Source organism: Mercenaria mercenaria, chromosome 14 (genome assembly GCF_021730395.1).
Source record: "Mercenaria mercenaria strain notata chromosome 14, MADL_Memer_1, whole genome shotgun sequence".
Taxonomy (NCBI): Eukaryota; Metazoa; Mollusca; class Bivalvia; order Venerida; family Veneridae; genus Mercenaria; species Mercenaria mercenaria.
This window is the reverse complement of record NC_069374.1, coordinates 9,270,354-9,414,532: the sequence shown is the minus strand read 5'-3', so window position 1 is coordinate 9,414,532 and position 144,179 is coordinate 9,270,354. Positions and strand designations below refer to the sequence as shown.

Here is a 144,179-nt window from a genome sequence, read left to right as displayed (position 1 = left end):
GTGTGTCTGTCCGTGTAAATGCCAGTACATGGCACTTAAACATTAGAAATGGTGACAGCGGTGGGATGAAGTCAACTGCCGGACTGGAGTTGCCTTACCCATGCATTTCCTAGGCCAAATCTCGGGACGAGATTTCTCGGAGGGGAAAGTAATGTAACGATTACTGAATGCATAAAGGGAAGTAATTCCATTAATATGCAAATTTGTAAACCTGTCAATTGTCATTGGAGTAAAATGACAGTATATAGGCGCAATAAATAACCTTTGGTGATGAGCTAGCTTTTCATCGACGGGATTTGTGTGTGTCTGTCCGTGTGGATGCCAGTACATGGCACTTAAACGTTACAATACTATCAAATATCTGTCTTTGTAACATGCCCAAGTCTGAAATGTATTCATAATGCGTAAATATTACCATTAATATCGTTTTCTCTTTTCTTTTTATTTCAGGGTCTGCAGTTGTACTAAAATTCAAGGAAGATCACATGGATGACTTCATTGACCTTTTCCGGACATTTGAGGTAAAGAAAAGAGAAATATCGCCCGAGAAATCAGCTAAAGTAACATTCCGTCTTCCTCCCTCGTTCATGGACACTGTCATTGAAATAAGCGGAGGCTCTATCTCAAAGAAGATATCATCGACAGAGTTTCGAGATCGGAGAGTTCTTTCAGAAGCCTATTGATAGCATTGTTCGACATATTTCGTCGTTACTTCAAGATAGTTCAGTACAACCCTGTGCAGCTCTGTTGATGGTTGGAGGGTTTTCTGAATCGAAAGTACTGCACAATGCCATTAAAAGTGAGTTTGGTCGTGTGATGAAGATAATCATTCCAGAGAGTCCTGGTCTAGCTGTTTTGAAGGGTGCTGTAATTTTTGGACATCGGCCGAGTACAATTTCAGAGAGAATTTGCAAGTATACGTATGGAGAAAAAGTTAGTCATAAAACTACAAAATGGTGCCTACATCCTAGTACAGAGACGAGCGAATTTGATGGAATAGAATATTGCAGAAACATATTTGAGAATCATGTAACGATTGGACAGAGCGTTAAACTAGAAGAAGAACAAATGGAAATCATATCAACTCCTCTTTCAGATACACAAACGGAAATTTGGAAGATGGTTTATGCGTCAACTTCACTAAATCCTGAACTTGTTACAGAACCGGGATGCATAAAGATCGGCGAATTTAGAATACCAGTACCAGATACTACACTTGGAACAGACAGAGAATTCGGGAAAAGGTTTATTTTTGGTGGTACAGAAATAGCTGTTAAAGTTGAAGATAAAGCAACAGGGGAAATTCAAATTCATGCTATAGACTTCTTGGAATGAAGCTTATGTCTGATTTATTTGATTGGTAATGCGACTTTGTAAGGCATATTTATAGACAAAATGCAGAGCACTACGCTTCTGTGTTGACAAGTAAATAGTATTAAATATACTTAAACGGTAGAGAATGAGAATTTCTTTGTTTAAATTTTTCCTTGTGGCCAGGCGCTATTATACAGTAACTGTACAGATACAAGTTTTATATATTCGTAAAAAAGTGTTATGATAAACCCATGTATATGCTTACTCATCGGACACTAAAGATACACAGATTTGCTAGACATATGTTTATTTCTATTTTCGTTAAAAAAATGAATGCAAGACATTTGGAAAAAGTGTCCGTTTAGCATGACCTTTAAATAAAGAAAGCTGTAATAACTATCTAAATTTTAAAACAAAACAAAAATTCATGTCAAAAAGCTTTATATAAGATGCCTAATTAAACCAATTTGAAAGTTGGTTATATTTTGACTATTTAAGGGAATATCCAACCAGTTTGTTTGACATACTCGTATATGATAAAATGTTACGAATGATTTTTAATTTTACACAAATAATGCCATTCCGATATAATCTTTCTTTTGTCTTAAAGAGAAACAACAGCAAGCCATTCACATGAAGAAATGTTTATAGATTCAAATCAACGTTTCATGTATAATTTAAATACATCTTAAATATTCCATATATGAAGCATACCTCAGGCATTGATGATAATATTCAAAACATTATCTTTTATATATCATTATAAAGGGAGAGAAAATCATGATATGATTTTACTCAGTTACGCATTTATAAATGATAATAGTCTGATTTTCAGCAGTTTCAGGTAATGTGAAGGTAGCTTGTTATAGTAATAAATTTCCATATCAACGCAGTTACACAAATAGTTTAAAGTGTTCGGAGAAAAATTGGAGTTCGTGTGAATACAAAGTACAGTAAATATCGTGTAAACAAAATGGTTTTTATGGGACAATTTACGTGTTACTGCTGTTCATATACAGAAAACGCTTTTCAAGGAAAAAATGTAGTTTGTGCTTGATACATGACATGAATATCAATTCTCATAAATATAACAGGGACATGCATCTCTGTTTTATATGTTCTGTTTTCGAAATGAAAACCAAATGAAAGCGATTTTATGGGGACTTCTAGACAGCATATATCTGACGAAACACTCGTATAGTCTATAAATATGAATAGGTTTCTACTTGTGTAAGGGAATATTGATTTAACGACATTTTATAGACGGAAATATCTGTTTTAAGAAATTTACTATGCTTGCCACTGAGTAGGAATTTTTTTTTTATTTCTGATCACATTTTAAAAACTGATCGTTTGTACTGATGCCTTTAAATTCAATCACGTAAATGCAAATTCACATAGATTAATAGAAAATAGAGAGAAACCAGTTGCATCTTTTTACATTGCAAGCCAATTAAACTAAAGTTTACAACGTTACAACGAAAACATGAGTTCTGGGAGTTGGAATCTATTACGTTAGAGTGCATTAACTCTAACGCGATAGATTCCAGCTCTCAGAATGCATGTGTCCTTCAGTAAAATGTATAATATCTGTGATAATAAAGATATGAAAGTAGACTGGCAACAGGCTTCTTAAAATATCATATTTTCGAGACGTTGGGACGTTTTGGTTAATCTTTATTCCAACATCTAACAAACTGTCAGATATTTTTCGGCGAACGCCGTCTAAATTCGTTTTCGTTACCTATGCCACGTGACTTCAGTTTGCAAATCAAACTACTTGATAACGCATTATAGATAATTTATCAAAATGGAAGATTTATGCAACACTCTGCCTGATTGGACGAGAGTGTCAATTTCTTTCACTCTGTTGATTGTGCTACGCTGAGTGAAATGTAGACAAAGCGTTTATCCTAAACGACGCTGTTCACAGTTTTAAAGCTAACTTTGGCTCAGTATATTTAGCAAGAATATTGATATATCTCAAAATGATAAGTAAGTTTAATAAATATGATAAAAACCTGTTCAAATACCAATATATATCAAATTAAAGAAAGAGCTGAATACGGTCTGCGTATCACATGAATAAGGGTGTGATAAGAGTCTTTTATGTAGAGAAGTGCTTTTTAAAAGATTTTCCTTGTTACAATTGTCGTCTGTATATGAAAAGGTTTCTTGCTTTTGTGACTTATTCAGATTGCATATTAAAATGAGTACTTGTTTGCTTTGATATATTTGTTATAAATTATTTAACTGATTTATTATATATGAATATTTTTCTTTAGTATGATATGCAAATATTGAACTCAGTTGAAATCTGTTTTATTATATATATGCTATATAATGACTGAATCTCATTACACTGAAATGAAGGTACGCTGCATACATTTATCTATGTGATATGACTACGGTCAAACTTTGCTTATGAAACAGAAATATTGAAATAATTACTATTGTATGTTTTGCTTGACCTTCACTTTTTTATAGGTGTGACGTCATTGTCCAAAGATTCATGAATAGCGAATATGCTATTTGTTAAAGCGGGATCAGTTGGCCTATTTTAGAAATAAATTAGGGACCACTATAGCTAAAAGTAGATATGCCTTTCTTCGCATTAACCACTAAAATGTAATGGATTTTTATCAAACTCGATGTGTAACAATATCGTAAGGTCTCCTGCTATTTTGTTACAAATGGGGATAGGGACCAATTTAGCTAATGACCTCTTCTCATGAACCGCTTCATGAATCTTCATCAAACTACTGCTGTAATTATTCGTCTAAGGATAAACGAAACAAAATTGCAACCCCACGAAACCTTTGCGAAAAATTAAAAGAGAACCATTTAAATTGTTAAAGTGCGGTGTTTAGTTTTGCAATTTGAAAAATGTTAGATGAAAGATGAATGTTAGATGAAAAATTCATAAACTTCTTTCCTTATTACAATTCGCAGACCATCATTTTTAAAGATATTTCTTGTTAACTATGAGTCCCTTAGAGAAAACTCTGAATATCACCAGTTATAAATCTACAGAAAAAAAAAAATAAGTTGTTCCCTTAAATTCGAATGAGACGTTACGTATTAACCTCATGTTGTTGATGATAAATAATAAGTTAATTGTTCAAGCAGTACTTTTACTTGGGGTAAAATATGTGATGCTCTGATATCGTAAACAATTTCCCTGGTATATATTGTTATTTATCTTAATCTTATTATTGTAAACTCAACTTCTGGATTGCGGTTAAATATTGCAGTGTCTGATGAACATGGCATTGGAACAATAATTATTTTCCTGGTCGAAAGTCACGGTTACAGTTATAGATTCATATCGGAAATACCTTCAACATCAGTAAGAAAAAAAGTCAGCTGAGATTTCCTCAAACTGTATGATTACAATTCTATCTTAAGTTGTATACCCTTTTCTTCATTGTATTGATGCCAGCCTTTCATCTGGTATACAAATTACTGGCCGAATATCGTATCTGTCTTATATTGATTTCGTCATCAGTTTTCTAATCATATTAACACATATTAATTATCGAACACATATTAAGAAGAATAACATCATAGCTGACGAGCAAAAAAGTCGCAGAAAGAACGTTGTACTAAAAATATTTTATCTTCTTTAACTAGTTTATTGAAACTAAATAAAAGTTATCAATTAAATATTCTTATGACCTTAACTAACTTAAAATTATCCAAAACATTGGACCAGACAAAGAGTAGGGTTGTGTCAGGTAAATTGTTGCAAGCTTTTAAGTCTGTCCATCTCGGAATAACCAGGACTGAATACATAGCCAGCAACCAGAAACTAAACATAGAAACGTGTCAATTCTGTGTCTTTCTGAAAAAGAGTAAATTTGCGCAAAACCGACTAGTTCGAGGTAAATTGTGGATTAAGACTAGGGTGTAAATTATAGCAATTACTCTTTTAATGTACATGTATTCATACTTGATTTGCATTGGACCAGACAAAGAGTAGGGTTGTGTCCGGTAAATTGTTGCAAGCTTTTAAGTCTGTCCATCTCGGAATAACCAGGACTGAATACATAGCCAGCAACAAGAAACTAAACATAAAACGTGTCAATTCTGTGTCTTTCTGTAAAAGAGTAAATTTGCGCAAAACCGACTAGTTCGAGGTAAGTTGTGGATTAAGACTAGGGTGTAAATTATAGCAATTACTCTTTTAATGTACATGTATTCATACTTGATTTTTCTACATGTTTGAAGACTTTAGTTATTGGTGTTAAAATTGACGATGGTATTGTATGTGTTTATTATATGATGATGATATTGTGTTATTAGCAGATAATTAGCAAAATCTTCAACTGCTGTGAAATGTACTGAATGAATGAATAAATGAATGTGTAAAGGAAATGGTATGATTATTAATATAAGTAAAAGCAACATCGTTCGCTTATTGTATAAAATCTCTACCAAGACCCAATATTGTATTTACATGTAATAACTATGTTGTAGAATATTCTCATTTCTTTGAACAGCAAGATGTGCTTTTGACTTATCTTTTAGATTTTTAGGTTACTGCAAAGATGGTGCCTCAGAGCGCTAGCTGAAAATTAAGATTTTCTGGTGGGCGCAGCCATTCTTTTCTATTCTGTATAATTCCTGTCTATCCTTCGTAGGAGAACCGCACTGGTGTGTAATCTTTTATGGATACTGGAATCCCTCCACCAACACACGATAACTCAAGTTCACTGATTGGCGGATTTCAATGTGGGAACAAGAATATTATAAATTACACTGTATGCCGGTTGAGAGGTAAAGCGGAAAGTGTAAAAAAATACATACCAAGTCTTGATAGATTTAAGCAGTATACTAACCTCCCACACAGCCTTTAAAGCTCATACAGGTCACTGTTCTTTATAAAGTCCTTTTGGACAGACCAACAATTTATAATTAACGGAGTTTTTAACTTAGAGTTCAGTCGGTTAAAGTTGATTTTAAACGAATCCATCATCTCTTTTACAATATCTGCCAGATTAATTACTCCAACAGAGTCAAGTATAGGACACTCTAAGACAAAATGTTCCGCACTCTTCGTACAGAACCAGCAAAGTTGACGAGTTTCATTAATGTTATACTGGTTAAACTTTTACAGTTAGTCTGCAGCAGGTATGCCCCTGTTGTTAGCCGGAGTTGACTGCCTTTCTACTTCCCTTGCAGTGAATTTTTTACTGTATGCGGGATGAACTATTTCCGGAGTATAGGGGTCATTTCTGCAGTAAAAGAACGAGTTGAAAAGAGGGATAACTGCATTTATCTTCTCAACCCAATGTTTATAAACATTCCTGTGTACTTCCTTTTTCCAGCGGGACCTTGTAACTGGAGTTTCTAACCTTTTTTTTTCAATGATACCAAGGTAGTGTTTCCACAACAGTTTACGAGTCTCTGTTAAACAGCTCTTGCTTTCAATGGATTTGACAGCACACTGTCTGTTCCGAATTTGCCTTTCCATACTGCACTCACTTTGATTAACAAGAATATTGAGGAATGTCAGTATTTGACGTCAATTTGTGCTTGAATTGGCAAGATTCCTGTGATGAGATACACTGCTGAATTTGCGGCATTGTTCGGCAGCGAAGGTAGCTCCTTAAGGAATTTTCTTTGATACTTTTCCATCTTTTCTATCAGAGAAGTAGTTGGCTGGGTCAGTTCTAGACCGTAAACAGTACTGGTGTAAACAGTACTGGTATAGGTGTACAACCGTTGTAATTTCAAGACCTTTGTGACCTTGTAGTCCACTAACAAAAAGGTTGTATGCAGCACGACGAGCTGATGTTTTATTTTTTCTTCTACGTTTAGTTTCTGGTTGCTGGGTATGTATTCAGTCCTGGTTATTCCGAGATGGATAGATTAAGTAACTGTGGGAATTTCTCTGTTGTTAACCATAGAATATCATATGTTTTGGGTTTAGCTTCAATGAACCGACTTAGTAGGCTGGAGAAAAGAATGTTCCAAGTTAGCAAAATCCGCAGCTACATCTATTCCGAAAATGTGTCAGCTACCAGACATACGTCATCGGCACATGCACTCGCCGCACATCTGACTTCGCCTATGACCGCTCCATGATGAGAGTCTTGTATTCTATCGAGTAAAGGATTAATGTAGGCTTTATACAGGTCAGTGCTTAAGATCCCACCTTGTCGTACGCCTCGATGTAAGCTAAATGTACTTGACAACTGGTTGCCCCATTTCATAGCTGACAAAGAATTACTGTGCAGACTCTGAATTATTGTACAGTGCTTGTCCCTGATACCGATATGGAATAAACACCGGAGTAGATGATTGTGATAAACCGCGTCAGATGCGGAGTTAGCGTCATAGAGCACCATTTTGCGCTGTATTTTCTTATCTTTAACTCCCTCTATTGTTCTTCAACAAAGAAGGCTAAGTTGAGTGGTGAGGTTTTCCATGTGAATCCCCTTTGCACGATATTCTGAGACGCATTGATAAATGGGCTAATACGTTTGCAAAGGATACCTTTCTCAGTTTTTCCAATCACTGGCAAAACAGTTATTCCTCTGTGCTTACCTGATACATTCTGCTGTCATTTATTTTTGAAGACTGGCGTTAACAATCCGACGTTCAAGGACTCAGGAAACTGTCCGGTTTCAAACACATAATGGACCACTTTTAATAGGAATTTCACAACTGGCGAGGATGAATTCTCTGAAGAACAATACTTTATATGTTCAATTGTTAAGTTGTAATAGTCAGGTGATCTACCAGTGTTTAGAAAATCTATTGCCTGTTTCAATTCAGTATTTGTGACCTTGTCGACCTAATTTGCTGACTTGATTTTGGAGATATGCTCAACCTCTGCTGCCACTTGTTTATGGTAGTTTTCGTCGTGCAACTCATTCGTGCTCTTCATGGCTACTATTTGAAATGGTTTTTGAAACCTTAAAGAATCATATATGAAGATATGATCTTTTTCCTTCTTGATATTTACAAGTTTGTGAAAACTTCTGGACTCTGTGGTGCGTAGTTCGAGTATCCTCTGCTTTTCATCGAAGTCTTTTCTGGCTAACCACCCCCCCCCCCCCCCCCCCCCCCCCAACACACACACCCCTAACCCTTGTACAACTTACGAAATTCTTTCTTGCTAGCATTCCTTTTCATGTACAAATTGTTCTTGCCAGTTGGTTTGCCGGTGCAACCTGTAACATTAAATATTGACCCCGTGGAAAATTGACCCTAGGGGCCCTTTTTCAACATTGATAACTGACCCCGCCAACATTTCAACATTAAATTTTGATTAAAAGATCGTTGAAAACTGATCAGTCGTTAAATTTTGATCAGTCTTGGGGTCTTTTTTAACGGTTAGTTAAATTTAAGTTAAACGTCGGAGATCGTCTGTTTGTAGAAGAGAAACACTCTGGAAAGAATCAGAAACTATCGCAGGCTTGCTGGATAGCTTCCACAAGGCCGAGCTCGGGCTTAAACAGACAACTTCCCTGAGGTAGGTTAGATTATCTATATGTTTGACAGGGAACTGTTTAACGTAAGTTTGCCGCAAAGAATTTCGACAGGTGGGTGGGGTGTGGTCGAACTTGGACAGGCACGTCGGCACCTCCGTACAGGAAGTATCAGGATATTTAGAAGGGATATCTCAGTATATTTAAGTGATATCTCTTTAACACGGAGATGTATTTTTACGTTATAAAGATATCTCTTTATGTTAAAGTATGGAAGCGTCCTGGTGCCAATTTAAAATATTTTTATCTCATAATTAGGAGCTACTAAGTCCTAATTAAGAGATAATAGAATTTTGACTTAATAACTTCTAATAATGAGATAAAGATAATACAATATCATTATTTTTCTAATCGTTTTTTTTTCTTTTCTGTATAATATCAAATTATATGCACCAACTATTTGTAAATACTTATTATATGTAATTTTGCGACTGTGAATACTCTAGCTTTTTAAATTCGTTTATAGAATCTACATAATAAAGGCTTTTAGATACAGCCACTTAAAAATTCTGTTTAGAATGGCCACATGTTTTAATGGTTTTAAATGGTGTGTATAAATTGTAAATGTGGCTGAGACTTTAATAAACTATAAATACACCGGCACTAGGACGCTTCCATATTTAAGTGATAGTTCTCTTGTGTAATAGGTATCTATTTTAGACGGTTTGCCATAGAAAATTGTGTAACTGGCAGAAGTGGTGAACTTAAACTCGAGGAGCTTACAGGGGACACTTGACTACTGATGGAAGGACGCCTGATCAGTGTTTATAAGCCCAAAAATAATTTTTGGCGTCTAAAAGGGTGCTTTTGAAAATATACCGGCGGCTTTGATGCTGTGTTTCATTGGCTTAGCTTAGTCAAGTTTGAACTACATAAAAGATGCCGCAGAGAAAGATCAGAGACATCGACGCCGCATATGAAGCGGCGTTCTTTTTTACAAAAAACGAGCGCCACAGTGAAAATGTTTCACGTTCACATTAGCACTTTGTTTACAAGCACGATGAAATAAAGACGTATATACTGTGACTCAAATCAACTTTTAAAGGGAAGGGGAAAGCCTATTCATAAAGCACAGTGGTAATTATAAACACTTTCCATGCTTTAGGTCATAACTGCACAATGGACTGTTAGAAACTGACCAAATGAATTTTAGACACGTCTGAATTTGTGCAAAATTTGTTTAGTATAAGGCAATTTTCATACATTTAAAAGGTATCCATGCCTGATAATTGAATAAGTGGCTTATTTTCCTTTTCAACAATTTATTTCGGTAGCAGTATTTGCTAGGTAACATTTTGTTAGCAATATTTTAATTTCAGTGTATAATTGCTTCTCATAGTGTAAGCAGAGTCATGCATTGTCCAAATTCTTTTATTTTGAAACATGTCAACCCTTATTATGCTGGACACGACTGATTCTGCCTTTGCTACCAGTGTATATCATGATCAGCCTGCACATCCGTGCAGTCTGATCATGATCTGCACTGTTCGCTATTTAGTCAGTATCTTTTTAGTAACCACTCCTTTTAACAGTAAATGGTACTGTCCAAATTGAAAGATAAACAAGTTCATTGTAGAAATTCAACAGGGTAAGGATTAATAGTGTTTTTGAAAGAATACATGGCATAAACACAGTTTTAAGCATTTCTGTATACACCTTGCTTTTTATGAGTGGAAAGTGACAGTTGCAGCGAAAAAACGTAGCCTAATTAGTTTGCACTACTATTTTGTAAATTTGTTTTAAAGGCGTACGCTAGCTAGAATTGGGGGCAATTTTTCCCAATAATAGAATTTCTTCAAATTTTGGATATAGAAGGACAATCATCTAAGGAACAAATATATGCAATAGAAGTCATAGGTCACCGTTTTTCATTTCGTGGAAATATGAAGTTAAGAGACAATGTATTCATTTATTAGTTTTACCCGTTTTATGCTAGAATAGTGGTAGCGCATGTTCATTTCTACGCTCCTTTACCAGCGTTGAGTATCCACTACCGTTACTTAAGATAAGGAAATGTATTGTAATATTCGACCGGTGCGTGGGAGAGTAACCCTCGTCTACCGGGTTCGGGCACCAACTAATCCCTCTGGAGTCTGCATAATACGAAAAACAAAACATGCGTTATCCCTACATAAACAACCATGTTAGTACTGCGACTCGAACCAACGGTCCTAAATCAATGAGAGCTTCAGAATTTAACGTTCAAATATGACCTGAATGTAGTTGATCTGTTTTCAGACATCCCGTCCATACATTACACATTTAGTCACCAACTTTACATATAGACGTTGATAAGCACCTAAAGATGTGTAGCTGGGTTTTAATTTCTATATCTGACCAGTATTTGCAGAGCAGATGAATTGCCAAATAATTAGACGTATTTTTAACTTGTGGCGCGCTCAAATGTATAACTAAACGTTTATTACTTACAGTCCTGAAAATAAATACATACTAGTAAATGTTAAACTTTGATCTGTATACGGTAATAGGCAAATTGAGGAAGATTATTGGGATCAGTTTACAACGTTGAAATATCACTTGACTATAGTTTATCAGTTTTCAACGAGGGTCAAATTTTTTACGTGTGGATGGATCATTAGATAACGGGCGGTGTCAATTTTAAACGTTGAAAATTGATTAGTCAGCCTTTGAAAAAGGACACATGGGTCAAATTGTCAACGGGTCAGTATTTAATGTTACACCGGGTTGTTTCCATTGGATATAAGCTTGCTGAGCGCAGTATCTGACATCATTTGGCAGAAATCACCCAAACCACTGTTGATATTCTGTTCGTCAACCTGTGAGTCCAGATATGACTCAGCACTTTTATTTACTGAGGAAGAATAGAAGTCTATATGCACTTTGTTCCAGTTGATTTTCTTTGTTTTTGTATTTTTCAGGATCTCTGGTGGTAGCCTTTAACTCACAGCACGGATTAACTTGTATTGGAAAGTAGTCAGATTTATCACACGGAATATCATTTAACACAGTTTTCCATGCACAAATATTCTTTCCACTGCGATTATTGAGAAAGTAATCAATTTCTGTACACTCTTCACCAGTCGGATTAGAATAAGTTTAGCCATTCTGAGAAAACTTCCAAGCCCAATTCAGTGATAAAGTCGTGTCAATATTTTCCTCGTTTTGTTGCATTTAGTTCTGATAAAGTTTCATTTAGGTCACCCCCATGAACACGTCTTGACTAGAAAGTTAAATCAGGATTTTACACACCAGGTCCACGGTATCACAGAATTCTTCAACATTTCCCTGGAGTCTTTGACTTGGTAGGTAGGCAGAACTAACTAAAAGACCTTTGTTGTCCGAAAAACCTTTTTATCAATACACATGGTAATCTATTACCTCCATCGTCCAGCTTTGTGATCGGATAATCAAGCTCCGTCTCTCACAGAATTCCCACCCCGCCATATCTCCTTGGTATTTGCGTTCGTAATATAGGATCTTTTATTACGACGCCTTTGACAAAAATTTATATTGTTATTAACTTTGCCGAGGAGTGGTATCTGCGAATTGAATAACCAATGTTACTGAAATAAAATAACACTATTTGTGTCAAGAAGTTTATTAACCGTAATCACACTTGTTTTTTTATGTTTTTACAATTATATGAAACTATATTCAGATTTGTACGAAGAGCTAGCTTTTTTAATTATCGTGGACTGCTTGCTATCTGGTGGGCCGTGATCAAGAAAGGGCCATTAACCGAGTTTACCTTTCTTCTGTTTTACTTCGGCTTTTGTTTGCTGCTATTATTGAATCGGCTGACCTGAAACAAATTTTGGATCAATCTGAGCATGTGAGGTGGATGTTTGCTGCACTTGTGAATTTAGTAGTTTGATATTGCCTAGGGCTGTGTAGTTCACCAGAGCATATGACCTATAAGTATCATTATTCCAGGCATTATCAGTTTAGACAGCATTTTCATGCGTGGAACACATCTTCATGGACGAATTTAAAAGTGGGCCATCCACACGCTTAAGTACGAAGTATGTTTCCTTGTCATGGATCGATTTAACCCTCTGTTTTGTGACATGGTCATCAGAAATATGCGCACTATTTAAAACACTACCACTTTGCTGTGAGTTGCAATTCTTACCAGTTTCCATGACTTCTGTTCTTTGTAGTAATGTTTTTAATGTATGTTGGAGTTCATCATGTCTTGATGCCAACTTTTTGATATGTGATTCTAGCTATACTTTCTCAATAACGTTTTCCTCTTCTTTATGCTTACGCAGTTTCTGTTCACGTTCACGGAATTTCTGTAACCTACCTTCACAATCGCAAGATATTAAAGCACAGATATTTTGTCCGTGTCTATATTCACCGTTTTTTCATCAGGAAATACTGACTAAACAATGATTTCCTCTGGGTTTAGATCTAGCTCTTTATCTCGGATCTCTTCAATGAAGATTACATCCTCACTATTATCAGTTCACAAAATGAGTTCTAACTCCTCCCTCAGAATATTATCGGTTGTATCTGTTCGCCCAGATGGCTTTCTGTTTGGTATAGTTAATATTGCCTTAGTAGCAGCTAGGCCTTTGCGTTGATGATGACTTTAATTTGAAGGAATAACATTAAGGACTATCAATGAACTTTCCTGTGAGCTTTTGTTGAAAATGGCTTTGTGATTTCGGAGGAAATGTTCTTTAAAGAAATAAGGGACGATGGACGAACGACAGACATTCAATATCCCTAAAAGATTCCTTGAGTGAATAGAAATATTGGCATTGTTAACACTGGTTCCAGCGGTTGTCATGATTATACCAAATATTAAAGTGGGCATGTACTATTCCCGAGTTTTATTAGATTATTGTAATGAGTTAGCGGATAACTATTATTAAACAGCCGCTTGCCTTTAGTTGTCAGTCAGCTAATTTCCCAACTTAACTTCTTGTTCTAATTTCAACTCATGCAGCCAAAATTTATCGTTACATCGGATGACTGCTTAATACGGGTTTGACTGCAAATATTTATAATGCTATAATATATTTATTAGAAGCCATGACATATTTACATTGTATGCTCAGCGTAACATACAGTTAGAAACCTGAGCCTATCTTGTGTTTAACATCTGTAAAGTAGTAAGGAAAGATCACCGACCCATAATACATGTACATTATAAACATTACATAATTTAGAGAATTGCATCCGCACAATAAATCATTTGTGAGTATTTAAACATAAAACACATATTCTTGCCTATTTTAACATAACATTGTGCTATTTTGAATTATATTGTGAATAAATACACCAACTTTAAATAATTCTGCTTCGTTATCAGTGGATATATTTGCATAGAACACATTTAGTGTGCTATGCGAAGGTTGTCCAAGATAGAAGTCTCTTGCTTGTGCGTATTTTCTACATTTAAAGAACACAGGAAGCTCATCCTCGACAATCTGGTGCTCAAGACAATTGGTACAGAGTCTTTCTTCTCTGGGGACCCCAATGTGTCTACCATGTTCAATGCCAAGTTTATGACTTGAACATCTAAAAGCAAACCTTTTGCGCATGTAAAATGGAAGGTCCATTTTCAGGTAGAACTCTACATCTAAAAGGGATTTAAACTCTTTGTAGTGTTCGCATCTAGTTTAGTTATTTATATGATTGTGCCAGTACTGTTTAAGGCAGTCCGATAACCGTAGTTTAAATTCAGTAATGACCGAGCTGATATCGCCTATATCTTGCGACAACCATGCAAACCCAAAACCGAACTTAAAGGGAGTTTCCCGAACCTCAGAAGCCCTTGTTCGTCTACCTACATTATCTAAGTCTTTGAGCATCAGATAGCAATTTCTTGGACATCTGTATCTCTCCATTCGCAACATTACACCAATATTTTAACATAGTCAACATATAATGGTAAACGACCACATTCACCTAGAGCTACACCATTTTTTCTTTTTGTTTGACTAACACCTAAAAACCTCTTATAGTATTTAGTTTGAATCCTCTCGATGATATCTTGAGTATCTATATCCCTATATCTCATATCCATACAAAAGTATAGGTTTCAGTATTGAATCAAAAACTTTTAAAGTTTTCAACATAATCGAATTACCCAAATTGTTTTTGGTATCCCCTTATACAATTGACTGATTTTGTTGCATGCTATACCAACTAATATTGTGCTGTACACCACGACAATTTAGGAGTTAATAAGAGACCCATGCATTTGTAGCATGAAGTTATGTTAATTGGGATATCCCCAAAATTCCTTGTCTCGGACTGTTTTAGAGGACCCCCTCTTCGAAATACTAGCATATATTTTGTATATATGTCTGACGCAATGCAAAAAACAGTTTATCGTGATCCCGCGCGCTTAGCTCAATGCGGAGAGCACATATCTATGGATTGTTTGGACAAATGTTCGGTATCTGGGTGGGGGACATGTTTTCCTTTACGATTCGATTTGAAGACATTATCTGAAATCATTTGTTGTCTACCTCTGATTCATGTGGAGAAATTGTTGTTGCGGAGAACAGCTTAGTACTGGTACAATATTCATGAACTGTATTTAGGTTAGTTAAGGTATTGGACCCCTAATAGTAATGTTTTGAATTTGCTCACTTCATTCAAAAATAAACTTGAGGCAGACGTAAAACCTACCTACTTTTCTTCCACAATATGCAATCTAAAGAGTGAAGGCAAAATAGAGAACTTTTACTGCATGTAACTCAGTATTGTTAAAGATGTCTAACTCTACCCCTTCTGTTTCAGAGGTAAATTCACTTTGAACAGCAAGCAATTGCTTATCAAATGAAAATTTTCCACTTTTGTACTATAAATCAATAATAAGTCTTGAAAGAAGTAAAAACTTACTAGAAAAAAAAAAGAAAATAAGGAAAAATATTTGGCTCCAGTGGGGCTTAAACCTACGCCCCCTTGAAAATTGTAGTCAAAGTAGGTTTATGGTAGGAATTGAATAGTCTTCAAAAAAGAGATACTCTATTATCACGGGTCTAGTACCTAAAATGCTCAGATGAGTATTAAATGACCCTTGATGATAACTGGAAACTTTAATGTACTTGGGAATTACTTAATTTCCCTTTACGACACACAATTTTAGATAAGACACTTTGTATTTTTGCAGCCTTCATCTTTATAGTTTATAGCTTATATTGCTTGTTATAAACGCTTGTATTGTGTCTGATTGCACCTAAAAGATCGCTTAACTGTTGCAAAAGATTATCTTTTACAATTAAAACAAACTTGGTAGATGACAACAGGCTGATATTTTGAAATCCTGGAGAAGATTTTATCTAAATTGGTAAAAACTACCTGAAAAGCCCATTGGGCTAAGCCAAATTCACAGATCATAGGTATAGATATAAATAGTAATCTAGAGAGAGAAATTTCATATTTGATTAAATCATCCGTATAGAAAGTTAGCAGCAGTAGCAGTGAGCAGTAGCAAAATTTGAAAATGTGAAACTGACAGTGGCAGAAGCAACAGTAGCACTAATAAAAACGTAAAATTGGCAGTAGCAGCAGTAGAAGCAGTAGGAGCAGTACTAGTAGAAGCATTAGCAGCAGTAGCAGTAGCAGTAACAGTAGTAGCAGCAGCAACAACAGTAGTAGCAGCAGTAGCAGTGGCAGCAGTAGCAGCAGCTGTAGTAACAGTAGTAAAAGTATCAGTAGCAGAAGTAGCAGCAGTACCAGTAGTAGCAGCAGTAGTAGCAGTAGCAGTAGAAGCAGTAGGAGTAGCAGCAATAGCTGGAGCAGCAGAAGCAGCAACAGCAGTAGTAGGAGTAACAGAAGCAGTAGCAGCAGCAACGGTAGCAGCAGTAGCAACAATAACTGTAGTTTCAGCAATAGTAGCAGCAACAGCTGTATCAGTTGCAGCAGTAGCAGCAAAAACTGTAATCTGCAGTGGCAGTAGCTGAATAAAATCGTGAAATTGGCAGCTATTGCTACTACTGCTACTGATAGTACTGCTACTGTTGCTATGGCCAATTTCAAGTTTTTGCTACATCCGCTACTGCCGATTTTAGTTTTGCTATTGTTATTGCCACTGCTATTACTACTATTGCCAATTTCGCGTTCTGCTGCTGCTACTACTACTACTACTACTGCTGCTACTACTACTACTGCCAACTTCATATCCTTTAGGCAGTAAACAGAAAAATCGATCACAAAAATAACATTACATAATCTCACACAAGAATAAAGTACAAATGGCGGCTTTTCAAGTTTTTACAAATGTGTGTATCACGAGAAACGAAACAGTCTGCCTCAGCTCTGATTACTCCCCGAATGGTGTCAAGCAGAACAATTTAAACATACCTGATAGAAGTCCATATAAAGATGGTACCGAGTTTCGAAGACCCGTGGGTATTTTTTTGTCTATTGTTAGCTCTGGTTACCCCTAAAAGGATTGATGTAGAATCACTTAAACAAACCGGAATCACAGATCAGTCTGAGGATTCTCAGACTATCCATTTACACTTATAGCTCACCAGAGTTCGCATTTCGCTAATTCATCGTAAAACTGACATAAAGCAGTGCTTTATTTTCATAAATAAGCTTCTGTTTTCAATTCTTAAACTATCACACATTGTTTTACGTATTTGTGATATTGGTCACTTGAGTATATTAAGTTGCTTAATAAAGGAAGCTTTATAATCCCATTATGTATTATCTACCTAAACAATGCAGTAAAAGAAAGGAGAACTCAAGCTTGCAACCTATATGTAGACTCCTCCCTAATATCACTAAAGATACAACAAGGTATTTTCCTGTGATATACAAACAGGCTGTTTAAAGCAGGTATTTAACTAGAGATGTCCAACTATCGTCAGTTCTGTCAAAATTTATTGAGAAAGCCGTTCCTTGCAGATTAAACAAACATGTAAATCAAAACAGTCTTTGCCTAAGAACCAGTCTGTATAAAAGGAAATAACACTCCTGTGAATCTGCGTTGCTTCGGTTGGTTAATGATCTTCTAAGTGGTATGGAGAAACAGGAAGTCACGATCCTTATTCCAATTGACTTAAGAGCGGCATTTGACACTGTCGACCACGATATTCTCTAGATGCCCCAAAAGCACAGTATGGTGTCTGTATTTTAGAGACGTTATGGCATTGTTTAAAATCTTTTGATAATTGTTGCGATAACAGCAGGTGTTATATTTTAGATTTTTGTGAGTTTTTATATTTCATCATTTATATTCTTAAGGTCTGTTAAATTAAATGTACAACACCAATGAATATTTAATCAAATTAATAAGTTTCAGTTTCAGTTAAACAATACGTACTTTTTGTTAACAGGAAGCAGGAATTTGTAACAATGCATTGTTCTTGTGAAAATAACACATCTTTAATCGTTAAGTTTTCACAGAAAGAGTAATATGACACTGACTTGAAATTTTAAAAGCTCTAATTCACTCTCCTTTGAGATGGTTAAGACAATGGCTGATAAGTATCAAACATTAAATATTAGTTACAATAGGAAGCATGAATAAGTTGTTTCTTTTCTTGCTTATTTACTTATCTGATCGAAGAAAATTCAATTTTTATTTCACTTTTTTATAAGTTTATTTGATTAAGATAAATAAAGTAACCCTTCACCCTTGCTTTGTTGCGCACGCTTATGTTTTAACCGGAAGTTTAACCGGAAGATTACGAACAGAACAGAACAGAACAGAACAGAATTTTATTGAGACTTGTACATCGTACATCGTCTAAACACTAATATTACAATATACATAGTCACGTTCATACTATTTTAAAGAAAGTAACAAACATGTTATTAACAACTAGAAAAAAGAAAACTATACCTAGACATATAGTTTATAATCAAATAAAATGTAATTAACAAAGGAAGTGAGAATACAATGACATGGGTTCTTTATAATGTATTATTAATAACCAAATTTCTTTTTTGGATTGCTTCTTTGATATATTTACCACATTAACAAGCTCATCTTTGTTGGTCGAATTTAGTAATGAATGGAACTTAAAAACTGATGGATTTACAAAATACTGTCGCTTAATATATTTTTTACGTATTTGCTGATAATATGGACAAATACAAATAAAGTGAAATTCATCCTCTAAGTCTCGTTTATTACAACACAAACAATAACGCTCATTTCGTGGAATATTGTTACGTAAATATCTTCCCGTTTGTATTCTTAAAGGATGAGCAGAAAGTCTTAGTCTAACAAAATAAAATCTAAGACTACGAGGTAGTACGTCTAAATAGCATTCGTAATCATGACTTGTTTTAAATATTCTATACATATCTAGTACTGAACTATTATTAACACTTATATTCCATTCCTGTTTATATGTATCGATTATTCTTAATCGAAAATCATGCATGAATTTATCAATATGAATAGTGTCAGGCTTATCAAACACATATGAAAATCCGTAATCATTTAGTAACTTCTTAACATTTGATACCCAGTTTATACAACCACTATTACAATCGTCTAATGCCATATTGTATATTGTTTTAAGAATAATGTTATTACTATACACAAGTTTAAACCAATATTTAATAATTCTTACATATCTAACAATATATAGAGGATATCTATCTAATTCTCCATACACTGCAGCATTACATGTATTTATTTTGACTTGTAATAGTGTTTTACAAAACTTTAAATGTAAACGTTCTATCTCTTTAGATTTTGTATACCCCCATATTTCCGAAGCATAATTTAGTATCGAACCTACAAAAGCATCAAATAACTGACATAATATTTTTGGTTTTATATCAAATTGTTTACATTTAAATAATAGTGTGTTCATTGCCTTAAGGGCTTTACCAACTAAATGCTCCTGGTTTAATGAAAAGTTACCTGTATAATTAAAAACAGTACCTAGATAGTTAAAATTATTAACTACTTCAATATTTTGGCCATTATAGGACCATTTTTCATCATGGCGTAATCTCCCCCGTTTACGAAAGACCATTATTTTTGTTTTTGTTGTATTAACTTTTAAACCCCAAGCACTGCAGTATAAATAAAGGTTGTCTAAATGCTTTTGGATTTCTTCGGGCGATTTACCTAGAATGGCCATATCATCCGCAAACAATAGCAAAATCAAAACAATATCATCAATGTGTAGTCCAGAATGTACACTATCTTGTAAAAATAATTCTAAATCTTCTACAAACAGTGAGAACAATAGAGGCGACATTACCTCCCCTTGACGTAAACCGATAGCGTAGCTGAAGTAATCAGAATATGATGAGCAAGATTTTACACATGACTTAACATTTTGGTACATATTTTTTATTATCCTCAACACTTTACCTTGAATGCCAGTTTTATACATCTTTAACCACAAAGCATTGCGATAAATACTATCAAAACACTTAAACATGTCGACATATAATAACATATAATCTCTTATTTTCATTGATATATTTCTGAACAATTGACATAAGAATATATAATGCATCAATAGTGGAACGACCTTTACGAAATCCGAATTGAGCATCAGAGATTATATTGTTGTTTTCACAAACAATTCAATTCGCTTATTCAGTATACTGGTAAAAAGCTTTGAAAAACAGCTAACTAAAGTTATTCCCCTATAATTATTTACATCATTTACTGATCCTTTTTTATGTAAAGGTATAATAACACCTTCGGTCCATTTATCTGGAAAATGCCCCGAGTTTAAAATACAATTAAAAACATCACATAAGTGCAACGATAATATATCAATACATTCGATAAAGTATTCGTTCATTAAACAATCATTACCAACAGATTTGTTACGCTTCAATTGTTTTACAGCACATATAATTTCATTTACAGAAATGGGCTCATCTAACTCTGGAAAAGTACAATTCTCAGCATTAAAATCATTATTACTACAAAATGTTTCAGCTTCAACATTGTTACAATCAGACATATCATTACTAAGATTTTCAAAAAATAATTTGAAATCTTCTGAAGAGATATTACAATTTTTCTCTGCATTTTTAGACTTGAAAAACTTCCAAAAATCTCTAGGCTTCTGTGTCTTTAGTTTTTCAATTTCTCTCATCTTATTTCTATATGAAAAACTTTTCTTTTTGCGTATTAAGTCCTTATACAATTTTTTCTTTGAACATAAAGTGTTTCTATTAACAGGGGTTTTGTCCAAGTTAAATAATCGCAGAGCCTCTAAGTACGAGTTTCTAGCATTCACACACTCTGTATCAAACCATTCTGTGTTTTTGATACAACAATTATCATCAAACATAGGTCTATTATTATAACTACATTGTCTAGAAAATAACGGGTCCGCAACACTGCGGATTACGTCTGAAAAACTTTCTAAAACATTATTAACTGATTGTTTGCTTGAATAATCTATATCATTTACAATATTGTTGAACTCTGGCAATTTTGAAATTATACCTGAACGAAATTGTTCTTTAAGTGAATTATCCCATCTGTATTTTATATCAGTGCGTGTCTCATAATCAGGTGAGAAATTATTACAATACAGGTTAAAGAGTAGCGGAGCATGATCGCTCCATTCATTAAACTGACCTACCGTAAAATTACTGATCGTTGTGAAATCCCGCTCACTGGCCAATAAATAGTCAATTACAGATGTTCCGTTACGGGAATAAAATGTATGCTTACAACTGTCACCTAATCTGCCATTAACAATTCTTAAGCAAGTAGATTTGCACATGTCTAACAATTTTAAACCCAGGTTATTATGTACTCTGTCTACTGAGGCCCTGTCAAGGGTACAGTCTGGTATATAATCTGCATCATCGTATACACTGTTTACATTATCATGTACTATAAAATCATATTTATTGCCAACTCTGCTATTTAGATCACCTGTTACAAACAATTTACCGTATTCTGAAAAATATGATATGTCATTCTCTAGTATTTCATACAAATCAACATTTATAGTATTATAAGCAGGAGAATCCTCTACCCAAATATATGCAGCACATATATATACATCTTCTTCTAAACCAAAGAAATTTCGATCTAGTTTCAACCAGATAATAGTATCATAATGGTTTCTTATAATTTTAATACCTGCATCTAAATGACTTTTATAATAAATAGCAATGCCGCCACTGTTTCTTCGTGCATTCCTATGTTGAAATTTTCTGTAGAGATTATGAGAAACATATCCTTTCAAATCAATATCACTTGATGAATTAGCCCATGTTTCATATAGTATGCAAATGTCATGTGAACTCAAAAGATTTACAAAATCGGTACAATTCTTTTTATAGTCAGATAAACCGTTTACATTAAACGAGAGAATGGATATCTCACCACCATCGTGTCCCTAGGCTTTAATCGGAGTACCATCTACATAGAGGGTGTCATAGGCCAGGTACGCTCTCTTGCCTTGTCGGCGCGCCTCCTTCATTTTTGGCACTAATTTTCTCCTTTTCTGTATCACTTCAGGCGGAAATTGTTCAAAAATCTTAAAGTTTGTGCCGTCTAATTCCTTCCAACGTTTCCTTACCATTTCTCTGTCCTTGAAGTATGTGAACTTAGCCACAATACTCCTCACTTTACCAGGAATTCTTTCACTTGGAGACCGATGTACTCTCTCAACCCTGATGTTCTCAGCAGTATCTTTTGCGATATGCAAAGCGTCCTGAAGGTGTTTGCGTAGTTTCTGCTCCGTTATTTCGGCTGACTCATTTCCATTCGTGTTGTCTTCAGGGACCCCGGTAAAGATAAGATTATTTCTCATAGACTGAGATTTTAAATAAGAAATTTCATCACGCAGTGTGTCCCTTTCTTTCTCCAGACTCTGTACCTTCTCCGAAATTAACGCAGCTCCGACGTCCACATCATCGATCTTGTCTTCCACACGCGTTACCCGGTCGTCCACCTTCTTGACTCTGTCGTTTAGCGCCACCCACAGCTGTTTTATTTCCTTTTCAAAATTCACCATTCTCTTTTCAAAAGTCTCAATAGCACCAAGTTTTTTCTCAACTGTATCCATGCGACCACTTATGGTTTGTAGCACATTCATTATATCACGATTAGTTGGCTCTGTTTGTTTGTCCGCCATTGTTTTTGAGTGATCACTACTAGTTCTTACAACATCCACGCTACCATTCAAAAATACATTATTTTCACCATTATCCTCATTATCATCTCCATAAAGCACTGAATTTGTCCAGTTTAAAATGTCACTCACCGCTATATCACTATCTTTGTCCGTATCCCCAGACGGGCCTCTCTGTTTTTGAATTTTTCTACCATTGTTCTCATTATCACTGCTGTTTCTGTTTTTTCTCTTTTTATCTTTTGTTTTAGTCATTATATTCCGACTTTCACATGATAATCCATCACAAATACATAAAAGTCCACAAAAAATATTACTTAGTATTCCTTAAATCTTTGAAAAAACGCATTTTACTTTCCCACTTTTAAAAAACAACCATTTCGCACCTAGATTACGCTTAAGTTTTAACAGGAAGGTTATGCTTATGTTTTAACCGGAAGGTAAGCGATGTTACTTGTTTACAATTATAAGAATGCAGAGTAAAATTTACCAATGCTCAGTTTTACCCAGGCAGGAAAAGAAAGAAATAGAAAAAATCAAGATTGAAAACAATTGTTTTGGGTATGTTTAAATCACAACAATTATGGTCAATATCTAAAGTCTGGAACTTTGGCCTTTAATCGGTTGGTTTCCATTTCATCAAAGCTTTGTAAATAGCATATCTTTACTAATGACATTTTGCTTTCATAAAAGTCACGTACAATACATCCATGTATGAACTGCTTTGACTTCTTGTGCTACCCAATGTACTTGAACACAGTCACAAACTGGTAGGTAGACAGGACACAAACACACGTGACAATATGTAACAGACGTACACGTCGCGGTGATAAAATCTTGAACATGCACGACTTTAAGATCTCGTTAAAATATGATATATTCCAAGTACGAACCCTACTGTATCACCTTTTATGAGCATAAACGCGAATAGAGTCAAAAATGGAAGTATTATACATACGTGACAATGTAGCAGATAGATTTATGCCTTACGACGCATAGAGCTTGTGCCGGATATCGCTCACGCATGAGCAATGGGTGGTTGACAACGCATACAGCTTACGATGAGCTTTATCTGTGAACATGCAACGAATACAGCTTACGATGAGCTTTATCTGTGAACATGCAACGAATACAGCTTACGATGAGCTTCATCTGTGAACATGCAACGCATACAGCTTACGATGAGCTTTATCTGTGAACATGCAACGAATACAGCTTACGATGAGCTTTATCTGTGAACATACTTTATCTGTGAACATGCAACGAATACAGCTTACGATGAGCTTTATCTGTGAACATGCAACGCATACAGCTTACGATGAGCTTTATCTGTGAACATGCAACGAATACAGCTTACGATGAGCTTTATCTGTGAACATGCAACGCATACAGCTTACGATGAGCTTTATCTGTGAGCATGCAACGAATACAGCTTACGATGAGCTTTATCTGTGAACATGCAACGAATACAGCTTACGTAAGCTGTACAAGTTGGATATACACATATTTTCAGATAGGTCTGTCACCTTAACGTATATAGCTTACATGGTCAGTATTAAACATACTTGTTTTCATCATCATCATCATCAGCGTCGTCGTCGTTGTAATAGTAGTGCTAGCAGCAGCATTATTAGCAGCAGTAGCAGAAGTCATAGCAGAGGTAGTAGCAGCAGTACAGTAGCATTAGCAGTAGTAGCAGTAGCAACAGAAGCAGCAGAAGCAGAAGTCATAGCAGAAGTAGCAGCAGCAGTTGTAATAGTAGTAGTAGTAGTAGTAGTAGTAGCGGAAGTTATAGAAGTAGTAGCATAAGTAACAGCACCCATTCGTCTGTGTGCATGCTTTAAAATGTCTATTTGTTGAAAGCTACATATCCCAAGGTATGCATTATGATGATTATGGTGATGGTTGTGGATGCTGAAGTGTTGGTAGTGATCATGCTGCGACTGTTACTGTTGTTGCTGCTACTGATGCTGGCGGTTGTAATGCCGACGAAAATGACAATGATTATGATGATGATGATGTTGACGACGGTGGTGATAATGTAGTGTTCAATAACGATATTGTTGATTCTCAATTACAACCTATCAAAAATGAGCTATATATACAGGGATATGCAGCATTTTGACGTGAGCTGTATTCGATGTAAGCTATATACGGTTTTATAGTCTACGAATACAGCTCACATGTGAGCTGTATACGGCGCAGGCTCTATACGGCTAACAATGCCTCGATCACTGTATAATTAGCTACCGTGAACATTAAACGATCAGTGCTAACAAAACAAGCATAAAACATTCTTGAGACATATTATAATATCAGTTTTGACAGCCAGTCTTATCAATCTTTAATAATCATGATTTTTCAATACCAGTCCAACATAAATATCATCTTAGGCCATTCGAAACATTCTTGGAGTATAATATACTATAATATAATAATATTGACACAGTCTTTTCAAGCTGTAATAATCAAAATATATCAATATAAACAAAACAAGGACATAAGTTTTTGCCATTCAAAATAGTCTAGCATAAAACTGCTATTAGTGCGGTTTCCAATGTGTGTTTTACTGTAAAAGAGTAAACGTCTATCAAAAGGAGATCACGTGTTGCTAAATATACATTTTCATATATGCGGGTTCGGCATGATGATATGACATGTAATAAAAACATTTAGCAAGCCTAGAAGATAATCAACGCCTATTAACATTATTGTTTTTATTTAATATGGCTTTCGAGATCTACACGTTTTATGGTAGAATATGTGCTTACCGTTATAGCACTTTCAGAATCCCTCGGAATACGTTGATGCCCAGGGACCCAGCAAACTGTCGGAATTCGTCAGATGTTATAACACAGTAAGACCTGTGTTACCTTTACACAACAAACTGCATATATTCGTTAAAAACGATGAAACTAAAAACATCAGTGGATATTATGCATGATTTCGATGACTGTAAAGTAAATATTTACAATGATTACTTAATGTTTCAAGCAATTGATTTACAATATGCATGACATAGACTGAAATGTTATCTACGAGTGATACGTGACTACAATGCGAGCGCATTGTGCAGTATAAATGTTGTTGTTTTATGAAAGCACTTCTTTTGGGTGCTCCCCGAATCTTTGTAGCACATGTTAAAGGGAAAATCAAGATAAAAATTTCCCTCCTTCAAGACATCCAATAGATATGTGCTTGACCCTCACATACAGCATAGCAAATCAACGTGCTATATGAAATACTCAGATCAGAAACTTCCAGCTTCATACTGCTAGTAAGTGGTTAAACATTTTATGTATTTGAGTTTCCGGTTTGCAATTTGTTCATGTAGATATGCAATTTAACTATAATACTCTTAAATGCATGGAACGATGGTCAAATAACTTTGCACACTTATCCACCATTTACAAGATTGTATTTGGAATGAAAGAGCCCTTTTTCTATGACATTTTCATGTGTGGTTGTAAATATAAAATAAACAAACGTATTCCTCAAACAAAAAATAAGATATATCGCGAGCAAGAAACAAAAGATCAATATCATGCTTTGATGTCAAAGATTATTTCATGCGGGTATGGAAATTGTACGAATTTGACAAAACTATGCTCATGTCAGGATGGCTCATTTTGTTGCACACAAGAAAATATTCTTCCTAAATATCTAATGCCCAAATTTGATACTATTTACCAAGGGTAGCCCGGGTAAACAAATGTCTCGAAAGATTTTTTTTTAATTTTAGTAAATTTTTATCTTTCGTTGTGCTGAAAATAAGCTTAAGAAGGATTCCTTGTGCAGTATAGTCGATTTAAAGTTACAATACACTCATTCATATTCATATATTAATGATAAGATTTAGTAAACCAAATCATGCAAAACATTTTAGTCTGTGGAAAATACTCGTATTGGTCACGTTTGTGTTGTATACTACAACCGGCATAAACTGTGTTGATTTTAAAGCGTATGACAGCTTCTGAGAAAATCAATTATTAAGCATGCCTTTAATTGAGTTTTTACTCATTTGATGTACTCACTCCATAGCTAAACAAGAAATATCTTTAAAAATGATGGTCGGCGAATTGTAATAAGGAAAGAAGTTTATGAATTTTTCATCTAACATTCATCTTTCATCTAACATTTTTCAAATTGCAAAACTAAACACCGCACTTTAACAATTTAAATGGTTCTCTTTTAAGTTTTCGCAAAGGTTTCGTAGGGTTGCAATTTTGTTTCGTTTATCCTTAGACGAGACGAATAATTACAGTAGTTTGATGGAGATTCATGAAGCGGTTCTTGAGAAGAGGTCATTAAACGTGTTTATATTTTTAGCTAAATTGGTCCCTATCCCCATTTGTAACAAAATAGCAGGAGACCATACGATATTGTTACACATCGAGTTTGATAAAAATCCATTACATTTTAGTGGTTAATGCGAAGAAAGGCATATCTATTTTTAGCTATAGTGGTCCCTAATAGGGCCCAAGTTCCTATATAAATAAATTTAGAAGAGGACCTTATAATGATGCTCCAGACCAAGTATGACAAAGATCCACCAAGCTGTTCATGAGACGCTGTATAAAGGCATTTCTAGTTTTAGCTCTAGCAGCCCCTAAAAGGGGTTCAATGTCCCAGCTGAACAAAGTTGGCTGCGGGCCTAATAAAGATGCTACAAATCAAGTTTGATTAGAATACATGAGAAAAAAAATCAATAAAAGGATTTTTTTATTTATTGTTTTTATTTATTTCTAAAATAGGCCAACTGATCCCACTTTAACAAATGCATATTCGCTATTCATGAATCTTTGCACAATGACGTCACACCTATAAAACGTGAAGGTCAAGCAAAACATACAATTGTAATTATTTCAATATTTCTGTCTTATAAGCAAAGTTTGACCGTAGTCATATCACATAAATAAACTGTATGCAGCGTACCTTCATTTCAGTGTAATGAGATTCAGTCATTATATAGCATATATATAATAAAACAGATTTCAGCTGAGTTCAATATTTGCATACCATACTAAAGAAAAATATTCATATATAATAAATCAGTTAAATAATTTATAACAAATATATCAAAGCAAACAAGTACTCATTTTAATATGCAATCTGAATAAGTCACAAAAGCAAGAAACCTTTTCATATACAGACGACTATTGTAACAAGGAAAATCTTTTAAAAATCACTTCTCTACATAAAAGACTCTTATCACACCCTTATTCATGTGATACGCAGACCGTATTCAGCTCTTTCTTTAATTTGATATATGTTGGTATTTGAACAGGTTTTTATCATATTTATTAAACTTACTTATCATTTTGAGATATATCAATATTCTTGCTAAATATACTGAGCCAAAGTTAGCTTTAAAACTGTGAACAGCGTCGTTTAGGATAAACGCTTTGTCTACATTTCACTCAGCGTAGCACAATCAACAGAGTGAAAGAAATTGACACTCTCGTCCAATCAGGCAGTGTGTTACATAAATCTTCCATTTTGATAAATCATCTATAATGCGTTATCAAGTAGTTTGATTTGCAAACTGAAGTCACGTGGCATAGGTAACGAAAAGGAATTTAGACAGCGTCGCCGAAAAAACAGACACAATCTTAGAATCATATTTCATCACAAAAGAAATAGAAATATCTCTTCAGAATAACGGAGTGCTTTTGGCAAGAATAAAATATAAAATTGTCACAAAAGTTATATAAAATGATTCTCCTGTGATGCCGTCACTTCCACATGTTCTGGTATATTCGTCAGAATAACATATTTGAGAAGTTGTTGGATCTATCGGAATGTTGAGCGCTTGGCCATCTTTACCTAGAAATACAATCACTTATTAGGATTCTAATGTCATGAATAACTTATAACACATGTTGTGCTAACAAAAGTTCAATTATCTACAATAATGTGCCTATCAGCAACCGCTCTATTTCGAGCAGCCCCTGGACAAAACATCATGTTCAGATTCGACGAGTTTCCAGTTATTTTTTTTCCATTCATAAGCAACTGTTACGGACTAAAATACCGGTTCTATGGGTTTCTACATAAGTTTACTGTTAGCTTGACCTTTAACTTACTGACACCCGAAACAATAGGGACCAACTACTGACGAAGGAAATACATCTCAAGTTGACTGTCTGAAACTGTTGCTAGCCACAATTTCACTTTGACCTTTCATCTACTGACCACCGAACAAAACAGTCACACACTGACTAAAACGATAATGTTTAGAGACCGTCCTCACGGTACTGTAGGCCAAATGGTCATCTATTCATTGATCGCAAACAATTTCAAGTCTAAATGTAACTGAGATTTTGGCCATTTGACTAAGAGGACCCGAAAACGACAGATATAATCTTATCATCAGAATTACAATGCAGTTGCCCAGCGTTCTCCAGCTATTGATCGGAAACCAAATGGCGTACGGACCTAAACAAAGGAATTCCTTCAATGGGCTGGGGTGTATGATTTATATAAAACATCGGCATGCATTAGCACAGCTTCCTAACAGCATCTGTACTTTTTCCTTGGAGATTATAAGCGAAAATGTAAAATATAGCTAGCTAAACGACTCTCAACTAGAGCTATCTCTGAATGTGATTAATACCCCGGCACTATGGAATTTTCAGGAGAAATAAGAACTTCTGTCTAAATGCAACGGCATATTACTCTGCAATTTCAAAAATGACCTTTACAAAATATGCCAAGAAAATTCATACTCCATAGTGATCATGTGCATTAAGATTCATTGGAATCTATTTCAAACTGTGGAAGTAGTTCGTAGCACACAGGTCCTAAGCTGATTGGAAATTGTGACTTTTTTATCATTTAACAGTACATGTAGTCTTAGTTAAGAAAAAACAAGTGAATGAAGTATTGCCATGCAATACAAAGTCCCCTACTGGAGGCACCTTATTTTCTCTACTGCAGTATAACATAATGAACTGATATATGTCAATGTATAAACAATATTGTACTATACAGTGGAACCTCCCTAATCCGAACCCCTCTAATCCGAAAACCTTTCTAAACTGAACGAATCATTTGGTCCCATTTTTCTTATTCATTCTCTATTGTAAAAATACCCTTGTAATCCGAAACCTCTCTACTCTGAAAACCGAACAAACTTTTGCGATTTTTATATCTAATTACATTAGAATCTACCTTTCTAATACGAACCTTAGTCAATGTATCTGATGTAAATCTTGCTCACTTTTGACATTTTTCAGTCTGTTTACAATTTTAGCTATTACTCTTTATAATGGTGTCAACCAATAGGCCCCAACACTGGTAATCAAAAGTCATGTCATTGTCAGAGTTTTGCTTTGTGGATCCATGCAATAAGCACAGATGTGAAGGAAGCAAGTTCAGATAGTTTGTCTGAACAGAAATTTGTAAGAATAGACATACGTGCAATAAGAACTGCCAATGTATAGATCCTATCAATCTGTACCTTCCTCAAAAGATTTTTGTGCAATTTGTTCATTTAAACACTGAAAGTGGTACTAAATCCGATCATTACATTTTCTGGGAATGTAGGAGTGGTGAAAAAATGTTTACAAGTGATATTGAGAAGTTGAATTAACATGAAATTTACATTACCTTAAAGCAATCTACATGCTGCTTATAATTTGATAATTTTTATAAGTCTGTACACAAAAAGATAAATTTACACTTCATGTGTGACAAACAGCATAATGTTTCATTCTAAAATAGAAACCTTTCTAATCCGAAAACCCCTCTGATCCGCACTTTTTTTCTGGTCCGAGCATGTTCGGATTAGACTGGTTCCACTGTATATACAATATAATATAACAAAGCACTTGGATTAAAATTTGCATATATAAAAACGTACAGTTGTTTTCATTTGGAATTTTTTTGACCGATTATACAAAAGGTTATCATAAAAATTATTTATAGTAACAACAAAGTGAAATTAATCCTAAAAAAAAATATATATCTGTATAATGTAAGTCCACAAGAAACTCTTTACCAGGTGGAGATAGATCAAAATACACCTAAAAATTAGATGTAATATGCATGTTGTACCACAGAAAAGTCACGATTTTTCCCTACGGCCAGTAATAAAAAAGTTACAATATAATCTATTTATAGTAACAACAAAGGAACGTAATTCTAAAAAAGTGTGCCTCATGGTGGTGAACATTTGTGCCGAGTTACATCAAAATCCCTCCATGCATGAAGAAGAAATGCTCCGGACAAAGTCATTCTTGAATTTGACCATCGACCTCTAAGTATGACCTTGACCTTAGACCTAGGGACCTGGTTCTGGTGCATGACAATTCGTCTCATCGTGGTGAACATTTGTGCCAAGTTACATTAAAACCCCTCCATGCATAAAGAAGAAATGCTCCAGACAGTCATTCTTGAATTTCACCTTTGACCTCTAAGTATGACATTGACCTTAGACCTAGGGCCCGGGCTTTGCGCCCATGTTGTCTCATCCAGGGGAATGTTTGTGCCAACTGATATTTAAATCCTGTTTTGCATGACAAAATTATAGACTGGACAGGAAAAAAATCCTATTGACCTTTGATCTAAAAGTGTGACCTTGACCTTTAAGCTAAGTTTCTGAGTGTTGTGCATGACATGTCATCTCATCATAGGGAACATTTATGCCATATAATATTGTAATCCCTTGATGGATGACAGAGTTCTGGCCAGGACAGGAAAAAAACTCTATTGACCTTTGGCCTCCAATTGTGACCTTGACCTTTAAGCTAGGGGTCTTGGTTTTGCGCAGAACATGTTGTCTCATCATGGGGAACATTTGTGCCAAGTAATATCAAAATCCCTTGATGGATGACAGAGTTCTGGCCAGGACAGGAAAAAAACTCTATTGACCTTTGGCCTCCAATTGTGACCTTGACCTTTAAGCTAGGGGTCTTGGTTTTGCGCAGAACATGTTGTCTCATCATGGGGAACATTTGTGCCAAGTAATATCAAAATCCCTTCATAGATGGCAGAGTTATGGACTGGACAGGGAAAAAGCCCGACTGACCTTTGACCCCCAATTGTGACCTTGACCTTTGAGCTAGGGCTCCGGGATTTGCGCATGACATGCTGTCTCATCATGGAGAACATATGTGCCAAGTAATATTGAAATCCCTTAATGAATAACAGAGTTATGGACCGGACACGAAACAGACCCTGTTCATGCCATGTTAACATTTGACTGCTAAGTGTGACCTTGACCTTTGAGCTAGGGATCTGACACATTGTCTTATTATGAGGTACAATTGTGCCAATTGATATTAAAATCCCTTAATGGATGAGAGAGTTATGAACCAGACAGAAAAAAGCCCTTTTGACCTTTGACCTCCAATTGTGGCCTTGACCTTTAAGTTAGGGGTGTGGGTTTTGCGTATGACACGTCGTCTCATCATGGGGAACATTTGTTTCAAGTAATATTAAAATCCCTTCATGGATGAAAGAGTTAAGGACCGGACACGAAACAGACCCTGTTCATGCCATGTTAACATTTGACTGCTAAGTGTGACCTTGACCTTTGAGCTAGGAGTCTGAAAGTTGTGCATGACACATCGTCTTATTATGAGGTACTATTGTGCCAAGTGATATTGAAATCCCTTCATGGATGGGAGAGTTATGGACCGGACAGGAAAAAAACCCTGTTGACCTTTGACCTCCAACTGTGACCTTGACCTTTAAGCTAAGGGTCCGGGTTTTGCGCATGACACGTCGTCTCATCATGGGGAACATTTGTGCCAAGTAATATTAAAATCCCTTCATGGATAAAAGAGTTAAGGACCGGACACGAAATTGCGGACGGACGGAATGGCGGAATGACAGAATAACGGAATGACAGAATGACGGAATGACGGAAAAGCGCATTCCTATAGTCCCCGAAACTGGTTTTCAACCAGTAGGGGACTAAAAACGTTTAGAGATAGTTTTATATGCGTAATAGACTCTCACCTGCTAAGGAGAAGTAGACAGCCTCACTGAGCCCACCGTCCCCAGCACGACTGTATCCGAGAACCCTGAGAATATATACTGAGTTCTGTTGTAAGCCCTCTATAACCGCTTCGTTCACCTTACCAACCTTAGTATCTGTCGCCGTCCTTAAGTCCTCTTGTAACTTCCAAACCCTCAGCTATACAGAAAAAGTAATGACATTAAAAAAACATGCTTCCAGATGTATCTACCACACTCTTAATTCGACAAAAAGAAACAATGTCACATGAAAAGAGCAGAACAGAACATTAATTTACGAAACCAACTAATATGATCACAAGATCACAAGTGTAACGTAATTTAGTCATCTGGAGTTTTTTTTGTTGTTTTTTTTTCTTTTTTTTTTTGCGTAGTTCTACCTGTAGTATACAATCCAATTATATTTCCTAGACAATTCTCTGCAGTTCCTTATTACTAAATATAATAAATAAAATGTTTTTCCACATGTTGGCGTTGAATATAAAGAATATCAAATATCATTTTTAAATCAAGTAAAGCTTTCAAACATATAAGCGAACATTAACCATATAGTCAAACATATCTAAACAACAACAACAACATACTTGATTGCTGTACAGATGAACTAAGTTTAGGCATACAGACACTAAAAAGAAAAATGGCGCGAAAAAAATGGTAGTCGCATAATGTCGGATACAAATAGTCCTCAGTTTTTTTGCTCTGTAGAGCTATTTTCCTTATTTTCTTTGCAATTTTTTTGGTAAAATCACAGGACAGATCTATGCTTGACATGTAGGTAGCATTTTCATAATGAAATAACAACATTACAAAATTTTTCATGGAAACGTAGATCATACACCACCAGTATAATTTGGGGTCTCATTTTTTAGCTGATTTTGCAGTTTGTGTGTTTGACTGAAATTACTTTTCTTGCATCAAACATGACCCCCACTTTTCTTTTGAATTTTAGTTAGTACTGACAACATTCTTCAAGAAAATGTAGGTTACAAAAATTTAAAATGGGTCCTGATGTGTGCTGCGGTCATTGGAATTAGGTCAATTTTATATAGGATAAAGAACAACAACTATTTAGTGTGTTATAACCTTTAAGCACCGGCAGTTCAAGGCTAAAAAAATGAGAGATATCTAACGTTGAAAAAGTGGATATAGTATTCACAAACATTAAGTTCTAATTGGGTAAATTATAGTAGAAGATTGCTAACATTGTAACCTAACATAAACTGCTATCATATCCACGCATTTTATACTCACAATATAACCCTGCAGAGATTCTTCCAGAGGGTAGGCCCCTACACCCCTCCATTTAACCAACACACTGTTAGGGCCCTGCTGGTACACGGTCACAAACGTTGGGTGATCATGTAGGGCTGAAATAGACTACTTTTTCTCTCATTTGTACCTTTTGACATACACTTTAAAATATAACGTTTCTTTGTTATTTAAAGGGTTTACATATATAATGTGTTTACCTTAACTATACCGCTTGAACTGAAGTTCCATTAACTGAATATCTACTAGTATATTTAAAGCTGTTTAAAACATTCTCTCGAATTTCGTCCTTTTCATGCAACTAATGATTCATCACTAAAAATTTCAATGTGTGCGGGATGCTTCCCCTCGGAATTCTTTTTAAACATTAATATGAAATGATGCTCAACGTTGGAAAACTTTGCTTATATGCCTTGTTTTGTCATTCGTGCTAAGTTATTTTTTTTTTGAAAATCTGCTTCTGTTTCAATCAGAACATGAAGTGTACGTATAATCTGTTGCATAATAGATAGTTATAGGTTTAGGTGGGTCAACTTTTAAGTAGATCAACAAACTTCTATTCTAAAACAAGTCTAAAATGTTTTCCCGCCACTACAGTGTCCATTTGTGGCAGTTTTACTTTGCGATGCCTAGCTCTGACTGTGTTTACTGTAAGCTATTCTTCCAGGAAATCTACACTTTACCTTTTAGTGTCTATACTGTATGTGGCAAGTCAATATCAAAGAACACTGTATCTGATCTGTAATTATTTTAAGCAAACAAACTTGTCAAACATTGCGATATCTCAGAAAAAATAGGTATCACATTTATATTTGTCTGATAACTTACGCAAATTAGAAGTTTCTGATCTGCGCCACTCCCCTTTCGGTCCAAAACCGGCGCCATTAAAGACTTGAACACGTGCAAAATATTCCATATTTGGGATCAAACCTATCAACTGGACGTGCTCTGTTTGACCGTAGACATCTTTCGTTAAAATCTGGTTTAAAATGGGGTCTGGCTCCGAACCGAACGGATCCTGATCGTGGATATTTGCGTAGTAGTGTATCTAGATACAAAAATAAAATGAGTGAACTAACTGTATATTACGAGTGCCTGCGGGCTATTTCAGTTGATACAATTTTCAAATGATTTCCTTTGCGTGTAAGAAACTGTGTTTTCATAAGTATGGCTGTGCGCACCACTGCCGCCGGACCAGAAACAAAATTTCAGTGAAGATGCCTCCATGAAATCTACATTTTTACCTTTTCATGTCTATACTATATGTGAGTCATATGTAGTATGTTTTGTCAAGTTTTGTTAAAACAATCTGAGTTATACTGTAGTAGCATGACTTTTTGCCAATAAATTGCAAATTGTAAAACAAATAAAAATTAGGTATCACCCAACTTCACCCTCCTCCGTTATAACTTAGTACATTTTATGAGGGTAGGAAATCAAATAATCATACATACCCGATATCCTGCAATACGTCCTTTTATAGCCTCTCTAGTATCGGGGACAACATCCCAGTACACGATTATACTGGTAGCATTATATGTCATTGCATATTGTGACACAGGCGCAGTGTTAGGCACTGTAAAGAATGAAACATAATTGCAGCGGTAATTATTGTACGTCATTATATCTTGTGATAAAGGAAAACTGTAAGATACTGTAAACAATTTAAACAGTAATACTAGTGGTTGCAAAGTAAAACATTGCATCTTGTGGTATAGGAACACTGATAGGTACTGTCATCAATATAAACAGTAATGTTGGTTGCAACGTAAGGTATTACGTCTTTTAAAACAGCCTCACTGTTAGGCACTGTAAATTATATACACAGTAATACTGGTTGCAAAGAAAGACATAACATGCTTTGCTGCCTGAAATGTAAATTAGATCTGTTAGCAGTGCACGTCTTTTTCTTTTCGCCTTAATTGCAACTACAAACGGAGACAGAATACCTCAAACTGCACACATGATATACATTCCCAACTACAACTAACTTTCAGTTGTAGCTGCAGTCATTTTGACCCGTTTTGCATTTCTCAAACATTTTTACCATCAAGCCTACAAATACCTTGATCAACACTGTCAAAGTTGTACTAAGTCCCCCCTGCAAAAATAGTACAATTATATAAACTGTATTAAAAGGTCACTATTTCGTTGATTTAATATTATGTATAAAACACCTGTTTTTTGCGGGGGGGGGGGGGGGGGGTTGTTGTTTTTTTGTTTGTTTTGCATGTATGTACCAAAAGTGGTTCCTAAAGACCGGGACGACTATAATTTATTACATATGTCCCAAGAAGAATTATACTCACTTCCTTCTGCCGAGTATATGATCTGCTCTGTTGAGTTTGGACCGTGCCCATTATCATTGTACGCTCCGACCTTGACCCTGTACTGAAGATAATAGTTATCTGTCCCCACTGTAACAACATAACGCCCTTCTTTTAAAGCCCTGTCGTTATCAGCTTTTTCCTAAAATTAAAGAACTCTTAAAAAGTACTGAAACAAGAAACGAGGTTTCCAATATGCTCAAGTTGTGTCTGGAAAAAATGTAGATATTACATATATAATGGCACATGAAAAACAACTACCAGTCGTTAAACGACTTCCATGAAATGTCTTTATATTGAATTCAATGAACTTTCAGTGATTTGCTCATTAGAAATTAAATAAATTGGAGTATTTACCAATTAAAGAGTGGAAGCAAGCTTACCAATTTCCAGTCTTTCGTATCTCCTTGTCTCTTCCAGTAGACGTAGTATATAAGATTGGACCCACAGTGCTCAGACTCATCTAATATCTAAAGGTAAATAAAGTATGAACAAGAAACTAAGCGTTGGAATCTCATTAGTCAAGTTTACATTTTGATTTGCAATAGGAGAACAATTCAAGCTCTTAAATTTGTTTTCGCATAAACGCATTGCTTAGAAATAAATACTGTTTGCTTTTTTAAGATTATTAGTGGGGAAGGGATGGGGAGGGAGGTGGAGAGAAGGAATACATGGTTAGTGGCGAAAATGCACTCTGTGATGAAGTCGAAAAAAAGTCCCAATAAAATAGTGCCTATTTTTTGTTTTTAGTTCTGTGTGTTAAAACGACATTATTTTATCCGCGGAACGTATTTTACTACGATTTAAGCATTTTTATGCTTCTGTTTACATTTTACGAACTAGGCACTTGAAAATAAAAGAATGATGTTTACTTTGCGTCTTGAGTTGTGGTTTTATGTGGTTCAATTATTATTCGACTCGACTGTCAATCCCCTTTAAGATTCTTCAGTTTTCTACGTCGGATATATAATGTGCCCTTCGACTGAGTGAACTCCGAGAATGTATGCAGACGTTTACAAGGTCGGTTATTCGGTCAGAAATGTGTTTCCTCGGGGTAGATGCTGATTTTTTTGATTTTTTTTTTCAGTTTTTGGCACATTTAGTACCTTGTAGAACAGGTCTTTCAGTAATATTCTATCCAGTCTCGAGTAGGATTACAGCGTGTCACTGATTTTTTGTCATTTCCTAATGTCTTTTTCACCATTAACGAAATTTGAATAGATCTGTCAAGAAATGTTATTTTTGTAGGTGTAAGAAAAATGCCGTGCTCTTAGAATTACTAAATACGGAGATATTTCGTCTAGTGTTCCTTAATCAATAGTTCTTCAAACAACTGATTTTTTCTAAGATATGAAGAACAGGTAGGGGAAGTACTTCGGTTTTGAAAGTTTGAAGTGTTTAATTCACAGTTACCTCCCATGTTATGGTTAACGTTCCTACTTTCCCGCCACCACCAGACACGTGCCTAGGTGCTATAATTGGTGCAGTTTGTTCAATCTTCACGAACGCTGTTATATAGAAAACAGGTAAATTTATCGTAAAATTAAACTTATAAAAATAATATTTAAACTTGAATACAAGTTCATTTCACCTTTTTAAAGATTGAAGTAAACAAATCGAGTTTAAAGTGAACTTAACGTAAAGTTACGTCTTGAAAAGTTGCAAAATTTGATAGACTATGTCAAATCAAAACACTTTTGGTTACTTAAGTATTTTATTTACCCTTGAAAAGAAACAAAAAAAACATCTCGTAGACAAATCTATAAACGACACCACCATGATATTAACATCAACTGCTTACATGATGGTTTACTGGCCTCCTGACCTCTCCCGAATGCGTTAATGGCTCGAACCCTGAACCTGTAATTAGTGTTAGGTATCAGCTGATGTACTGTTATGGCGCGCTGGTCAGTACGTTTCCCTAAATTGCTAGCTTCCGTGACAGTTACATATTCTTGGACATCTAAAACAAGTAATAAAAACTACAGGTCAAACAATTTATTGTTACATGTGAAATGTATAATATCCTTACCTGGTTGTATTGTACATGAAGTACCTACAGTCCATACTTTGCCTGAACAGAACTGTACACAGCGCTACTATAGTGTTCTTGTACTTGAAGCAGCTACAGTCCACACTTTGCATGAACAGAACTGTACACAACGCTACTGTAGTTTTTATTGTAAACGAAGAAGCTACAGTCCTCATGTTGCCTGTACAGAACTGTTCACCACACTTCTATAGTTTTGTTGTACTCGAAGTAGCTACAGTCCACAAGTCGCTTGAACAAGTCGCTGTAAGCAACGCTGCTATACTCTTTGTTGTACATGAAGCAGCTACAGTCCAAATATTGCCTAAAAAGAACTGTACACAGCGCTTCTATAGTCTTTATTGCACCTGAATCAGCTACAGTCCACATGCTGCCTGAACAGAACTGCACACATTCCTAATATAGTCTTTATTGTATCTGAACTAGCTATAGTCCACACAATGTCTGAACAGAACTGTATACAACGCTACTATAGTCTTTATTGTATCTGAACTAGCTACGGTCCACGTGTTTTCTGAACAGAACTGTATACAACGCTACTATAGTCTTTATTGTATCTGAACTAGCTACGGTCCACGCGTTTTCTGAACAGAACTGTATACAACGCTACTATAGTCTTTAATGTATCTGAACTAGCTACGGTCCACGCGTTTTCTGAACAGAACTGTATACAACGCTACTATAGTCTTTATTGTATCTGAACTAGCTACAGTCCACGCGTTGTCTGAACAGAACTGTATACAACGCTACTATAGTCTTTACTGCATCTGAACTAGCTACGGTCCACGCGTTTTCTGAACAGAACTGTATACAACGCTATTTTAGTCTTTATTGCATCTGAACTAGCTACAGTCCACGCGTTTTCTGAACAGAACTGTATACAACGCTACTATATTCTTTATAGCATCTGAACTAGCTATAGTCCACGCGTTTTCTGAACAGAACTGTATACAACGCTACTATAGTCTTTATTGCATCTGAACTAGCTACAGTCCACGCGATGTCTGAACAGAACTGTATACAACGCTACTATAGTCTTTATTGCATCTGAACTAGCTATAGTCCACGCGTTTTCTGAACAGAACTGTATACAACGCTACTATAGTCTTTATTGCATCTGAACTAGCTACAGTCCACGCGATGTCTGAACAGAACTGTATACAACGCTACTATAGTCTTTATTGCATCTGAACTAGCTACAGTCCACGCGTTGTCTGAACAGAACTGTATACAACGCTACTATAGTCTTTATTGTATCTGAACTAGCTACAGTCCACGCGTTGTCTGAACAGAACTGTATACAACGCTACTATAGTCTTTACTGTATCTAAACTAGCTACAGTCCACGCGTTGTCTGAACAGAACTGTTCATAACGCAACTATAGTTTATATTTTAAGAGAAGAAGATACAGTCCACACGTTGCCAGATCAGGTCTTTACACAGTGCTACCATAGTCTACTTAGTTTGATCACTTATTCTACATGAAACAACCATTTTCCGCACGTTCTTTAAAGTAAACGTTATTATACCCGAAGCTATTATATTTAAGTCGAAATGGTGACGTTACTTACCTGAAGCAACTACATACCAGACGTTTGGATGATAACCAGTTTCTGCTTCGATATCAAAACCTGTAATTGCTCCTCCATGATTGATTTCCGTCGTCAACGACCAAGTAAGCCGCACAGATCTCGTTGTTATAGAGTCAACATCCGGATAGACACCTGCTGGGGCCCCCGGCGGTCCTACGCAACAGATAAAATGATCTGCAACCTGTTCATGTCTCAAGGGTCCGTAATCATCAAACAATTAAGTTTTAACAAATATTCGATTTTCCATAACTTTGCAATTTTGCCGAGCTGTTGTTAGCTACAGTGTGCACGGACTTCACGCAGTTTCATTATAATGTGTGCAAATATACCAAAAACTTAAAAAAATAACTTAAAAATGTCATGCTGAAATCTAAGTCTTAGCTTCAAGCTGAAAAAGTACTAGTTAAATCTCGACTGCCCTTGGCATGTACCCTTCAATATATAACGCACAAATTTGTATTTATTTATTTAGACCCTATATCATACTAAGCATAGATTTATATTTATTCACTTTTACTTCAATACGTCGCCGAGGTTTTTTTGTTTAGAAAATATAACATTCAATAGCATAGACTTTTACCTTGTACTTCTAGTGTAGCAAATCGCTGTATTGACTGTAGCGTTGTTATGGCAACGCATTCGTACACACCCGAGTTTTTAAACTGAGCATTAGTTATGTATAAACCGTCTAAGCTGTTTCGTTGGCCCTGAAAATAAAATGCCATTCAGAGGTTAACTGGAACATAATAACCAAACACTTACACCAAAATTTTATATGCAAAAACACACAATTTTTGTTTGAAACTGAAAAAAATAATAATGATGTTTTTTTCTCCAAAATATTAAAGTGCAAAAATCAATATAAATGTTATAGAAGCAGTTTTGCTAAACTTAATCACTAGAACTTTTACATTTGGTATACGACTTGATTCATTTCACAGCAACACCGCAGTCCGTCTGTGTGATCTTTATCTAAAGCAGTTCGTAAACACTTGAAATTAAAACATTTCAAATAGGTCTATTTACATAGAGGTTTGTATATGTATCGATATATGACAAAATCTGACACAACAAATACTAGTAATAAAAATAGTAAAAACGATATTCAATAGCAGTAAAATTCACGATGAATTGTTACTTTGCTTTAAAATATTGTTTTTATTTTACCCCGATGTCTAGCACCAATATGTCGGTTAGTTTTACTCTCAAATGTTTAAATTTTAAAAAAGGACAATTTGGGGTCGTTTATACATCAGTTTGACAAAGTGCACTAAATAAAAAGTCAGAAGGTAAAGCGTTTGTTTTTTTTAGTGTCACTCCTTATAAAAGGGCCACTTTGTCTTATAATACACCTTTGCCTAGTACCTTGCTGTTGATAACAATGCTTAGCAGCTCTTCTCTTTATACGTCTGCAACAGAACGGGTCGTAATGAAGCTTGATGCCACAACCAAACAAGCCAGGACCTGCGGTGTACTTTGTATACTATATACCAAACAAGCCAGGACCTGCGGTGAACTTTGTATACTATATTCCAAACAAGCCAGGACCTGCTGTGTACTTTGTATACTATATACCTAACAAGCCAGGACCTGCGGTGTACTTTGTATACTATATTCCAAACAAGCTAGGACCTGCGGTGTACTTTGTATACTATATACCAAACAAGCCAGGACCTGCGGTGTACTTTGTATACTATATTCCTAACAAGCCAGGACTGCGGTGTACTCTGTATACTATATACCAAACAAGCCAGGACCTGCGGTGTACATTGTATACTATATACCAAACAAGCCAGGACCTGCGGTGTACTTTGTATACTATATACCAAACAAGCCAGGACCTGCGGTGTACTTTGTATACTATATTCCAAACAAGCCAGGACCTGCGGTGTACTTTGTATACTATATACCAAACAAGCCAGGACCTGCGGTGTACTTTGTATACTATATTCCAAACAAGCCAGGACCTGCGGTGTACTCTGTATACTATATACCTAACAAGCCAGGACATGCGGTGTACTCTGTATACTATATACCAAACAAGCCAGGACCTGCGGTGTACATTGTATACTATATACCAAACAAGCCAGGACCTGCGGTGTACTTTGTATACTATATACCAAACAAGTCAGGACCTGCGGTGTACTTTGTATACTATGTTTGGTATACTATATACCAAACAAGCCAGGACCTGCGGTGTACTTTGTATACTATATACCAAACAAGCCAGGACCTGCGGTGTACTTTGTATACTATATTCCAAACAAGCCAGGACCTGCGGTGTACTTTGTATACTATATACCAAACAAGCCAGGACCTGCGGTGTACTTTGTATACTATATTCCAAACAAGCCAGGACCTGCGGTGTACTCTGTATACTATATACCTAACAAGCCAGGACATGCGGTGTACTCTGTATACTATATACCAAACAAGCCAGGACCTGCGGTGTACATTGTATACTATATACCAAACAAGCCAGGACCTGCGGTGTACTTTGTATACTATATACCAAACAAGCCAGGACCTGCGGTGTACTTTGTATACTATGTTTGGTATACTATATACCAAACAAGCCAGGACCTGCGGTGTGCTTTGTATACAATGTTTGGTATTCTATATACCAAACAAGCCAGGACCTGCGGTGTACTTTGTATACTATATACCAAACAAGCCAGGACCTGCGGTGTACTTTGTATACTATGTTTGGTATACTATATACCAAACAAGCCAGGACCTGCGGTGTACTTTGTATACTATATACCAAACAAGCCAGGACCTGCGGTGTACTTTGTATTCTATATACCAAACAAGCCAGGACCTGCGGTGTACTTTGTATACTATATACCAAACAAAGCAGATATTAATGCAAATACATACTTACGTTAACATACTCTGGTGACAATGTATAATCTATTTCCTTGCCATTGAATTTCCATAGATATGTTAAATCGTAATTGTGACCAATGGACGCGTGGCAGAACATAAACGCTGTTCTGTTTACTTGAACTGTACTCGGGGTTGGTGCTTGGGTAAAAACAATGCCATCTGTAATACATATATTATACACTAGTCTATAGAGCTCTCACTGAAAATGATTAATACCCCACAACGCCGCTTTGTGAGGAGAAAGTTTGTCACAAACGCATAATTCTGAAATGTCTCAACATATCTTAAACTAGAATGTTATACAAATGTACATTTCATGGCGATCATTTCTATGAAATATGATTGGAATCCATTAAATGTGTTGTTTACGCCTTCCATATACCAATATCAGTGTACACATTTTGTACTTGTAGGCAGCCCGTCCCGTACATCGATAATATGAATTAAGGCACCGCCTAGCATTGGGGATTTATCTTTTATATATCCGCTTAGAAAGAAATATTCAACGCTCAAGAAAGTGAAACTTTGCTGTAAACTGTAGTTTACATTTAGTGTCATCATACCTCTTACAGCGAATATCATACTTTGCAAAATTTACGGAAGCCATGCCGGTGACGTCATTCAGCGTTCTCGCACTAGCTTTTAGAATTTTGTTTTGTTTGTTTGCACTCCACGCAGAAACTTGACGGTCTTTACACTTCCTTACTGTTTTAAAAGTGTTTTTCAGTTGCATGTACAGTTTTCATTACGAAAAAGAAGTAAAATAATCATGTTAGCGCGGTTTACGAATTTCTATGACTGATTCGGGGTGCTCGGATGTTCATAAAGACAACCAGTCAGCGGATTTTACATAAACCGGAACCGGAAAACATCGAAAAAATTGCCTCAGTATATGCAAACAGCAAAGACGAATATCTATATACGGACGTTACCGTCTCGGGGATTTTCATCTCCGGCGCTTCGCGCCGGTGATAAATCCCCTACTACGTGATCATGTGTATAATGGGTGACGGACCGAACGAATTTGTTTGTATTCAAGATTATCCTTATAGACGCCACCGGTAACTCATACTGGTGACACCTTCAGAAGACTGCTGGTAATTTTTATCAGAGGATAGTGCAAGATACAGGGGGTGCTCCAAATCCAGAAACTTTTCTGGCTGTTTAACAAGCCAGGTATAAATCACACCAGGGACTTCAATCCAAATGTTAGTACTTTTAGGTTGTGGAGCGGGGATTCGAACTGGCGATCCCTTGTTTCGTAGTCAGTGTTACCACTGGACCAATGCGACCGACCGGCTAAAACATGACCACTATATATATACCCTAAAGCTAGGTTTGCGGGGCAATAATCATCTCAAATCTGATTGTCTCCCTTTAAATATCTAGATACTGATACTCTATACCAACCAACAATATGAAGCTGGGTAGAGTTCACCGCGTCTCCAAGGATATTGGTGGCTTTGCACGTGTAGTAGCCCCTGTCACTGTATTGTATAGCTGTTATAACTAAGCCGAATTCCAGGTTCATAGCAACACGACCATTCATATCTCCTTTTACAATATTCAAACTGGCACCATTTTTCAACCAGTCCACCTAGTGCAGAAATAAGAATGAATATGATCATTCTTAATGTGATTAATGAGCAATTACTTTAATATGAATCAGGCAAAGAGTTCTTGAATAATTCCGAGTAGGCTTGTGGAGTTATGTAATGTTTCTATCTCAATGACGTTATTTCGATTTCTCCGCTGCCTCGCTTGAAATTTGCCATCTCCTTTCAAAGAGTATCTTTAGAAATAGTCAAGACAAGATTAATTGGAAACAATATATAATTAAACAATTCGAAGATAATATGATATTGTAAAACTAATAGGCGGATAGTTCTCCGATCCCTATCATACCAGCTACGACAATAATAAAAGGGGTTACCGACAAGGCCTCAAACAAAAAAAAACCCAACAAATAAGTCGTTTAGCTTTTCGAAGTGATATTTAATCTTACTGATCAATTGAATAAAGTCTCGGTATTCATTTCACCTAAACGGCCCTTCTGCTTCCGCTTTTAGATGGCGTCCATGGGTAACTTCCAGCAAAAGTTTTCAAATTCATCAATGTGTTAAATGCTCACGTTACCGTAATTAGATAATAGATATTTGGAGCATGGTTTTGGATATATGAGTAACCTTAAACAATAATTTCTAACGGTTACGGAATATAGTAAGAAGCGTGAAAGGTGCATGAGGCCTATTCCATCTAAGGTAAGCTATTCTCGACTAGAGGCCAAAATGGGTCTAAATCGACCGTGTGTGGAGAACCTTTGTCAGGATAATTTGTATTTTTGATGTATTGAAAATGTGATACATTAGCACAGATAGTGCATGACTCAATCTGCAATCTATTATTGTCATAATTATTGTTGAATTGTTGTAAATAATAGAATTTGGGTCATTTAAGACTTATTTCGGTTAATTACGGTAACAGCTGGATCCCAGCATCATACATTATGCTATATACAATAGTTAAAGGGAACCAAGTATCTGTTAGAGTTGTAAAATACTATGTACGAATTTGGACCAATCTGAAACAAGTTATATAAATAGCACCAATCAAAGCGCACTTCTGCCAGAGTATAAATACATAGACGGCGGATGACAGCGAATTCGAATGTCTGAAAGGGCGGATGGACCGTATTTAAACTCAAACATACATACACAGACAGCGAATTCGAGTGGTTAAGGTCGCTGACTTCAAATCACTTGCCTCTCATCGATGTGGGTTCGAGCCTCACTCGGCGCGTTGAATTCTTCATCTGAGGAAGCCATCCAGCTGGCTTACGGAAGGTCGGTGGTTCTACCCAGGTGCCCGCTCGTGGTGAAATAATGCACGGAGGGGCACCTGGGGTCTTCCTCCACCTGGAAAGTCGCCATATGACCTATCATGTGTCGGTGCGACGTTAAATCCAACCAAAAAAAAAAACACAGCGAATTCATACTGTATCCAGAGATTGAAGAAGACACATTGAGAATTCGACTAGTAATTCATCCCAGTACGATGATGAGAAGGTTATTGCAACTACGCTTTCAGAGCGGATAAATTATCTAAAAGATTTGAAGTTCGTACACTAAAGAAGAGTTGCAGAATTGTAACAGAGTTTCGAGCTCTAGGGTCATCTCATAGAAGTTAAACCTTTACGTGATACTAGAATGCTATAGACGACAGTAAACACAGGCTGAACATCAGAAAGATGAGACAGAGTCATATGGTCTGGTAATTTATTGGGACAGTAGGAAAATTCCAGCTTACAGACGAGGTTCAACATTATTGGCGAAGTAGCGCCAAACCATTTGGGACATACCTATGAGGTAGTCTAATGCTATATGTATATCTGCAATCATATTGAGTTGCAGCTTCGATTTTATGCGATGGGACCCGTATGTTGTTTATTCAAACACATCGTCGGACGGGAACTTCAACAAAAGGACCAGTCAAGTATAGCATCTCCAGCCTATAGGAGTTTAAGCTGATTATCAATAGTTGAAGGTTGTTAGTTTAAAACATTGAGTGATTTGCCTGGCCCCTGAAATTATCGAGCTCATTATTCAAATCGTTTACGAATCACTGGTACACGAATCATTTAGGCGAAGTAGTCAGGTGAAGGATTTATATATGGGATATATGGGCTCACCAGCTCTACGTTTTAACAAAGGACATATTACAAGACATAATCACCTAAACGACTGTCATAAAATTTGACCTTTGGCTCAGATTGTTGCAATATTTAAATATCTATCAAATACAAAATATAAAATTATAATTTATTTTGAAATCGAAAAATATAGTCCACTGAATACGTTCATGTTACAGTTGAGTAATTCTAGATCTAACTCTAAGTAATAAACCTTAAATTTTGTTCATTTAACAAACCTCTAACATAATACACATAATAAAATGAAAATATCATAAACTGTTGCTTAAATGTGATTGACCAGCTTTAACGTATCTGAGAATGTTATAAAATAGACGCATACGTCGGGTAATGGTGCGCCTTCCACACCACATGGAATAGTTATGTTCCCATTGATTGCGGCAAGCATGGATTCAGACATTGGTTTCCGGTGGAAGTTTGGAGCAAAGTCTAAAAAGAACAAAATTATAGTTCTATCGTAGTTGTATTGACTAATCACCAAAGTGTGATACAACAATGTTAATTTCTTACGAATCATATAGAATTAAATCAATGCAGTCCTTCAGTGTGTTCTAATGTTATTTGGAGTTCACCATAAAATTTGAGCTTATAGCTGCAGTAGAAATTACGTTTGAATTAAGGGCTAAAACCCCGATTACATCCTGATTTTAAACTTCAGTTAAACAGACATTTATCTTCAAAGGGCTGAGGCTTTTGAAGTTTGGATTTACTTTTCTCACATCAAGACGTCGTGGGAGTAATATAGAGCCAATTAACTATAGGTCAGAGACTACCAATTCATAAAAGTATTTACTGGGAATGAGGTAACTGTATGCGTTATCAAAGCTTAAATTCCGTTTCAATATGCATGAAATAACAGAATAAATATTCTGAAATCAATTCGTGGTAGGCCACTTAATCCAAAAATAAAACCAAAACTGCTTAAAAATGTAAAATGTAATCAAATGTAATGTTTCTTTTTGTATTTCTTAACACAGATTGTGTACTTTCTTCGTTAAATGGTTATTTGTCTGATTTCAACTCCTTTATTCACTTTCTGAGTTAGATGTATCTAAGTATCACGTTTATCATTCCATTCACGATGCATATCTTCAATCAAATGTGTATTAGTACTTTATTAGTTTGAAAGAAAGAACATTTTATACTCACAAAGAACCTTCAACTGCCCTGTACTGAAAGTAGTACCATGTTGATTGGTTGCCGCGCATTGATACATTCCTTCATCTCTGTCTTTGGTTACTTGGATTATTTTTAACACATTTTTCTGTATTTCTATCCAACCAGGTGTATTTCTAAGGAGGTTCCCATTTTTGTACCAGCTATATGTTGCCGAAGGACGTGCAACGGCTTTACAGTTCCAGGTGATCGTCATCCCGGGATCGGCGAACACGTTTTCTATCGGATAAGGGAAGTATGGTTTTGCTGAAGCGAAATGAAAGTTAAAGAAGACACGGTATATTCTAGTAAATAGAATGACGGAATGATGATGCTTTACAAAAGAGTTCGAATATTCCCGTACAATTTTTAAATTAATACCTCATTTCTGACACTTTTCGGTAGATATACCAGAAAATAGACGGCATTTTGTGATTCGAAGTCATATCATTACAATTAGTGATCAAGTGGTGGAAATCAATTCGCAAGTATATTACAGTGTACTGCACTGTACATAACTCTATGAAATACACTGTGTTGAAATGTAACGAAACTTTTTGTGAAATAGTATATTAATTTCACCCAATTAAAAGTATGCGTGTATTCATTTCTGTTCAGTCCCACTACTTTTATTGGTTGAAGAATTATAATTATAAACTAACAACTTTTATTGGGTTTTAAGGAAGTCAAGAGTTGGCTTAGAGAGCTACGCTAAAATATCACACTTACTTTCCATGGACAAGGTAATGGTCTTTGACACCGTTGTTCCAGTTTTTCTCGTACACGTGCATACGTAGTTACCGTCTGCTTCTAGCGGAGCGTTCTTTATCGTCAGGATACGGTTTCGGGATGAGAGTACCGTACCTGGCACAAAAGGACGACCGTCCTCCCTCCGCCACGAATAAAACAGCGGATGCCTGGAGAGACAATACACCAATGCATGAAAAAATGGTAAAATATATTACCAGTTATCATTATAATAATTATTTAATATTTGGTGACTTGTTCAAAATTTAGAAATCATAAATAGATTTTTTTCAGTAAGTGAAACTTTATGTTGAATAACCTGTTACATTAAGAACAATTCTCAGAAGCGTGAGTAAAAGAATTTCAGCAGTACATAATATTATTCTCATAAAATTTCAATTTGAATTTATATTGCTAAACGACAAGAATGAATTATATTTGTTCATGTATATCTGGGTTTATTTTCATGGTCACAGTCGGGGACAAATACGGTCGACCAATCTAATAGAATGGTTTTAGATATAGGCTATTGCAAGATACTGTGGACGTTCCAACGCCGGATTAAGCTTGCCAGGTGTAAAGCCCTCATTCAAGTGACTCTCCTACGAAAGAATGTTAGTCAATTTAAAGCTCGGGTATCGATTCCGCTGTTTCATGTCTTACCCCTAGACCTCGGCCTACGGTCCTTGATACTCATCTTGGGAGACATGCCCTGTTTCACTGATACATGCAATTCATGTATATGTCTTGGACAGTTCAGTTGTTATACTGTAAATTCGTTGATTCATTTTTAGCTACGTACTTTTTGGTGTTTTCTTCTTTTGATGGACTGATGTACTGATGGAAACTTTCATAAGGCTTAGGTTTGCATATTATGTATTCAGTTAAGAAACAAATACATTTTTTCCATAAATTTTGACGTGATATGGAGTATTTAAATATGGTTCAAATGGGACCCCTGTTTGGTACTAGAATAATACTTACGTCCCGTACGCTATACACTCCATTCTGATGTTGTACCCTCTCAAAGTAGGGCTGGGAAACAAGTGGGTATATACAATTGGTCCGTAGTTGTTGTCAGAGGCTAGAATGATACATGTGTTCAAGTAAGTTTTCGATATATATTTTAAGGAAAAACTTATTTGATATGAATATCAAATCAAATTTATTTCTTACTGATTTGTGTATAAATTATACGGAATATGTACGGAACTTTTAAATTCTGTTCACTGATTTCAGAGGAGAAGTTTGAATTAAATAAATTCAAGCCCCATCACAAGTGGGGCTTGATTTTGAGGGGTTTATGTCATTTACGCTTATTTGTAGAATGGTCAATAATTCCTGTAAGTCATTCGAGTTCACATTACTGATAGCGATATTTAAATGAATATCGTTTCTGTATAAATAGCAGCAAATAAAGCCAATCCCACGACGATCGTGCTTTTGAGAGGGATCGATTTCATTTAAGGTAGTTTGGAGGTTGCTAACACTAGATAGGCAAAGGATATACGATTTTCTTCAAATTCTGAAGATTGATTTGATGTCAGAGGTGAAACTTTTAAAGCACACTCGCGCCCCATCAGTGGCGGCAATGTTTTGAAAAATCTATTTCATTTTAGCTTTTGTCTGTGAAGGGTCACTAAATGATATTTCTATGAAATATTTGAAATTCTAAATAATGATATCAGCAGAATACTTTTGCAGTCTTTTCTATATACCCGGGTATATTAAGCAAATCAACCCCTTTATTGGCGGCTATTTTTTAGTGATCATCTTCAGTTGAGTTTATTTTGTAGATGTTCTCGATACAACTATTTAAAAGTCTGATAATCTATTTCAAAGGAGATGTTTGAAGGTTTTACGTTATATGTATTTTTGTAGAGGATCATCCAATGATGCTCAGTCATCTCTTTATAAACGTTAGTTCATAAGAATATTAGCTAAGTTACAGTGTTATGTTCTAACTACAGTTAAATCAATTAAAACATATTCATTCAATTAATGACCAGTCTCCAAGTCTGTTCAGGCATTACTTACTTATATCACCCGAACAAGAGAGACCGCTCTCCTAACGTGTACATCGTAAAACGGTTAGACTGTTTAACATATCATCCAAAGAAGAGAGATCACTCTCTCAAGCTTGTTCATTATATAACGGTTAGATTGTTTAACTTACTCATGCCACCCAAACAAGAGAGATCACCCTTTCAAACTTGTTCATTATATAACGGTTAGATTGTTTAATTTACTCATGTCACCCAAACAAGAGAGATCACTCTTCCAAGCTTGTTCATTATATAACGGTTAGACTGTTTAACTTACTCATGTCACCCAAACAAGAGAGATCACTCTCGCAAGCTTGTTCTTTATATAACGGTTACACTGCTTAACTTACTTATGTCACCCAAACAAGAGAGATCACTCTTCCAAGCTTGTTAATTATATAACGGTTACTCTGTTTTACTTACTTATGTCAACCAAACAAGAGAGATCATTCTTCCAGGCTTGTTCATTATATAATGGTTAGACTGTTTAACTAACTCATGTCACCCAAACAAGAGAGATCATTCTTCCAGGCTTGTTCATTATATAACGGTTACTCTGTTTTACTTACTTATGTCAACCAAACAAGAGAAATCACTCTTCCAACTTGTTCCTTATATAACGGTTACTCTGTTTTACTTACTTATGTCAACCAAACAAGAGAGATCACTCTTCCAAGCTTGTTCATTATATAACGGTTAGACTGTTTAACTTATTCATGTCACCAAAACAAGAGAGATCATCACCCTTTTAATCTTGTTCATTATATAACGGTTAGACTGTTTAATTTACTCATGTCACCCAAACAAGAGAGATCACTCTTCCAGGCTTGTTCATTATATAACCTATAGACTGTTTAACTTACTCATGTCACCCAAACAAGAGAGATCACTCTCGCAAGCTTGTTCATTATATAACGGTTACACTGCTTAACTTACTTATGTCACCCAAACAAAAGAGATCACTCTTCCAAGCTTGTTCATTATATAACGGTTACTCTGTTTTACTTACTTATGTCAACCAAACAAGAGAGATCATTATTCCAGGCTTGTTCATTATATAACGGTTAGACTGTTTAACTAACTCATGTCACCCAAACAAGAGATATCACTCTTCCAAGCTTGTTCATTATATAACGGTTAGACTGTTTTACTTACTTATGTCAATCAAACAAGAGAAATCACTCTTCGAACTTGTTCATTATATAACGGTTACTCTGTTTTACTTACTTATGTCAACCAAACAAGAGAGATCACTCTTCCAAGCTTGTTCATTATATAACGGTTAGACTGTTTAAATTATTCATGTCACCCAAACAAGAGAGATCATCACCCTTTTAATCTTGTTCATTATATAACGGTTAGACTGTTTAATTTACTCTGTTTTACTTACTTATGTCAACCAAACAAGAGAGATCATTCTTCCAGGCTTGTTCATTATATAACGGTTAGACTGTTTAACTAACTCATGTCACCCAAACAAGAGAGATCACTCTCGCAAGCTTGTTCATTATATAACGGTTACACTGCTTAACTCAATTATGTCACCCAAACAAGAGAGATCACTCTTCCAAGCTTGTTCATTATATAATGGTTACTGATGTCACACAAACAAGAGAGACCACTCTCCCTAGCTTGTTTATTATATTCAAGTTAGACAGAAAAACTTACTTATATCACCCAACGAGAGCATTAATATTCCTTTGTTGGTTCTTACGAGAGTATTTGCTTTTCCAAGCTTGGCATCTTCAGTACCAACAAGCGTAATTAGGCAATAATAACGTTTATCAACATCTGTCGGTTGAACTTCAGAAACGTATAGGGCACCAGTCCATGATACAAAAAAGTTGAAGTTTCCCAGCCTGATAAAAATGTGCAAGTTTCGGTTCTTGAACCAAGCATAATTCACTCCTGTGAAACAGAAAAGATAAGGTATTATACATTAGCACCAATTTGTTTGAATAATCATATTTTCCCCTTATTTTAACCAGATATATTGAAGAAGATCTTCTGTTATACAATTTTCTACAACAATATCTTTTCCGAGAAAATATATTACATATTTCACATCTTTCTGATATTTCTTAAAGAGAAGAACTCCAAAATCTAATACGTCACATAATGTGAGAAAATCTTTGCCATATTCCAATACAATTGCAATAGCCGTCTTATAATAAAAAGAACACTTACTTGGAGAATGTGACGGTGTCTCACAATTAATCTTTGTGCCTTTAAATACCTCTGCGTAAAGTGGCTCAGGTTCTACGTTAGATATATATCCCAAGTCTGAAAAGAAATGCAAAAAAAAAAAAAAATACATCTGTGCCTCCTTAGATTGTTCTGCACATTTCACCCAAAAACTGTTATAAAATGAAGAATTTATTCTACTGTTTCTTTTTTTTATTTTTTCATCATTGTACACGATGGAAATTCAGGAAGTCCAAAAGGCAAGGTCGTGTGCTCGATTTCTTGTTAGAACGATTTGTAAATACTATTCCTCCGGTCAATTTTCACAATGGGAATATCACACAATATGGAAAAAGTTCCAATGAAATATTTCATTTTTAAGTCATATTGCAAACTGAAATGTATAGTGCTTGTGCTTAATTTTTCACAATTCGCTTAATATCATTTTGAGCTCTTTTACATTGCTGCTGATTTTATGTTATTACTTAGAATTAATTTACATCAAAACCTGCCTCATATCAAAATTTACTTTAACAGAGGCTGTAGCGCTGACTGTTAAACAGTTAACACACGGGATACAGCTGATTCCCGCTATCATCTATGCTACCCGTATAACGGTTACCATGCGTTATTCAAGGGTTTCCAGATAAATGACGTTACACTGTCACCCCGGATAATCAATCGTGCAGAACTACCTTAAATATACAGGCTTCACTAGAGGATTACTGAATATACTCTACACAAATTCGCCATCGACAAAATGCATTTAAAGCATATTTGACGTCATGGGTCCCGGAGTGAATTAAAGCCATCACACAATTTTAATATAACACTAGTGTCATAAAGCTTTAACGTTGACTTTTTCAGTATACATGTTGGACTTTGTCTATGTTAGGCAAAGAAAAAAAAAGTTTTGATGTTTCAAAACTACAGATTCCATGATTAATTCCGAAAGTTGAACCATTTTATGATGGTATTTGTTCTTTAAACTTGCAAATAATAAATATTTGTGTTAATTCTGCAAAAACACACGGTGCAAAACAAAATTTTGCAACACAAAGGTTACGTTTTAGTTCATTTGGGCACATTTGCAACTTGAAGAGCAAAAGTTTGAATGTCATTATTTCAAAGGCTCGACTTAAAAATCAGTACAGTTAATTAACTGCTGTAATGGAAAAAGTATAATGAGCTTACATCCGAATAGAATCTTTGCCTTATTACTGAGCACGGCACCAATGTCATTCTCGGCTTTACAATGGTAGTTGTCTAAATCTTTTGTTCTCTGAACATCTTCTATCGTAAACTTGCCACCAGTCAGTGTATATCGATTGTCAAAAGCAGATGTTACTTCTGTTTGGTTGACAAAGTCCGAGCCTCTATACCATTTGTATTTTGGATATGGATTCCCGGTGGCAGTGCATTCAATATCAACAACTTCCACACCTTCAAACACCTGCAATACAATTATTGAATATATGCTGTGATTATGTTGTGTGATATCAAACACTAAGCCACGATCGAGTATGGTAATTGGTAATGATAAAATGATTTAATATTGATAACTCCACTTAAAGACCCACCATAGAATAACTGCATTCTTTGATGTTTCCATGATTGTACACGTAACTATAAACGATTTGCATCAAAACATTGAGAAATTCAAGTATCTAGTTACACCTGATGGTGGCGTGCTTGTATATTTTTGATTAGGAGGCAGTATGTACAGTAATCGATGCACATAGGTATGTGCTTCTTTAATGTATGATAGTTACTTATCTATGTTTAGACACTATATTGAAGAGACCCACTGAATAATTTTATAAGTTAGCAGACACGTTAATTCGGAAAGGCCCTTTATTGTTCAGCATACTTGTATTTTCAGAATGACTTTCATGAAATTTATGTAGAGATGGGAGGCGGAAATGTGGTGGGTCTTTAATGCTCATATACAAATGTACAATTGACTTACTACTATAGATTCAGGTTGCGAAACGAATGTTGGCCCTATCTTGATATTCTTAACATCTGATTTATCAAGACCATAACCTGTAAATGATGTATAGTCATATTAGGTATAAACATAAGCTGTAAATGTATACCATATTAGGTAATAAACAAACAATTTTGATGTTTTAAACCTTCAGCAATTCATCTGAAAACAAATGATCGTGTTACATCGACAGTTTGTAGATCACGAATGATAAATGTACAACACAAAAACAGAAACTACGATGGTGGTTAAAGTTGTATATTCAATGCATTTTAATTTGAACATAAGATCTCAAAAATGACATATCGATTCATTTAAATTTTCAAGAAAATAAATTAAGTTTCATAGAAAAACACTTAAATCTAAGGTTGATCTGCATTTCTTATTTGATTAAGCTAGAAATGTGTCCGTATATCACGAATGTCCTCTCCACCCATCCATTCCCCTCCCAATGTAAAATCTTCGAGGATCAAGTGTGTCATTGTCATCTACGGGAAATACCGCCTTGCTGTTGTGAATGCGTATTGTTCTATGTATGAAGATGTTATTAATAGAACAATAACAAAGGCCAAAAATATTTGACCTCTATTGTTGCAATGACCTTTCATATATAGGTCGTTCAAAGGACTCATTGTGGTGTTATGGTGAATGTGTTTGCATGCAAAGTTATCTAGATGTCAACCCATTGTATATAGCAGATTACCCAAAGACCCCAATTTTTTTTGTTTGTTTTTTTTTATTTTGAGTTAGAGTCTAAGTCTTTTACGTAACACAATATCATGTTATGCTTGGTATTTGTATATCTGAATGTACATTTAGGCTTCAAAAGTAAAACGTATCTAACACCTGCAAACAAACAGCCCATCTAAATAAAAAAGAACATCTTTGCTAATCTGTTAAACATATAGGGATTTAAATGAAAATTCATTTTATACATTAAGGATAATCAAGACGTTAAAAATCACATACTAAAATCTCTGTCCATTAAGTCAAGACGTTGGGCCTGAGGTCTGGGGATTTCGCAGATATAGTGTGCCAGTATACTTGCCGACACGTTTATCCACTTGTACTCCGTCTCTGTAAAATAAGATTAAAAAGTCGCATTATACATGGTTTCGATGTAACAAGAATTGAAAGAAAAACATCTAAATTGAACCAGTAATCAAAGAAAACTCATAAATAAGCCGTTATCGTTATGAATACAAAATCTGGAGAAGCCGAAAAAATGTTTTTGCAGCTGGTGTTTTTTTTTTCACGGATAACACACAATTGAACTGTTGTTCGTCAGTGACATGCGGTGTCTACACGCAAATTCTTTGACGTAACATTTCTTATAATTGTGCTGGTAAAAAAATTGACCTCGAAAATAATTTGATGCATTCGTGTGCATATATTGTTTTTTATGTGAATGTGAGGGAGGGACAGGCTGGGGAGGCGGTAAGCATACTATTTCATTTAACTGCATGTTTATCGATTACTCGCCAATGCTTTATTCAATGCAATTACCCGTATATATATAGGCAATTCTATATATTTTTCCTTCGTGAGCCGGAGGCTGATCGTTCAACCAGAATGTTGGGCCGCCATCGGTTCTATCTCCTTCCCAATAAAGCCGACCCAGAAAGTAGTACCCTGACGTGAAGTAATAGGTCTGTCTATAATAAAAAGAATGTGTGATGTTTTGATGTTGTCTTATATAACATTATATAACATTTAAATGAGTATAAAATGAACTGACAGTGGGATAACTAGTTATGAACATACAAAATGTTTTCCACATTCTCTTTAAATAAAATGCGAAGTTGATAACCACTTTTTTTTTATCTCCAGCAAACACAAGCAGAAAACAAAATCGTATGACTTTGATTCACGGTGCTTATAATTCGCATCACCCCACCCAGTACGCACACATTTAACCGGCATTAAAGTAACAAAAACACACAGTTATTTCTTTTTTATTACCAGGCATCAAAAATGTATATAGCATTAAAAAGAGTATTTTAGATTTCAAGAAAACATTTAAATATAAACTTCATTAATTAAATACTCTATTTGCTCAGTATTTTTGCTCTTAAATTCAGTTTAACTCAAGTAATGTTGTTTCATATATGTGGTTATGAGATATACAAAGTTGGAATCCTTTAAAAAGCCGGGTGTTTAAAGTTTTGAAAACTTGGTAAGTAAAAGGAAAGTTTTTTTTAAAGTTTGTGAAGAAAAATGCAAGTCTAATGCATTTGTAAAGAAGTTTTGTAACTTTACTTAAGATATTTGAGCCGCGCCATGAGTAAACCAACATAGTGCGTTTGCGACTAGCATGGATCTAGACCAGCCTGCGCATTCGCGCAGTCTTGTCAGGATCCATATTGTTCGCTTTCAAAGTCTGCTGCAATTAGAGATACTATTAGCGAACACCATGGATCCTGACCAGACTGCGCGGATGCGCAGGCTGGTCTGGATTCATGCTGGTCGCAAATGCACTATGTTGGTTTTCTCATGGCGCGGCTCATTTGTCAGTTTCTTACAACTTGTAAAGAATTTGACAAAAATGATAGAGTTTACGGGCTTTTGAGACTGATATGTCTAAATGTGAAACGGATATAGACAGTAGCTAAAAATAATCATCGTAATAATTTAAACATCTTCGAAACTATTCGTACGCCGAATCTTAATGTGCATTTTATTATGAAAAATTATAGTCTACAAACAAACACATTTTTTACAATTTTAAAAGAGTATCCGAAACCGCGTTCAATATTTTTTGTTGAGTATCTTTTTCAAGAAAAATAAACCATACATAAGTCTGCCACGGAATACGTGAATAGTACAGTAATCGGGAAAGAAGGGCATTGACTCCAAATTCTGAATAGGTTAAAATAGCTGTTTCAATATTTGTTTAGCTATGTGCACAACATGCATGCATGATCTTTGTATTATTAATCGCGTAATAATTGCCTTTAAAGCTTGTTGGTATAGTTTTACATACAATTTACAAGTATCTAGTGTAGTAGGCTGCCTCGTGTTAAAGCAAACGTCTCAAATAAAATAAATTTGAGTATTCATTTCTTATTGAAAATATTGTAATTGAAAGAGTTTTATGCAACACACATACTCATTTTTGATAAACAAAAACAACCACCATTCTGTCTGTAAAAAAAACTCTTTGTTTCCGGTAACATGCTCCAAAAATTAGGATAGGTAGGTTGGATTTTTTTTTTTTGGATATTTTTTATTATGTGAGACTTTTAGAAAACTATTTCTGTGTCAAAAAATGAATACAAATAAGGGGGTTATACCTTTAGAGTATCAGTAAGTTGATTTCTATCATCAATGACCATGTTAAAAGCAAAAAAATAAAAAAAATAAAATAAAACCTGCAGTTTTGCAATTTTTTGTTAAAAAGTTGAAAAAATATTCCCCCAAGGCCATAAAAAACATTTAGGGTCGGGCCAAAAATTTAGGGTAGGTCGGGATATCGGAAACAAACATTTTTTTACGCCTTACTTAATGGGTATAATATTATCTGTTTTACATGGTTGTGGTGTAATCCTTTGTTATTTTTTGTTCATTATATAGGTTATCGATACCGCCCTATACACACACGCGATATTTTACTATAATTATCCATTATTAACAAGTAAATGTCCATTCTTCCGTTAATAACGAATAATTTAAGAACGGGCTGTTAGCAGGCAATGGGCATGTATTGTAACAAATTTGTGCATTAAGCGGTGCGAGTACATCAACTTCTGAAATTAAAAGACAACGTATTTTGCAAATAAAAGTTGCAAAGTATAATCTATTTTCAATTACTGTAGACCTATTTTTGCACGCATTGAGATAAAGGTTCTGCCTCAACAGACATTTATTGAAATCCTGCACGAACTGACACCCACAGAAGTTTTTCTACAACATACACATTCCCTAAATTTTTACTTCTGGTTTCGTTATTACGAGGAGAATTGGTCTTAATCATTACGATACGACTTTCTTGTGATAATCATATTATTATTTATTTTGAAAACGAAATACGTCCTCCTAAAAACGCTTAGTTATATTAGTTATTATCAATTAAAACATCATTGCAACGGGTTTTATTACAGAATGTTTTGTGCATATTTTGAATTTGAAAATAAACCACATAATAATTCATGCTCAAATAAGCAGTATTTACAATATTAAAAACAAATCTTCACGCTTAAGTTTGCCCAAACGAAATGGCCCACTAGCTTTGATTTACGTTAGAACATGAAGTATGATCAACAGAACAGCTCGATTGCATTTTCGACGCATGCTTTTTTATAATTAATAGACCGTCGTGTCTTTATTTCTTTTGTACGCCTCTGAGACATCGGTATTGAGTTACATATATTGTTCAATCTCAATCCGAAGGTGCATACATAATCAATATTGCATTTGTCAAGTGTGCATTTGTCAAAATTAAATTATAGATTAGGCGCCTCAAACTAATAGACACGCGATGCGTAATTATAAAACATATTCGCATTATATTTTTCCCCTTCAATTTGCGTAGATTTGAAATGTGTTTTGCAGTTAAAAGCAAAACATTTGTTAATTATTTTAATTGTCTACAGTTACTGTAATGATATCACGACTGTAGCCTAAATACGTGGTTTCTTTGTTTTGAAATGATCGGTTGTACAGCAAAGCGTCATCCAAGTCGATATTTCATTTTGTTTAGGTTTGAAGTTGTAAATAGCAATATCCAACGCATAGGATAAAAGCCTAAAACTGTCCGTTATATTATATGAAAGAATGGATAAATCGAGGCGCAACGCGCCTTGATTGCCCATTATGTATAGGATAGACAACGAGTGCCGTTGTCTACGGAATATATACAACGAGCAAAGCGAGTTGTATATATCCCGTAGACAACGGCACGAGTTGTCTATCCGACTTAGACCACGTGACATAAAAACTGCAATTATTGAAAGCTCTCCCACGCGTTCTATAGAAATTAGGATTAACGTGTTTTTATAAGAGTGATATTATCTTTGTACCGTTAGTAGGGCATATGAAATAATGCAGGTTATTTGTATAAATTCAGTTTTACTCAAATACCGGATTTACTAAGATTTAACGTTCATAAACACTTTGAAAGTAGAGATGGTACCTAAAAAATTCAAATTCATCTTTACAGGTTTTTTTCAGAGTGAAATGATAGCTAAGTGCACCAATTTTCTAAATATATTTATGGTTTTCCTCTTCTCCATGTCAAAAATAGAAATACTTGATATCTAAAAAATGACTTTCTCAAAATATCTGAAGCAAAATGGACAACTCTTGTATTGACCGTTTTTCAAAGATTTTAGGACTTCCCCAATTATAGTCTATATCAAAAGCTCCCACAGCTAAATAAACTCAATAGAGTATAATATAAGTTTACTCTACTTTCAACATTTTGAAAGAGCCTATACTGAACTTCCTTTTGTCTTTTAATAAAGTCAAATTCCAAGACTAGCCAAGAGTCTAAAATGCTTAAAAAAATTTTGAGTGAAAGAGAATGCCATGCTCTTTATTATAAGCTTACCAAAACCATACCAAAAATGTACCTTAAAGAAGTTATTAAAGATTTTATATTGTAAACAAACCCCTACACCATTTTACCATCAATATTTCCACTCATGAATGCACTCAATTCAGGTGATAATTGTTGATATATTTGTAAATGAGAGGCCCCAACAAAAACCTTTTTTCAAGTTGTGTAAACAGTATAAGTTTTAAATTAATGTTGATATCTGAAATTATCCGATTACTTTGTTTTCAACAATAAATAAAACACCTTTTAGTTTGTTTAGGGTAGTTGACCTGTAACGAAAATCATCAAATAGAGTAATCTCCATTTTTCAGCATTTATTCGTTTTTCAAGGAAAGCAAATGATCATGCTAGTTCCCTCCAGAGAATGTTTAAATTGAGAATTGCTTAAAATACATTACATAGAGTCATTACCTGTCAGCTACCTTAACATGTAGTAATTACAACCACTACCTTAAAACATTGTAATTATATTTGACGACAATGAATTTTTGTGTTACCAATTTAACTTTTTTTGTTATTTCTCATTGTTGGATATATACATTTTACATTTTGATATATAAATGTTGTGTAAAGCAATGTATCACCATTGAGAACAATAAATAAATAACTTTGGCTAAAAGATCAAAACTTAATAACGTTTCTTAATGTCGTAAATTTTCTTCAAAGGAAAGTATGCAGTATTCTGTATAATGTTCATGCATTACTAAACTTTCTATCAGGGCCTCACTACAACTTACAAAATAACTGTGGTGTAAGTCATGAGAAAAGCGTGCACATTGTATACTGAATACAGAGGGATTTAAACAAATGTAGGTCATATTTTGTCTGCCTGATAAGTTGTTTGAATAAGGACCTATCTGATTTTTCTTTCACTTTTGATCAATGTTTAATGTTGGCTTCAGTTTATTGGTCAATTCAGAGTTGTCTCCCTTTGATTTATTTGGGTAGGTACCATCTCTACACTTTGAGTCATTTGCAATCACAAATGCTAAACAGTTAAATATGGATTTCTCAAAAATACTCAAAATTGAACTGCATGCTGAACAACTAGTTTTTGTGAGGGATTTGCATTTTGGCGAAACACGATGACAGATACGTAGATTCAAGAAGATAGCCAGGTTCCGAAACTACAAAAAAAGGCTGACAGCAAATCGGAGGTAAACATGATGGACAAAAAAAATATTGTTATTTGAAGTAATCTGGCATTTTAAGTATGGACTAGTGCTTACTGGTAATATACATAATCACATACAAATTATCAGATTCTATTAGAAATCACTTTTCAACAATCGGTGTAAAGTGACAAAATAATTATGGTTATATTCTTTTGTGTTCTTATTTAAACAGGAACCAGTGACGGTGTTTATTTATCTATCTATCTATCTATCTATCTATTTATTTATTTAGTTAGTTAGTTAGTTAGATAGTTATTTAGTTATTTTTTTATTTATTTATTTTGTTTATCAGGATATAGTTAGTGCGTAGATGCACGTAGGACTACGAACGCCTTTTACTATATCGTGCCCTTCGTGTAAGAAAGATGTAGTTGTTCTACTTTCTAACTGAGCCAAGTTGTTCGAAACTTTAACGGGCTGTAATTTCGTTTAGTTTAGTTTAGTTTAGTTTAGTTAATCTAATTTGTTTTAGCTCGATTGTGATGAAAGCTTTAAGCTTATTGTAACCACTCTCGAGTCCGTTTCCTATGAAAACCAGTACTGGGGTCATATGAGATGTCATGGTCGTGACACCAATGATGCTCGAACCCATGACCACTGCATTAACCGCTGTTAAACTAACCGCCTGTTAAATTTCTATTCAAGATACTAGTCTTGGTAGGTGGGAAACACTAGTATGATGTTTTAATTTTACTGTAAAGATGATTTAGTGTTTATTATAATCCTTAACAAGTACATTTGATTTTCTAAGTTTTCAAAATTGTCGAAATCTACTGATAAAGTTAATCGACTGTTAAAGTTTCGAACAACTGGAACAAGTTGTTTGCAAATGTAAGGGTCGTGCTGACATGTCTATTTTATAACAAGTGAACATAAAAAGTTACAACTGTTGGAAACGTTTCAGTGAATGTGTAAATTACGTTTTTACCCAGTTGGTTGTACACTACAAATATGTAGTTTATTGTAATTCAATTTTATTGATATCCAATAACATGGGGTCATTTTTACGATATTAATATAGTCAGTCATATTTTTTTTATTCCATTTATAACTGGTGAGAATATTGCAAGGTCATTTAACTCCGGCTTTAGCCTGTATTGTTAGATGGTAAATTGACACGAAATTCACGCGTTTTTTTGCCCAAGTTTCACTCGATATATATACAACGCTACTGTTGTATATGAAATATAGACGGGTACAAGTCTGCTTTGCGATTGGCTATTTACGGATTATCGTGGTCTAATTCACATTATGGATGGTTTGGTCATTTTCTTTGACGTAAAATTGTCCACATGAAAAATACAAAATTTTCGTGATACTATAGAAATACGGAGTTATTGTCCTCTTGAAGGATTCATCTTTGTATTAACTCTGACGTTGAACAAGTCGGATGGAGCTAAAACTGAATTACATAAATATTTGAACCTGATGCAATTATTCTAATATGTATATAATTCTCAAATAGTTCTCTGCATTTTTTCATCAATTAAACAGACATGCTCAGAAAGTGCTATTTTACCATAACAATCGCTTTCATTCTCAGTAAGTAAGAAGTTGTGATTAAAATTCTGTTGTTTTAGATGTGTGGTATGTTAGTGAGGGAAAGATTAAAAGTCTGTTACAGGGCATATGTATATTTTATCTGTCTTAAACAACCAAATAAAAATATTTATCTTTCTAAAAGTCTCCATGGGTGAAAGAGAGAAGCTTCTGAATTTTGAAGCCGTCTTCAATTATTCTATATAATACGAAAATGTACTTTTAAAAGGAAACCCCATGAAAATCGTAAAATTCTGTTCTATAAAATAATACCAAGTTGAACGTTTTACAAGTAGATTTTACCTTCTTTAAGAATCTCCAACAGCAAACATAACATATATCATCTGGATTTTATAAGACAGAAAATGGAATTTTGACAACGATGTTGAAACTTCAAATGTCTGTTTACAACAATTCTAAATAGGGTTGAAACTATTGTATATTCCAAACAAAGAGTGTAGAGGAGTGTTAAACCGGATACACTCCAAGGTTCTATATTATATCTATTTAACAGATGATTATTACTTTGTATACGGATTTACCACACTGATGCATGTATAGAATGCATAGGTGTTTATATATGGAATTTTCAACACGAAATGAATTCCTGCGGTGACGTCATACCTATTTTACCAGAACATGGCACTGTTTTATTTATTAGTCCAAGTTTGACAGGTGATTGCCTTTTATATATTTCCCGTGGCTATAAAGTTTGAGTTCCTGTTAGCGAATTATATGCAACATTTAGAAAAGCTTTTAAAAGCATATAGGCAGTGAAGTGATTTTAGTATTGCTATTCAGATTAGAATGCTTCAAAATATCTGAACTTTGAGTGTTTCAAAACCCATACTTGGATGCATCTCAACAATGACATATAACTTAAAAAATGCTCTTGAAAAATAATAAAGATATTAGCAAGAAAAGGAAAAAACAGGTATGTTCAACTTTATAAGATATGCAGACATTCAAGAATGATTTGAGCCGCACCATCCAGACCAGCCTGCGCATCCGCGCAGTCTGGTCAGGATCCATGCTGTTTGCTTTCAAAGTCTATTGCAGCTAGGGAAACCGTTAGCAAACAGCATGAATCCTGACCAAACGCACTATGTTGGTTTTCTCATGGTGCGGCTCCTATGTTGAACATTAAAAGATATGCAGACATTCGAGAATGTTTTACCTTACCTCGAAAGTTTGTTGGTCATCATAAAGCCAGAGACAAACTGGTGTTCACTGAATGAACCGACGCTTAGGAGACGGGCACCAAACGCCTGAACAACATAAATGTATTCAAAATTTAATGCACTTTTTAATTACAAAGTTAACAATGATCTGTCATTTTTCATGGTTTCAAATTTTTTTACATCAGTCTGAATATATATTCATAATGTTATAACAACCGAAAACAATACAATACTATCAATGCACAACAATACAATACTATCAATGCACAGAGGAACCAAACTGTGATTCGATTTGTCGAGGATTCTTGAGGCAGACATTGCCGCATAGAATCACTTTTATTCTATAATACAACATTAGCATCAAGAGTTAATAAATATTATAAATTTTGTCTTTTCCGTCATGCAAAACGCTATTATATCTATATAATATTAAAAGCGAAAATTATCTTTTCTAAACAGATGCATGCATACAAATATATGTCAATACTTAAAAAACTTCGACCCGAGTTTAGATCTTTATGTATCTATTAAAAAGAAATGTTTCCACCAAATTATAATATAAGGCCAAAAAATCGCATGCTTACAGATTGTACAAGATCTTATGTTATGTGCGATGTTATTAGTGTTATTTATATTTTAACATAATTTAGGTGCATATTTTTTTCAAGGTTAACAGCCAATACCCAGCATGCAGCGTCGGCCTCCTCATACACCATTTGCTCCTCAGCAAACTTGTAGCATGTGCTTTGATGCAAAACCCACCCTGAAGGACATCCTGGAAGAAGACAATTATTCTACATAAGACATAGCTTGCGTTCTAGTACAAAACAATACAAGACGGACATCCTTGGGGAAGACAAATATTTTTATAGACGTAGCACACGTGCTCATGTAAACAACAAAGAACAACTGGGCGGGCACCCTGGAAGAACACACACGTTCTACCTAGTGTAAGTTACATATTACCTGTTGATGTTTCTAGGCATTTTTTAAATAAGAGTGTCGCAATGAATGAACCACTTGTGTTTTTGTTTGTTTTTTGTTTTGTTTTGTTTTTAAAATATTTAATTTAAACATGGTGTAAACAATCTTGCCTGTTTTTATATTTATTCTATTTCATTTTATTTTATATTATTTACTTTAATGAAGATTTCATTCAAACTTTCATATATGGTAAAATGCTATCTTGATGATGGCAGAATATATGGATAAATGATCAACATAAATCTGGATTATGCATTCATATAAAATGAGAAACGTCTACTGAAGCCTCCTTTGTAAGTGCTTGTAAGACAGTAAGCAAGAAATATTATATAGTATTCAAGAAAAGTGAACCTTACAAAAATACAACTTAACAAGAGCTATCGGGGGACAGTAACGCTCGACTTTTCAATAGTCTTGTCAATTGAATGAATATAACACTAAAAAAGACACTTTAAAAAAAATAGAGTTATGGAACCTGTGTACTGCATGTCAGATCATCACAGTGAATAAGTGCATGAAGTTTCAGTCCATTCCTGTAATTGGTTACTGAGATACCAGCTTACATATAAACTAGATCGAGACACCGAAACCGACGCGAACGCGGACGCCGACGCAGACGCATTGGTGAGTCCAGGAGATCTACCTATTTTTCGAATAATCTTGCTAAAATGATTCTGACTAATTGTAATAAAGACTTATGTTTTTGACCAATTTACTAATCTAATAGTAATATACTAGTGTAAAAAGTTTCAAACTTATTGCTCTCGCAGCATACAAGTAAAGTAGACTGTATTAAAAGTTTAACTAAGAAATTCCAATCTTATACTTACAAATGCCATATTTCTAACAAAATACTAGCGAAATTTATGGTTCCTGGCCAAATACTAAAAATAATGATTAACAAGTATGCAAAGTTTCAAAGCCATAGCTTCTACAGGTTTTGAGAAAAGGCTGACCTAAAGAAAAAGCTCCCAACGATCAAAAATCTGTAATACCTTGTACATTTTTTCAAAAGCTAGACGAGATAAAAATTCTGAAGAGATGTATGTATCACAGCAAGGATATTTACAAAACAAAACCCCCCCGAAACAATGAACTTGCAAAATGGGATTTTCAATAATATATTCTCATAGATTCAACAGTGACGTTAATTCATATTCATAGAGATATATCGTATTCGTCTTAAATGTGACAATCAAATTTTGACAATATTGTGCGAAATCTATTTTCATTGTATTCTCAATCGTGGTCCTCGTTTCGTCTTTGTCTTTGGTCTTAACCTAAAGACATATCATTGATACCTGGGAGGTGCCATATAAATACCAATCTGAGGCAGAAATGTTTTCACACACACATACTGATTAGGCATTGTAACTTTATAAGATATGCAGACATTCAAGAATGATTTGAGCCGCACCATCCAGACCAGCCTGCGCATCCGCGCAGTCTGGTCAGGATCCATGCTGTTTGCTTTCAAAGTCTATTGCAGCTAGGGAAACCGTTAGCAAACAGCATGGATCCTGACCAAACGCACTATGTTGGTTTTCTCATGGTGCGGCTCCTATGTTGAACATTAAAGGATACGCAGACATTCGAGAATGTTTTACCTTACCTCGAAAGTTTGTTGGTCATCATAAAGCTAGAGACAAACTGGTGTTCACTGAATGAACCAACGCTTAGGAGACGGGCACCATTTGTTTCGTTTCCTTTCAAATACTTAATCAGAAAAAATAATAGTAAAACCTTTAAAGTTTGTACAAACTTAGGCCGGTGGCTCACAGGTCAAGGTCATGCGGACCAAAACTATTATTGTTTATTTTCATGTATTTTCATGTGATTTCGTTGGTATCCCTCATCCCCAACCATCGCCCATCACCCCAACAACCCAAACTTCTGTAGTATTACACCCTATTTATTAGGGAAATAACTTGGCGGCTAAGACTCGTTTGATCCTAAAACTAAATCTTATTTGACTTTCAAAGTCAACAAGAATATGTATGTTTTAGTATGCAAAAATGGCTTAAGAAGGCCTTTTATTTTAAAACGCTGTTCAGTGGTTATTTTACAATGCACTGATGACATTACGGTTTTAATGTTATAAATTGCAAAAGTGGTTTTCAGCAGGAAAACATCTTTTAAAATTAGAGGAGTGAAAATGTAGTTTTAACTGAAAAATGGAACATGGCCGACCTCATTACACAATGAACTGTTTACATACTTAAAATCCATTTACACTTGCTTATTCAAATAAACTTATATATGTAGAGATAAACACTAAAATTTTAAAAACAGAAAAATTTAAATGAAGTCTATCAATGGATTTCTATGTCCGTCAAATAACCAAAAATGTTTTGACAAATGTGAAATATATAAAAGTATTGTTTATATCAATCAATGAAGTTTCACTGTGATCTGCATAGAAAGACAACTCTTGACAAATGCAAGTACTTACAAGCAGTGATATCTATTAGCTTACTTGCCTTGCAATTATACGATTGAATAGAGAATGAAAGCGGATTTAAATACAATATCATAACTTTTTGCTCAAGAAAAACACGTTTAAGGGCGACAATCGCTTCAAATACCTTAAACATGTTACCTAGCCGTAAAATGCAATCTAATATGCATTAATAGTGCGAATCCTGTCAGTAATAATTCCAAATCCACAGACTACAAGCTGTATGTAGTATATCCAAATTATATAAATCCTCTATTTAAATATATCTTTTTAGATAGACAATGTTAATGTATATCCATCAAATGTTAAATGTCCAAATTGGTAATATTTTCCTATTAAGATATTACAGGAAAGTGTTTTCAATAAGATCTTATTTAGGTTCTGCCCTGTCCTCAGACAGGACACAGCTTTCTATTTACAGCATCATGGAAGGTTCCAGTATTTAAAGCATCATGGAAGGTTCCAGTACTTTCATCAATCACAAAGAATAACAAGAGATGTCCGTAAGACAGCTAATGCTCGACTATTCGAATTATTGTCACAGAAGCAGGAAAATATTACCCAAATGTTAAGATTTCTATAGAGTTTCAATCCAGTATCTGCATTAGTTTTGGAGACAGAAACTTGCATCCAAACTTTAACCAGAAGTTTAATGTTCAAAAGGGGATATAATTTGACCAAAATGCAAGTCAGAGTTATGGGACTTGATCAACTAGTTTTATAACCCCGAAGGCACATGTGAAGTTTCAATTTAATATCTGCATTTGTTCTGCAGATCGTAACTTGCACACAAAACTTTTACCAGTATTTTCTAAGTCTAAAAGGGGACATAATTTGCCCAAAATACAGGTCAGACTTATGGGACTTGACCCAGTAAGGTTGGTAATTGATCTAAAAAAAGAATAAAAAACTAGAGATGCTTTTGAGAAAAGCGCATGGCTCCCTCAACTGCCCCTATAAAAATGTCTTGTTTCTCTAGATAATTTAGACGAGTGGATCCAGTTAGATCGATCCAGTCAGTAATTCAAGGGCCATAATTCAAAAGTGCCTGGGCGGATTTGGCTAGCTATCGAACTTGGCTGAGGTCTTACGGTCAAGCTGAGCTGAAGATCGGCTGAGCAATGTTCGACTTAGAGAGCGGATAAGAGTAAAAAGGCTGATTTTTCGGTAATTCAAGGGCCGTAACTCCAAAATGCTTGGACCGATTTGGCTAGTGATCGAACTTGACTGAGGTCTCATGACCAAACACATTTTGCTCAATTTTGGTGAAGATCACATGAGAAATGTTTGACATAGAGTGCGGATAAGAGTAAAAAGGCCGATTTTTCGGTAATTCAAGGGCCGTAACTCCAAAATGCTTGGACCGATTTGGCTAGTTATCGAACTTGGCCGAGGTCTCATGACCAAACACATTTTGTTCAAGTTTGGTGAAGATCGTATGAGAAATGTTTAACTTAGAGTGCGGACAAAAGTAAAAAGGCCGATTTTTGGTAATTCAAGGGCCATAACTCCAATATGCCTAGACCGATTTGGCTAGTTATCAAACTTTGCCGAGGTCTTATGGTCAAACACATTTTGTTTAAGTTTGGTGACAATCGGATGAGAAATGTTCGACTTAGAGTGCGGACAAGCTTTGTGACAGACAGACACACAGACAGACTGGAGTAAATCAATGTAGACATAATAAATTAACTAGTTTTATAACCCAGAAGACACATGTGAAGTTTCAATTCAATATCTGCATTAGTTTTGGAGATTGTAACTTGCATGTAAAACTTTAACTAGGAATTTCTAAGTCCAAAAGGGGGCATAATTTGCCCAAAATACATGTCAGAGTTATGGGACTTGACCCAGTAAGGTTGGTAATTGATCTAGAAAAAGAAAAAAATAGTTTCAAATCTACATGCCTTTAAGTAATAGCTGTATGTATTTGCACACAAAACTTTAACCAGGATTTTCTAAGTCCATAAGGGGGCATACTTTGGCCAAAATGCACGTCAGAGTTATGGGACTTGATGCTATCAACTAGTTTTATAACCCCGAAGACACATGTGATGTTTCAATTCAATATCTGCATTAGTTTTGGAGATAGTAACTTGCACGCAAAACTTTAACTAGATTTTTCTAAGTCCAAAAGGGGGCATACTGGCCAAAATGCACGTCAGTGGTATGGGACTTGATGCTAACTCCGAAGACACATGTGATGTTTCAATTCAATATCTGCATTAGTTTTGGAGGTAGTAACTTGCATGTAAACCTTTAACCAGGATTTTCTAAGTCTAAAAGGGGGCATAATTTGCTCAGAATACATGTCAGCTTTATGGAACTTAACCCACTGAGGTTGATAATTGACCTAGAAAAAGAAAATAATAAGTTTCAAAGCTATATGCCTTTAAATGATAGCGGTATGTCCTTGCATGCAGAACTTTAACCAAGGTGTGACGCCGACGCCGATGCCGACGCCGACGCCAGGGTGAGTAGAATAGCTCGAGCTAAAAAAAAATAATTATAAAAAAAGAACGCGATCTTAAAATAATATAAACACCCTGTTAATCAGCATTTGTGATTAAACCGTCTGGAAAACCGCGATATATAAATAACTTATTGACATGCATGATGTCTAAAAACTAGAACAGGCTTTACAGTAAACAATGATTCATCAATATAGAAAAAGAAATTAGGTGAAGATATGTATATAAAATAGTATATTGATATGTGTTTGATATACCCATATAAACTGTTTCAGATGTTTTTGACAGCTTATTTATGGCAAAAAATTAACTTTAAACCAGCTAAAAATGAGACGAAATATCACTTTGTATCTTATAGCGAAGATAACACAGTTTTGCTTGTATCAATATGTCACAACAGAACAGGTTTTGTTATTCAGGACGGGTAGGGTCATTGGAACCAGACCACAAAGAAAATGCCTCTGTACATGTTATACCCTACCCCTAGGTATCATATAAGAACCATGGTCATGAACAGGAAAATATACTAACCCATCTCAATCATGCATTTCTCAATTAAAACATGCAGTTCGATAAATGTGTACTATGAAAATTGAACAAGCGACAATTTATCTTCCATTGTGTACCAGTCACACTTCTTCAGTATTTCTTCTCTTCGAGAAACAATGCGTACTTTATAGTTTCATCAACGTTACAGAAAAAAACTTTGATGAACTTCCGTGTTGAAGTTCCGGTCTAGATTACAAAACGTGTCTGCTTGGTTGATGTTAAAATGTAGGCCAGTCGTCATTTAACTACACGTGTTTGCTAATATGTGTATATGCAGCATAAATGTGCAATGTGAATAAAATGAACAAAATAGATGTAAACCAATGTATTACTTCAAACTCAAAATCATTTCTAAGATTAATTTCATTCGTCATTTTGAGTTTTATTGTATAACTGTAAATATTTTGCACTCTTTTGCAAGTTTTTTTTTTCTGTAACGTTGACGAAAGCATAAAATATGCAAAGTATCTCTGCAGTATGAAATATTGAGACAGTGTGATTGGTGCACGATGGAAGATAAATTACCACTTGTTCAATATGCTTTGTACCAGTTCATCGAACTTAGCGTTTTATGTGAGATATGTACGCTTGAAATAGGTTAGTGCATTTTCCCGTTCATGACCATGGTTCTTATATGATACCTAGGGGTAGGGTATAACATGTACAGAGGCATTTTTTCTGGTCTGGTGCCAGTGGGTAGGATAAGTAATGATGCAATTAGATTGCTCTGTATTTCCTATGCCTATCAAAGGCATGCCGTAATCTTTGCAAATAACTTTCTCATGCTTTGTTTTGGGTTTAACGCCGTTTTCCAACAGTATTTCAGTCATGTAACGGCGGGTAGTTAACCTAACCAGTGTTCCTGGATTCTGTACCAGTATAAACCTGTTCTCCGCAAGTAACTGCCAACTTCCCCATATGAATCAGAGGTGGAGGACGAATGATATCATACACAATGTCGTTTATGAAATCGTCACGGAGAACATACGCCCTGCCCGGTGATCGATCGAACTCACGACCCCGCGATCCGTAGACCAACACTCTACCTATGAGCTAAGCGAACGGGTTAAGATTCTCATGCATTAATAAATCTCATACTATGAATATTGTATATTGATTGATTTAAACTACGTATATACTAGATAAATGATAAAAGGTGTTTATCGTTTCAAATAATGAAATTCTATGGCCTTTTTAAAGTTATATGTTTCAGTGACTTTTAAGACGCAGAATTACTTACTGTTGCGTTTGTGAGCTTCTTGAAAGTTCATCGTCTTACACTGTCATAAAACGGTTATATAATCCATTTCATTGAGTTAAGTAGAAATGTTAAGCCGTGCATTAATTTTAATTTCTGTGTTTACACAATGTTTTCAGTTACTGTAATATATTTTGATTCTACATCTTAGATTGAGGTTGCCAAATGGTTATGGTGGCTGACTTGCCCTTTGCTGTTATTGGTTAGACCCTCACTTCTGGCGTAGAATTGTTCATGTAAGGAAACCAATCTGACTAAAGTACATCTCCTATTAGCTACGCATAGGATCTGAGAACGACCTATTCATAACCTCGTTCTGACGACCCTTTCGCTAGCCAATCAGAGCTTAACTTACAAAATTTAGCAAACTACCTGTAGCCTTGTCTTTTGATATTTACAATTCTTATGTCGGAATATGTCAGATAGCCGGTTAGCTCACTCGGTAGGCCACTTGCTTAGTAATCGAGGGGTCCCGAGTTCGAGCCCTGGAATTACTGCACATTTTTCTTACTCTTTGACATTCTAACAAGTCGTCTCATTGGTTAAAATAAAAATAGCAATGCTGGAAATCCAAAATATACAGAAGACGTATGTGAATGGGTCGTTCAGTACTTCAGTCAGATTGGTAAGGAAACCATCCAGTTGGCTTAATCCAGGTGCCCACCCGTGACGAAATAATGCACGAATGGGGCACCTTTGGTCCTCCTACATAGGAAGTTGGCATATGGCTTATAAATGTGTCGGTGTGACGTTAATCTCTTTACTATAATTATTACTTTTGCACTTTCCTTATTTAAGTCCTGTGCCGTCATGGAAACACAGTTGAATATGCAATTGTTCTACTGACTGCACGTAAGGTTGGGGTAAGAAAAATAAATTTAAATAATCTATAGGCATTTCTTCTGGTTTTAAATGTTACATCTATTTACACGAAACAAAGCCGATACTGTTTTCAAATCGTTCTTCTTTTCAAAACAAAATTATAACAACAATAACACTATATTTTAAAATATCTTCGATTCTGAACTTTTATCAATTTCAGGCATTTCTTTGGAAGAATGATGCAGTTGTAAAGACTTGCTTTGATACAATTTATGACATCTGTTCTCTGTACTAGTTTGCATTATATATTCAACAATGATGAAAGAAAAGGTTATTTTTTCAAAAGTTCAAGTCTTCTTACACCTGCTCTGAAAATTTATCATTATTGTTTTGCTTTTCGATAAGTTAATTTTGAAAAAATGCATGTTGAAAGAAGTCGCAATGAAAATCATACGTTTTGTGCGCTGTTCTTAGCTAGTTTATTAGATTCATTTTGTTGCAAAATTAGGATTTTAAACATACCAGGTCCTAATAGTGAACTTAATCAAAAATAATACAAAGAAATAGAAAATACCTATTGAGAAAATCTGTCCTTTACTTCCATGGAATATACCAAGCAATAGAACCGACAAAAGCTTGAATCGGAACTCCTTCATATTTTGATCATTTTAACTAAGAAAAGGGCGAATTAAATAAGCTGTAAGATTTGCATAAAATCAGACTAATCTATAAACCTTGAAATGATTTACTTACGTTTGCATTGCGCAGTCAAAGGCAAAAACAAACTGCTGATTATCTTACAAAGCAAAGCGCATTGGAGCATCAGTTTATGTGTCTGTGCCTGTTTTGTCACTTATTATGACACTGTAATAGACGGTGTTTTAGGATCTTAATATTTACTTACTAATTTCTTGCATTTACACAGATCTTATGTTCAGAACCTAAACAGCTCATCAATCTTAGTGCATGTAAGATTTTCACTGGAAGTATTTTTAAAATTTGATTTTCCTATCCTGGCTGCTCAACCACAATAGCAATATTTTAGCATAAATATAAATTATATACAACGTATTTTGCCTAAGGAATAATATAAATATAAGCACTATTGTATTTAAGTTGTCAAAAAATGCATTGACAAGTACATATTTTGCAAAAATTAATACGAAATGCATGTTTATTAAATTATCATTACATCCCTTTGTCTATCTAGGTTGCGCAACCAAGCTAGTTTGAAAATAAATGAATTTCGAAGATACACGCAGTTTCAAAATTTGCCTTTTGTGTAGTTGAAATATCCCAATATGTATCAAATGCAAATGTAAAACTAGAAATTATATTGAAATTAAAAGAAATATACCACTTTTTAAATAATTTTATGTTAAAGGGAGGTAATTATAAAATTTCATAAAACAAAATAAAATACACATTTCCAGAAGAGATCTAACTCTACAAACAGTGTATAATGAGTCTTTTTGTTCCTTAAATGAATTTCTAACAGAAAATATGAAAACTGAAAGATGTCGTAAAATGTTGCTTAAATGAGATTGACCACAATCGTTATAATTTTTATAGTAAGTTGAATTTTGCCATCATATTCTACATGTACTTCAGTTATATAATTTTGTATTGCTTCCATATACCTGATATTCGTTCTTTATTCTGTGCCATTCTTCTCTTCTTACTAATCAACGACTAACTTTTGCACTATGTGACCGTCATATATCTTTACCGTATTTGGTACAAATGAATATTGGACGGGGCAAAGACTTTGGCTCAAAAATGATAAAAGCCATTACGTTATAACTGTCCATTATATAGAAGAATGTAGCAGAAGAGTCGTAACGCGCCGAAACTGTCCATTTTTTCACATAACGGACAGTGTTATGCCTTTCTTTGACCGAAAATATTGTCCTCGTGAAAAAAGTCAATATTTTCGTGATTTTCTAATATTGCGGAGTTATTGTCTTCTTTACGGTAAAGGTAGTTGGGCGACGCTAAAATTAAATTGCATAAACATGTTTAACGTTGACGTTATTCAATGTTGACTCTTAGAAAGCTTTAAAATAAATCTTGTTTTGTTATACAAATGTAATTGGATGATTAAAAGTGCTTTTACAACACCTAAATTATACTTAGCTTTACGTAAAGGAGAATAGTCGAAAACTGTCCATTATGTAAAAGATCGAATGAATAAATCGAGGTGCATCGTATCGAGATACTAGAAGTCTATTCTTTCACATCATTTAATTGTAAGAGGTTTTTCTCTTACTTAAAACATGGTCCTCACGAAAATGTAAATGAGCCGCGCCATGAGAAAACCAACATAGTGGGTTTGCGACCAGCATGGATCCAGATCAGGATCCATGCTGTTCGCTTTTAAAGCCTATTGGAATTGGAGAAACTGTTAGCGAACAGCATGGATCCTGACCAGACTGCGCGGATGCGCAGGCTGGTCTGGATACATGCTGGTCGCAAACCCACTATGTTGGTTTTCTCATGGCGCGGCTCAAATGTTTTCTTCGTGATAGTATAGAATTTTGGAGTTAAACTCCTCTTTAAGGCAAAGACAATTCCTTGATTTCAGACGGACCTAAAATTAAATTGCATATAATGGTTCATTGCAATCAAAAGCTTTTTAACACTGGTGATATATTCAGTGCTGATTCTTAGAAAAAGTTTATTAAAATAAATCTCGTTCTGTTATACTTTAATGTTTTAAAGTGCCTTTACAAAACTTAGATTAAATTTGGCCTTATGATATATGCATCTATATTTGCACGTGCAAATTTCATGCTGAATTACAGTTTTATATATATGTAAGTAATTCAGTACAATAATGGGCCAGGTGAACCTCCAACATAAAACTTAAGAAGAATTTAAGCAATGACATCTAAAGTCATTTGGTTTTCACAAAACAAAAAGTTGAATTTTGACGGAAAAAGCTAGAAAGTGGCTCGCTTAGTTTTTGTTATGGGAGGGCAGGGATGCAATCTAAAGAGGTTTGCCATTGAAAAGGGGTCTATGAACGTTTATATTACTACCTCAATATTAGAGAAATGTCCACATAATCCACATGCAAATTTTGTCATCACTCGTTATTACCACCAAAGAAGCAATCTGAATTATTCTGCCTAAAATGAATATAAACATATATCCAGTCCCTGGAATAGTTCCAGTGTTAAGGTATCTTGATGACATTCGTTTCAAATACGCTCAACTGGCTCAGTTACCCAAAGTTTCCTTAACTGTTAAAACTCATTTTGGTATTTAGGGAGAAGCGACGGTTCTTTGCGTGTCATTGAGCTCTTTTTGTTCATTAAAGAAGGCCGCAGCCTAGTAGTGCGCTATGGCGTTTGTAAGCCAGTTTTTGATTGGTCACTTTTCATAAACAAACCGACAAGTTGTTTTAGGTTGCTGACTTGCTCTAAATCCTATTGTAACACTGTCTCGCCGAGGCGAGCCAGCATTAAGTAGTAAACATAAAGTCTATAGTATACGGTGAAATTGCACACTGGTAAGCGTTCAATAATTAGTGCCTGTTGTGGCAACATTGTACACATACTGCATGCAAAAGATAAATCTGCAGCATTGGAAAAATAATGAAAATAAGGTTTATGTAGATAATGTTGCCTTCTTTCGTTTTCGTTCAAAATGCATTACCAGGTGCATTTCTGCGATACTTTTCTAGCGTGATTTAGGAGTATACAATGATTCTAATGGTGTAAATCTGTAAATACCTTTGACCTATTCTTTGATTTTCACCTCGATACATCAGATTGTTACTTGACTAGTCCAGTCCCTGCTAACTTTTTATTCTTAAAGTATCCATGGACAGTTAAAAGTTAATAAGGGATTATTACATTACAGTTGGGCGATATCGGTATCCTATCTAATGTACAAAACTGAAATCGGAGTACTTCACAACTGTGTTTCAAATGCGCATAACAAAGGAACTGTATCGGAATGCCACATTTACTTTAGTGACCTGTTTTAAAATTTGCAGTTTTAGTCTATACTCCACTTAAATATTGCAAATATCATAAAATGTTGTTTCCCCTTGCACAGCGAGACAGATTATGCCACGACATGAAATTGTTTTAAACCTACACATAACTTATTTTATTTACTATGCCTACGCTAATATGAAATGAAAATGCTCTATATCAGTTACTCAACAATTTAATATTTGTTCACAGCAAGACTGTATGATTTTTCACCATGGCGAGACAATGGCAAAATATTTCCCTAGCAAGACATTGCCCTAGCAAGGCAATGGTAAACATTACCCTAGAAAGACAATGGCAAAACATTTTTTGCAAGACAATAACAAAACATTGTCTTTTCAAGTTAATGGCAAAACATTGTCCTTGCTAGGCAATGGCAAAACATTGCCCTTTCAAGACAATGGCAACACATCACAACAACAAAACATTTTTTCTGAGTAAGATTACCGTGCATGTATAAGCAATAATTACAATTGTTAGTAAACATGTTGAAGGAAACTGGTTAGAAAAAAAAGAGAACATACATTTCATTTCAAATGGTTTCCCACCATGGCGAGACAATGGCAAAATATTTCCCTAGAAAGGCAAAAGCGAGACATTGCCCTTGCAAGGTAATGACAAAATATTATCCTGGCAAGAAAATGGCAAGACATTTCTCCAATAAAACACTTTTTCTGAGTAAGATTACCGTGCATGTATTAGCACAAAATTACAAATGTAAGTGAACAAGTTGAAGGGAACAGGACACGATTTAAATTATACATATTTCATTTCAAATGGTTTTTCACCATTGGGAGGCAATGCAAAACATTTTCCTAGTAAGGTAATAGCAAGGCATTGCCCTAGCAAGGCAATGGTAAGCATTGTCCTAGCAAGGCAATGGCAAAACATTGTCCTTGCAAGGCAACGGCAAAACATTGTCCTTGCAAGGCGATGGCAAAGAAGTGCTCTTGCAAGGCAATGGCAAACCATTGTCATTACAACGCAATGGCAAAACATTTTTCTTACGAGGCAATGGCAAAACATTGTCCGAGCAAGGCAATAGCAAAACACTGCATGTGCAAGGCAATGACAAAACATTGCCCTTGCAAAGCAATGGAACAACACTGCCCTTTCAAAACAATGGCAAAACATTGTCCTTGCAAGACGTTGGCAAAATATTGCCCCAGCAAAACATTTTTCTGAGTATGACTACCGTACATGTATTAGCACAAAACTACAATTCTTTTATAAACAAGGGATGACGCCCAAGTTCACCATATGTTGCAGCGTTGTTTGCACTCTGTTTCACGCCAAGTATGGTTTTACAAAATTTAAGATGGACTCTTTCAAGATCTTTAGACTTTGAAGTAATAATGTCCTTCTGAAATTTACTTCTCAGCGACATTATGGCAGAAAATTGACCTATGATTGTTGGTAAAAGCTGTACACCTCTAGATTTGCATTGAATTGTTCGCATCTTAGAAAATACTTCCAGCAATTTGAAGGTGCAATACCCAGAAAGTATGAGGTAACTTCGTACGTTTTAGACTCTTTTAATCTATAAATATACTCTTTCAATAGATGATACGATACCATTAGAATATGTTCTTAAATAATATTGGTTTATCAATTTTCGATATCTAATACGATTCGCTTTTTTAAAAGTTTTGAAAATGTCATGTTTATCTCGAGGAATGTCTCCTCAAATTTAAAGGTCACCCATTTGAGGTTTATTCTAAAGAAGCGAGTTAGAGTAGAGATGATTTCTTTCGCAGTTTTCCAAAAAACAAGTCTTGATAGTAAGATTAAGGTGACTGACATTAAAAAACAACTTTGGTATGCAAAGGTCCTAGACGACCTTAAGAAGTCAGTAAGCCAAAACATTTGAAATATGGAGCGGTTAAACATGACGTTCAAGTACAAAACTAACTACAGGCAGTAAAGTGTATGAACCTGTAACAAAAACAGAAACAATAGTATGGTTTCTAGTAGCTTTGGATCTCTAGAGCATTTTGCTTTATTTGGAAATCTGGAGTGTTCGTGTATTGGGTCGTAAATTAAGAGTTGGTGTCGTCAAGGAAGTGTTGGTGCTTTGAATTACAAGAGATTTAACAAAACGTTTAAAGTCTGCGGACAAATGACAAATAGCGCTTTGCTTTTGAACATTACTAAAACGGAAGAGCTGTTGGTGTTCAGAGTTTTGGAAAAACGTATTTTTTTCGAGGCTAGTGCAGGCAGCATTAGGGCTGCAAGAGTTTCTTGTAAAATATACGAGGAAAATATCCAGTTGGGAAAGACAGGTTCCAAGAAGCTAGCCCGTTCAAACCCTAACTCTATAGCAGACTATGTATCTATTTCCAAGTACATAATCAACATATAATCAAAATTCATTTGTAAAAGACGTATGGAAAACGAGTACCGAATGAAAAGAAGAGAGGAACATGGTGGGTAGCAAAATCACACCGAGGAGTTAAAACTGGTCAAGATAAAGGGAAAAGGAAAAGTAAGCTTTATTAAATGTAGCATATAATTAACATACAACACGAGCTAGACAGCTCTTTTGCGATAAACTAGGTATCTTTTAATAGTGCTTAATCTACCTCCTTTTACAACGCTTTAAATGCTAAGTGTTCCAGGAACATTTTAACGTCTTTAGCACATGACGCGGCCAAGGATCAGACCCGAGAACGTGTACTCTAAGCGGACAATGGTTAATAATGCGTATACCACAACACGTTGAAGTTTTACCTGCTCCCGATGAAAGACATGCTATAGAGATTTACCCTAAGCCTTCTTTACGCAAGGGAAACAATCTAATTATATGGTGAAATTGTTGGGTGAACACCGTTTCTTAATCCTAATCCTGCCCATGTTATATCAGTGCAAAGGAAAAGTAACCTATCTATGATAAATGCCATGTATGATTACACAGTTATGCATCTAACAGTCTTGAAATTAATTTCTTCGATTTTCTCATATTTCTAGATATTTTTCCAATACTTTGACCATATGTATGGGTAGTTGAGATTGTTCTCTTTCCAGCAGTAGCCTTTTCAACATATTTCACCTTGTGAAATTCTGTGGGTTTTGACTTTTTAAAAAAAATCGTCTGTTTGTTGACAAATTTCACCACAAAAAATGTCCTACTTTCCCCAGGGCAATCAATTATTTGATTTTTACATAGTTTTGTATTCAGGTTGCTAATTCATGTGGCAAGTATGCATGCTTTTTTCATGATTAGAGGTAAAAAGTGGGTAGTTTGAATGAGGTACTAGGTCAATTGTCACCTAAGCCTATAAAGTCTTTGCGGAGTTGTCTCCAATTTTTCCAAATATTTCATCCGGGATCATTTTTTTCAGCTCAAATAACTCTTTTTCAAGAAATAATATTTTAATAATATTTTCAGCCCTCGTATTCTGATGCAGTTAACTTCACATACATATAATATAGATATAGATTATTTTCAGTTACAATGCCTACATGCTATGTATAAGAAAAATTAACGCATCACAAAACATTGCAGAAGACAGCCTTACGAGAATAACAAGAGAAATACTATTAACGACCGAATGAAGCTGCTAAGAAACCAACAAGACAATCATAACAATAAAGCAATTGATATTTGGGTGCGGTCCTGTATTCTGGCTAGAGATTTAGATTTCTGACAATGCACCAATGCTGACATTTATAGAATATGGCGAATAACACATTTAGACTTGTCCCTTTTATTGGTCAAATATCACCACACACCAAAACATTTACAGATATTATTATTATTATACCAGATTTATATAGCGCCCTTTTCATGATAAACACGTTCAAAGGCGCTTCACATATAGCAAACGCAGCCACGCAGGGCGCGAAATTTATCCTCTGCAAGTACAGACACAGAGCGATCTGACCAGAGGGACAGAGTGAGATAAAGCCCCCAGAACAGAGAGAGAGAATTCATAGATAAGACTCGTCCGGCTAACTTAGCCTAGCTCTTTGCGAATAGACAGTTTGGTTCTTTAACGTGCCCGGCGTATAGCACCGATACACGCGAAGCTATCTTTCCTGGAAAGAACCAGTACAGGCCTCTAAGTTAGGTGGGAGACACTCAAGAGCATCTCAGAAATTTCCAGTGCCTGGACCGGGATTCGAACCCCTGACCTCTGGATTGACAGTCAAGCGCGTTACCACTAGACCACCGGCCCACCTTTAATAACCGATATCTAGACCAGTTGCAACGGAAATTTTTTCACAGTCAGCTAAATTTGAAAAAAAAATGTTATACTGAATTAGTAACACGCGCTTGTTGGTTGTGCTTTCTTGTTTTAACCTACTGCTTCCATAGACTTCATGAAAATCATTCTGGTAATAGACATTTACGGATTAAGTCTACGTGGACTGTGGACACCTAAGGCGATAGATTTTTCAAGGGGACCGTCTCAACATAGTTTAATTATATTATGCGCGATATGAAAAAGAGTTTATAACGGCAATAGGGTTTGAGTTATTATATCATCACTATGCGGTAGGTGTTATAAATTTGGATGTGCCTGTTTTTAGCTCGACTTTTCGAAGAAAAAGTAGAGCTATTGCACTCGCTCCGGCGTCGGCGTCGGCGTCTCCGTTGGGTAAAAATTTTTGATAAAGTCAAATATCTCTGTTACTGTCAAAGCTATTGACATGAAACTTACAATACTTATTTACTATCAAAGTCTACACAAGGAAGAACAATCCCCATAACTCTGATTGAATTTTTACAGAATTATGCCCCTTTTTAATTTAGCAGTTTTGGTTAAAGTTTTTGAAAAAGGCAGATATCTCTGTTACTATCGAAGCTATTGACTTGACACTTAAAATAGTTATTTACCATCAAAGGCTTCACCAGGAGAAACTATTCGTATAACTCTGTTTAATTTTGATAGAATTATGCCCCTTTTTAATTTAGAATTATTGGTTAAAGTTTGTGATAAAGTCAAATATCTCTGTTACTATCAAAGCTATTGAGTTGAAACTTAAAATAGTTATTTACTATCGAAGTCTACACAAGAAAGAACAAACCCCACAACTCTGATTTGAATTTTTACAAAAGTATGCCCCTTTTTAGTTAAGAATTTTCTGTTAAATTTTATTATAAAGTCAAATATCTCTGTTACTATCAAAGCTACTGACTTGAAACTTAAAATAATTATTTACTATCGAAGTCTACACCAGAAAAAACATGCTGCGTTACCCTAATTTGAATTTTGGTAGAATTATGTCTCTTTTTAACTTAGAATTTTTGTTTAAAATTTTTGATAAAAGTCAAATATCTCTGTTACTATCAAAGCTATTGATTTGAAACTTAAAATACTTATTTACTATCGAAGTCTACACATGGAAAATCAATCCCCATAACTCTGATTTGAATTTTTACAGAATTATGCCCCTTTTTAATTTAGAATTTTCTGTTAATTTTTTTGATCAAGTCAAATACCTTTGTTACAACAAAGCTATTGACTTGAATCTTAAAATACTAATTTACTACACGCGTAGAAACAATCCCCATAACTCTGATTTGAATTTTATTTAAAATAGTTATTTACCATCAAAGGCTTCACCAGGGGAAACTATTCGCATAACTCTGTTTAATTTTGATAGAATTATGCCCCTTTTTAATTTAGAATTTTTGGTCAAAGTTTTTGATAAAGGCAAATATCTCTGTTACTATCGAAGCTATTGACTTGACACTTAAAATAGTTATTTACCATCAACGACTTCACCAGGAGAAACTATCCGCATAACTCTGATTGAATTTTGATAGAATTATGCCCCTTTTTAACTTAGAATTTTTGGTTAAAGTTTTTAATAAAGTCAAATATCTCTGTTACTATCAAGCTATGACTTGAACTTAAATAGTTATTACATCGAACCTACACCAAAAGCAATCCCATAACTCGTTTGGATTTTGACAGAATTGCCTTTATTAATGTACTAATTCAAAAATATATAGTCATTACAGAATACTGTAGAACATTCAATGCAGAATTGAAGTGTTACAAGAGTGTAAGCTCTGTATGGAGGCACTCACGACAACGACTTTCAAGAACCGTACATGTCTGTGCATTCCTTGTGTGTAGAAGAAAACATGTCGGATTGATTGTATAAACTGATAACTGTCAACAAGAAATAAATTTCATTTCATTCATGTTTATGCCATAATACAGTATAAATGGGAAGATTGTTTTTATTTTGATTATTTTCTTATCCTCCGTTCATTTATCTAGTAAAAAAGCTGTCCATCTCTTTGTCCATCCACTACTGACAAATTAAAACAATAAAGTTATACAAATACAAAGTCTTTAACGCTAATACAGAAATAACAAGTGCTCCGCCAAGCGGGGCAATATACGCCCGAAGGATTATATCAGGGGATGGGAGCAAAATTTAAAGAACTTTACTGTTGAAGCCCAAACGAAAAGGACAACAAAGGGAAGATATTCCCCGAAAAACTCTAAGTCCACTAAAATCATTACCAGGTACAGATATGTCAAAATACACCTTAACTTTGCAGGTACCATCCATGTTGTACCACAGAAAAGTGGTATCGGTTTTTTTTCCCTACGGCCAGCAATAAAAATGTTACAAAATAACCTGTTTATAGTAACATAAAAGGGAAGTAATTCAATAAAAGAATATTGTAAGTGAACAAAAAATGGATATGCCAAATAAAACCAAGAGCACCGCAATGCAAAGCAACATAAACACAAAACAAAGTCATGTGACCTTTGACCCCTAAGTGTGACCTTGACCTTGAAGCGAGCCATGCGCTCTGCACGTCGTCTCAATGTGGTAAACATTTGTGCCAAGTTTCTTTAAAATCCTCCAAGCAGTTCAACAGTTACACATCGCACTCGAAACAAAGTTATATGACCTTTGACCCCTAAGTGTGACCTTGATCTTGTATCTAGCCATCCAAAACATGCGCTCTGCACGTCGACTCGATGTGGTGGACATTTGTGCAATGTTTCTTTGAAATCCCTCATACAGATCAAGAGTTACAGAGCGGACACGAAACAAAGTCATATGACCTTGACCCCTAAGTGTGACCTTGACCTTAAAGCAAGCCACCTGATACAGGCACTCTGCACGTCCTCTTGATGTGGATAACATTTGTTTCAAGTTTGTTTAAAATCCTTCAAGGAGCGGAGTCGACACGAAATTGTTAACGGACAGACGGACAGACAGACAAACAGACAGACAGACAGCCAGATGAACACCTTTGGTATCCCAAAATACGTCCCTTCGGGCGTATAATAGCAACAAAGGAATGGAGACGCAAGATATTACGTTTTCTACAGTTTTCACAATGTTTTACCTGCTGACCTACATTTTGATCCCAACTGACCTAGTTTAGATTTTTTCATGTTGGACGACGACGACGATGGAATACGGATACATTGCGATCAGACTAGCTCATCTTTTCAACTTTGTCGCAGATGCGCAACTTATAATATTGAAAAACATTTCAGGAAAGTGTTATGACGCTAGATCAAATACTTTTTGCGATATGTATAACAAAACATTTCTCTGGCGAACAGACGGACGGACAGACAAATCCAAATATTATCCTGTGCAGTGGCATATTAAGCCAGACCTTACCATCATTATAGGAAAGTTTTCCTACCAAACATAAATTATAATTATCATGTTGAGACGGTCCCCTTGAAAAATCGATCGTCTTAGGTGTTCACAGTCCACGTGACTTAATCCGTAATAATACAGCTATAATGCAAGATGACAAGCGGACACTTTAGGCGCTCCTTTTCACAACCTAATCCGCTTACTTATTTAGTCAATCTCTTTCAAAAGTCTTTCGTTTGATTCAATGGCTAGGTCAATTATTAAGAAGGCTAATGCTAGATTGGAGTTTTTGTACAGGAAAAGTAAATTCCTTAACTCACATTCTAAAAGGTTATTAACAACATCTCTTATCAAGTGTCATTTTGATTATGGTTGTACAGTTTTGTATAACAGCTTGACTCAGGAACTTAGAAATAAGCTACAGTCCACCCAAAATAAAATGATCAGGTTTGTGTTAGGTTTGGAGGCACGAGCTCATATAGATCAGGGTCATTTTGTCAAGCTGAATTGGTTACCTGTTTCGAAAAGAGTTGATCAGATCATGTTGTGTCATGTATTCAAAATATTTAGTGGTAAAGCACCAGGTTACCTGAAAGAGCATTTCATTCCACTAAGCTCAATTCATAATTATCCCACTAGGTTAAGAGTTTCGGTTAATTCTTCCAATGAATCATTTGCAGACACTGGAAGAGTTTGCCTGCCCAGGTTAAAGGTTTTGGGAAGAGGTCATTTGCATATCAGGGTTGCTCATTATGGAATGAAATGCCACAGCATTTAAGAGAAACTAAGAGTATCCCACATTTTAAGTCCGCTAACAAAGCCCATTTGTGTCTGATGTTTTAGGTCTTTTCCTGTAATACAATAAATTGTCCAATATGAATAAATATCTTGTTGTTTCATTTTTTGGTAATTGTTTCCAAAATATATAGATTTTTTTTCTACATCTTTAATAGTCTGTAGAGAATGATGATAATTCTGTGAAAGGTCAATTTTCTGTCTGTGATAATAATGATCTCAAGCTTAATAGTGCCAATTTTCCTTTCGTTTAATAAAACAGTATCTGTTGTTGTTTCTTGTGTCAGACTACAATGTCATGTTGATAAAGGACCACAATGGAAATAAGGATTAGTTTCCTTTTTTGTGTCATCCTTGTATTCTTATGTTGTGACATGGTTTAATATTTCTTATTTTCCTTCTAATTATATACAGATATTTTTAATCAAAGCTATTTATTTGAATGATATATTATTATTGTAAATCTCTTATTAAAGCAACCTTTTATAATAATCTTATTTACTGAACTTATGACCAGTTTTATCTGTGTTAATACCATTTATCATTTGAGCCGTGCCGTGGGAAAACCAACATAGTGGCTTTGCGACCAGCATGGATCCAGACCAGCCTGTGCATCCGCGCAGTCTGGTCAGGATCTTTGCTGTTCGCTAACAGTTTCTCTAATTCCAATAGGCTTTAAAAGCGAACAGCATGGAGTCTTACCAGACTGCGCGGATGCGCAGGCTGGTCTGGATCCATGCTGGTCGCAAAGCCACTATGTTGGTTTTGTCACGGCACAGCTCATTTAATGAAAAACTTCCATCTTTGTCTTATGTTGTCAAACCAGCTTTATTTTGTTTTATATATGTATATTATGCACCGTGTTATAAAATATTGAAATATGAAATAAATGAATGAAAACACATTGTCTTGGCCTAATACACGCATCTGTCAATTGTAACTAGTAGATACTTGTATTAAACAAAGTGTGGTCGAATTTCAACTAAATAAAAAGATGTGCATCAAGTAGCATACTGTTGCATTAGTTTGTTATATTTATTGTTATTGCTTGTAAACATTATACCCCTGATGAAGGCATTGAAAGCCGAAACTAGTTGGAAATAAATTAAAAACCAGTTTGAAGTGGTTCTTCCATTTTCAATTGTATTATTTGTTATATTTAGAAATTAAACAATTGTCGTGGTCTGATATACGCCTCTGTCAGTTTGTAACTAGATACTTGTATTAAATTTCTCGCTTTTTATGCAAGTGAATTATTTACCATCACGGAAATACAAAAGAAAATATTTATTCTGTGACGGGTCTTTAAACTTTTTCTGGTGTTGGATGATAACTGGTTCTTCCAATATATTGTATGATACATTACTTACCTACAGTTAAAATACATTTTGCTTAGTTAACTACCAAAGCTATGAAACATGTAACTCGAAAAGATTTTGCCCATTTTTATTTTTGCTTTATTGACTAAGGTGCACCTGAGTGGAACAGCTTAGTTCTTTTTATCATGTTTTATTAATATTATGAAGAATGGAATTAAATGTTAATATCTTTACCTATGTATAAAGAGGAGCAATGCAAATTTCCACTTTCGATAAAGGACACATTCATAAACAATAAGTTTTCTGAGATCAAATCATCTGCATGAACATCAGTCAAGTGACAGTTGTTTTGAATGTAGTTTGGTTTTTATGCAAGCACAAATTCGTTCGAAGACAGATATTCTATATGAAGCATTTATTAGTGTTAAAGCCAGGTTGGTCCAGTCACGAGAGTGAGTATTTTAAAAAGACATGAAACAGGAACACATGTTGAAAATAAAACTTAAAACTATTTTTTCCCACAGTGCAAGTCTTCGAGATTATCGACACCACACAACAGTGGTACTTGTATATTTGGGTCTCTGGACCCAAATTTCGGACTGCCACGGGCGAGGTGTGTTTAAATCAACTTCATTGAAAGTTCAAGACAAGAGAGGTAAATTAAAGATGTTTACATGAAAGAAAACATTGGATAGTGCCCACTTCCAAGTTTGTTCAAGTTTGGTCCAAATGCCAATTTTAAGAACGCAGACGGGGTCGTTAAAATGTAAGAGAAATTCAACCCCAAAAGTATAACACATATAATAGGTATAAGTAATTTTTGAATTTTCAGCATGGTCTTCCTGTGCACACTGTCAAATTCTGGGCAACAACAGGAGCAGTGTTGATTGAATCGACCGAAGACGCCCATCAGGCTACCCTCTGTTCAAGAGTTTCATCAGAAATTCTTCCATATAGCAGTGCCTTGTTATTTCAAGTCATCTTTATTTAATCCAATGCTTTCTAGTTTGTTTGTTTTTTTCTCACATAACAGTTTTTAGGGGTTGGGTGCGCGGATTACAAATAACATTTATTCTTTCATCATTTGTACAAAATTTTATCCTATTTTAATCTCTGTTCATTTAACTACAAACTGTTTATGCCAGTAAGAATTAATTTGTTTATAATACATTACTTTCATTCATGCCTTTTTACTTCACACTCAATGTTAGGACGAATTTTACATCATTATATTATAGGACCATATGTTAGACTATGTTATCCTCTTTAAATAAGGGGCGATAAAAGTTTTTATTATTATTATTATTATTATTATAATTATTATCTATGTTGACGTTGTGATTATCTGTTCATCGTTTGACATTAAATTTATGTCATCGACATTTTTATTACTTACCTGAGAAATAAAGCAAGTAAGTGAGAAGATGAAGAAAAGTAAATCCGGAATAGATGATGAATTTCTTTGCAAATATCCATAACAGTTCTATTGTCATGAAATACTAGCATTTGTTTCCATTTAGGAATACTTAGAATATTCAATATGAAAAAAGCAATGTTTAACAAAATAATAATCATGCAAATATATGCGTTTTGCGTAATAATTGTAACAGGGTGTCATTTTTGTGTAATGTTTTGTTTAAGGTAACTTGACATGGACAACCAAGATGGCGTCACGAAATTGAGGGTGGTCACATTTTTTACTCGTGTAGACCATATGCTGCTACAGAGGTCTAAAGATGCATTTTAATCATTTAATACACACATATACAATTGTAAAAATGCATTTAATTTATAAAATTATAAAATCAAATGTTCTGAAACTCACCATGAAAACTAGTCATTTTTTGTGCACATTTTGCGGAAAAATTACATATCCAAAATGAAAATAATTTATAACCTCCTATCTTTGAATATGTCCTTCAGGTGCTCCACCTATGAACAAAAGAACTTATCTATTGAGTTTCATGCTATTTGCTCTGGAATTTAATGGGTAAATTAGAAATTTCAATATTTTACACCCTAAAAAGTTGAAGCCTGCCTGCAGTATGAGGGTCATTAAAAACATTCCAAGTACATGTAAGTTTTTTTGTTCTTATTTCTGAGACTTTACATCCTCATATATTTAGAGTTTTGAGTGCTGTGTTCATTTCTTAGTAATTCTACATTGTTTGTATTTAAATTTTATAAAACGTTTACAATATTTTCAATCTGTGTCCTAGTTCAAATATGCTTGCTACTGTTTGAATAACCCTCAATTTCAAAACTTCACTGACTTGCATGGAAATCTCATGGAAAGCATGTGTCTTAGGCCATACTAAATTAATGTATGTTTAATGTAATTGATAAGTACATTTCCTTGCTTTTTCTGTTGTCTCCCAAACAATAGAGAGCCAGTTTAGATGAGGATTTCTGCATTTGAACATGCAAGGGTCATAAACACAATGTAATATACCCCAAATCAGCTATGTTTGGGTTCGCTTTCTGTTCATAGGACTGGGTGAGTTTTACGATAAACATATTTTTGGAATTGCATAGCCCCTTGTTACTCAATTTATTTGCAACAAAATATTGAAATTTATAATTTACTTACCAAATTACAGAGCAAATGGCATAAAAGTCAGTGAATAAGTTCTCTTGTTCATAGGTGGAGCACCTGAAGGACATATTTAAAGATATGAGGATATAAATTATTTTCAGTTTGGATGCATAACTTTTCCGCAAAATGTGCACAAAAATTGACTAGTTTTCATGGTGAGTTTCAGAACATTTGATTTTATAATTTTATACATTAAATGCATTTTTACAATTGTATACGTGTGTATTAAATGATTAAAATGCATCTTTAGACCTCTGTAGCAGCATATCATCTATACGAGTAAATAATGTGACCACCCCCAATATCGTGACGCCATCTTGGTTGTCCATGTCAAGTTACCTTAATTTTGAACAAATAAGTAATAATCGTCGAACATAATGTAAAGAAAATAATAAATACCTGTTGATAAAAACTGTTCTTCAGTGCCATGTAATATTCCAAGCAATATAATTGATGTTAAGTAAAATTTCTTCATATTTTAATCATTTTTAAGTTTTAAACATTCAAGTATGTCATAAGGTTACATGTGCACGCGGATTTGTTCAATTCACATTCATTGATGCGCAGTACATAAGGATAGCTAAATATAACAGAAATACTTTACTGCACGATCTACCCGCAACCGGAAGGAGTTATATTTACAGTAACTTAAAGATATGTTAAACAAAATACGAACAATTACATCGTGGTATCTATGCTAAGTTAAAATTAACATGTGCGTTTCTTACATTTCAAAATAGTAAACACCTGATACGTATAACTTGACAAAAAATTTAAATGAATATATACTACCACTAAACTTTATACAAATGATTGTGAATTCAAATACAATTGTAAATGCAGCTCTTAAAGGCGTATGCCAGAGTCTCTGTATAGGAGATCGGCGAATTTTTTCCAATAACCGAATTTCTTCAAACTTTGGATATTGAAGGACAATCATCTAAGAAACAAAGATATGCAATAAAAGTCATAGGTCACCAGTACTGCAAAAGAGTTATCTGCCCTTGAAAACGGCATTTTTGACTTTTATTGCATATTTTTGTTTCTTAGATGATTGTCCTTTTATATCCAAAGTTTGAAGAAATTCTATTACTTGGGAAAAATTTCGTCCATCTCATATACAGAGTCTCTAGCATACGCCTTTAAAATACATTGACTTTATTCAATTTGTCATGTTAAACTCATTTGATTTCTTCGTTTTAAGCTTTTACCTTCAAATAATGTATTTTAGTTAAAGATGTGCATTAGATATCTTCATATCTTTTTATTATATAATTAACTCTTCCTGTAACCAATTCGAAATAATAAGTTTCCAAATATAACCTTTCTTTTTTTTTTTTTTTTTGATTGGGGGCAGTCTTTTTAAGAAAAGTCAAACTGCATGCAGGAGTTGCTTCCCTTCAACTTCAGAAATATCTATCTATAGGTAACGAAGATCATTGCGTAGAAGATTGAAGAAAAGAATTATTATTTTATTGGTCCGATTTCTTTATTTCTAAATACTTATGCGGCATTATCGTTAATTTAACGTATTTAAACGCACAATAACCGAAAATTGCTTTTATAAAACATTCACCAACAAGAAATATCTTTAAAAATGATGGTCGGCGAAATGTAATAAGGAAAGAAGTTCATGAATTTTTCATCTAACATTCATCTTTCATCTAACATTTTTCAAATTGCAAAACTAAATACCGCACTTTAACAATTAAAATGGTTCTCTTTTAAGTTTTCGCAAAGGTTTCGTAGGGTTGCAATTTTGTTTCGTTTATCCCTAGACGAATAATTACAGCAGTAGTTTGATGAAGATTCATGAAGCGGTTCATGAGAAGAGGTCATTAAACGTGTTTATATTTTTAGCTAAATTGGTCCCTATCCCCATTTGTAACAAAATAGCAGGAGACCATACGATATTGTTACACATCGAGATTGATAAAAATCCATTACATTTTAGTGGTTAATGCGAAGAAAGGCATATCTACTTTTAGCTATAGTGGTCCCTAATAGGGCCCAAGTTCCTATATAAATAAATTTGGAAGAGGACCTTATAATTATGCTCCAGACCAAGTATGACAAAGATCCACCAAGCTGTTCATGAGACGCTGTATAAAGGCATTTCTAGTTTTAGCTCTAGCAGCCCCTAAAAGGGGTTAAATGTCCCAGCTGAACAAAGTTGGCTGCGGGCCTAATAAAGATGCTACAAATCAAGTTTGATTAGAATACATGAGAAAAAAATCAATTAAAGGATTTTTTTTATTTATTGTTTTTATTTATTTCTAAAATAGGCCAACTGATCCCGCTTTAACAAATGCATATTCGCTATTCATGAATCTTTGGACAATGACGTCACACCTATAAAAAGTGAAGGTCAAGCAAAACATACAATTGTAATTATTTCAATATTTCTGTTTTATAAGCAAAGTTTGACCGTAGTCATATCACATAGATAAACTGTATGCAGCGTACCTTCATTTCAATGTAATGAGATTCAGTCATTATATAGCATATATATAATAAAACAGATTTCAACTGAGTTCAATATTTGCATACCATACTAAAGAAAAATATTCATATATAATAAATCAGTTAAATAATTTATAACAAATATATCAAAGCAAACAAGTACTCATTTTAATATGCAATCTGAATAAGTCACAAAAGCAAGAAACCTTTCCATATACAGACGACAATTGTAACAAGGAAAATCTTTTAAAAAGCACTTCTCTACATAAAAGACTCTTATCACACCCTTATTCATGTGATACGCAGACCGTATTCAGCTCTTTCTTTAATTTGATATATGTTGGTATTTGAACAGGTTTTTATCATATTTATTAAACTTACTTATCATTTTGAGATATATCAATATTCTTGCTAAATATACTGAGCCAAAGTTAGCTTTAAAACTGTGAACTGCGTCGTTTAGGATAAACGCTTTGTCTACATTTCACTCAGCGTAGCACAATCAACAGAGTGAAAGAAATTGACATTCTCGTCCAAGCAGGCAGAGTGTTACATAAATCTTCCATTTTGATAAATTATCTATAATGCGTTATCAAGTAGTTTGATTTGCAAACTGAAGTCACGTGGCATAGGTAACGAAAACGAATTTAGACGGCGTCGCCGAAAAACACACTATGTGCAGTAAGATGCGCATAATGCCACTTTAAAAATCAACGTTTAAAGTAACCATGGCATCCTGTTGAAATATCTTGCTTTTTATCGTAATTACTTAGAAAAGCATTAAATAAAATTATCGTTCTTGTTTAATGTATTTTCAAAACATTTTATTTTTTTTTCGTATTATTTGCATTTATTTAAACAATTTTCAAAGCCGAAAATACTTACAGTTACCCCTCGTCTGACATTTTAATGGAAAAGTCATTGTACTTGCAATTATTATTCTCATGGAAAGTGTTCAAGTACAGATACAAAGCTAAAGCTGTGTTCCTTAAATAGGCCAGTGCCAAGGCCTTTAAATTTTATATTTAAATATATACACACTGGCCATAGCTTGCGCAGAGGCGGTGGTTCCAACGCCGCGGCGGTGGAGGATTCGTCGCAGAAGCGGTGGATAAATATGGCCGGCTGACTACATTACGGTAAGTTTTCTAATGAGTTTTCCCATATTCTTTCACGTTTAAGTGAAAACGACCAGTGAGACAGGAACCCACGTGTGTACTCTTCCATCCACAAACACTCGTTCAATGCAATGCTCTGTCATTAATGTAAACACCTCTGTACAGTTTGACGAGGGACTACCATTTTTTGTAGAATTTCCATCACAAATGGTAACTGATCTTGTACAAAACAACCCCTGAGCAAGTTTGCATCAAATCGTAAGTATGACACTGTCAAGCAACAACTATTTCTTAGTAATCGGTTAAATTTCATTGCAGGCAATATAAGATAATATTACAAACCCTTCTCAAATGCGCTCATTTGATTGGTCGAAACGGGTGCACGCGCGAGTCCGCAAAAGCGATATTGACCCGCAAAAGTGATAATGACTCGGTCCTCGCTCAATATCATTTTTACAGGTCCGTAAAAACACATATTGACCGAAACATAAGTCAATAACTGTATAATCGACCAAAAATGATTCCAACGCAGTGGCGGTGGGTACAATTGCAACGCATTACAGTGTATCTTGTTTCTTCAATGTTCGTTATGGACTTTAAACTTAACTAAACAGCACTTTTCCCGGGATTTTGATTAAGGTAGATCCATGAAACCACGTTTACATTAGACAGTAATAGAAACTGAATTGATTTGCACTTCCGTTCTGTTAAATACATACACGAAAAGTATGCTTAATGCTTTAAATCAGTATTACATTACTAAATCTAATGTCAATATTGTTTGATTAAATGCTGACCTCATGCGACTTTTACGTCATATAATATACCAACTTGACTAATGTACAATATTATGGTTAATACGTAGCATACCATAACAAAATGCCATTGAGCAGCTGCGTTATATCAGCTAAGACTTTTTACAAGTAGGCAGATTATCTCTACTTCTACAATATCCTTTTCTTTTCTGGGGTTTACCACATGATTTCAAAATGTCAAAAAAAAGTTTCAACACTGAAAAATTAACAGAGAAACAGAGTACAGACAACTAAGTAAAAAGAGACAAATATCTCTTACATAACAAAACATTTAGCTTACTTTTCGTGTATGTATTCGTCAGAACGGAAGGGCAAATCAATAGTATATTATTATTAAACATTTAGTTTCTATTGCTGTCTAATGTCAAAGTGATTTCATGGACCTACCCCAGTCAAAATCCCGGGAAAAGTGCTGTTAAGTTAAGTTAAAAGTCCATAACGAACATTAAAGAAACAAGATAGTAGATAAATACCATATTATCAATGGAAACGAAAGAATTAGGTATTAAAAATCAAACTGCAAAATGTTTATTTGAATAAGTAACCGTTCAAGCAAACATCAGTTACCATCATCCATTTTCTTACAGAAGAAACTAGAATAATTTATGCACATATTAAAGAATAATTTTTACTCGACAAGTATAAACTATCATAAAGAAGCAGTGAGTCGGTCCATAGTTACCAGTGTGTGCAAAAAAAAGGATCTGGTTTAATGATAATTTCTTTAAAAAATCTAATGATACTTGATTCGCGTCCTTGAAAAAAAATGTCCGTTCTTTTAGTAACAATCTGTCTTAAATTGCACGGTAATGTCACAAAAGAGCTATACAATACACCAATTGCATTTATTTTTAAATGTCTTGTTTGAAGGCCAAATATTCTTTATGTCAAAACATATTATCTTTAACAAAAATGTTATGCAGTACTGCATTCTATTGAAAACTAGTAGTGCAGATGTACAACACTGCACGTTGACAGTTGTTTATTACTGTGCGGATAGGTGAAGTTCAAGTGCACACAATGTTTCAGCCCGAGCGGATCCATTTCATACAACATTTCATGTTATTCAACCCGTAGTATTTTACTGTAAGGTTAAGAAAAGGTTTAACTGTGCACATTGTTAGCAAGGGCGGATCCAGTGAGGCCTTCCTCCGTTTTTTTTTTTTTTTTTTTTGCTTACATTCAACTCGCGAACACTTTGAGCATTCGGTTTAAACTAAGGTCAAACCTGTCTGCAAATACCACCTTTGGGAGAGCCAAAATATGGACTTTACTGGGAGGTGGTCTTTATTTACAGGTTAAAATACACTGTAATTGTTAAAATGGGAAACAAAATATGTGGTCTTTATAGCCAGGTGGCCTCTGTTCAGAGGTGGTCTTTAACACAGGTTTGACTGTTGCCCAAAAGATGATATGTAAACAAACAGATCTGCTGTCGTCTTTTTCAGTCTAAGGGGCAAGCTCGTGATGCATCAACTGTTATATCTATTTACCGTGCTAACAAATTAAACTCTATTGACTGAGGCACCTGGGGTTTTCCTTCATCATATGAATGACCTACTCTATATATTTCATATGGCAACTTTCCAGCTTTTGATAGTGTTTCTACTCAGATGGCCGCCCATGCCTGAAGTAATGTACGCAGGGGCACCTGGGTCTTCCACCATAGGTCCCGATATGACCTATAATTGTGCCGCCACTACGTTTAAGTAGCATTCTCCGGCTGAAATAGATGTGTGTTTAAAAATGGCGGAGGACTTTATAGCTTTTAACCGAATATACTTAACTCTTCCTGATACCAGTACGAAATGATACGTTTCCAAATTTTGACTGTGGCAGTCATTTTACGAAAAGTCAAACTGCACACAAGAATTGCTTCCCTTCAACTTCAGAAATATCTACCTGACTGTAGAAAAGAATTATTATTTTATTAGTCCGATTTCTTTCTTTTTAAAGCATCAACTTCAAATAATTATGCGGCTTTATCGTTAATATATTATATAATAACTTATTTGAATGCACAACAACCGAAAATTGCTTTTATAAAACATTCACCAAAAACACACTATGTGCAGTAAGATGCGCATAATGACACTTTAAGCACCCCTAAAATAATAGCAAATAAACGAAGCTAAAAGTTTAAAGGTGTTCAAAGCTCGTATAAAATGTTATATTACTTGCTAAGCAAGGCGAGAAATGAAAATCTTGTCAATATTGAATATTTAATCTTGTCTTAAATGTTTCAACATTTCAACGATCTTTACTGTCTTTTCAAAGGTTTTTAATTGTGCATACTAAAATTGCAAATCATGCGCAAAATATTTATTTTCGTGTCTGATGGAAAATGATAATTTAATTTACAAACCAATCAAACGCATAATTATATACAGCTTTAATACACTAGCATTAAAACTAGTTAACGATTATCAAAAGCAGTAACATATATTGGTGAGAGTTAATACAGAGGCATTGATAGATAATCTTAACATTCACAGTGATGCACATCCCGAATATGAATTGAATTTTCATCAACATTCAAGTTACAGTTTTTCTTTTTTCTCCAGCAAAGTATTGTATACCAACTTTTGTTCTGAAGACATCAAAATATCAAATTTATTCATGGTTGGCCAGTGACAGAAATATGTCCGCAGATACTTTCTCCTATGGTCTCTATAAAAAGGACACACCAGCAGAAAATGATACTCTGTTTCAACTACATTAAAGGTCCATTACTAAGGGAAAGTGAGTTGGCAATTTTTTTCATAGCCAGTGCATAGACTTCTGCAAGACACTAAATAATGAAGATTGGCAGGTCAAAATTTACAGAAGGTCTTTGGAACTCAAAGAAATGTATGTGTATTATGTTCAAATTTCAATGAATCGACAGAATGACCCCCCAGGTCTTTTTAACTTTCTTCATACTTCATAGAAAAATAATTGTACATATACTGCGATTTATTTCGAATTTCTACATACCAACTTTCATTTTCCAATAAAATGAAATAGTTTCTGTGCTTTTTAAAAGAAATTAAAATGTTCACTTTCCTTAGTATTGGACCTTTAATTGATCAAATATTCTCAGTCTTATCATAAGAAAATTTATCCCCTCATATATATTGCTGTCCCAATCATTACTCAACCCATGTTCCTGCAACAGGTGACTTCAGAATTTTGAGCCAGTTCTTGATCATTCTAACCTTACGGATAATAACAAGCGGTACCCTACCTAAATCACCGTACAAAGCCGCGGTATTTGTTGAACGCTTCACTAATAAGATTCTACTTAGAAATTTAGTTCCAAGTCTGTACATGGGTATGAACTAATCAGTTCACCTCCAAAATGCAGAATAGAAGACACTAATACATCAAAAAGCTTACATTTTTGTAAATTTGGTAATTCAATTGATTTGAATATTTGAAATAAACCATTTAATGCATATGATACATGTTTAGCTATGTCTTTCTGACTCCTATACCAGTTGCCATTTCCGTACAGGTTTATACCCAGATACTTGAAACTATTCACTACCTCCAAGCTAGAACCCTACAGACAGAAGTCATGATGTGTTAATCTCTCCTTCTCGAATATCATTGTTTTAGTTTTTGCTGTATTAATTCTAAGGCCCCAGGTATTGCAATAATTTTCAATATCATTCAGCAACTTTTGCAGACTGTCTGGAGACCTAGCAAATTCTGCCTAGTCATCAGCATAGAGCAAAAGGAATAACTTCATTTCCCCTATAGTAAATATATCATTCAAATCCGAATTTATATTATTAATTAGATCATTCACAAAAAAAAAACCATAAAAAGAGACGGAGATGACGGGTCGCCTTGTTTCAAACCGACATGTGACTCAAAGAAGTCTGACTGCGAATGATTATATCGCACGCATGCTTTTACGGTTGAGTACATTGCCTTTAAGGCCTTAACCATTTTGCAATGAACATGGTCAGTGATGTTAGAAATCAACATACAGCTGCTCTAAAAGCATAACCCCCTTATTCCTTATTTGTATTCATTTTTTTTTTGACACAAAAATAACTTCCGAAAAGTTCCACTTAATAAGAAAGCTTTTTCGACCTACCTACCCTATTTTTAACATGTTACCGGAAACAAGCTGATCTTGTGCAGACTGATCATCGCTCTTTGCTTGCTAAAGAATAAAGTAACATGATATGATAATAAATTTTATATTACAACAATTTTACTATTTCGTTGCTTTGTGAAACAATAAGCATAAGGCCTAAAAAATTCTTCGTTTGCGGTAACATGCTAAAAAATAGGTTAAGTAGGTCGGATTATTTTTGTCTGGGCGTGGGGTGATGTTATCAGCTGAGACTTTTCGGAAATTATTTTTGTGTCAAAACATTAATACAAATAAGGGGGTTATGCCTTTAGAACATCAGTAAGTTGATTTCTAATATCACTGACCATGTTTAAAGCATAAGAAGTGCAGTTTTGCAACTTTATGTAAAAGAGTTGAAAAAAAAAATTCTCCAAAGCCATAAAATATTCAGGGTCTGGGCAAAAATTTAGGGTCGGTCGGGATACCATAAACAAAGGATTTTTTACGCCTAAGCTGTGTAGTAATTTGAGCTAGCTAATTTAAGAACAGTTAAAACCAATTATAGCTTACCCCACCAGACACTCATTTACAGATAGGTGGACTAAGGCAGTCGTGATAAAGTGCCTTGAAGTAGCCAGGAATCGAACCTGATGCCTTCAACTCCGTAGGAAAACGGCCCTTTGTTTTGGCCAGTGCGTCCTCGAAATCACGAATGGAAATCTGTAAAGCAGAGTCTCGGAGTTGTTGACTGTATTTAGTCCATGTAAATGAATGTGCACTAGATTCTTGAGGAAAAAAACGTTCACAGTTGGTAGGGGTAAAATATAGGAACACGCAGGATATAGTTCAAGGCATACTGACACATTATACACCAAAATGTCGGTGAAGCTGATCAAAAGCTTAATATTTTGGTTGGATAAACGAAACTAAATCATCATGATATAACTGAATAAGGTTTTAAAGTAAAATATCGGTGACATCAATACTTTTGTGTGAAAGCAAGCCTAAAAGGATATAGTTAGTGCATTGTACACTTAAGTGACATTGTCTTTATTGGAATCGTACTGTGGTATCTTCAGGACATGCATTTAATTTTTTAGGTTAAATTATCGTGTTCTCAGGACATCTTATCTCGTATGCTCGACAGCTTATCTCGAGCGCATGACATTTTTTCACGTGCGCTCTACATCTTATCTCGTGCGCACGACATCTTATCTCAAACGCATGACATCTTATCTCGTGCGCGCGACATCTTATCTCGATCGCTCGACTAGTTATCTCGAGCGCTCGACATCTTATCTCGATCGCTCAACATCTTTTATCGTGCGCACGACATCTGCGCTCGACATCTCTCTCTCTCTCTCTCTCTCTCTCTCTCTCTCTCTCTTTATATATATTTATATATATATATTAGGGCTTTTTGTGTGAATTTAGGTCATTAGTAAAAACATACGGACAAGTAAATTATTAGTGTCCCGCCTATGTCAGGATACGAGTTATATGACCCAGGGAAGTAAGTGCCTACGCCTTTAGTATCTTGAACAATGGTTTGGGTCCAATCGCTAAGGTGACTATGTCTATGACTAGCTGACAAACGATGTAGAATGTCCTTTGTAAAACGTAGAGCTGGTGAGACCAAATATCTCGTATATAGAATTTTTCATTGGCTATCTTGCCTAAATGATTCGTGTACCAATGATTTGTAAATCAGAGCTAGACAATTTCAGGGATCAGGCAAATCACTAAATGTTTCAAACTAACAATCTTCAATTAAAAATGATCAGCTCTAACTCTTGTAGGCTGGAGACTCTATACTTGACTGGTCTTTTTGTTGAAGTTCCCGTCAGACAATGTCTTTGAAATATCAACATACGAGTCCTATCGCATAGATGCCCGGCCTCTGTCCTCTTAATTGAAGTTGCAACTCTATATGATTGTCCTAACTCCTGGAATGCTCAGCGTCTATATGCTATCACATGTAGCATTCAACTACCATATAGGTATATCCCCGATGCCTTGGCTGTACTTCGCCAATAACGCTGAACCGTCTATAAGCTGGAACTCTCCTACTATCACAGTAGATTGCCAAACTCTGGGTCTCTGTCTCAGCTTTCCGGTGCTCAGCCTATATTTGCTATCGTCTATAGCATTCAACTACCCTTATATAGCTCAAACCCTTGTTGAAGTTCTGCAACTCTTCTTTAGTCTATGAACTTAAAACGTTTACTTTTTAATAATTTATCCGCCCTGACAGTGTAGTTGCAATAACTTCCTCAGCAAGGTACTGGGATAAATTATTAGTTAAATCCTCGATGTGTCTTCTTCAACCGCTGGATACAGAATGCTCTCTCCGTCATCCATCTATCTATTTATACCTCAGCAGACGTGCCATTTATAGAACTTATAAGATGTTGAGAGCTCGAGATAAGATGTCGCGCTCACGAGATAAGATGTCGTGCGCTCGAGATAATATGACGTGCGCACAAGAAAAGATGTCGTGCGCACGCAATAAGATGTCGAGCAAGCTCGAGATAAAATGTCATGCACTCATGATAATATGACGTGCGCACGAGATAAGGTGTTGAGTTCACGAGATAAGACGTCGTGCGCTCAAGTTAAGATGTCGTACGCATAAGATAAGATGTCGAGCGCTTAAGACAAGATGTCGTGCGCACGAGATAATATGTTGAGCGCTCGATATAAGATGTCGTGCACTCGAGATAAGATGTCGCGCGCACAAGAAAATATGTCGTGCGCAAGAGATAAGATGTCGAGCTCACGAGATAAAATCTTGTGCGCTCAAGATAAGATATCGAGTGCTCAAGATAAGATATCGTGCGCACGAGATAAGATGTTGAGCGCTCGAGTTAAGATGTCGAGCTCATGAGATTAGATGTCGTGTGCACAAGAAAAGATGTCGTGCGCACGAGATAAGATGTTGAACGCTCGAGATAAGATGTTGTGCGCACGAGATAAGATGTCGAGCTCACGAGATAAGATGTCATGCGCTCGAGATAGGATGTCGTGCGCACAAGAAAAGATGTCGTGCGCACGAGATAATATGTTGAACGCTCTATATAAGATGTTGTGCGCACGAGATAAAATGTTGTGCGCACAAGAAAAGGTGTCGTGCACACGAGATAAGATGTCGTGCGCACAAGAAAAGATGTCATGCGCTCAAGATAATTTAATCTTAAAAAAATAAATGCCTGTCCTAAACATACCACCGTAATCGACTATTTGAAGAGTAGGGGGAATTATTGGACTAGCCTGTGCGTCGGCGTCCCGGTTTGGTTAAGTTTTTGTATGTTAGTTTGTGAACTGGTATCTCAGTAACCACTTGTACGACTGGATTGAAACGTCATATACTTAATTACTGTGATAAACTGACTTAAATAACACAGGTTCAATAACTCTGTTTTGTTTTCTTTCAGCTTTAAAACGTTTGGTTATCTAAATGAATAAACACTCGGCTAGAGCTAGTTGGGATTTCGAAAACAACAACAGTTCGTTAAAACGATTTCACATTTTATTAAAACGAAATAGAAACTTTGAAACAACGTGTTATAAGACTAAGTTCATAATAACCAATTATAACTATAATAACGAAATGAAAGCGAGCATAAAGAGTCAATTAAATAAATTTTGTAGTTTGCTTGATCATTGTGCCTGATGAATTTTCTTTATGTCTAATGTTCATCGTTAGAGATAGCGAGAATCCATGTTTCGTCAGGTTCGGGATAGTGATAGCTTTGATATAGATGTGTTTTCGTATAGAGTTTATGCTTTGTATCCAACTACGTAAATCTCAGATGGTTTTAATGTAATTTGATATATCCGATTGAAAGGTAGAAAGATCGCCTTTTGTTCGATTTAACCAAAAATCGAAATAAAAAACAACTGCAGGTGTTGTTTATAAACCTTTATTTCACAAATATGCGTTGTCTGAAATTGTCTAAATTTTAAGTCGTTTTATCTCCATGAACTACAAACTATCGTGCTGTTTGAATTTGATTTTACGAACAGCTAAGTACATATAAAATTAAAGCTTACACATTTAAGTTTTTCAAATTATTTCATACGTAACGTACATCATTTATGTATAAAGATAAGATGTCGTGCACACGAGATAAGATGTCGTGCGCAGGAGATAAGATGTCGTGCGCACGAGATAAGATGTCGTGAGCAGGAGATAAGATGTCGTGCGCACGAGATGAGATATCGTGCGAAGGAGATAAGATGTCGTGCTCACGAGATGAGATGTCGAGCGCACGAGATGACATGTCGTGCGCACGAGATAAGATGTCGTGCGCCCGAGATAAGATGTCGAGCGTTCGAGATAAGATGTCGTGCGCTCGAGATAAGAAGTTATGCGCACGAGATAATTTAATCTTTAAAATTTAATCTTTAAAAAAATGCATGTGCTAAAAATATCCCCATAATATTATCCATTTGATGCATTTTCAGAAAACTTTTCTTTATTCAATGTTTATACGTTTTTGTTGTTGTTTGTTTTTCGACTATCCCATTATATCAGTTACAAAATAAAAACAAAATGCGAACATAATGCTTGAGGGTGTGCTGAATTGTAGTTCCCGATATTGCCCTGTAATACCATATTCATAAACGGACTGAATTCACGTTTACACACGAGAACTGTAAAATCGGACTAAATCCGCTTTAAAGGGGATGTTTATGCTATATAATGGACCGATTACCACTTTTTATTATATACTTTCTAATGAAATATTGATAAATGTTGATGAAATATAATTCGTATTTTCATTGTATTCATTTTACCCTTCAGATACTAGTATCTGTGGGCTATACTGGATTCCTGTCCGTTCGTCGGTACCAAGACTAGTTGTGCATGTGCGACCGGGTTGCAATTGAATGATTTTTGACGAAGTTATGGCCATTTATTAACCTTTTTTTATATGTATATACGGAAAAGCATTGTCCGGGCTATTTCTCAGCAATTATTTGCTAGATTTCCATCAAACCTTGTAATTATCATCAGTACTAGGCCTTGTTGTAGGCCCTTTATTTTTTCGTTATTAATACGTATATGGAAAAAATTGTCCGCGCTATTTCTCGGTCCTTATATGCCGGACTTTTATCAAACCTTGTAATTATCATTGGTACCAATTCAAATTGTGTATGTGCAAAACACGTTCCATTTGAATGATTTTTCTCGAAGTTATTGTCCTTTACTTGTTTATAATATGAATAGATTTACATTGGAAAAAAAACTTCAATAATTTTCTAACATATTTCATATGCTGTTAAGTATAACTAGTTGATGACCCTTAGTGATAACTTAATCCCTTGGCCATGACCTTGACCTACTGAACTACTTTCTTCTTTTTAAGATAATGCCATAAAATTTTGACCACTTAAGTTTCTAACCGGTATATGCACTTCTATCATATTCCTTAAATAGGCAGGGGACTGATTGTGTAGAGCCTAAAAGATGTGGGCTAGAACCTTGTACTGTATCCTGTATTACACTGACCAGGTAACTAATGAAGCTCCTTCAGAACCGGACGTCCTAGTGAAAACGCGAGCTACCATGTTCTCTTGTCAAGTGAGTTGTTCGGAATACCACGTACCAAGGCATAACAGTAATCTAATCATGAGGTAACAAGGCATCACAGTAGTCTAACCATGGGGTAACAAGGCATCACAATAGTCTAACAATGAGGTAACAAGGCATTACAGTGTCTAACCATGGGGTAACAAGGCATTGCAGTAATCTAACCATGGGATAACAAGGCATTACAGTAGTCTAACCATGGGGTAACAAGGCAACACAGTAGTCTAACAATGAGGTAACAAGGCATTACAGTGTCTAACCATGAGGTAACAAGGCATCACAGTAGTCTAACCATGAGGTAACAAGGCATCACAGTAGTCTAACAATGAGGTAACAAGGCATTGCAGTGTCTAACCATGGGGTAACCAGGCATTACAGTGTCTAACTAACCATGAGGTAACAAGACATTACAGTAGTCTAACTATGAGGTAACAAGGCATTACAGTGTCTAACTAACAATGAGGTAACAAGGCCTTACAGTGTCTAACCATGAGGTAACAAGGCATTACAGTGTCTAACCATGAGGAAACAAGGCATTGCAGTAGTCTAACCATGAGGTAACAAGGCATTACAGTGTATAACTAACCATGAGGTAACAAGGCATTACAGCAGTCTAACTAACCATGAGGTAACAAGGCATTACAGTGTCTAACTAACCATTAGGTAACAAGGCATTACAGTGTCTAACTAACCATGAGGTAACAAGGCATTACAGTGTCTAACCATGAGGTAACAAGGCATTATAGTGTCTAACCATGAGGTAACAAGGCATTGCAGTAGTCTAACCATGAGGTAACAAGGCATTACAGTGTCTAACTAACCATGAGGTAACAAGGCATTGCAGTAGTCTAACCATGAGGTAACAAGGCATTACAGTGTCTAACCATGAGGTAAGAAGGCATTACAGTGTCTAACCATGAGGTAACAAGGCATTATAGTGTCTAACCATGAGGTAACAAGGCATTGCAGTAGTCTAACCATGAGGTAACAAGGCATTACAGTGTCTAACTAACCATGAGGTAACAAGGCATTGCAGTAGTCTAACCATGAGGTAACAAGGCATTACAGTGTCTAACCATGAGGTAAGAAGGCATTACAGTGTCTAACCATGAGGTAACAAGGCATTACAGTAATCTAACCATGAGGTAACAAGGTATTACAGTGTCTAACCATGAGGTAACAATGCATTACGTGTCTAACCATGAGGTAACCAGGCATTACAGTAGTCTAACCATGAGGTAAAAAGGCATTACAATAGTATAACCATGAGGTAACAAGGCATCACAGTAGTCTAACCATGAGGTAACAAGGCATCACATTAGTCTAACCGTGAGGTAACAAGGCGATGGACAATGGTCTTTGTGGCATCACAGATAAGATACTAGCTGTATATACGGGCGTTACACTTTTATACCAACATTTTCTATTTCATAAGCACGCTTATTCTACACAATCGGACGTTACCTACTGTATATAAATCTTGTCGTAAGCACGCTTGTGATATATGATTAGACTGAACTCGAAATATACCAACATTTTCTTGCTTAATGTCAATTAAGATTAACAGCGGCCACGACTTTCTTGGTCAACAAAGCAAGCATAGATGTACATCTTTTTCATATCAAAAAATAAAAATAAACAGACAACTGAACTATTTGGACAATACGTAAAAATAAACGGTCCGCAGGACGTTTTAAAAATAAAATTTCTGATATGACATGCAATAATTCGACAATATTTCATTTTGCAGTAAACAGAATTTTATAACAGAGAAACATGCTTCTTGAAGATAATAAGAAGAACTTCAGTGATGTAAATCAAGTTCAAATCTTCGGGTGTATTTTGAACACGTCATTCACGAAGTTTCAAACAAAATTAACGATGTTTAAATCGTACATATGCATTGTAAATGCAGTTACACACGCTTTTTATCAGTACGCAAAAGTTACACTTTCTGTTACACTCTTACTGTAAATGTTGCATTAGATGTTGTGGTAAAGTGAGCTTCAATGTAAAACTTCGACCATCTTTATAATGGAACAAGTGATTCAAATAAAATGATTTTTTAGCCCGGCTGTTCGAATAATAACTGGGCTATTTTACTCGCCCTGGCGTCGGTGTCTCTGTTGCATTCAACTTAAAGTCTATGGGAAACCTCTCAATTCCGTTGTATCCTTTTTACTCATGTTCGCCTAAACAGCAAACCACACCTGGGGATTGGTCAGGTATCTCAATAGTCAATGTAATTGGGTTGAGACTTAAAACTGTGTCGGTTCAAATTTTACGGCACACTTCTCAGTTTGACTAATTTTGAATATTTATTTTTCCTCATGCATCCGCACCTATACCCTTACCCATATCCCCGGAAAAATATAAAGGTGTTTGTTTATTATAGTGTCACCCCTACTGAAATGGCTGGCCAAGTTGGCTTATCCGACAACTACATACATTGAACAGCATTACTTCCCGATTCCTATTTGTAATGCCAGGCACCAAGCAGGTACATAATCGGTTAGCTGGCGGCTCACCGAACGGTCTATCTTCAGTAACAAGACCAGCCCCTGACAGGACTCGAACCTTCGATCTCCCGATTGCAGGGCAGGTGCCTTATCAATTAGGCCACCGCAGCTCTGTATATTTACATCTCTCTCACACTTATTTCTGATAGAAATAAAGTTTTCGAATAATTTGGTGAACTGCCTTTCCGATAGCTCCTGTCTTTTTCCTACCCTTGTTTGAAATATTTACGATGTGACTGTCACACTTGCAGTTCGCTGTTACATTAAGGACAAAAAGTGTAACTTATTCTGACGTCTAAACACCAATAAACGGAGGTGTAGCTGTTTGCTTTATCAACAATGATAATAGTTTTCATAATTTACTTTACATTATTTTACCTGCTTGGAGACACTGACCTCTATGTTGTGATTAAAATGATTTGTCTTTAAAATTGAAGTCTGTTCATATCAAAAACAGTAGAACATGAATGTTTGTTTCTAAACAGGTATCTTAAAAACGCCAAGAAAAAAGCATGCCCGAGTCATGAATCGAACCCGGGCAGCCTCGGTAATAAAAGCATTCCCGCGGTCTTGACCAATACAACACGGAGGAATACGTATTTCACGGTTGTTAAATGTACAGATTTATAATTAAGGTAGTTTACTTCCGTTACCCGGCTACAAACGCGTTTCAACTTTGAAATGGAATAATAAGTAAAAACAACTAACTAATGCGAATACAATGTCAGTCACTATGTTTCAAAACCTTCTTAAGAAATATAGCAATAAACTTATACCTTTGTGTAATTGCTTGATATCTAAAAAAGAATCTTTATTTTTTTGTTGTTATACGTTCTCGAGGCCAGTGTCTAATACGGTTTAAAGTTAGTTTGCTACATTACATAATCAAATCGGAATGAAATTGTTACATGTCGAGGGCTGAGCGCGAAACTATTGTATCTTGTTCTTTATTTATATACAGTTATAATAGTTTCGCGCTCAGCCCACGATGTGTTTATCATATTACCACAGTCCCAACCAGATCGGAAGCATGTATGTCACATTTCCGTGGTCCTAAACACATCGGAAGCAAATTGTAACATGTCTATTACATTAATATACCATTGTAGGACCACATTTGTAACAGATCGCATTTGTAACAGATTTCGTACGTATGCGATCGCATTCGTAACAGGTAAAATGTGTTACGAATGTGTTTGTCCAACATGGGGGTTGACATGAGAAGCACATATGTATCATGTTGAGTTTTATACTGCAAAATGTTCAATGAGTTGGTTGTCATCGCAACATCATTAAATGACTGCCATAAGCATATCTCAAGTTAGCGTCGTCGTCGTCGAGGTCAATGACATCATAAAATTATTTGAGCCGCATCCTGAGAAAATGGGCCTACGGGAATCTTCGAGGCTTTGCAACCAGTGTGGGCCCAGATCAGCCTGCGCATCCGCGCAGTCTGATCATGGCCCACACCGTTCGCTGTTATTTCAAAGAAGGCTTACTCTACCTGAATATGAAATTTTCTGACCCTGATTCAGATGCATAAATGCACAGGTCAGCCTAAATATAGACTTTTCGGAAATTCACGAAAATGTCCGAATGCCAATTTTTCCGTGACGTGGCTCATTTTTTATAATCATTTCTGCATCCACAGCCACTACCACTTTAATATGAGTACAACTTCAGCTACTTCTACTGTTACCTCGACTTGCTGAAATGTAGACCCACATGCCCAGGTCACTGGTTCGAACCCGGTGGCGACATACATTTGTAGCTGTCTTTCGTCATCCAGAGCTGTTTCAAGTTGGTTGACAAACAGGAAGCTGCTATGGCACGGTACAAATTATATAAAACTTGTGCTGCGAACTAATGTCTATGGGATTTTAAGAAAATACACCTTATTTTCTAATTAACCTCACCCCACTGAGTCCGTCTGTGAGATACATGTAATAGGCCTTCTTTTATAATCCCGCCGGGAAATAGAGGAGGCTGTGCGTTCGTGCAGTGATATATATAAGTTCATGTCCTTGGTATAACTTGACCATTCAGTCAGATTTTCAAATTTTTTGGTACAAATGATCAGCATGGATAGGTGTGTTGAGATCATGATCCTTGTTGCTGCATGTATATATCCAAGATAAAGTTTACAGCTTTGAACTTAGATTTGTTTTGTTATTTTGTTGTAATATATATGTTTGTGCCCGGATCATAACCGCTTTAGTCAGATTTCCAAATACCTTTGTACAAATAACCACCATTAATTTTATTGACAATCTGTAGTGATCATATTACACCTATTACTGCAAACGTCTCAAATTTTGGGACACTGTAGAATGGTTTTGATGAATATTATCTTTGTTTGTTGGATTCAGAGCGCCTGTTTTCAACAGTATTTAGTTTCGGGCAGTTAATCTTACCATTGATCCTAGAACGGACCAGTCCAAGATGATGATGATGATTATTATTATGATGATGCTGATAATGCTGATAAAAATGTCAGTAATATTAAAATGAGTACAACAGTATCTTTATATTAGTAACCGACAACGTCCCAGCTTGAAACAGCACTGAGTGGCGAAAATAGCAACAGATACGAGTAGTTTTCACCCGGTCTCGAACGTGTGTAACTCGACACTCTGGTCGATGGTAAGTTCTTCCCATTAATTTCAATTGTAATTATACCCTGGCTCATATACGAGTTTACACTCATATGTTCGTTTACAGGTCTGGTAAAACGCACTTATACACGTACTTGGTATTAACTGGGTGGATGAGAGACACAATATCTCTGGAAATTCCGGCCCTGACTAGGAATTCAACCCGCTCCGCCGGTTTCGTAATCTGCAAAACTATCCACTGCACCAGCTTCGCCGATGGAGTTACTCGTACCGTTTCTATAGAGATAGAAAATAAGAGTGTTTCCATGCGAATGTAGACACCAGGCCTGGCAACAAAACTCTCATAGTAAATATAATCCAATAAAGTTCACGTCAGGATTTTAAGTTGGACATATTTCATTTGTCGTCAGTTTAAGTTTTTTTTATGTTTAAAGTAATGCGAATTGACAAAGATAAACAAAACGAAAACGTAAAACCTATCTTGCAGCGAACCCGCGGACACCGACGACATCAGGATCAGAACAATAGCCATTAGCAGTCCTCGAATAGTCAAGCTAGTCACTATTTTTAAGTATACGTAGATGTATATATATCTAGTGTTCAGCTTTAACAAGACTTTCTATGCTAGTTGAGACTGCCTTGATCTTGATTTTCGAGTGCACTTTATTTGTTGCTGAAGCGATACAACCAGCGAAAGTTGAACAGGGATTGCATGTGGTGTATCTTCCCCTTTAATCATACATATTCATATACATATATTCATGCATTTAATAAAAATGAAATCTTACAAACCAAAACCTATATGGGAGATTTATAAGTGACATGTACATGAAGTACTATGAACAGACCAGTCATGATAACCGTTCGGTATTCTTGCCAAGTTTAATTGCCAGATAACCAACCAGTACCAAGATATTAACCTAACCGGAAAATCCCTCTATCAACAAGAGGGTCGTCATGGCCCATATTGCTCACATGAGTAATACCACTATACATGTATTAAATCTGCGATTTTGCCATTTTAGGGGTCATAATTCTTAAGACAAAATAGCGTGATATGGCTACTCTTCGAGGAAAAACGAATAAGTTCCTACAATATATAATTTCTAGGCAAGCTTGGTCATAAATCAAATCATAAATGTGATCTCTGTCATGTTCACAATGCTAAAATCAGCAATTTTGTCATTTAAGGGACCATAACTCCAGACAAAAATGCTGCATATACAGCTGGTTTTCGTAAGGAACCGAGATGTCATAGATATATAACTTCTCTACAAGTTTGGTCAAAATGAAATATAAATATGGCCTCTATTGTTCAGGAAGTGAATCCTATATAAGTTTAATGAAAACAAATAATAAATGTAGTCTCCACTGTGTCCACAGCAGCATTTTCCAAATCAGGCCGTAACTCGAAGTCAAATAAATGGTGCAATATGGTTGTCTTGAAAGGAACGAGATCTTATAGATATACAAGTTGTATGCATAGTGAGTCAAAATAACAAACATTGTCTTAAATCGGTTCACAAGCTAAAATCATTATTATGCCATTTCCAGGCATACTCTAACGAATAAGGTGATATGCGGTTTTCGAAACGAACCGGATAGATCTATATTATGTTCTGCGCAAGTTTGTCAAAATCAAGATAATGTTGTCTCTGTCATATTCGCAAAAAAATGTGAACGGACGATCATCGCATAGCTTACTTTGTCACTTCGTATAAGTGAGCTAAAACATATTACAAATGTGTTTCAGATGTAAAAATGCACTTTTTGTTCATTTTTCCGATGAAATGACATGTGACAAATGTGATCAGATGTCACATCAAAAATCGGCATCGATACATTCGTCCAAAATTGTTACATATGTGTTTGAATTCTGTTACGTATGCGATCTATTGTAACACGTTTACATATGCGATCGCATTTGTAACACCTGTTACAAATGCGATCTGTTACGAATGTGGTCCTACATACCATGGTCCTATCTAAAGCAAATTTTAACATGTTTCCGAAAGACAGGATGAAGTTAATTAACCCATTATATATCGACAGATATGCGGGAAAGACTATTCGTCCAAGAATTTAAGAAAACACTCATAATTGTGGGTCATTGATATGAAATCATTTTCCCTCCACCTGTGATTCAATTGGGGAAGTTGGCAGTTCCATGAGGAGAATAGGGTTGATAACTGATATGCATGTACTGTTGAAAAACAGCGTTAAACATAAAAACAAATTTATTTTGTGAATGATAGCAACTGTTGACATACTATGTTTCAGGAACGGAAACAGGTGTTATTTGATATTATTTTTGTATGAAATTATAGAATAATCATATGAAAAAAATGGTTGTTTTAAATTACAAAATGATACTTTAAAAATGACCCAAATCTTAACTTTTGCCACCGCACACATTGAAGGTTCTAAAAACTTTTCCTTCGTTGTTTCTTCTCTTTTTCTGCGCGGGTTACTTGCACATCAGTTATAACTGGGTAAAACAAGCATCCACCCACTCGTGAAAAATGGATGTTTATAGCGCTATCTCACTGTGTATACTATGGTCACAATAGTGGTGGACATTGTATTAAAGCAAATGTCCAATAGTTTGTTTTACGCTTCAGTGGCGATTTACAATTAACTGACCGCGAAAGGATTTCTAAAAGCTTAAAACATCAATATATGGACTCTTAACCACGCGGTTAAATATATTTTGAAATGGTGTAAACATGAAGGAATTTTTTATTGTATTGATTCAAATTGGAATTTTAAAAGAGGTCTACTGCCAGGTTTTCTCTCTTGGTATAATTGTTTTATTTATTTGTGTTGGTATCTCGTTACATAACAATTTCGTGATCGTGACCGCCTCGGTAGCCTAGCGATAGAGCGCTCGTTTTGAGTCAAAAGGTTGTTGGTTCGCTCCCAGTTCGCATTATACCAAAGACTTGAAAATAGTGATAGTAGTTTCCCTGGTTGGCGCTAAACATTAACAGGATAGTTGTAGGACTGGATAGTCTGGTGTCAGCATAATGTGACTGGGTTGGGTAATCATGTCGCGATATTTTCGTGCGGCAGCACTACATAACTTGAGCATTTTGCGGACGGTCTCTAGAAAACATTTTCATTGTATAAAACTGAAAAATTAATCAAGTGTACATATGTCGCTCTAGCACAATCATCAGTTGACACAAAAAAGTAATGCTCATAAGTTTTATGTATCATCTGTGAATAATTTATATAAAAGTTAGCTTATCTTGTTAACTGTAACTTATTTGAGAAGTATATTATGATAATTTAAAATGCAACTATTGTAACTTTAACTTGACATTAATTTCATTTGATAAGGTATCATATGGACACGACATGTTTCTTTCATTCATTTAAACGAAATGCAGACTTAACCGAAAGATTGTTTTTATCCGTGAATTCTATTATTAATGCGCTGCAAGCTTAAAGCATGGAAATATGCCGTATTAGTCATACAATGATATTTACATAAATATATTGACACATTGTAAATATTTAAAACGGACTGCCGATTTTTGTATAGGATCTTCATTGTTGTACACCGCCTGCGGGTAGGTCAATAGTTCAAGTTAATCCGAGCCGGAATTTGAAATTAAGTTTTACTGGACAGTGGACAATATAGTGAAACATGTATTTACAAGGTAAATGACATGTAAAAGTTTAAATGTAAAATGAATCAGGCGGTGTTTAAATGTTCAACCCTTATTTCCCGAATCAAAAAAAGTTATAAAAATATTTGTAATTTTCACTTTTCGTTAAATTTAAAGACTTTTTTTACCTTTCAAATTTGACTTACATGTATATTATTCTGTCGTCAACTCTTGCTTTAGTTTTCGTTCCATTAAAAAAATTCGGACACAATTATTCTGTAGAGGGAAGTTTATTTCTTCTTTGAATCTCAAGAATTTTCATTGAAAACTTAAATTGCGATACGAGCAAGAAGAAATTCCTAACTATGTATCATACTATGATCCTGTTTATGATTTTTACGCCAAACTCTTTGTTAAATTTTAACGTTGTTGTCATTGACGCCGTTGGACGTTGACGTCACTTCCTTTGTTATGTTTATTCTAAACCCTGAAGAAGGCTAATGTAGCCGAAATGTTGGTGAAAAAATTATGTGACTTGTTTAAAAAGGTTTTTGTAGATCTAGTTTTGACTACTTTCAATACTTATAACTATTATCACAAAAAAACAAAGTTTGTTAGAGACTCATTCTTCAAATTATGTTCCTTTTTCCACTTTCCACCTGTTCTAAATTAAATCAATAGGAGCATAATACTATATTAAAGGTGGATAATCAGATTTTGGCCATGTAACGGATTTGTTCGAAACTTTAGCATCTGATCATTTACACTCATTTATGTTCACTTAACACTTAATACAAATTAGATTTTCACTGGAGGTATTTTTAAAATTTCATTTTCCTATCCTGGTTGCCCAACCAAGATAGAGTTATTTTATCATAAGTATAAATTTGATAAACATACTTTGCCTAAGGAAATGTATAAATATAAGACATATTGTAATATATTTGTGAAATATTTGCATTAAAAATTATGTATTTAGATGGAATTCATTAGAAACGCAAGTTTGAAAAATTATTATTACCTCCCTTTGCCTATCTTGGTTGCGCAACCAAGATAGATTGGAAATAAATGAATTCAGAAGCTACACACAGCTTTAAAACTTGCATTTTGGTTCAGATTGTTCAATAGTTGATATGTCTATCAAATGCAAATGTAAAACTAGACATTGTATCGAAATAAAAAGAAATACCCAGCTTTTATTATACTTTCATATTAAAGGGAAGTAATTACAAAATTTTATAAAAATAATAAAATATACATTTCAAATAGGAATCTAACTCTATGTAATCGGCCTTTCTGTTCCTTAAATAATTCTGTACCAGAATATACAAAAAGTAAAAAATGTCATTAAATGTTGATTAAATGTGATTGACCACCTTTAAGGTACTCGTGCATATATTCTAATCAGGAAGTCATTTATAAACCTGGATCCGACAAACAGAAGCGCTGTAGGATGTCACGGATAAAATGTAATCTGGAAACATAACTGTCCGTCTAAAATTAAAGTTATTATATTAATTATGACAATGTATTTCCTCTTGAAAAGATTTCAAATAATATCTTAAAATTACACTGATATAAAACGCTATTCTTTCCGGGTTAGGACGATGAAGAAAAGAACCCGGGGCTGTTTAGACAATTCTTCAGGTCCTGCACCCAGTACTCTTTTAAACCAAAAGTCGGATGATTAATGAATTAGTTAAAAAGCTTTGGCCTCCTGAAAGTAAGCTGAATTCTGTCATCTTATATCCGGATGTAACATTTTCCTCAGTTGAACCTCAATAAGTGGCTCTTTATGTCTGACACCCTGGCGAAAAACTAGTAATGTAACGTAAATGGCGAATACAAAGCTGTATGCCCTATAATGTTCAGAAGGCTTTTAAATAGACCGAAATTAAGATATAACACTTTATTATTAACATATATAGAATTTAGATTTAGTTTGTTTAGTTAGGTTAACGACGCACCTGCACGCATTAGGTCATATGGCGATTTTCCAGCTTTGATTGGTGGAGGCAGACCCCAGGATGTCCCTCCGTGCATTTATGATTTCATCACGAGCTGGCACCTGGGTAGAACCACCGACCATCCGTAAGCCAGCTGGATGGCTTCCTTACATGAAGAATTCAACGCCCCGAGTGGGACTCGAACCTACATCGGTGAGGGGCAAGTGATTCGACTGAAGGAGTGAACGTTCTACATTATGTATATTAAGTTATATCATACGAAAGAAACTTTGTTCAAGCAGCAGAATGGAATGAAAATTTTATGCAAATACATGTGGTTAGAAAAAATATTTGACCATTACAGAGTACAAACGTACACAATGTCCTGACATGACTGGAAATCTTTACACTGCACATGCTTAGTATAAGCAATTATTGTACGGTATATACGGAACTATTTATGAAGATCATTCTGTTGTGTCGTCCTAGCACCTGCACCAGCGCACAGTAACGAAAATTTGAAATTTGCGCCGCCTTGGCGCGCGCGCCGACGCGAAAAAAAAAAAACAACAACCAAAAAACAAAAGTATTAATGAGTCCCGAAGAAACAATGTTAATTCTAAATACTTAAGCTTTCAATTCAACTGTGTGTAAAACTGTTATATTGTCATATCTGATAGATGGACAGAACAAAACATTGTTTTTCGCGCCGACGCGCGCGCCATCAACAAAAGTTTTGTGTTGGTGTGTTGGCGCGCGTGCCAAGACGAAAAGTACAAATAAAGTCACGCTCACGCCAGCGCGGCATTATAGGGGTATAACATTTAAAAACAATACAATAACAATAAATACTCCAGCCAAGACCCAGACATGTTCCAAAATAACACCCGGGCCTTGAATTAAGGTCCCTTTTTAACTATATCATATGAATCTAATTCTTTGGAATCGATCCAGGCGCCGACCTGTATCTGGCAACAGGTCTCAAAATTCAAATCTCGCTGGGCCTACGATTGACTAGTTAGACTGGAAACAGTCATAACAGCGCAGCGTAAACAAATAAAAATGAATAAAACAAAACAAAACAAAACCAGCGCGGCATAAGGAAATGACCTAAATCAGCCGTCATATATTTATTATAGTTAGTAAATCGTAATAATTAAACAACTGTAATATTATATATTCGGTTAGGATGTTAATTATACCCATATCAAATGTAGAGACATTTTCTTGCATACCTTCAAACAAGCCAGATGAATAAGTTATTTCAAATGGCGATGAATTCAGAATATATGGTTTAAACATATTTTATTGCATATCAATATAGATAATATCTACATCTCAAATACAAGACTTAACAATATTATATGCAAAAGTGTTGGGTAACAAGTTCTCTCAACATTATTACATACCCTCCCCTTAACAAAATTCACTTACATGAGATTTGGCTACAAAATGTGTATTGAAAAAGCTACGCAAAATTTTATATAATTGAAGTTAAAAGAAGAGGGAAAGAGGGAAGAAAGAATAGTAAGAGAAAGTCAAGTTAGATCAAGTACAACATGTTTATATTTCAGAATATAATTCAGAATATATCTCTCTTTAATTGATAGGTTGTCCTACAGGATGGGTCCTCAGCGAAGACAATTGTTACAAATTTGTCGAGGACAACAAAGTCTTCGAGGAAGCCGATGCAGCTTGTTGGGTAAGGCAATTTGAAACGGATTCCTGTTATGACAGTCATTATTTCTAATTAACGGTGTTGTCTCTCTTTAACTTTCACTTTAAAAGCTCATCTATTTCCTGGACCCTACCTCTTTTCGAAAATTATTTGTGTCTAAAATTCTAAATTCAGCTTAAGACAAAAGAGCTGTAGCGGTAAACAATGAGAAAAAAAAAAACGAATAACCAGAGGCCTTCGCAACCAAGTGGTTAAGATCCTAACGACTTTGAATCTGCTTTTTATCACTATGGATAGCCTCGTGTGTAATGTAGAATTTTTTTTCATGTCCGTAAGTCAATCCATCTGGCTTACCTGTACAGAAGGTCGATGCCTCTACCCAAACGTTCCACCGTGTCTCAGATAATGCTTTGAGGGTCACGGGTTGTCTTTTCTGTTGTTTATACCCATCCCCAAGATGGAAAAACCCTGGCATTTACAAGAGAACATAAAACAGCCAAATATACGTAGCGAGCTTACAACTACCATTCTCACTCAGATTTACATTCCTCAGGTTTTCAAATGAGAGCATTAATTTTACAAAAAAATATCAGATGTACCCGTTGACGACCGTGACCTCTGACATTTTAGTCTCATTTTTTTCTGCAAGGAAAACTAGAAAATTATTTGGAGGCCGTGTGTTGTAACGTGATACGTTTGTACTTCCTCGTCAGAGTTGAAGGAGAAATATGTAATAAATAATGCTCTTTTTTTATTTAAACCAAACTAAGTGTCTAATAGTTTTAGATGATACGCGAAAGTGCTAGGTTTTAATGAAAAGAACTGTCCGCTTAACACTATTATAGATCGAAAATTCTAATAGAATTAGATATCACTTTGTCTTAGAATGATTTCTTTCAACGCTTTATTCCATCAACCGCTCCCTACACTACGATTTGCGAAGCAGTTCTGACTGGTCTAACATTCCAATGTTTAGGAGATCAGATATTTGAGAAATGATATATCTCATCCAGTGATTTGTCGTTGAATAAATCATTGTTTGGAGTTCAGATGCAAAGGAACGAAATGGCGTGGTCGAGTAGCAAAATGACGTTAGAAAGCGTTCTTTACGTCAAGTTTTTGCCGTGCGACCCTGTTGTTTGAGTTCATAAAATCTCGAGTTTTCCAGGCTAGTTGTTTGGTTTATTCTGTTGATTCTAGCGACCAGAATTACAGGGTCATGTCAGTTTCACATACTTAAGAACACCATTAAAAGTTTGCAACATAGAATTAATAGTCGAAGAAAATAGTTTAGTTTACAATGTTACTAATGAAACACGAAAGAACTTGTGATTCGTGGAAAGGTTCATCACAATTTCGGGATTAAGACCGTATTGATAGCCCAGTTGTGGAACGTTTGAGGTTGTGAATTCGTTCCCCAGCCGTGTCACAACAAAGACGTGAAAAATGTTACCAGTAGTTCCCTAGTTTGGCTCTTATAGCATTAAAAGTGAAACTGGCTTCACTTATCTCAGACCCTCATGGCGGTGGATTCCATCAGGGATCAGCCCACACATGAGTGAGTTTTCCGCTCCAAAACTCTGCCTTTTAAACCATCTAAAATTTCATGGTTCAGCTTGGCAGGGTCAGGGAGCGAGACGGCGATATGGCACAAATTGGCCGCTTTCGCACGGCTTGTCGTAGAAAACGATGTTTTGTAAGCTAGAATGATGTTAAATATGCGCAAAAAGGACACTCCAAGAAGCAATTTTATCAATTATATGTTTCTTTTCTCTTCAAAAGAATGCTTACATTAAAGTTCTGTTTAATTTATTTACAGTCAATGGGCGCCCGTCTCCTCAGCGTTGAATCTTTCCAGGAGCACAAGTTCATCTCGGACTACCTGTTTGCCAGTAAACTCACAAGGTAACATGAGTAAACATTTGAAAGTTAAAAAGGTCAAAAAGGTGTATGCTCTGTATCAGTGGTCACTTAAACCTTTTGCGCCCTCACTCCCTGAGTTCAAAGATTTTAGAAAGCTTTGCCATTTGCCTGGCACTTTTCTATCTTATTTCCGTTTCGTGTATTGCGTAATTACGTGACTATTTTGCAATTCGCAATATACATTTGGCATTTAGCATCTCTTCGGCCAACAACAGAGAAGGACAGTGAAATTGAGACAGTGTATGGGGACTTTAGAAAGGAAGAATTTCTATAGTGGCATCGGAATCTTAATCAACGTTATGAATAAAAATGACGAGTGACGGCTTATATCGAATAAATATATGTTGTCACCTCAGCACAAGGGATGGATAACGCATTTGCATAAATTATCCAGTATACTAGTAGTTAAAACGAAAAAATGCAATTTAACAAATGATTTAATAGACACGTTTAGAAAAAGTTCAAGTCTAATGATTTCATATGATACATGATATTGTCTATTTTGTCTGAAAATGAGGCCTTTTTCACCAGTATGTTAGCAGAATGTAGTCAAGGTTTAATAAACTTGAAAGAAATGTTATCTATTTTTAAAAAGAGATGAAAAAGTCAAGTCATTAAACATTTTAGCGGAGGGCATTGGCCATTTTGTTGGATTTGACAAATCTTTTAAATATTAATCTGCGCGCATTCATCCAGTGTCCTTGTGTCGGAAAAAGGTTGATGTTTGGTCCGATTGATAAACAGGACTTAGATACATGCCAGCGCACCAAGAAAAAGAATATTGGAGACTGCAGTCATTGGTGAACTTGAAGCTCGTGGTATAGCCCTCATTCTCTACTCTCTATTCTTACATATAGGTTTGAAATACATAACTTATCAGAAGAATATTCTAAATTCCATTTCTTCAAGAGAACCCTCTAAACAGGTCACAACTATAAATCCTAAGATGAAAGGCTGCTATTTCTTCGTTTCATTTTTTTTAATTTCTGAGCCGTAATAAAAGACCCGACTTTTCAGATACTTACAACTTTTGCCGATGCAAGAAAATATTGTTCCCTGCGTGTGATATGTAGAATTTATCTGGTCTAATTTATTCGCTTGTTGTCAGTTAAACGTCATTTTTCATGATGGACCTATTTAACTTGACGAGTCACGCTTGCTCAAAACGCTCATGTCTATAGTCCGTGATTTGTGAAACTGATATTTCTGTGTGAGAAATTGATATCACTACGGACTTCATTCTTAACAGCGGTTAACTTCTGTGCGTGTATCATATTACTTAAGAATTACAGGCTGTAAAAAATAGAACATTATGTGAAGTCATGGTCATGCGTCTTTGATGTTTTACAATACTATTCAGCAAACGTACCCGACATACATTTGGCCTCCAGTTGATAGATTCGTTCAGTCATTTGCCGAAAACAAATCTTGTTTTACGTTGGTTAAGCGAGATTTATTTCCTCTTCTAAGTATGGAAGGCCGATGCGACATGCTTATTGCCAAATGCTGACTGGAAAAATATTTAATGCAAAATACCGTTTCCTAAATGTTAATGTCAAATATTGACTGTCAACCGGTAATTGTGAAGCGGTAAATGCTAATTCGTGATTGCGAAAAGAAAAAGAACACAAATGCCAAATGTTCATTTCTAAGTCTTCATTCAAATAAAGGGCTGAATGAATGCATCTTTTAAAAGTCATTGGCCTTCGTGTTGTCCAAGAACTTAAAAAAAACATTTTAGTGTCCCATGTTCAAATCACATGTAGAACATGTTATTGCTTAAGTTTAGACATGTTTTGAAATGATTAAAAGTTACATTAATTATTTTAAGAGATACATGTCATACAGTTAAAAATACGATTAACATTTATCATTTGGTAATAAGCAATAACTATTCGACATTTAGCATTAGGACTGCTATGTAGCATAATTATAGCATTTGGCATAAGTTGGCATTTAATAATAAGTAAATGACATTTAGCGTTAAATATTTATCATTTAGCATTTTGCAGCAGTATGGCGCGCCGGCCTTCCATGCCTTCTATACGTATCTACATTAACAATGAAATACAGATCCGCCGATACAAAGAATTTACATCTCAGCTATATTTCTACTATAACCATGCTACATATATTCACGTTGAAAGTGTTCAACCAAAATATTTCTCTTTTTTTTTCTCTTTCAAGGCAAACCTACTACTACACTTCTGGTTACTATTTTCTTGGTCGTCTCTTCTGGGAAGCTGAAAATCGATTCCATGTTGGTCCTTCATTCTGGATTGGTGACAAAGACCCGCCAAGAGAAGAAATCATTTACAGAGTAGTCTATACATACTCAGGTAAATGCCAAATCATAATTTGTTTATTTGTATAATGTTTAACCTTTAGCCTGCTGGCGACCAGTGATTCTGCCTTTGCGACCAGTGCGGACCAAGATCAACCTGCACGGATGCAGGTTGATCATTGTCTGCACTGTTCACTATTCAGTCAGTAAATTTTCAGTAAACGCCCCTACGAATAATAAATGGTATTGCCCAAATTGAATGATGAACCAGTCCATTTTAGAAATTAAGCAGGCTAAGGGTTAAACAGTATTTCAGTTACATGTACGGGGATCAGTTTCATTGTCCATTGATCTCGAATTCAATACTAGCACTTTATTGTTCGCCACATTTTTATAATATAAGCAACTCCTCTGCACAAATCAAGGTATATAATAACAAAAGCTTTCAGTTGTAGTCCAGCCGAACCATAGTTCATTCTTTTTGCTAGGGTGTCGAACACGAAACCTGAGAGTTTTTGAATTTCATTAGAGGAAGTAGATATTTAAGTCTCTGTCGAAATACCGGAAATGATGTATTTGTTTGTTCCATTATACTGTACTTTCTCATGCGCATGCGCAGGTTCTGGCTACAGATGGACGAATATCACTGCAAGTATTATGGCCAGCTACATTTGCGAAATCCCAAGATCTCAGACGCAGGACTTGGAAATCATGAACAGAGATTTTGGTAAGGTTGTTAAAGGACTTTCTTTTAAGAAAAAATATAATAACAGTCTTCAAACAATTTAAAAGATTGAAGGAACATGATAAAATACAAGAGTTCTTTTTTTTATTTGATATATACATTTCTGTGTTTAACTATACATCGTATCATAAAATTGATTTAATGATATCCTGAATTCTGTGTAATGATATCTTAACGTATAATGAGATCTTAAATCAATCTTGTGCCATGTAAATTGATCTATGGCTGTCGTAAAACAAAATTTAACATATCATGAAATTGAATTAAAGATATCATAGATAAAACTGATTTCAAATTATAGATATTCATTAATCATATCCATAAATGAATTAATGATATCATAAAATGAATTTGTGATATCCATAAATGAATTAAGAATTAAGGATATCCATAAATAAATTCAGAAAAAAGGATATCCATAGTGAAATTTATGATATCCATAAATGAAATTAAAATTAAGATTATTCATATATAAATGTGTGATATCCAAAAATGAATCCAGTATATCACAAAAAAGTGTTCGCTTGTTTATTGCTTCACTTTAACGTGTAAGACACCCGATATACGCTGATCTTAAATGTGCGCATTATTTTGATCTTCCATGATCAATGTCCCATCCTTGAGCATTTTGTTTGTCGTTTTAGATTACGGTATAGGGGAGACAGATAGCCGTAATATGGAAAGAGGTCCGCAAATAGTGAATCAGCCGGAGAGTATAATAGTGCGTACATAAAGTTGTTTACTTCAGTTAAAGTTACATAAAACAGCTTATTTTTAAAGATTTATATACTAGACACAAATTTCATAAATGAAAATATGAACAATTACTACACACAGTCTATATAAACATAAAATTAACATGTTTATGTGCACAAACAGTAGTATGCATTAGGTAAAAAAAGAGTACATACTTATTACAATAAGTATCCGCGCAGTCTGGTCAGGATCCATGCTGTTCGCTTTCAAAGCCTATTGTAATTAGAGAACTGTTAGCGAACAGCATGGATCCTGACCAGACTGCGCCGGAATGCGCAGGCTGGTCTGGATCCATGCTGGTCGCAAAGCCACTATGTTGGTTTTCCCATAACGCGGCTCAAATGTGTACTACCGATGAAACACTGGAAGTTTTTTACAGACGGCAATTACAGCATTATATTTCATTATGAATGTAGCTTCAACATAGACAATTAAGTTGATGAGGAATTTCTACATTTGAAGAAGATATCTAAAGATAACATGTTTTAGTGAAAGATGGACAAAAAAAAAATAAATTCAGTTCACATAGTTATTTTCTGAACAACAATTTTGGAGAAAGTTCATTAATATAATTTTTGCCTGTTTCCTGCATTTTAAGCAAAACTATATAGGACCGCTTCTCGCCGGATTTAAACCCGCGACCACTAATGATTATAAAATAAAAACATTTATGACAGTGTCTGTGCTGTAGATTAAAACTTACATTTTCTATATTCTGTATCAATACAGGTATTTGACGGGGTGGAAACAGTAGACCTGGAATGTTCAGCATCAGGGAACCCGTACCCGAAATATTCCTGGTACCGGGGCTTAAACTTTAAGGACGCATCTACAGTAACCTCCTCCTTAAACAATCGTTATACTTTGACCGGTGGGAAGTTTACTATAGAGGGGCCTGATAGTTCGGAGGACCTGGCTACATACCATTGCAAAGCTGAGAATGATATAGGGGCAGTTTTGAGTAACCAAGCTAAAATTCTTTTCGGTTGTAAGTATTTGAGCTATAATTTCAATTTCTCATATTAAGAAATAGATAAACCGATGAAATAAGATAGAATAACTACAGTTTCTTCTACCAATGCAGCTAAATTACATTTCGACCTGCATTATGTTGATCAGTGTCTTGAAAGACATTTTTAGAGTTTTACAAGAAGGTGTATTGACATACAAATGTATTTGTAAATCATAAGGTGGAAAATGGTCATATGCTCCATTTTTTCATATTTGGCATCAACGGTTAACTATTCGTAGATACAACAGCCGTGTCCTAACTGAATGTGTGAATAATTTTAGGGATGAAAGAATGAAACAGCGTTCATTTTTGACATTGTGCCTCACATTTCTATTTTCAGATCTTGGGTATATTTCTAATGTGGAACCAGAGCCGACGTATGCAAGAGTGTTTAAAGGGACAAAGATAGACTGCGAGACACCGTCATACTCACCAAGTAACAAAAAATTACCATTCTTCAGAATTCATTGCAATTTTCCGGATAACCCCATTTTTGGTGTTCAGTGTCTAACCCAACAGTTATGACAATTATTGTATATTAAATGCAGAAATATTAGTCAAAAACATATCAGACCTTTTGATATAACTAGGAAAATATTAAATTATATAATATAAAATGAATTGTAAACGTGTATATGTTCTATGCAATAATAATTCGATTTTCAACTAACCGTACACTTGACACGACTGATTCTTCTTTTGCGATCAGTGTACATCATGATCAACCTGCACATCCGTGCAGTCTGATCATGATCTGGACTGTTTGCCATTCTGTCAGTATCTTTTGGTAAGCACTCCTTTTAACAGTTAATGGTTCTATCCGAATTAAAAGATGCACAAGTTCATTATAGAAATATAGTAGGGTAAGTTTTTATAATATATGGTATTTTTGTGACTCTGTTGTTTATATGCCTTAGTAACAAATATCATATAGTGCAATCATGTAAATTGTCAAACCAGACGAAACCTTAAAACTTTCATAGTTTAAATTTTCGTCTTTTCATTACAGGGGTTAATTATCAGTGGTTTAAAAATGCAGCTACAAATATATTTGTGCAGCCTGGTAATGGGAACATGTTTGTATCGTACAGCGGTACTCTATATGTGTCCGAGGTGCAGCCGACGGATTCACCGAAACGATACTTTTGTCTTATTACCCTTGTCGGCACCGACGACGTAAAGCTTGGAAAGGCAAACACGCTAGTGAGAAGTAATAAAGGAATACTGTTGCTGCTTCTTGATGATACAAGTTGTAAGTAACGCTTGTTTTATGTATGTTTGTTGATTTATTTAAATTTATTTAAAAAAATTCTCCATCGCTTGACTGCATGGGCGGCTCTTCGAAAAGTATGTTTGTCAATTTAGATTTACGAGAATACTACAATATACAGAAGATGGTCTAATGATGGGAAAACATCCATTTTTAACATGGAAGGTATATTCAAAGCATCCTATACAGGAATACAATCTGTTGCACAAATTATCCAAATCAAAATGGATGATACATATCTTAATAAAACATCGGACTTTTTTTATTCCAACATTCCATCATGTCAAAATACAGTGCAACCTCTGTAGAGGAACACCCATTGGGAGATACAAATATTGACTGTTATGTAGAGGTTGTTGTTCTGGGGGGGTGTAGAGTTTATAGTACATTTCAGCTTAAGGAAATTTTGATGATGTCGTTATAGAAAGGTTTTTGCTTAAAACTGGGCCGCTCTGGAGAGGTTGCACTGTATGAACCTTTGGTGTAGATTTCGCCTTGAGGAAATTTCCCCATAGTCGGAAGTAATAAAACCGAGTACAGAAAGTAATAAGGCAGTAATCAGGTAACCTTTCTTGTAAACTATTATAAATGACATGCTTTACACATCAGTTTTTAACTATTTTCAGCTTCTGACAATGACTATGGACCTATTCTGCATACACATGTGTTCCCTAGTCCAACCCTGAAAGGCAATACCATACGAATGGAATGTTTCGCTTACGGAACGTAAGGCTTTTCTTACAAACTATATCATGATAAAAATGACATGCGAATAAAGTAAATGAAATCAAAATGAAAAATAAATTCTATTTAACACATATAACTGTCATTTTAGTGATTTTAAATGTACTTAATAATTATTCTTATACATTGACTTTAACACTCCAGTGTTTGCAAAAACAGCAATTAAAAGGTGCATGTCTAAAACGTATCAACTTTTGTAAGACTAATACAAACATCTGTAAAACAGAACAGAACGGAAGTTTATTTCTGTTCTGTTCTGTAAAACACAGTCATACAATTTTAAAACAGTATCTATAGCATGCTGTAAATTACATCTAAATTCTCTTTATTTTAAATTGTGTTGTTGTTGTTTTTTTGCCTGATTAGCATCATATTTTACAAATTACCAATGAGTGATTTTTCACATAAGAGTTCTACTCAAAGAAATCACCTATTCATTTAAAAAGTACCTGAAAATAGTGAATTTCAAAGTACTTCTAATAATATGAAAAATATTTTGGCGCGCGTCTTTAATGCAAATTTACATTGTTCTTCTTTGTTGAGATCTTTTGTTCATTCTTTATATGGTATACTTTGTTTTGAAATCATTTCAGGCATCCACTGTATTACTCCTGGAAGAGAGAAGACGGCAGACCTTTTGTCCCAGGCACGACCCTTTCCGACCTTAACCGTGTATTGACAATAAAAAATGCTCCCCTGGAGGCGGACGGAAATTATATCTGTACATGTCGTAGAGATACAGGTGCACATGAGTCAAAGGTCATCACTTTATCGATGGAAAGTAAGAAATCAGTTGCTTTAGAATTGCATTAATATTATTGCTTGTACATTAAAACAGATTCAACACGGGTGAAGATGATGTATTTATTTAGACACCCACTAGACCTAATCACGACTATACGAACAATAAATAACCCTAACAACCAAGTCATTTTTCTAACAACGAATTTAAAAATGTTGCTGACATGTCTTTCATTGGTGATTATAAAAAATTTAAGCACTGCCATGAATGAATACATCTTATTCCACATGGAAGAATTGTAGAAATTATGCAATATATCAAAAAAAGAGAAGGCCTGTCCAAGACTCATTGCCGGGACTCTTTTTCTTTAAATCTTACATTTAAAAGGCATATTTGAAAGGGTGAACTTTTTTGTTTGCAGCAAAGCCATACTTTCCTTATCCGATCAAAAACATGTTTGCTGACCCTGGAATGACAATTCACTGGAACTGTAAGGCCGTAGCCAGGCCCTCTGCTACATATAGTTGGTATAAAAATGGCAAACTCTTGGCTGACGTTCAAGGTCATATTGAGATAAGGAGTAATGTACTCACCATCAAGGGTGTCATAAAAGCTCGCGATGAAGGGATGTATCAGTGCGCTGCGACAAATCAGCATGGAACTACTTTCAGCACAGGGCAGCTGAGAGTTCTGTGTAAGCCTAAATATTATTTATGCATAAAGATGTTATAAATTCACAATATTGTTTTTTTTTCTAAAATCCGGTAATAGCATTATATTTAGTGAGCACTCATGCCTTTCCTGCTGAAGATGGCGCATTATGAGCACTTTTCTCGCAATTGGAAACAAACCCCGTTTGCCGTTTTGGTTAATCGCCAACTTTAGAAGACGCTTATTTCCAGTATTACAAGTGGAAATATACTAGTTGTATGTATGTGTATAGCTGCAAAGAAATCGAAATATCTACATATATTGCAATTGTTGATCATACTGTTTGAAGCATGACTATTATATAATATTATATGCATGTACTTATTTTGTTTTTCTCATATAGCTTTTGCGCCAAATTTCCATCGTTACCCGATGCCCCAGTCAGCGCTCGCTCCACTTGGCGGGAATATCACGCTCGAGTGTAACATAGAGGCAGCTCCTTTACCACAGGTACGTGGGACAACTCAATTATTGTATTTCATTATTTAAAGTTGCTTTTGGTATTATGTAGGATATAACGAGCGAGCATACATCTTAATTTTGTTCAGCAATATTGTAACCTTACGGCGTCATATAGTGTAAATCAAAATTGTTGTATTTCCTGAAGTAATGAAATTCTACAATAAGATTAACGTTACGTTTTCCGCAGCTACCAGTGTTAGGGGTTTGAGAGGTTTGAACGTATCAATATCTAAACCGAGTGTTCTGTTGTTCTAGATTCAGAATGTTGAACAGTTCAAATTCTAATTTATTAAGAAAATCACGCTGGAAAGATTGTTCACAGATACTGATAAACAGTTACAGCAGAAATGTCAATAAGTCTACAGCTTTTCCAGCATGTTGTCTCATCTGCATAACAATACGGTGGTTGCAGATTATCTTATATTTACATCATACATGTGTATATTTAAGGTTGAGTGGCTGAAAAATGGGGCCAGTCTAAATCTGGTGCCCGGTGATCTGAACGGGCGTATTGGTATGAACCTAAGATATGGACTGATTCTTACGAACGTAGAATACAGCGACCGGGGCTTTTACACGTGTAAAGGGACAAATAGTCTTGGCGAGGCTGTCAATGCAACTCAGCTTAATATAATGGGTATTGAATTATAACCACTTCTTTTGTTATTTGAGGTGTAGAAACAAAAATGCACGTAACATCATTTCGTTTCTTATTTCATTTTCATGTAGCTTTGACGTAGTGACGTGTTCGAGACGCCATTTATACTAGTGGTATTGTAGCATATAATCTAATCAAATGACATTCAGACTTATTGATAGACTATATATTCATTGTGACAGTGAATCCCCTGCTCGTGTATGGAAAACATAATTCGTATTCTGTATTTATTCTGACAATGAAATTGAGCTTATTTGTAGATCACACTATTAGATTATATATTCAGTATTTATTCTGACTCTAAACTACTGTTTTTGTATTTACTATATTGTGACACTGAATTCCTGTTCATTTGTAGACAACACACTTCGTCTACTGATACAGCATTTATTTTAGTAGCAGATTTCTGTTCATGTATAGACAACGCAATTCTATTGTCGATTCTGCCAATTAAGTCTGCCTATTTATAGACTACAAAATTGCATTCTATATTCTACAGAGGGCTTGGTTATCACACGAGCACCACTCGATGCATTTGTTGAAGTGAACAGAACTGCGTTCCTGTTCTGTCAAGCCGCCTTCGGACAAACCTACGATCTGACATACGTTTGGACCTTCAATGGAAGAGCCATTGATTATCATCTATCACCAGAATATGTTAATGTAATTATCTTTCTTACATCATCACATACGTCACGTGGCCTAGCATACGTGACGTGGTCTAGCATACGCGACATGGTCTAGCATACGTCCCCTGGTCTAGCATACATCACGTGGTCTGGCATACGTTACGTGGTCTAGCAAACATTATGTGGCCTAGCATGCGTCAAGTGGTCTAACATACGTTACGTGGCCTGGCATACGTCACGTGGCCTAGTATACGTTTAACACAATAGTGGAATGCTTTCAATAAAGTTTCATAACCATGTAGATGCTGATAAATTCGATAAAACTGATAACGTTTTTTTTTTTGTTTTTTTTTGTTTTTTTTTTTTCATTATGCCATCCGGCACATGTATTTTTTTAACAAAAAAGATGATCAAAATGAAGGAGGATGTAAACCTACAACTTTCTGTACGTGTTTATACATATTTTAGCATACATATTTTTATGCTTATTTCACATCCATTCAAGTGCATTTTTTGTTTAAAGCGTGTGTACAGCTTGCAAAACAAAGAAAACCAGAAAAATGCAAAGTTGTCAAAATATATAGCAATTCAAATACCAACAAACCAGGTTAATGGATCCTTGCGAACCTTTTCTTGTAGGGCAAACAGAATGATTTGAATGGTTTGTACATCACCAACGCCCAGTATAAGAACTCGGGAAAATATGAATGCGAGGCTCGTACTACACTACAAACCGTCAGGGTGTCGGCCTTTCTTCAAGTGACAGGTATGGTCGAGTTGTCTTTCATAGCTTTTTTTCAGTCTTAACTACGAGAGAAACACGAACTGTCCACTTTCATATTGAAATAAGAAGCTATATAAAAAAAACCTGTTAATTCTAGATGGTTGTTAATGCCTTCCCCTGTGTATTAATAAGTGTCCTTTGTGAAATAAACTTACTTTATCATTGCTCAAAAATGTATAATGATTTAGATGAATCGTATAAACTTACAACAGCATTATTCTCAAATTAGCATTGTCTAAATCAAATTAATTCATATTTAAGGACCACCCGGAGCACCGGCGGGAGTATATGTTGACAAGGAGTCGGTAACAACCCAGTCGGTCAGGCTGATATGGTCGATGACGTCAGAGATGAGTCATGGAGGAGCGATAACAAGTTATGATATTGAAGCGGAAACCACGTACCATCCCGGTGTATGGAACGTTGTTGCAACGGGTAAAAGTTCATTCTAATATGGCTTCATTTGATTGTCAGTTAAAGAAAGAAGAAGGTCAAACTGCATTTCGATAAATAATGGCTGTCGCGTGGACCGGTAAGAGGGCATTATGACGTCGGTTATGACGTCTAAGTGCCACATGACGTACTGCGCATTACTTCTCAGAAAATATGAAGCTCAGCCTAATTTTATCCAAATATTTCAATGAACATGTAAAAATGGAAATTCTCAGCGAATAATTCTGGTTGTGTTAGGTGTTCAAAAATCGATTTTTAATCGGAAAAAAGAGGATAAAAATTATCCCCCCCCCCCACCCAAATATAGATCTAAAGGGCGGGATTATGATGTCTAATAATTAAAAAAATATTTATCGTTTACATGCTTAGATATACATGTATGACCACTTTGGCTAACGCACTCGTGGTTCAATTCCTGCGCGTCTGAATTTTGAACCGTGATAATTTAGGCGGGTAACAAGTCGAAGGCTTTGATTTTTGTCGAGCCCGCTTGCGGTGAGCTCGATATAGTCGCCATTTGTATGTGCGTCCGTGCGTGTGTGCGACCGTCCGATTTTTTCCGGACTATAACTTTGACATGCATGAACCAATCTTGTTTATATTTGGCATGAATGTTTACCTCAATAAGAAGGCGTGTCATGCATTAATCCCATGTTCCTATCTCAAAGGTCAAGGTCACAGTTGGAGGCCAAAGGTCAAATTAAAGTTTGTCCGGAGCATTTCTTCTTCATGCATGGTGGGATTTTGATGTAACTTGGCATGAATGTTCACCATTATGAGACAGAGTGTCGTGCGCAAGAACCAGGTCCCTAGGTCCAATGTCAAGGTCACGCTTGACAGCTGGCGGGCTCGACATCTGTCCGCGGGCATACTTGTTTTGTTGAAATATGTCATAGTTCAAAACATGTGCTCTGAATTGTAAATTCAAATCAAATAAAAAAAAACGTCAATATGACCTGCTGCTCAGCTCTGAAATTTTTCGACGGTTTCTCGCATAGGCCACAGATCGTTTGACAGAAATATCTTTTCCAGGGCGCAGAATCAAAAAAGAACATTTGCTATCTAGATCTATCTAAAGTGCATTTCGCCAATGATGTATTTTGATGAATTGGTAAAAAGTCCAGCGGAATAATTTAATAAAGGCGTAGACCAATTAAGCTATATTGTTTTAGTCTGTTATGTCTTGGATGAAGAAAGTCCATGAAATATGGCGGCACTATTACATGGTGTTTGTTAATAGATCGACGAGATCTTATGCTCAGCGCGTTTTATCAAATATAAACATGACAAGTACAATTAGAATTCTAACACGAAAAATCCATGCACATTTCCATTAAAACATGTAAATTTTATGTCACGTCAAAATAACAACTTATTTCCTGCCGAACCCACGACAGGTGTCATTTTTACCTCCGCAGCATCTAATCTATAGACGGATACTGCTGGAAACAGTACCAATTTAAGTAATTCACCCAGCACTGAACTCTAGTCGGTATAGCCAGTCAGCCGCGGCCGAGAATCGAACTTGGACCTCTGGCGGTTCAGTCCAACCTGATAACCACTAAGCCACTGATTCCGTTTACCACTTTTCGACATATTGTTTGGCGCCATTCAGGCTCAGAGAAAGAATGCAACTACTGTTTGATAAAAGATAGGGTTCAGAATTCTAACAGACGGGTGTTCACTTAATTCACACACACTGCAGAACAACTCACTAGGATAGATGTCTGCGCAGTCGTAAGTTATTTTGCGGGACGTGTTGACAAAGTTACACGTTGACCTCACGTCGATTTACTCGATTTCTCAATAAATATTTGATCCTGTACACACGCCATGAAATAGTGCTTCCCTACTTCATCTGCTTGTTTACATTAAGGACGTATGCTAGAACTTGGTGCGAGAATTTTCCCAATAACAGAATTTCTTCAAACTTTGGATATTGAAGGACAATCATCTAAGAAACAAAAAAATGCAATAAAAATCATAGGTCACCGGATTCGAAAAAGAGTTATCTGCCCTTGAAAACGTCATTTCCGGGAAATGACGTTTTCAAGGGCAGATAACTCTTTTTCGAATCCGGTGACCTATGATTTTTATTGCATTTTTTTGTTTCTTAGATGATTGTCCTTCAATATCCAAAGTTTAAAGAAATTCTGTTATTGGGAAAATGTTCGCCCATCTCATATACAGGGAATTCTAGCGTACGCCTTTAAATACGTATTAGAATCTAAATAATATATGAAACAAAATAATAATAATAATAATATAGCAGAAGAGTATTTTAGCATATCTCATAAATACGAATCGGTTATACGCCGCGTACACAGTTCAATTTGGCTACGCCCTCGTGGAATTATTCCGCCAGCGTATTGTTGAGATTATGTTTAAACATGGTTCTGCAATATATTATTTTCTTAAATCAATTAAATTGACATAGTTTATGTATATAATAGTAGGGACAAAGTGTACATTATATAGTTCCTGCGACACCAGTTTTCGTATTCTCACTTAGATGTTTAAAAAAATGATGTTGCGATATATATTTGAATAAACCATTTTGAAGTTTCAGATTTTCATGCCCAAAAAAAGATATTTTTGTGGAAATTTATAACAGCAAGTTGTCTTTTAATATTTAGATATTCCTGAATATTTGGCCGTAAACGAAGCTACCGGCCAGGGCAAGCGAGCTGATCAAAGGGCTGTTACGGTCCAGAACCTAATACCAAATACTAGCTATAGGTTACGAGTTCGAGCTGTCAACAACTTCGGTAGAGGCAAAGATGCCAGTAAACCATCCTGTGAGTATTGGCTGACGTTTTGTTTAGTTGATTTATCCATGGAAATGTCATTTTTAAATATAGGTTTCAGAATATATGAATTAACAGAAATCACATATTGCTTCTTAGCTTCTTACGGAAGGGCAAAAAGCCAGGTTTATGCTATAAATTCAATAACTCGAAATTATGAGATCGAAAATTCACGCTAATAAGTTAAATAGATCTGACACTTATGCTTTTATAGTTTCTTCTCCACCCTAAAAAAATGGCTATCTTGCTGATTCTACCATGTTTATATATGACGAACTGATTTTTCATTTCAATGGTCTTAACATTCGAAACAGCGTCAGTTCGCCTAGTGTATTTATTTTTTACACTTCCCTTTTTGTGAGCAGCGAAGCGTGACCACAGATTTACCATACCACAAATGTACGGTCAATATGCTTGTCCGAAACAGAAGAACAAGTAGTTCCATGCCCTCCATAAATTTTACGTAATTCAAGTCTGTTTAACTTTCAGAAAGCTTCAGTGAGATTCAACTATATCAAAAAATGCACTGCTTAAGTACAAATTAGTCGTAATCTGTATTTTATAACAAAAACAACGCGTATGAAAATGAGCATGCTTGCTTTGATTTATAGACGAAAGCGAAACATTTAACCAAAGAACGTTCACTTTTAACAGAAATGTTTATTTTTGTATTATTATTTGTAGTTAATATATCTGTAACATCGCATAGAACACCATTAATAATTAGAAATGATTCCCTTAGCCTTTAGTCCCTTTTCAGGAAGGAAAAGAGGGACTAATTTCTTAATCCTTATTTGGAAACTTAAAAAAAATGCGGTTATGACATAAAAAAGTGAGTTCATAAACTTTAAAATTCTGGGAATTAAGGAAAGATTAGTTGACTTGTGTTTCTCTTCTTCGGAACAGGAAATGGTTTATATGATTAGGATTGTAGAATTCTACACATAATAGAGTATAATTAAACTATAGCCTGCTGGCGGCAAGTGATTTTGCCTGTGCGACCGTCGCAAACAGTGTACATCCGTGTCATGGTCTGTATTGTTCGATATTCAGTTAGTAAAATGTTCAATGAACACCCCATAGAATAATAAATGGTACTGCTCACATTAAATGATGGATCAGTCCATTTTGGAAATTTAGCAGGCTAATGGTTAATATATATTTGTCGCAGCAATTGTAAAGATTGAACAGACGGCTCCTATTATTGTACCAAGAAATGTCGGTGGCGGCGGAGGCAAAGTTGGCACGCTGACAATATCATGGGACGTAAGTTGAAAACCTTTTTCACATTAACTTACAAATTATTTCACCAAAATGTCGGTGGCGGCGGAGGTAAGGTTTGGACTCTAAGGGTTAGATGGGACGTAAGGTTACCTTTCACTGATAAATTGTTCGTTTAAAGAATATGTGCTATATATCGTGTTAGTGCAAATAAACGCAAGCACTTCTTTAAAGCTGGAAGACTGTCTCTTCGATTCCCTTATTTATCTTTGGTACTACAAATCTTTACAACAACAAAATTAAAAACTGAAAGAAGAAATTGGACAAATTGCAACAAGGATATTAGCACCTATTCTGTCATACCTTTATGATGTTAGAACTTAGAACTGATCAGAAATGAGTGGTTTGGAGATTAAGATAAATAGAGGATATTACATGAGTGCCTTTTCGTATTGAATTTATTAAACGAGTGGAATAAAATAATAAAATGCGAAACACTGCCGAGCATTTTATCAATTTTATACAACGAGTTTAGTAAATTCAATGTGGAAAGTTACAAATGTAATATTCTTTTTATCACATGTTAGCTTTTCCTGCCGAAACATCAAAAAATCTACTTTCTTCAACTATTATAAGCAAGTCAATTTGACCAACCTCTCCGATACTTTAAACGACGTCGACATCAAAGCTTTATTACACTAGTGAATCATCATATTCATTATTAAATCTATAATTATAGTTCTTTCCATTGGTCTAGATGTAGTCACATGATCAATGATAAAAAGTCGTACTGACGTACTGACTCGAAGGAGGAGCCAAAAACACGTATTGACCACCAGCTGTGACGTCATCACGGTTTGACGTCAAAACAATGCGACGTCGTACATAATTTACCACGAAAAATGACCAAAGGCTGCAGATAATTATATTTAGTGTTTATGCTATTGAGTAGACTGTATTTAACAATAAAACAATTGTTGTCTTTAAAGTTCGGTCGATATGTGGATTTATCGACATGATAACGATATCAACCTCGAGCGCATCTGTGGTGACTAAACACGGTACAATGGATAGGATGACGTTAGAATTGTTTCGATTTAAGTTAATCTAAAGTGACTGTAATCATTAAACTGCTTCTTGAATAGTAAAATGAGTTTTCATTTGCATTTACTAGATACTTGACCCATCTGAACACTGTGGACCTGACCTGGCATATCACGTTTATTGGAAGAAACTTGATGATGCAACCGACTATAAAAAGGTTTGTGCCTTAAAACATATTCAGTTTCCTTTGATCCCGTGTAGGCTGATCACTACCAAATGAAATGTAAGCCTCCGTAGATATAGTCACAAGAAGTCAAATCATAAATAGTGCTAATCCTTATTCCTTTCATCACGCTCTTTCTCAATATCATCTTGTTTTCTTTTCGCAGTCTATCTAATGTTTCTATGGCATGCCTAGGTAAGAATGGCGGCGTAAGAATTTTATGTCTCAAAAAGACACATTGAAAGAAGCGAAAAGGAGCAAATCCAGCGGATTCCATTTAACGAACTGTAGTTTTCTTATATAAAAGTTTTTGTTTCTCTATAGAAGCGATATACATGTAGTTCTTTTTGGGACTATTTGGAAGCCTCTGAAAATTTGATAGGCTAGAAGTTGTCGAGAGCCCGTTTAAAAGTTAGTGGATTTTATCTGAAATTAAGAACAGTCGGTCTTCAGCCTGTATAATGTTCCCTGATCATCAGTTGCGTTGAATAATTGGTTATTTACTGTGACAAATCGGAAATACTACATTTACCTATATATACTCTACTTTTTGAAACTTGGTCGCATGAAGGTATACGGATCATTGTTTGGGAATATGGGATAAGCCAGACGATTTTGTTAGAAATAGCGGTGTCTGAAGTGACAGCTTATAAGAGATAAATTAATGATAAAGTAGGAACATTTTCTGTTCACACTTTCTTTTTCTTTATCCAACGTTGCATAAATAGGCTTTCGTGTGTAAGACATATTCAGTAGTAGATCTTTGGAACTCTGCGAACAACTCTTGCTGACCTTAGAGTGAAATAATGTACATTTACATGATTTTTTACAATATGTATTAAAGGCATTTACTATATATTATGTCCATATATGACTTTTGGTGTTAGGTGACTGTACGTTTGTCTTACAATCTTAATAAGAGAACAATATTTTGTAATGGTAACGAAAAACCACTGCAAGGGTTTAATATTTTTGTAATATGATAATTCAAACACCTGATTGTTTTTTTTTTTCAAATTTGAAGGAAAACGCGACTGACAAGCTTGCACTTGAAGAAGGTAAATTCGTGGTGACTGTTGGCACTGAAAACTACTATCTGCAGTATAGAGTGAAAGTAGGGGCATACAATAAAAATGGACCTGGTCCAAACTCAACTGAAAGAATCATATACTCTGCTGAAGGAAGTAAGTATGCAGCTCATATTTAAAACAGCTGAATTCAAGCGCTGTTTACGTACTGCATTTTAAGCCATGCATGGGTATTTTGTGTCTTCAGCATTTGAACATTTCAACTATTCATTGGTGAAAACTATGGATTATCAATTTTATCAGTTAGTACTTTCATCGCCTCTACGTCATCTTAGTCAGTTGAAGTGTTAATTCTTGGTATTTCAAAGTTCGATCATTTAAATATCATGATTCATATGACTAGCAGTATTTGAATTATTAGCTTACAAAATTATAAGTAACATTTTAAAGATATCCCATGCCCAGATTTCATTATTTTTTATTGTTGGACATTTTCTCCAAAATCATCAAATTTATTTATCTTTAGTAACTATATAAATCTATCATGTATCTTGAGCTAAATTAAATAACTAAATGTCATGTACTATCAGTCGATTGTTAAAAAACTTCCAGCCTTTTAGTGGTAGTACATATTTATACAGTGTTTGGCTAAACATGTATAATATTAGGTGTGTACCATTCAAAACCTAATGCATATTACTGTAAATACAAATTTGTTTTAAAGTTTGCGTTTACATGAACAATACCTGTTTATCTTTTAACTTATGAAATTTGGGTACATTATACCTTCAACACTGGCCAAGTTTTAGACCATTTGTTTCTGTTAAGATTCATTTTTCACACTGTTTATCCAACAGTTGAACAAGTCAAAGAGTACGTTTCGCATGACAGTATGGCGGCATTGGGGGCGGGGGATGATAAACCTCTCGGAGTTAAAAAAAAAAAGAACAAGCTAAAAATAACATAAAACTAGGAAGCACTTGTATGTAATTTAAATCATATAAAATAAGTAAAATAACGATTTTTTTCCGACAAAAGGATAATACATGTTTGCATGTTAACAGCAATAAATCTTGAAAACTGTTCCACTTCCGGTTAAGGGTTACGTCTTTTCTACTACGAATTCCATCCTCTCTTGATTTTGATATGACACAAGTGGACCTATTTCCTCGAAATGTGATAGAGGAGTTGCTTTCATAAGAAACGAAAGAACCAGAACATGATCGTTTTTCTACGGAACTGGCAACAACTCTTTAACATGCTTACATACTTTAGGAATATTTTCTCCTTCATTTTTGTTGGTATATTTACACGTTATCAAAATAGGAAAACAGAACTACTGCTCACTGATCAGTTTAAATGAAATTTGACGAGTACAATGTATACGCATTGGTAATGTTTTCTTTTTTAGTTCCAAACATAGTTCCAATATCAGATAATCCTGAACAGTACAACGGTACCAGCGTGATAGTTTCCTGGGAACCAGTGCCTGATACCAGAGAGGCAATCAAAGGCCGTGTAGCCGGGTACAGGGTAAGACAAACCAAGTTATAGCTCTTGTCTAATAAGATATCATCGCTCTAGAGGAAATTTATTCCTAATAATGTTTTGTTGCATGCTATACAATGATGTTCTGCCGCGTGTTATTTTACCCCACCAAACATGTTGGGGGCGGGGGTGGGGGTGCTATAGGAGTCAGTTTGGCATGTCGCGTGCCGTTGCGTCGCGACCTGTCCCAAAATCTATATACCTGGAAGGATTTTAATTCAACGTCATATTATTATTCCTCAAGACCAGATGACGTGTTGAACACATCAGCTATGCCTGATGGTCAAAGGTCGCGGACATAATTCAAGGCCAAAGATTACTAAATGGATTTGATTCAAACTTAAAATAGTTGTTCAACATCATCACCTATATCATATGACACAAGGGCCATAACTCTTGCACCAAAATATCATAAATTATTCCCCCCTTTTTACTTAAAATTTCAGCTTAATGTTTTGCTACACTTCCACTCTGATCAGTTATTACTAAATGGATTTGATTCAAACTTAAAATAGATGTTCTACCTTATCACCAACAGCATGTGACACAAGGTGCATAACTTTGGCACCAATTTTTCATGAATTATGTCCCCTTTTAGCTTACAATTATACTTATACAGTGTTTTGTTGCACGTTATATGTAACTCTCTTATTAACTGATATTTTTAACACAGACTCAAGCTATTGTGCAATATTCATCCACCATTGGAGTCATTAAACACTCCTGTGACTTCTTCAGATTCCTCACATGTGCCCAGTTTCACTCTCCAGCATCGAAATAGTCTCCTGTGACAGCTCTTGTTTTACATAGTTATAGCCTCTTTTCACCTTATAAATTTGCCAAACTCATGGTTCATGGACAATAAATCATGAAAGGCTTGACAGATTTAAATGTTTTGGTACACAGTTGTAACATCATAAAATACAGGTAAAGTTCGACATCAGCCGCAGACCACTATTTTTATGTAGTTCAGGCCCCTTTCCACCTTAAAATTTGATAAACATGTGGTTGCCGGAGAATAACTCACGAATGGCTTGACAGATTTAGATAAATTTTGGTACACAGGTGTAACATCATGAAATACAGGTCACGTCCGATTTAAATTGCACCTTCTTGTGGCCATATCTTTCTTATGGTTGCCATTCTTCTGTAACAATACAATATTGTGGGGGTATTCGTCACTCCTGTGACAGTTCTAGTATGTTCTTGTGATTTTATGAATAAAGGTATGTCGGTAAAATGATGACCCAACTTCCTGTCACTATACGGTTATAAGTCATATGTTTGCTCTAAATCGAACTTTGCTCTCATAACAACATTTATTCTTTAATTCTTGAAACATCACAATTAAACTAAAGTTTTTAAATGTAGTTCTTGCGGCCCTTATGTCGGTTTCCGTCAGATACATGATATTTTTTTTATTTATTAACTAGGAAATCTTCCTTTCTCAGGTGTATTACTATCCAAAGCTAACCGATGAAGATCCGTTCACTAAAGAACCAGATGCCATCGAGGTCGGAATGATGACGAAAGATGTGTATGGACAAAAGGATCATTGCCAACTTATTGGTCTTATGTCGAACACTAATTATTTCTCAAGAGTTCAAGTGTTTAATGGCGCAGGGTTTGGACCAAAAGGGGAATGGAGACTTTCAGAAACCTACAATGACCGTAAGATACATTCGCTTCAAAATACATTTCATTCATTTGATATAGAAATATAACATGATCTTCAGATGTAGTTTTATAGTATATTTCAAATAACCTTGAACATCAATCACAAATTCATGTTTTAAATTTTGCTTTTGTTGAGTTTGACGTCATACATCATATGACGACTATATGTTTAGAAAATGTCTCAATTGGAATAGGTGGTGATGAAGGCTGACGTAAGCATATGTTGAATCAAATGTTTAATGCAAACAGTACCCAAAGCTTACGATCAAAGAAGCTTAGATAAACATGCTGCTTTTTCGTTCCATGATCGTATCTACTAACGTTTTAAGTTAAGACTGAAAAACGCCAAAATCTTATTTTTGTCACAATATCCTGTTTTTCAAGTGTCTGAAACATAATTGTTGTTTTCAGCATTGCGTGATCATCCTACCCATGTTGAGGTTCATCAGAGGGACAGGCACAGTATCATAGTGAAATGGCGAGGTGTTTTGAATTACCCTGGGGAGGAATCATTGCAAGGATACAAGGTAAGACATATTTGCGCAGTTTGCAAATTAACCAGGGGAGGAGTCATCACAAGGACACAATGAAAACCGTATTTGTACAATTTGCAAAGAGATGAATCAGCGTAAAAAGTAAACTCCTACATAACTCCTACACGACTGAATAAATCTGGACGCAAAACCCCAGGTGCACAACTGCACATGCTGACCAACATTCCTGTAAACTTTGATGACTAGGTCAAATACTTTTGGAGCTACGCGCGACACAAAATTAAAATGACCAATTTTTTACTAAGTCAGGGGCCATAACTCCTACACCACTGAATGAATCCGAACGCCAAACCCCAGGTGCATAACTACACATGCTGTCCAACATTCCTGTAAAGTTTTGTGACTCTACGTCAAATACTTTTGGAGTACAATGAAAACCATATTTGCATAATGTGCCAATAAATCTGGAGGTATCATATGTAATTATCTCTTGGAGATAATTGGATTAATTAACTGATGCAAATGTTTTGTTATAATTATACTTAACGTTGCCAATTTCATTTGTTGAAAACAGAGTTACCTTTTCTTGGCATGTTTAACACTTTATCCCGAATCTTTTATTTCTATATTACTATAAATGACGTTATTTAACAATTGTGCAGAACTACCTTAACTTAAAAAATGAAATATTTATTTCTTATAGTTACGCGTATGGAAAATACAGGAAGATATAAGGACAGCAAAGGATACGGAGGTAGGAAAGGTGAATGAAGCAGTGGTCAATGGGTTGCAGGAAGGAATAGTTTATGTAATTCGGATACTTGGATTCAGTCTAGCAGGGGATGGCAGTCTGAGCGAGGCTGTCTATTTCACTGTGAAAGGTGACGAGAACATTTATATAAACATTTTTAAAACTACAAAGTTTCTGAATCACTGAATGCTTTTGTATATAAAGAATAAAATAAAGATGTAAGCAAATCATATTGACAATTTTCAACTAAAACAATTCCAAGTTTCAGTATATATAATATTATTACATGAAAGCACGATATATGTCGACAATATTCAAATTTGATTGTACATGAATATTTACTAAATACGAATATGCACATGTAGTAATGATAGTTTTATTAATGTAAACAGTGCTTCATTTTAAATTGTCCTCGTGATTTACAAAAAAGTTTATTTGTAAGGACAGTTGCGAATAAACTTTACGTCGTCGTAGTTGATGTAAACATGCAGAAATTTTGTTCATAGATAAGAGTTAATATGCTGTTTTTTTTTTCGTTTTGTTTCAGGTGGAGATACACGGTCACTTAACATACCCGTGGACCCAACCACATCCGAAATCTGCTTTTCTGGTGAACATGCGCGCACATGCGGAAGTGATAGTGTTACAGCACCCACTGTGTATAGAACGATTATCATGTTATTGGCACTGATCCTTCTGTTATGATGTCAGAAAACGTAATGTTTCTGTTGTAAGATAAATATGAAATGTGTTCCGAACGTTCTTGCATCACAACATTTCAATATTTACGTAATGTGTTCATGACAAATTAAACATTATGGCACGCCATGCTGTGGGACCTGTTTCACCGAAAAGGCTTGATATATGTACATTAATTAGGATAAAGATGGGTTTCAGAAGTAGAATCAATAAGTATATTTTTCCTGCAAAAAGTACCTTCCTATCTTATTGATTTGATCGCAAATATTTTGAGGAGAAAAAATAGAACGCCTTCACGTGCCTACAGCGTGTTTTTTTTTAATGTAACCAACCCGCAGGCGTGAAATTGATCACTGGATTGGATCCTAGCAAAAAAGTAAATTTTGATTTCTTATGGTTATAATATACCATAATATACCTCAACTTCCTTTTACGAAAGGTCATTGATACGTTATTTAAGTGTCAGCTGAGCGTCAAACAATGAAATTGATAACTATGTGCTATGAGCTTATATCGCTTTAAATATTTTTATGCATATATTTTTGAATATCATTATCAAAACATTCCAATGTTCATTTTAAAGAAATCCAACATTACAGTTGTTTTAATTTATTGTTTTGATTTTATAATCATTTTACATTAGTATAATGTTACATTTATACCATTGATCAGGATTTTAGTTTTTGGCGATAATGTTAAGTTACTTTGCAATAATAAAATCTCAATAGTTTTAAATGAGATGTTTTAACCTTTAGTCTGCTAAATTAAAAAAATGGACTGGTCCATTATTCATATACCACTTATTAATCAAAGGGGTGTTCACTTAAAATTTACTGATTAAATAGCCAAACAGTGCAGCCCATGATCAGCCTGCACGGCTGATCTTGGTCTGCACTGGTCGCAAAGACAGAAGCACTTGCCGCGATCAGGCTCAAGGTTAAGACATCCAGTTAGTGATGATAATGTTGTTTATGATATGATTTCTATTTTTATCATGATGAAACGTTTTGTTGTTGTTTTTTATGCCCCCGAAGGGAGGCATATAGTTTTTAAACCGTCTGTCGGTCTGTCGGTCTGTCCGCAATTTTCGTGTCCGGTCCATATCTTTGTCATCGATGGATGGATTTTCAAATAACTTGGCATGAATGTGTACCACAGTAAGACGACGTGCAGTGCGCAAGACCCAGGTCCGTAGCTCAAAGGTCAAGGTCACACTTAGACGTTAAAGGATAGTGCATTGATGGGCGTGTCCGGTCCATATCTTTGTCATTGATGGATGGATTTTCAAATAACTCGGCATGAATGTGTACCACAGTAAGACGACGTGTCGTGCGCAAGACCCAGGTTCGTAGCTCAAAGGTCAAGGTCACACTTAGATGTTAAAGGATAGTGCATTGATGGGCGTGTCCGGTCCATACCTTTGTCATCGATGGATGGATTTTCAAATAACTTGGCATGAATGTGTACCACAGTAAGACGACGTGTCGTGCGCAAGACCCAGGTCTGTAGCTCAAAGGTCAAGGTCACACTTAGACGTTAAAGATCATGTTTCATGATAGTGCATTGATGGACATGTCCGGTCCATATCTTTGTCATTCATGCATGGATTTTAAAATAACTATGCATGAATGTGTGACACAGTAAGACGATGTGTCGCGCGCAAGACCCAGCTCCGTAGGTCAAAGGTCCTAAACTCTAACATCGGCCATAACTATTCATTCAAAGTGCCATCGGGGGCATGTGTCATCCTACGGAGACAGCTCTTGTTTTAAATTAAATTATTGATCATCTTTTATATCAATAGCTACATTCCTCGGGCTATATATGTAAGTAGCGGGTAAATCCAGATCCCATAAATCCGCTAAATAGAAATAGCACGTCGATCATTTCCTTCATAATTTACCATACGACATGATGATAAGTTAGTTAATCCCACCTATTGAATTCCAGTCTATATACATTTTTTTCTTCGTGATTTTATATTTTAGAATTCTTACTTTTTTATACATATTTGTCGTTGATTGATATTGTTAGTTATACAAATGTATTAATAATTTACACGACATGCGTGTAAACTTCATCTTGATGTTCATTTGATTGTACTGCAAAACTCATTGTTAAGCATTTAGATGTATATTGCTCACGTCAAAATACTCAAAAATAAAATTTTATATCAAACTGAATTGTGGATTCAGTGTAACCATCCACAAGGCTAGTCTTCTAAACGGAGAAAAAAGCACGGGAAATCCCTACCATCAATTTTGAACTATTTAATTACCAAAAAGACCAACAAATTATTCGTGTATGTATGATTATTTATCATCCCGCCGGTAACACATATGAGGGACTCCTCCAGAAGACTGTTAGTAACATTAGGAGAAGCCAAAAGGCTACTATCTTAAACAAACAATTTGAATCTGTCTTTTCCCCTCCCCAGCCCCTTAGTCTGAAGCATACGTCATCAAATGCACGCTATTCTGCACATTTAGATTTATCCGTTAAGTCGTTTGAAACTGACTAAAAATAATAAATTAAGGCGTCAGAAACCTGTAAAATCATACATCATGATAGAGTTTACATATGTAGCATGTAATGTAAAACGATGTATATTTTTTTTTTGTTAATTGAAAATAGAATATCAAAATAAATATAAGGTGTTCCGTTATTTTTATGTGTAACGCGTAACAAAAAACATATTTAATCTGTTTTTAAAATGTTGTAGGAGTAGCAATTCTTATCCGATTTTGATAATTTTTGCACCAACGTGTTCTGGATTTGGCGCGTAAATACGACGTTATAATTATGACGTCAGATACTTTGGTTGCGTCATTTCAAATGTAAACAACGGTAGTGCGTCGTAGCGTAACGCATTCGATACAACTAGAACACGGTATGTAAAAATGTTTATCTTGTGTTATTCTATTTATTTTTTTAAAAGAAAATTATATCATGTAAAAGTACATATTACAAACAGATGGATTTTGTAAACGAAAGTATAAAATGCCATTGTGTTATTGGTCAATTTGAGATTTAAAAAAATTACGAATTTTCTGACGTCGTATTTTTTGTCGTATTTGTTCAACGGGTATCCTACGTGATTCAACAGTAATGTGTTTTATGCTCTGAAGCCTGTAACCAGTTTACCTCTAAATAAATGTACAAAATCATATCTTCCTATTGGTATATAACATAATACACTTTTAGATAAAACAGCGTATATAGAGTGGTGGAACCTATGCTCGCGGTATTTTGTACATATATAAACTTTTTAAGAAGCAAGAAAAAATTACTATTTCGATTTGTCTATGCAAAAACATAAAGTTATCCTCCTTTTATCGAAAAATATTGTTGATGTGCGTCATCACGTGACTTAGTCGTCTCGTGAGCTATCGACACGGCATACGTGAAAAGGTGAAAATTCGCCCTGAAGGGAACCTATGCTGGCGGTATGTAATATCGAATAAACTAAGGGCGAAAAAAAAAACTCAGCATGCAAAAAATAAACAAACAAGCATATGCGAATATAATATTTAGAACATTACTCATTTATTATGTGAAAAAACAAAAGAAATGAGGATAAAATTTAGTATGTGCCTCTATGTGTGTATTTCCCTTACAGGAATGGAGCCACTATTAGAACAAAACTTAAAACGTATGATAATGTTATTAAAAACAGAATGTTCAAGTATTAAAGATTCAAACAACGACAGTGATTAACTCACTTAAGTTTTCTACACTTTTTTTTGTGTGTAGGAAATTTACTCCTCCCTACATCTCAGAGAGAACCATTTAGACTTTGTCAAAATACTAAGATCAACATCGATCTTTTCATGGTTCGAAAGGCACTCGAAGTGTAGCCAGGCGTCACATTCATCACATCTTGCTCTTAAATGTATCTTATATCTAAATGCAATGCATGATTTCTTAAAAACTAACTTTAGTTTAGTGATTTTGACATATTTGTGTGAGATTTGTGCGACGGATACAGA

General features: G+C 35.2%; 2 protein-coding genes and 1 pseudogene across 7 annotated transcripts; 2 read left to right on the top strand and 1 right to left on the bottom strand.

The window, feature by feature from the left end:
* The window catches only part of LOC123526322 (heat shock 70 kDa protein 12A-like), a 9,671-nt pseudogene extending 8,336 nt beyond the window's left edge, over window positions 1-1,335 (top strand).
* A 26,231-nt stretch (window positions 1,336-27,566) lies between these two features.
* On the bottom strand, window positions 27,567-89,776 carry LOC123526327 (contactin-like). Of its 5 annotated transcripts, XM_045305426.2 has the most exons (27): window positions 89,492-89,775; window positions 89,087-89,149; window positions 64,927-65,018; window positions 64,245-64,330; window positions 56,298-56,446; window positions 55,761-55,868; window positions 54,771-54,847; window positions 53,996-54,254; window positions 52,805-52,900; window positions 52,286-52,525; window positions 49,557-49,656; window positions 48,555-48,742; window positions 47,820-48,092; window positions 46,993-47,099; window positions 44,372-44,558; window positions 42,957-43,120; window positions 40,653-40,779; window positions 40,052-40,225; window positions 38,231-38,392; window positions 37,843-37,937; window positions 36,813-36,899; window positions 36,412-36,571; window positions 35,557-35,678; window positions 34,931-35,150; window positions 34,085-34,200; window positions 32,816-32,993; window positions 27,567-28,675 (listed from the first exon to the last, which is right to left on the bottom strand). In XM_045305426.2, the coding sequence occupies exons 3-27, from the start codon at window positions 64,957-64,959 to the stop codon at window positions 28,503-28,505; spliced, it is 3,681 nt and encodes a 1,226-aa protein (XP_045161361.2). In that variant the 5' UTR covers window positions 64,960-65,018; window positions 89,087-89,149; window positions 89,492-89,775; the 3' UTR covers window positions 27,567-28,502. The 5 variants fall into 5 exon arrangements, with proteins under 5 accessions (XP_045161361.2, XP_045161359.2, XP_045161360.2 ...); XM_045305424.2 differs by lacking the exon at window positions 89,087-89,149 and having other exon boundaries at window positions 89,492-89,776; XM_045305425.2 differs by lacking the exons at window positions 89,087-89,149; window positions 89,492-89,775 and adding an exon at window positions 88,322-88,352.
* An 18,165-nt stretch (window positions 89,777-107,941) lies between these two features.
* Window positions 107,942-142,368, top strand: LOC123526326 (contactin-like). Of its 2 annotated transcripts, none has more exons than XM_053522913.1 (26): window positions 107,942-108,315; window positions 115,458-115,549; window positions 117,345-117,430; window positions 119,636-119,787; window positions 120,352-120,459; window positions 121,122-121,198; window positions 121,963-122,221; window positions 122,586-122,681; window positions 123,255-123,497; window positions 124,142-124,241; window positions 124,853-125,040; window positions 125,423-125,695; window positions 126,056-126,162; window positions 126,625-126,811; window positions 127,332-127,495; window positions 128,101-128,227; window positions 128,507-128,680; window positions 131,335-131,496; window positions 132,677-132,771; window positions 133,901-133,987; window positions 135,018-135,177; window positions 136,433-136,554; window positions 138,021-138,240; window positions 138,658-138,773; window positions 139,444-139,621; window positions 140,039-142,368. In XM_053522913.1, the coding sequence occupies exons 3-26, from the start codon at window positions 117,348-117,350 to the stop codon at window positions 140,194-140,196; spliced, it is 3,636 nt and encodes a 1,211-aa protein (XP_053378888.1). In that variant the 5' UTR covers window positions 107,942-108,315; window positions 115,458-115,549; window positions 117,345-117,347; the 3' UTR covers window positions 140,197-142,368. The 2 variants fall into 2 exon arrangements, with proteins under 2 accessions (XP_053378888.1, XP_045161357.2); XM_045305422.2 differs by lacking the exon at window positions 107,942-108,315 and adding an exon at window positions 110,746-111,086.
* Window positions 142,369-144,179: the final 1,811 nt, after the last annotated feature.

Coding starts and splice junctions, on each gene's coding strand:
- LOC123526326 (XM_045305422.2), top strand. CDS start 111,014: ATGAAGGAATTTTTTATTGTATTGATTCAAATTGGAATTTTAAAAGAG. Junction 128,681..131,334: donor ATGGAACGTTGTTGCAACGG/GTAAAAGTTCAT, acceptor TTTAATATTTAG/ATATTCCTGAATATTTGGCC. Junction 136,555..138,020: donor GCCGTGTAGCCGGGTACAGG/GTAAGACAAACC, acceptor TTCCTTTCTCAG/GTGTATTACTATCCAAAGCT.
- LOC123526327 (XM_045305423.2), bottom strand. CDS start 73,441: ATGAAGGAGTTCCGATTCAAGCTTTTGTCGGTTCTATTGCTTGGTATA. Junction 40,780..42,956: donor TGTCACCAGAGTATGTTAAC/GTAAGTATGTAT, acceptor TTTTATTTTCAG/GGCCAACGAAACAGCTTAGA. Junction 36,900..37,842: donor CGTTAACCATAACATGGGAG/GTAACTGTGAAT, acceptor ATTTACCTTTAG/ATATTAGATGAGTCTGAGCA.